Source organism: Perca fluviatilis, chromosome 10 (genome assembly GCF_010015445.1).
Source record: "Perca fluviatilis chromosome 10, GENO_Pfluv_1.0, whole genome shotgun sequence".
Classification (NCBI taxonomy): domain Eukaryota; kingdom Metazoa; phylum Chordata; class Actinopteri; order Perciformes; family Percidae; genus Perca; species Perca fluviatilis.
The window spans coordinates 2,519,009-2,642,421 of record NC_053121.1 but is presented as its reverse complement, the minus strand read 5'-3'; the positions used below and the strand labels follow the sequence as shown (position 1 = coordinate 2,642,421).

The window sequence follows — 123,413 nt, the reverse complement described above, 5'->3', positions numbered from 1 at the left end:
CACACACACACACACACACACACACACATATATATATATATATATATATGCATGAGTGCATGCACATATATGCATGACAGTATTCATATATACTGTATGTGAAAGTGCTTAGTACCTGTAAACAGACCCGTTGCTAGACCTCAGTCTTAAGGGGGGCACATGAAATACATGGAGGGGCACAATTATTATTGGCGTACAGTACGTATATGTATAATAATCATATACTCTTGTTATACTATTCGCACGTAATCATCACGTTAAACATAACCAACAGCAATATGACCAGGTAGCCTATATAGCCTACAACACATTACATAGAAGCAATGTTATGAATATCCATAAAACACGTGACACCAGAAGCATCTCTCAAACATTGCATTTTAAAGCAGTCAATAGAAGAATATGCATTGCTATGCATGTGCCATGAGACACGCACGCACGCACGCACACACACACACACACACACACACACACACACACACACACACACACACACACACACACACACACACACACACACACACACACACACACAGAGACTTCGAACCTACCGGTACTTTGAGTGGAGGCAGCATGTCCTCTCTCCAGTCCCTCCTGTCATTTGAAGCTGCATGCTTATTTAAGCCCATGTCTGTAAATCTTAAACCCCTTAATGAAGAAGGTCGCGTCCGATGATACAGATGTGAATTTCCTGCAGGCATAACAAAATGCAGAGTCCTTTTCCACCGAGTAGCCTAACGCGCCAGTCTCTGTTCAAATACCAGCTACAGCTACGTTTTTCGTAACCAAACATTTTGACTGGATATTTCCTCAACACAACCTGTTTGGGTTTCTCCGTCACACCCCCTGATTCAACAGTTAGTTGTGGCCCAAATGCTGCCCCAGTCGCAGTTGCACTTGACCTGCAGGTCCTGCCTGGCCCAGGGTCGGGCTCCACGGAGCTACTAGCATCAGGCTCAGACTGTCGTCCAGGGACTCCTTCTCCAACGACAACATCAGGAGGCGTCGGTGTCGTATCCAATTTGGCAGAGGAGAATGTTGGTGGGCTTTTCAACCACTTACGGATATCCATGACCGAACTGAAGCGGCGCGTCGTAAAACTCATCCAGCTTTCAAAAATGTGCGGTAACTGTTGAGCACCTAATACCGACGTAGGCTACGTCACGTCGTAGCCTAACTTTCTTTTAGTAAGGCCGTGATAGGCTGTTGCAGTGTAGATTCCCATCAATCAAACAAAAATCACACCATTGTTTATTTATATTTATAATGTTTTAATGATAAAGAATGCAACATTAATGCAACACAAAATTAGCAACTATGATAATATAAAATTAAAGTAATTTTTTTAAGAGATCTGTGCCTCAAGTGGGGGGGCACAAGCATTTTTGGGGGCGGGCCCGGCCCCCTATGGCCCGCCCATAGCGACGGGTATGCCTGTAAATATGTATGTGCTAGTCAGATATTCCATTTTGGCCCCTCCAAACACTTACCAAAACTATTCAGGTGCTTACTGAGATGTTACATTTTTGTAACTTTGCTGAGAGTGGTTTAACTTGTAAGCACTGATCCAACAGGATTTAACAGACCTAAAACCTGGATGACCTACATCATTAAATCACTTATTTCGGGTGGATGTAGGCGTATTCTTCATTCTCTTGGGGAGAATAGTTGGGTCTTTGTAAAATATAGAGTGTGGTCTAGACCTACTCTATCTGTAAAGTGTCCTGAGATAACTTTTGTTATGATTTGATACAAATTGAATTAAATGAAAGAAGGGGCATTCTTCACAATAAGCAATTTTAATTTCTTCTTTTCCCCCCCACCACTTTGATCAGCGTTACAACTTTTGATAAATAAAAAAGTTGAGGGCATTGCTGGTGACGACTTTTGTGTAGCATTGGTGATGACAATGGTATCTGCCTTAAACTGTACTTGTAGCTGTAAATGTCATTTTTATCTCCAATGATGCAGCTTTTAAATTTTCTGTAAAGTTCAGAGTATGCAAAAGTTGCAACAAACTTGTTGTCACACAAACAGATGCTATCTGCTTGCTGAAAGTGTGTGTGTGTGTTGTTCTGCACGTTCACTTTGATATGGTCAAAACAACTCACAACAGTTCATTTGTCAGTCAGTGCGTGTGACTCACTCACTTGCACATGTGCAAACAAAGACACCAAACACACAACACCCCTCCCCTCACACCATCACCTCTGCCATTAAACCAGCGCGCACACACACACACACACACACACACACACACACACACACACACACACACACACACACACACCAAACAAAGGGCCTTTCTGTGGAGTCTGTTTAATGACACCCATCCCCTGCTCTATTTCGGGAGGACGACTATTCCTGGCGCATCATTATTGTCATTAGCACAGTCTCATATTATTCAATCGTTAACAGACATTATCACCATTATACACATGGTTACACACATTAGGTCTCCCAAACTCAATGCTGTGTTGCTCTGCACCCGTTTGTGTGTGTGTGTGTGTGTGTGTGTGTGTGTGTGTGTGTGTGTGTGTGTGTGTGCGTATGTGTGTGTGTGTGTGTGTGTGTGTGTGTGTGTGTGAGTGTGTGTGTTCGCGTGTGTGTGTGTGTGTGTGGAGAGGACGTGCTGTTGCCCTGTAGTCTACGTGGCCTTGGCAGAGCGATCCTTTTGGATAGTTTCGGTAAACCTCTTCCTGACCTGTAAACACTCTTCATCCTCTTTCACAGGAAACAGGCTCACTTTGAACATTACAGTATGTAGTCTGAATTGAGTCTGAATGTGATGAAGATTCTTCTTCTTTTAACTCAATAGGTGTGACACTTAAAGGAGAACTCTGGCCGATTTTTACCTGAATCTTGATCGCTAGATATCTACGAGTACTGTCGATAGGAAAAAAAAACGACCAAAATCGGTGCTAGCAAACTGGAGTTGCTGCAGCTAATGGCCAGAGCTCCCAGGTAGCTAAAATGCCAGTTGTGGGGACATGTTCTAAAGAGTGCCTTTGTGACTCTTAACAGACACAAAATGCATTTAAAATGTCTATGCTTCAAGTAGGCCTTATTAAAGTCTCCTGCGATTATATGAACACCGTTGGGGTGGGCCTGCTGCTGTTCGTTTATGGTGTTCAGCAGGAGAGAGAGCGCCGTGTTTACATTGGCGCCGGGTGGAATATACACAGCCGTGACAATCACTACTGTTAGCTCTCTCTGTAGAAAAAAAGGCTGGCATCTTACAGACATGTACTTGAGGTCAGGGGAACAGTGTTTATCTATGCTCCGCAGGGACAGGACTGAGGACTCCGGTAAGAGCAGAGGAGGGTGGCTCTGTATGTACGTACATGAGAACTGGTGTAATAACAGGACAATTATAGATATAATTTCAATTTATGCTCTTTTGTCAGACAAGACACTGTTTATGTTGACCTCGACCTCTTGAACTTTTGAATTTCTTTAGAGTAAATTAAAAATGAATATCACATTATCACACAGCTGCATTATTACAAGAAATGAAAAGACTTCATGTTTTGTGCATCATTGTATACACATTTTTTATATATATATATATATATATATATATATATATATATATGCATATATATATATATATATATATATATATATATATATGCATATACTTAATTTATTTACAGACTCAAGGTCCAGATAGAAAAGCACACATAACATATTAAAAGAGGGCTACACACAAACACACAAACATACATACATACATACAAATAGCTATGCACAATAATTAAAACAGGTACAGATGCGTGTTCCAGTAATTACATAATTTGAGATCTTGACATTTTTTTAAATATATATCTATGGGTTTGCACAATGCTCAGTCACATTAGCTTTTAATAATTGACCCACTAGCCTACTGGGTGCATATACGGTAACACAATAAGGATTTATTTACAGTAGGGTCAAACTAAATTACACAAATTTGCTGATAAATAAAGAGCCTTGTACGTCAGACGCATCAGGGTAACCTGGTGCCATCTCAAATCACATTAGGCTTTGTTTTTGCTTCGTTTTTAACGCTATCATGTGAAAACCCTGTAACCAATTTACTGTACCTGATTTTCATGTTATCTCTTCATGTAAAGGATTACATGCTCATTCACGTGTTGAAAAAGTTCCCTGAACTCTCAGGAGGCTTAAAAGAAAACCTTTGAAACCCTCTTGAGAACGTCAACTGACATACATGTCAACTGACAACATTGAAAAACAGTATATGAATTCTTATTTATGAATGCATCTGGGCAAAGGATTCTGAAGCCCTTTAAAAGGCATAGCTGGCCTGATGATATGGATTATGGAAGAAAATACAAGAAATCACAGACACACCAAATTGGGGCGTGTCTGCTGACGTAGGCCAATGATTCATGCTACAGTGAATCAGGAACTCAAGGTTTAAACATAACCTTTGACATAAACCAGCTAAGGCTAAGCAGCACAAGCAGTGAAAGTTTCCTACTGACTCTGAAGTGTAAGGAAATGTGTCTGTCCTATACTTTCATACTTACAATTACTAGTTTACACTGACAAGTATGGCTAAATGTATGTACTATGAGTACCCTAGTGCTGCACTCAAAGCCGTCAAAAAGTTGAGTAAAGAAAGCTGGACACTTCTAACTCTCAAAGGTTGCCATCTCGGCTAAGTAGCGGAAGGGGAAGGACCACCAAACTTGTGAAAATAGCAGCCGAGGAAGCAGCAGCAGCTTTTTTCTGCGGTACACACAAGCAAGTAAAAGTAAAAGCATGTTTATTTTTAATAAAATTGAAGTCAATAAACAAGCCGGCAGATATTTTAGATAGGGGGAAATAGGTAATGCTCCGCCAGGTTGCAATCAACCATTAAAAAAAGTAGAAGAAGAAGATGTCAAAGGTTTTTTGATTTAATTTGATTTATTTAATTGTATCAAGAATGCCTTACACATGAAAAAAAAACATAAAATACAATCAAGGATAAAAACACAATAAAGTCCAGGACTTATTTCTATCGTGGAGTCAACACAACATCAGGACAAGACAAGAAATTCACAGAGTGTATAATAATCAATGACATAACATAAAAACACTTCTCTTAAATAAATAAAAAATTAAAATGGTAACTTACCCTTTGATCTATTCCGCAACCCTCTCTAGTAACCAGACCTTGATGCTCTTTTTGAAAGAGTTCAGGCTGGAAATGACTTTAATATAACGATCTAACTTGTTCCACTGAACTGCCCCTATATAGGCAAAGGTTCCTTTCCCTAACACTGCCTTAAATTTATAAGGACACAGGTCAGATATGCTGCCACAAGTATAAATATTGTGTGTGTCCTTTACCTTAGTTACAACACAAACACTTGTGTAATAATGATTCTCATGAATAAATGAATTTATATAGGCAAGCCTATTTAAATATATGTCTTCATTCTGTGAACACTCATAAGGTGTATATACATTGAGAATAATAAGATATTTATTTTTAAACTTCAATTGTACAGCAATGCACCAGTCAACTCCAGTCCTGATGACATTTATCACTGAGTCTAGCTTCTTGTGTCATAGGATAGCCACACCCCCTGATATCCGTCCTCTCACTATACCCATAGTAAGGTCCGCTGTGGATTCCCCAGCTCCGTGGAAACTGTCATTAAAAAAGTTAAATCTTCCTAGATCCTGCTTAGATAAAAAAGTTTCTTGCAGACATACAATGTCGCATTTTTGCAGCAGGTTATCCACAACCATACGTCGAACCCTATCTCCAGCAGTATTGCCAACACGCAGCCCCCGACAGTTATAGGATGCAACATGCATATTTGTTGATTAAGATAGCGGGGCCACAGCTCCAACGGGCCCGTTGCTGTAGAGATGGTCGTGCTGGACCCTTTAAAAGACAATTCCGGTGCAAAACGAACCTTGGGGTTATTAACTGATGTGTACCTACTCTGTCGCTCTCTGGGACATGTTTTCATGCTAATCGAATAAGTTTGGAGCTTTGACGAGGCTACCGCGGACCGCTGGTTAGCTTACAATGCTTATATTTGGGGCATGGGGACACTCAAATTAAAGTATTATTTAATACCACTAAAAAGGCTCGAAATATCACCACACCTTAACATAGCATAATGAGGGTCCCTAAATGTGAACCGAAGCATTGACAACATTGTAAGTGTACAGATAGTTTATTAAAAAGATAGATTATAAAGACAGTCGCGTTCATGTTTACTTGCAGGACTAGTCGAAAAACGAGCGCCCTAAACAGACCCTAAATTCCGAGCATCTACTCAATCTGTATTTTGAACCCAACAAGATAGCCTCTGTTTTACCAAAATATAGGGACAGCATATTGTCAATCAGCCAGTTGTTTACGAAAGCTCAGAGCTCAGGGTACTCTCTAGTGTCGATTGTTGTTTATTAGACATTAAAAGTGCAGAGTCATCAGAGTACAAAAAAAGTTCACATGAACAGGAGTCTGCCATATCATTAATGCATGTTACAAAATAAGGACAGCCCGAGAATGCTTCCTTGTGGAACGCCGCATTCAACTACACTAGGGTCAGACAGCACTCCCCCTAAGACCACCAATTGTTCCCTCCCTGATAGGTAAGACCTAAACCACCTACAGGTGGAGCTGTCTGACCCCAAGGCCTCAAGTTTGTCATGATTCACCGTATCAAATGCTTTTTGAAGATCCAATAACACCATTCCGCAGAGATTTCCATAATATATTTCCCTGCGTATGGTGTCGGATAAATACAATAGGCATGATTCAGAAGAATGTGACTTCCTGAATCCAGATTGGAATTTTAACATGAAGTTGTTTTTATTCATGTATTCATTGAATTGCTCATTGACCAACTTTTAAATTTTTTTTGAGACTGTGCACAAAATAAAAGGTGGCGATCGTGTGTGATTTAAGACAACACTATCATGTCGAAATTCACCAAACGCAAGTAAGTACATAGTGTGCACAGTGTACTACATGGAAGTGTACTAATAGAAGTATCCAAATTGAGACACAGCATACAACTTATGTCTGAAACTAGTAACTTAGTGCAACCCATTACATATGCTTTTGTGATTAATTTGAAGCTACACTGGAGTAGGTAGTAACTGTATTGTAATTGTCTGGAAATGAAAATTGCAGATATGAAGATTGCATGCAAATTTCATGCAAATATTTGCATATGTTAAGTTTGCTTAAAATATAAAAGCAGTTGAAAGTGACAGGACGTTTCTTTTTTTCTGAGTACATATGAAGAGACGCTGGAATCAGGTCAAACACAAAGTTTTATCTATGCAAGTGAGATGCTTTAATGGTAATAAGTGGAAACCACGACAGCAATTCAGACAACACGAAAGCAAATCACACAACACGACACAACAGCAAATCACACAACATGACACAACAGCAAATCACACAACACGACACAACAGCAAATCACACAACATGACACAACAGCAAATCACACAACATGACACAACAGCAAATCACACAACACGACACAACAGCAAATCACACAACATGACACAACAGCAAATCACACAACACGACACAACAGGAAATCATACAACACGACAGCATTGGTGAGACTGAAGGGTGGGTACGTACGTATTGGACACTGATCCTTGTCCTGATTGGTTGTGTGGCACATAGTCTATTTTGGGTATTTTACACTGTTTTTTCTATCTTATGTATTATTTGATTTAGTGTTTTTGCAAAATTATATTTATATTATTCCTTATGTGAGTAATGATATAAAGGCACGAGATCATCCGTTGGAAAAGAGACCAGACAAATCGGAAAACCAGACAGACACGCACACACACACACACACACACACACACGCACGCACGCACACACACCCACGCACACACACATGCACACAACGCACACGCGCACACACACACACACACACACACACACACACACACACACACACACACACACACACACACACACCAGAGAAAAATGTAATCTGTTAGTCATTGAGTTTCACAACTAAAGACTGTACATAACAAAGAAAAGGCAAAAAATAAAAACTAGAATGAAAACAAACATTTTGTAAAGGCATTCTCTCCCCCCACCCAACATTGCAACACGTACACAAAGACGTAGACTCACACATACAGTGTTGCAACCTTGCAGCTGTCTGGGTGTTTTCTCCATGTGTTTGATGTCCCATTGGACCAAAGCCTTGAAGTAAATAATATGTGAACCAGGTTTGTTTTTTTGTGTGATTTTGTGCGTCTGATTCTCAAAGCCAAACACTACTGCTCAAAACATGTAGTTTATACAGGGGCCTCAAACTCACACATATTTGAGCACTGAAATTTAGGAAAAATGTCCTCAGCAAATCAAGATGATCACATTTGGTCTTACTGAGACAACCTTGAACTCATCCACAGTTTGTTCAACAACCATGACGATAGCCCAGCCAAGTACGGCTTCATCAGAAGACTGCACTTGGTACTGTTGTTCCTGTTTGGGCTCAGTTGCTACCATCAAATCAACTCCCCCGACAATGAGGACATCATGCACTGGCAGCTTCCTGCGCTGGCCAGTAAGTGCTCTCTTCACAACAATGGGTCTTCTTCCAAGGATTTGATCTGCTGTGAGGAGGAGTGTAGCATCATTACTTCGAATTAGGGCTGGCCAATATAGCGATATTACATCGACATCAATATATTAGACTAGATATTGTCTTAAATTTTTGATATCGTAATATATGTATGTATATATTATATAGTATATATATATCTCTATATATTTTTTCTTCTTCTTCTTTTTTTCTTGGTTTTAAAGGCTTCATTACAGTTAAGTGATGTAATCTTCTTATTATTTGCCTTTATATGGGATTGTTTTTGTGCCTTTAATTCCAAGCAAAACTTCTCAAGTATCAACCAAAAAACACTAACTCAAGCAAAAAAAGTGTCTTAAACTTAAAACTTGCAAACAAAACATTTGTGTAGTTGTAAACTATTGGTCTTATATTTTTTTGATATAATGTCCTTTTGTTTACAGTTCCCTCTGCTTCTTTCTCAATGATCAGTCTTTTGCTCTCTCCATCACGTTTGCAGTCATGCTCCCAGCTTTGCGTTTGCGCTCCCAGATTCTTTGTTTGCAATTCTGACTCAAAGCTCTCGCGTGGGCGGGTCTTACAGTGGTGCGTCCCCATTGGCTAATGAGTGTTAAGGGAAAGTTTGAGTGACAGCTCAGCCTAAGTGCAGGTAAACTAACGTTATAGACTCACACCAGGTCGTGAAATAGTCATGTTATTTTGATTTATTGATAAGTTTACAGGTCACGATTTTGACGTTTATTTTGTGTACGTGTACAATCACAAATTTTGAACGTGTACAGGTCACGATTTTCAAACCTGCTCTGGGGGACGCAACAACGGGGAAATGAGGCGCCACACGCCGGCCACAACAACAGGACGGACCGCCACATGTGGAACGCGATCCCCGGGAGCATCCCCAGGCGCAGGGGCACACAACAACGGGGAAATGAAACGCCGCAACAATGGGACGGTTGTGGTTAGGAAAAGAAGAATGGGGAAAGGAACTGTCACACATGGGACACGCCGACAACAGCGGGACGGTTATGGTTATAAAGAGAATAATGAGGAAAGGAACTGCAACACGCGGGACACGATCCCCGGTCTCCTGGGTGAAAGTCCTGTGTTGTTTGACCCATCCACCCCCCCCGACCAACCTCCCTACGCAGATTTTTGCCTTATCAATACTACTCGTTACCGTCATCATTCTGTGATCACGAAATATGCTTCCCATTGAAATACGTTGCTTTAAAATACGTAATCACCACACGAAAAAAAACGACATTATCGTGTCCTGTCCCCGACTCAATAGATTCAATAACGTGACCATATCACGAACTGCCATGAGACCGGGCTGTTACGATCATAGACCTGGAAGATACTTACTTACATGTTCCAGGCATTGGTAATTCTATAGAAATAAAATGGATAGAAAGGCCATTTCCTTTCAAATCAACGTAGCAGAATCATTGACATATGTAAAATGGACCAATAGACCCCGTTGCTCTGGACGGAGACCAGTGAAGGCTATTAGAAGCACTTTTCCGGTGATGGCCAGCTTTACTGCGCAGCCTCCAACTGAGAGAGACAACGTAAATGTGACGTGAGCAACGTGTCTGAAAGTGTGAAGTCTTCTGGTAGCTGTGCCAAGAGAAATCTCAATCATTCCCAATCTTACAGAGACGGAGAGCGTAGGTATATGTAAGGAGATAACATAACATAACAGGCTAATTATTGCTAACTAACATGCTAGTTAAAGGGGTGATAGAATGCAAAACTGATTTTACCTTGTCATAGTTGAATAATGACAGTTTAGTGGGTAACTAGGACATACATAGAACCTCTAAATCCCATTGACACCTCTTTTCTCTGCAAATCTCACTATTTGAAACTGCCTCTGAAAACGGGCGAATCTCAATGAGCCCCATAGTTGACATCAACTATTGCGGCTCCTCCTCATTTGGCTCTAGTCTTTCTCTTTGTCACGCCCCAACATTTGCATAGGCTACACAACTGACCTGAGATCAGTTAGTCTTCTGAATCTAGGTCGTGCAGATCTCAGAAACTGTATACATTGTTCATATGCTATCTTACCATTAAATTCACTTCTGAGACTTTTTTATGCAAGAAATCAACTATGTAGAGGTCAAATATGGGCCGTTTTACGAAAATTGATGTCCAATTGCAAATTTTGTCCGACTGTGTGTCGGAGTTCAGAGGCTGGTGCTGCCTGTGTAGCTACCTCGCCGCCTGGCCTGCCTTCCTTCACAGACCCCGGCCTGCTGTGAGGTAGATGGAGCTCAGTCACGGCTGCCAACCCACAGCACTCCATACCCACGCAAAGTCACCGTTTTGGGCTAATGGACTACGAAACGCCGCTGCTCTGACAGAGCTCCAGGGCATCCAACTCCCCTCTTCCTGCTAGCTAAATGCCCGGTGTATGTGAGTGAAAGCGCGGTCAGCGAGCTTGTTACGCCAGCATTCTCTTACCACAGGTTCCAGTTACTCTTTTAATGTGTGTAATTATAATGTGTTGAGTTATTTAAACAAACGATTGGGGAAATAAACGTTGCTTGTCCGTGAGTCTCATTGATAGAGCCTGCAGTTGGATGGAGCTCTATCAATGAGAGCTAGCTAGCCTCCTCTTAGAATTCCTCTGGAATTCACAAAAATTCATCAACTTGAAATCTGACACAGTTGTTAGGTTTATAAGACATTTAGTTAGATGTTGTATACGTGGCGTGACGAAATTCAAACTGTAAATATACTCGAATTAAGGCGAAAAGGAAGCTAACTATCCGTGATTTGTAGCTAGGATTGAAGGGACAGTCACAGCTAACGAAACACCTAGCTAGTCTTCACAAATATTAACTTGAAATCGGACACCGTTGTTAGGTTTATAAGACAGTTAGATGTTGTATAAGTGGCGTGACGAAATTCAAACTGTAAATATACTCGAATTAAGGTGAAAAGGAAGCTAACTATCCGTGGTTTGTAGCTAGGATTGAAGGGACAGTCACAGCTAACGAAACACCTAGTCTTCACAAATATTAATTAACTTGAAATCGGACACCGTTGTTAGGTTTATAAGACATTTAGTTAGATGTTGTATAAGTGGCGTGACGAAATTCAAACTGTAATTATACTCGAATTAAGGCGAAAAGGAAGCTAACTATCTGTGGTTTGTAGCTACACATAGCTAGGATTGAAGGGACAGTCGCAGCTAACGAAACACTTTGTCTTCACAAATATTCATTAACTTGAAATCGGACACAGTTGTTAGTTTTATAAGACCTTTAGTTAGATTTTGTATAAGTGGCGTGACATGTGTGTAACATGTGGTAAGAGATTGCTGGTGTAACAAGCTCGCTGACCGCGCTCTCACTCTCACACAACAGGCCATTTAGCTAGCAGGAAGAGGGGAGTTGAAGGCCCTGGAGCTCTGTCAGGGCAGCTGCTGTGGGCTGCCAGCCGTGACGGAGCTCCAAGTACCTCATAGCAGGCCGGGGTCTGTGAAGGAAGGCAGGCCGGGTGGCGAGGCAGGCCGGGTGGTGAGGCAGCACCGGCGGGCGGCGAGGCAGCACCAGCGGCTGAACTCCGACACACAGTCTTACCAAATTTGCAATTAGCCATCAATTTTCGTAAAACGGCCCATATTCGAGCTTTCTGTAGTTGATTTCTCGCTTAAAAATGTCTCAGAAGTGAATTTAATAACGAAATAGCCCGACAAACAATGTATAACTTTGCAGTGTCTGAAATATGAGGCCTGCTGCCAAGTCTCCCATGTGTTTCTATGTAGTTTGCTCAAACCAATCAGCGCGTAGCTCATTCTGAATATTCATTAGCATACCATATTTGGAAGAAAAGCTCTTGTTCCAAATAGAGCCATATTCACAGGGTAGTTAAGGGCCTAATAAAATAGCATTCGGGCAATTTTCAGCCCAACTAATGTTACATACCCCATTAGGAGACCTTAAGGAACAGTGTAAAATACCCTATATAATCATTCTATCACCCCTTTAACATTAGTAATTAAACCTAAACAGCTAACCTAAGTCGAAACTGCCTGCGAGCTTCTCCTTTACTATACGGTAATTCCTCTACTGCACGACAGTAAGTCACTTGGTTATGACACAATTGTTAGCCTATTTTTACAAAAACGTCTGCTACGGAGCCATAACGTGAGGTACAAGGTAATGGAGCCTTTTATACATTGTCGTGTTTCTTTAGAAATAAACAATGGACAAATAGAGTCTTTAAACGCTTCAGATGTAAAGTTATTCGCAGTCAAGTGACGTAAAAACAAAATGGCAGTCAGCGGAATGCTAACAGGAGGTGATGGCCAGGTAGCAACAAAATGGCGCCATAGATGGCTCGAGTTCTGAAGCGAAGCTTACCCCCTGAATGGTCAGAGCAGCAGCCATTTTTGTGTGTACCATTGCCATGGTAACGTATAAACTTCCGAGGCAGAGAGCCAGCCGGTAAATGAGTCACATTAACTTCATGCTTCATCCACACAAAGCACATTGCTATCGCCACGAGTGACAGCTTTATTCGGCTCGTTTTCTGGGAACGATGTGTCGAGGGGGTAATGTTAGACCGAAGCTAGCAAGCTAACGTTAGCCAACTAACACCGGCTGGCTGGCTTGCTGGTTCCGCTGTGCTTTTATGCTGCATCGGTTACAGAGAATGAGCTGAACAGCGGGTTGGGTCTAACGTTAGCGGTCCGCTGACCCACTGCCGCTGGGTCTAACTTTCCGTCCTCATTCACTGCAACTCCGAGAACGTCTCCCGAACAGCGTCGGGCAGCTTTCCCATATGTGCTCTCCTCCCAGCGAGCTGCAGCACAGTTTACGGCCCCACTGACGCGTATTGTCACTATGACAATTAACAACAATCGCCATTTTGTTGTGCACCAGTCAATTTACCACGGGAAACAGTTCTAAGGCCTTTCTATCCATTTTATATCTATGGGTAATTCCCTTTTCCAGCCCGTAGCCTATGAATAAAAAAAAATGTTTCGGATACGTCCTTACCCCCTGCACTTTTTAAAAATAGGTGGACATGTCACAATACACAACCACTTCAACGCCAGGAAATGCATGTCTGTTGCTATAGAATGGGCTACATAATGAGTCATTATCTACACAGTTGAGTTGAAAAAAAGGTTTGGGGATACAGCTGGACTGTGGAAGGCTTTCAGTGCCTATAAACCCCTGAGTCCTGGCAGAAGGAATATCTCTGAGGTGGAAAACCGCTCATGTTTTGGCTTGATGGAATTGAAAAGATTGATTGCGTGATGAAGTCAAATATGGTGAGTTTGGACTCCATAGAAGCATTGCCATATCAGGCTACTGGAAAATGAAATCAGTCTTGTTAACTCTGCAGAACGTTGAGTCATGGATGAGACACAAACAACTGGACCGTGGTAGCTTATCAACAAGCAGGCTGGCGTTCAGCCGTCACTGATGTCAAAACCGAGTTAAGAGCCTGTGCCAGTCCATCTTCTCAAGACAGTCTAATAATTTCCAGTCGTTTAAAGCATGAGGGCTTACGTGTCGAGACTACGTGCTCCTTTTCTGTCCTCATCCATGGTCCAACAGTGCTATGGACTCAGCTGTCAACCTAATACTGGGAAGCATTGTACCAAGAAGATGATATGATGGGCATGGTGCCCAGTGAAGAGCAGGCTCTCCTTGGAGAATCCTTGGAGAAACAGGTTGGTACATGTGGGATCGGGTACTATGCTCATGGGGAACAAATGCAATTGTTTTGTTTTGAAAAGTGGCACAAGGAAAAATTATTCACTCACACATTTCCTGCGTGCTCCCTATTCCTACAGAATGTATGAGTCATCTTTGATCAAATGGATGCCATACTGCCATACTTGTCTGGTGAAACCACAGAAACATTGTGAGTCTTTTTTTACAGACTCGCTGTGTTGTGTTTAGTTGGTTAGGTTGTTTATATCCTGATTTTGACTGTAGCATACTTGTTAGCTGTTAGTAGCTCTTAATCTTAGACTTTACTGGTGGTGGAATGTCACAAAGTACATTTACTACTTAAGTACAAATCTGAGGGACTTGTACTTCTTTTTCCTGCCACTTTCTACTTCTACTCTACTAAATTTCAGAGAGAAATATTGTACTTTTTACTCCACTACATTAATCTGACAGCTTTAGTTACTAGTTACTTTACACATTAAGATTTTTGCCTATAGGACCTTTAGGCCTACAAGTCCAGCTGAAATGATTAGATGATTAAAAACACTTATTGGTTGACAGAACTGTTTTGATTGTTTCCACTTTCTAAAATGTGAGGATTTTTCTGCATTGAGTACTTTTACTTGTAATACTTTAAGTACATTTTGTAACATTTTCAATGCAGGACTTTAACTTGTAACAGAGTATTTTTACAGTGTGGTATTAGTACATTTATTTAAGTAAAGGATCTGAATACTTCTTCCACCACTGTGCTCTACCGCAGGCAAACTATGCACATTTGGTGTGTAACCAAGCAGATGACATTAGTTAGGCTTGTGTCTTGCAGTATTATTATCTTCCCTTCATCTGCTTTGCAGCTGGGATGGATACTGGCGTCTCACCCACAGCTGTTGCTGTTATAGTGTTGTGGGTGATAGCACAATGATTAGGCTTCCTCCTGATAGTGAGCCCCCCTGTCATCATAGAACAAGAGTTACAATATGTAACAATCATTCTGGGATGGGGTCCATCCCTAAACCCCTACAGAAAATGTCTAAGGGCGCTTTCACACCTGCCTCGTTTAGTTCAGTTGAATCGACCTAGAGTTCGTTCATCCCAGTGCGTTTTCGGCGAGGGCAGGTGAGAACGGCCATTCCGCACTGGGTGCGCACAAAAGCGATCAAAACAAGCGTGGCCGAAACCTGCTTGAAGAGGTGGTCTCAGTACGCTCAATCCAACTCTGGAGCGGTTCGTTTGTGGTGATTACGTGATCCGTACTCGAACCGCACCAATTATACATACTCCTCCAGTCTGAGATAGTGTCTCCTGTAGTCAGGTGTGTTTGGCAATCTGCGATGCAGCAGAGCAGCAAACTGTGGCAACTTGCAGTGTTTCCATCACAGAAATAGACTGCGGTCAAGCTGTGGTCAAACCAGCTGCCGCTAAAATTGGAGACAGACGCCGGCAGAGCAGAGCGAAGTCTCAGTGACCAGAGCAGACGTAGTAACGTCTTGCGCGAAACAATGTCTGATAATTTTAATGAAATGAGCTGATTTGACCATGGAGATGCACGAAATATGCACTAGTCCAGAACATAGAACCTTTTTCCTGTATTTACTTTCTTTCTCCCGCCCCCAGACACATCCGACCAATAACAGGAGTGGACGTTCTTGCGTGATTTGTAATGGCACATTTTGGTACGCTTGGATTTTTCCAGGTGTGAAACCAAACCAAACCAAATCGAGGTCCAATCGCTCCAAGTTTACAAACTCACCAACTGATTCGGACCAAAGCAAACGAACTACAGGTGTGAAAAAGCCCTAAATGGAGAGCTGGATGGACCATTCCATTGCTGGATTTGAAGTTGATCGAAGCTAAAATAAAGCTGAAAATAGGATTAGAGGATGAGTTTAGCAAGAGATCATAAACCTTTCTGAGGAAACACCATTAACTCTCTGATCGTTTCTCCAGTTTTCCTGCCTGCTACTTGAGAACGTAATATTATATTGCATTGCACTTGGCAGTAGGCAAAAAAACAGTGGGGAGTATTGCAGAGGAGACCTTTGCATAGAGCTTAGTGTGTGTGAAAATTGTTTGGTTAGGTACCAACAAAGGACTCTTGGAATTTACCTTTTTGGTGTACACATGGAAGCATTCAATTCTGTGATTGCCGTGGGTTTACTGTTGTGTTTTTTCCCCTCTTTTAAATAAGGAAATACTGTATTTTCAGGATCCAGTGGGTGTAATACTACTTATGTAATACTACTTAAGAATTTCTTAGATTACTCAATCCTGGGGGCTTTTCTTAATGTTATGATCTAAACAATTTGTAATGAATATGTTGCACTTACTCATGAGATGTGTACCAGAAAACTACAATTTAGGGTAAATGAATAATCTTGGTAATTATCCTCCAGTATGGAGCAAAGTGACATCTGGTAGCGATCTGTCTCCTGGTTCATTCTGAAATATAGTAGTTTATGGTTTATATAGGTGTGTGTGTGTGTGTGTGTGTGTGTGTGTGTGTGTGTGTGTGTGTGTGTGTGTGTGTGTGTGTGTGTGTGTGTGTGTGTGTGTGTCTGCTGAGCTGACGTGTAAATTTTGCTGCCTCCATTTTGTTGTTGAAAAGAAGGAGTTACCTCTGGGTTGTTATAAAAGATTGTGCTGAAAGAAAAAAACATTTTGGCATTCCCACTCCCACACCGTGCTCTTTTTGGGTTTTCTTCATTGTGATAGTTATAAAGACTAAGAGCACTGAACCCACTTGAGTCCAACCTTAAAATTCGATTGTAAAGGCTGGGAGGAGCACAGTATGTCAAATACAGTCTCGTCAAATATTCTGAAGGACACAGTTCAGTTATATAGTTCTGGTAAATCCCTCCTTCATCCCTTCCTCGACATATCTAAATATACCACTTCCTTATACAATCTTTTCCTATAGTGTATAGGGCCCCATGGGCTTACATATACTAGGGGGCCTCTTTGTACATGAAGGTAGGAAGAAGTCTGCAATAGGAACAGTGAGAATACCAAGATACTAATCATGGTATACAGTTATCATGCGCACACACACACACACACACACACACACACACACACACACACACACACACACACACACACACACACACACACACACACACACACACACACACACACACACACACACACACACAGGTTTGTGGCACTCTATTTGTGGGGACTTGTCATTGACATAATGCATTCCCTAGCCCCTTACCTTAACCTTAACCATCACAACTAAATGCCTAACCTTAACCCTTACCTCACCATAACCATAACCTAATTCTATCCCTAATCCTAAAACCAAGTCTTAACCCTCAAAAGCCCTTTAAATGTGTGGGGTCCAGCATTTTGGCCCCACAAAGCTGTCGGGACCCCACGAATATAGTTAAACAAGCACACACACACACACACACACACACACACACACACACACACACACACACACACACACACACACACACACACAGTACCCATCAATATTTCTACACTTGTCTGAGGTAATTAAAAAAAATATCCCTTTAGGTTTGATGGATGCTGTGAGGTGTGACCTCACATTGTGTGGAGGTTTTCTTTTTTTGACAGGGTTATTTTGACAAGTCCCCCCCCACTGAGCAGTTCTATGATAACTTATCCTTCCAGCATATGAACACCAAACACATACACACACTTCTTATCCTCCTCTGCATTGTAACAAGTCCCACCCGCCCTGCCCGGTTCTACCCATGGGAACAGGAACAGTGACTCCCGGCTGACATCAACAACTGGGAGACCTGCTGCACACATCCGGTTTATTATTGGCCGAGCGACGTTTGCAAGGAGCACAATGTTAGTTTTTTTTTTCTCCCCTGTTTAGCAACAATATGAAAGTAAAAGACAGTGTCAGAGTCAGGATAGGTGGGTTCTTCCTCTATTCTCCTGTTCAGGAAACTGCTGATGCACAGAGACAGCAGCAGCATTTAGGATCACGTGTTCTGCCATTGCTGGACATTTTCTTTAGCCATATTTTATTAGCGTTCAGTCGTCATATCTCTTTGTATTCTTTCGTTGAATGTCGTCGACAAAGATATCATTGTCTGACCGTTAATTCCTTCATTCTTCAACGCTTACCCTTCTCCATATCGCACAGCCCTACTTCTGATCCCTCTCGACATTGATTTTATACACTTCACAAGAGTTATTCCAGAAAGATGCTATTTCTGTAGCTAAATGAAATCTGTGCTTTCTATACATTTAGGATCACGTGTTCTGCCATTGCTGGACATTTTCTTTAGCCATATTTTATGAGTTTTCAGTCCTAGTGCCTCCTTTATGCTGTGTATTCTTTTCGTTGAATGTTGTCGACACAGAGATATCATTGTTTGACCGGTAATGCCTTCATTCTTCAACGCTTACCCCAAAAGTCAAAGGTCAACGGTTGCTGACAAAGAGGGAGTGACAATCTGAAAAGGCGAGACTAAGACGGACAGAAAGAAGCAGAGACTGACTGAAAACGGATGAGACTCCAAAGTGGAACAGAAAAGCAGACATTGCTTTGTCATCCAGTAGTCCTGTGAGCAGACAGCTAGCTGGCCATGGTGCAGGTGCTGTAAGTCTAACTTTTAGTGTCTGCTGTATTCCCTCGACCCAAGGTTTCACGCTGATCCACAGCTGACAAAACCTCCTCATGTGCTTGCCATATTACTATTTTCCTTTGAGTACAGAAACCAGAAACCCACATCACGCTCTCACTTCCGTCTGTCTTCACTCTGCTGTCTGAGAAAACAGCATGAGGTGGCAGAACAGCATGTTGCGTTTGCCAGTTGGGCCTTTTCTATCCATCTCCTTCTGTCAGCGCCTGCTGTGGGTGTTGAGGGTTTTCATGTGCGCTGGAAAATCTGAAAATTTAAAACATGTTTTTTTTTATTTTTTATAATGAAACCCTGTGAAGGCAGCCAATTTTTTTAATCCCTGAAGTGGAAATGACTTTACCAAATTGCCCTATATATATAGTATCTTGTGTATATAGTATCATTGAGAAGGAAATCTTTCAACCTAGAGATTCAGGAAACGCTGGCAAAACAGCATATATCGGGGCAAGCAGTGTGAGCCTCCTGAAACTTTCCAAACAAACTTACATTTCACATCAAAAGCTTGTCTCCTAGTCTAAATGAAGGGAAACACAGGAAGGACTTGTGGTGGCCCTCTGGTTTGTGTCTCACCCTGCGGCTGCTGCCTGTGCTTTGTGTCTCCTTCAGGTCCTGGTAGGTGGAGATCGTAGTGCAATGGGTGCATCTGGCTGCTCCATCCAGAGAGCATTTAAGATCAGCTGTCTCCATTCCTTCCCTCTCTCACTCCATTGCTGGCTCTTCCTTTGCACCACATGTGGTTGCACTTTATTTTACACCCTGTAAGACTGCATTTTCACACAACCACTCTCAAACACTATGACCTACTGACTGACCATTTCATACATTTAAGTTCATGTATTTTGTTGTAATTTATGTAAAAATAAAAGCCTATAAGAACCAGGTCGTGACTGCAATAACAAACATTAATTATTTATCTTTTCATATATACGTGGCATGACTCCACTTCAACAGAGGTAAACAGTAGAAAAATGGGTGTTTTTACCATATGGAGAGATGACCGTTTGGTCCAGCTAACCTCTGTCTTTTCTTCTTGTTCATTTTTTTGGTATGGTGCTCTTGCTTCCTTTCTGCTTCAGTTCATCAGTTCCTCTTCCATTTGATTTATCTCCAAATCTTCTGTCATTAGCTACACACAAGTCAAAAGTGACAGCTTCCATAGCTAAATCAGGGGGCTACTTTTCAGTGTTTTTGTTTTGGACTTTGAGAGAGAGAAGTGTTTATGTAAAATGCGAGCTCATTTGAAGAGTTTTGGGTGGCTTTCGCTTCTTCCCCCCACAATATGCATTGTTTGCAGAGTCATGTTTTCCAAATGTCTACCACAAAGGTAGAGAGTGCAACATTAGCATGATGACCTATTAAGCTACTTCTGCAATAAGGGGTTACGCCGTACCTAATGTGGCTACATGCATGAACTCTGAAGCTAACGTTACATGGGCTACAGAGGCTAAAAGGACACCACTTTGGCTGGGATTGGCTGATGGTGTTTTCTCCTACAGTACACGTTTCTCATGGCAGTGGAGACTGTTGACAGTTAAGAAAGTTGAAGAAATAAAGACTCAGTATTATTACTGTCTTTCCTTTTACGTAACACACATTTAGCAAAGCCATCTCCACCAAAGTAGCCCAATCATAGTAAAAGTAGTTGTAATGCTCATTTACAGAAAGAAGAAGAAAACACATATTGCCTGCTGTCTTCTGTTTCTTCAGTATATTTGGGAAAACTCCAAACCACGGTTAGAATACAATGTATAATGGAAGTCAAGACAATGTTGCATCAAACGTTATTTACAAATCTGACGCTGAACACTAACGGCTGAACTCCCGTAAATCAAATCTAAATCCGACTTTAGTCAGAGTTGCTGCAATTACGAGAAAAAGGACCCAGGTTGAAAAATACTGGAATTTTCTTTTAAAAAGCTTGTATGTGGGAAACACTTTGTTTTTTAAAACTTTTTTTTAACCTATGCCCCCTCCAGGTCAGAGCAGATGTCTTGCTCAGGGACATTTTCAGCACATGCTTGCAGACAAAGATTGAAATCCTCTGTCCTCCAGTTGAAAGGTCACCCTGCTGCGTGTAAATGTGTGTGTGTGTGTGTGTGTGTGTGGCCACCCCTGAGGAATGTAAAGTATTTTTCTGTTTGTCTGCTGCTGCTGTGTACGCATGCAAATCTCCGCGCCGTTCATGCAACTGAGGGGCTCACCGTCCGTCTCATGTGTTCCATTACTGGCTGGCAGACAGCATAAATGGGGACACAAAGCTGCCAGTTATCTTTCGGTTAGATAAGTATATGTCGTTCATCTGCGTCAAAGACATTTTACAGTGACTGATTCTTTTATACAAACAATTAGGTTAGAGGAAGGAAAGGAAAGGAAAGGAAATGAGGAAAGTAGGAACTTTACATGATTTGCCATTCACTCAAAGGCGGCGCAATAATTCCTGGTTTGACAGCAGGACATCCTATTTGCAACAGATTTTGAACACCGGAGGGTTCAGACTCCGAGCTTGTGAAAAAAGAAACACTGTCTGTCATGAAATCTCTAACCTTGGCTGACAGTACAACATCCCGTCAGAAGTTATGTTCACACTTGTCAACATGGATGCTGTGGTGGGGTTTTGGCTGTGCTTACAAACCCAGCTGGACATCTGCTTTACATTTCTCTTTCCTCGGCTCCACTGACTGGAGGTATCCGAAAACAGCAAGTACCATCATCACAATCATCAGGGAAGAAAGAGGAGGCGTACAATTTGAGTTGGGGCTTCCTTTGCCATATTTCAACACAGGGTTTTTAAATGTATGTAGAAAATGTTTTGCTGTGGTCCTCATAAGCCAAAGAATGTTATTTGTGCGACATTAATTACACCCCTCACTGTCTCTAGTGTAAGGGATAATGTTGTTGAACAAAATGTAAGCATATCATCAGTTCTTGTTCCCTATTCAATACTAACTTCCAACAACAAGTTTCGCAGCAGAACTAACTTCAAAAAGAGAGGAATTTTCTGAAACAACAAGAATAAGAGGTCATCCAACCTTCAGACTCAGTGTCTCCACGTCTTTGACAAATACCGTACTCATCTTCAGCAAATCTAATATTACCTTACTTGGTACGAACCTGCATCTGAACTCTACAAAACCTGGAAACCGAGATGAGTTTATTCTAAATTGAATTTAGGAAAGTAGAATTTAACTGGGAAACAAACCCATCTGGAAATGTCAAAAGTGAGCGCCAGGCCAAATGTCTCATTATGAGTTTCTATAGTACATTTCTGAATACAAGCTCTGTTAAAACGGCTATCACTAATTATACAGAATTACGCAGATATAAGTGCAGCGAAAGTGACTGATTGAGTATGACCACATCCTCTGTTTCAGTGTTGACTGGATAGATACTGGAAGTGGGATGAGAGGTGATGTTGTCATTTAATTAGAGAAATTAACGCTGTATCAATGGCCTGTACTGATAAGAGTTTGGGGGTCAGCGAGGGGCCCATGAGGGACAATGGGGACATCATGATTTGGGCTCTCTTCAGTCAACTCGACTCAGGAGGGGAGGCTTCCTGTACACTTAGTGGGGATAACAAGCGGCCCATTGTGTGTGTGTGAGTGTGTAATTGTGTTGATGGAAGTGGAGGATTGAGGGCAACCCTTATGAGGAGTCTGTGACCAGGTGTCATGTGATGGGTGGAAGCGAACACAATGGCCACTTGAAGAAGAAAGTAAACAACATCAAGCCCTGTTGGTATCTTCTTCAGAAACAGAATCAGAATCAGCTTTAACGGCCAAGTAAGTGTGAACGCATACAGGGGATTTGACTTTGGCTTTGTGTCAAAGTACATACACAGAAATAGACATACGGCTAAAGACAAGGACAACAACGCTGAATGGTAAACATTTGACTACTATGTACATGTATAGGTTTGTATATTTAAAAGGTGTACTGATATTGTTATTGCACAGGTATTGATCCTGACACTATGGACCGGTGTTAAGCGTTCATCATAGTAGAGTGCGGATCAGGCCGCATTTTTCATAAAGTGAAATTTTCATGCCATGGGACCTTTTAGATATTTATGTCCGTGCCGGACCCGAGCCCGACAGAGTTAAAATCTCTTAAATCTTTTGAAGACTCCCCTAACACTAGCCTGTATGTAAAAAAAACAGTGTTGCTATAATGGCTTTTCCCCATTTGCTTGAATCCCTCAACATTAGGTTTAATTAAAGCTTTATGATATTAACACAGAGTGTAGCATACAAACCCAACATTTAAGATGTCACATGCATCATATTACACACATTTCCCTAAATGTCAGCATGACAAATTTGGTATCTGTGGAAACTTTAGGATCTCCTCTAGGATTTGAAATAAAGGTCTGTGAGTTTGAACAATGTGTGTCTGTATTGCATGATTTTTTTCTTACATTGGTGTCACAGAGCTAGGCATCCGATATTCTGAAAATAAACACCCAGCGATCTCTAAAAAACCCCAGATGGTTGTTCAACGACACTTACCGCTATTCTAGGTATTTAAAGGTAGGTATTTGAAGACCTCTAACCATCTGGATGGGGGGAAAAGATGTATGTTGTTGCGCAATAACAACAGAAGTTTTTTTTAATCTGTTTTCCAAGCTTTGATTATATGTAAAAAACAAACAAACAGCAATATCGGTATGTACAACATAAATTGACAATTCTTGCCCAAAAAGAGAGTAGGAAGAAGCGTATCTAGTCCTACCCCTATTCTATATTAATCTCATCACTACTCAATCAATTACATAAACCAATCCTTCGCCCCAGCATCCATTCCCACCACTAACGTAGAGTTTGGCTAGTCTACACTGACGCTGGAGGTTCTGCCGGATGTCCCTCATTTTCGGCCGGATGTGCCTCACCTTCCGCTTTCTTTGTGTTGGCGTTCTAAACTCCGGTCGATTGGAAAAACATCCTCCGAGCTAGAACCGACAATAAAATTATATTCATCTCTTTTCTTGTTAGTAAAATTCTCAACCCAAACTCGACAGCCATTTTAATCACAGAGCTCGCCTCCCTACGTGCACGTGTTCCACCAAAACAAGTTCCTTCCCGAGGCTATTTTGAAGAGGCACCATTGCTCCGTCTGGGGCTTAGCGCCGCCGAAGATGCTTGGGATTGTTTTAAAGAAATGGCAATAAACCAGAGCATGTTTTTCTCCCATCCCAGAATGCTGTGTGGACTAGTCAGACCCTCCTCCGCAGCGCTGTGGAGGAAGGTCTGGCAATGCCAAACTAGAGTTAGGCTAGTTTTTGTATTGACTATCTCACTGACAGAATTGAGTACTTTAACAGAGTCATCATATCTGATGTTCATTGTAAGATAAGTGCAGCAACCGTCACTACAATTGCTTATTCCCCCAATATTGTAAAAATAATATAAAAATAGAAATAACCAGTTTACAATGATTTTGTGATTGTCACTTTAGTACCTATATTGAGCAGCACTGCTGTCCTGTTCAGTTTTTGTCAATTTTAAAGTTTTCCTTCTTTTTTCCCCGACTTTTCTTTCTTTCTTACTTTCTTTTTCTTCTTACTTTACTGTGGAAATACATGAATGATGATTCTGTTTATTATGTCATTTTAGTTCACCGCACTGTCACGTTTTGCCATGATGCTTTCAGGAAAAGGGCTTTAGAAGCCCCACATGTAAAACAAATGGAAAATAGTTTTGTTCCAGACACCATAAATTCTGTCAGCAGTAAACACAAAAGTGACGGACATTTAGTGTTTTAGGGCTCCTATCAAAGTAAAGAAACACTTACCGTAACTGTTAAACAGAAGCATGGCCATAAGGCTTAAAACAAGGCTGTTGTGACATTTTGAAAATGGTTTCTTTGGACAATGCTGAATCAGCAGATAGTTCATTTAAATGGCTTGTTGGCAAGGGTGTAACTTTGGGTTCAAGATAGGAGAGGTTGAGATCTCCAACTATCAAGGGAGGTCCCGGAACATGTCTGCACGTATTGAGAAAAGTGACAAAAACATGAAATAAAATTGTAGCAAAAAACCTCAACGTCAAAAGCCTACAAATGTCAGACAAAGCGTGAAAACCTTGGAAAAAAAGGTGACAAAAATGTTGAAAAAATTGTCCGACAAAAACCTTGAAAAAAGCAACGAATGGATTATAATCTGGGATTGATTTTCCACTATGTGGTGGGAGGTTTCAGAGCCAAAACCTCAGCTTTACTCCCTCAGGAGCCAATATTTGTTTACAGTGGTCTATTAGGTCTGGTTAGACTATGACAGCCTGCTCAGGCACTGTTCATATGTACAACTCCTAACCAATTCATCATGGGACAAAAAGAGCCTTCAAACAGCCCAATCCATTTCACTGCAGGCATTGAAGAATGTGAGTAAGAGACAGAAAACCCGACTGGAGTCTAACTGGGGTATTACCAGAATGACCCAGTTTCATTGCACGTCACTGGACTTGTTAGTGTGTTAGTGAATTCTGTATGACTGCCTTCCCTTGCTTTATTATCTGTGGTCAATGCTTCAGTAAAACTCTAAATCCTCATTGATTAACAAAGGAGTTTTCTGCCTCTGTTGTCAGAGAAAGACTCAAACCGAGAGCCGCAAAGCAATTGTTTCTTCTGACCCTGAACAAAGAGCTTTCTGTACTAAGTTTTTGCCAAACATACATTTGCAGTTTTGGCGTTACACTCCCTACTCCCTACTCTCCTACTGCGGATCTGGTATCTGGAGGGATAAATACCACAGCTGTGGACTCCTTTTTTTGCTAAGATTACTTTGGTTTACATTACGTTGGTGAATACATTCTTTTTTTTCAAGACATCTGCAAGTAAATGACTCTCTTGCTCTTTGATAAGATTCCTGATCGAGTTGTGTTCAAATCCACTAAACTAGATGTAGACTTAGCCAAGTATCAGAGTTGCTGCAGACATGCTATAGACTGGAGTTTACATTTTTAGGCAAATTACCATAAAGTTTATGTTCGCCTTCCTAGAGACGTCTTTCATTGTTCGTTCATTGCATTTAGAGAAGAAAAGCATTTGTAAGTTGGGCCTCTGGCAAAAAGGGTTGAGAAGAGGAGTGACAACTCTGTGGCTGCCGTGAATGAATGAGCATGTATTAAAGTGCTCATATTATGCTCATTTTCAGGTTCATAATTGTATTTAGAGGTTATATCAGAATAGGTTTATGTGGTTTAATTTTCAGAAAACACCATAAATTTGTTGTACTGCACATTGCTGCAGCTCCTCTTTTCACCCTGTGTGTTGAGCTCTCTGTTTTAGCTACAGAGTGAGACATCTCACTTCTGTTCCATCTTTGTTGGGAGTCGCACATGCTCAATAAGTACGGCTAGCTAGTCTGTTCCAGAGTATGAGGGCGTGCCCTGACAGTACCTAGGTAAGGACTACTAGCCAGTCAGAAGCAGAGTATGAGGGCGTGCCATGCTAGCATTATGTGTTACAAAGTGAAGTAAAGGCTGGACTACAATAGAGCTGTTTGGAGCAGTTGGTGAACAGTGTTTTCTGTTGGAGATGGTAAGTCCCTTTGGGGTGGACTTTGGGCTTTTTCACTTTGTAAACCCATAATGTGCACAAAAAGATATATAACACTATAAAGGAAAATAAAGCCAAAAAGCATAATATGAACACTTTAATAGCTTTAATTATATTGTCTGAGAAGAGATTAACATCAGCAGGAGAAGGGATAAAGGATTCAGCAGACTAATAAAGCAAAGAAATTATCTTTTGTGCAGAGAAATATGTGCAATAATATATTTTGAGGATTAATAATGGCATTTTCTTTCTTTCAAAATCGTTCTGCTTTCAGCATAGTTTGGGTAAAATGAATCTCTCATCCCCATGGTTTCTACTCCGAAGGTTATAAAACATCTTTGCAAAATAAAAAAAGGAAGGGCTTTCATTTTGAGTAAAATCGTTTGTTTGATGCTCTATATTTTAAGTTTTTATAAGGTTAAATATAACATTATATCTTTTGACCACCCAGAATGTAATGGTGACGAAGGGGGATTTTACAGGCTAACAGAATCCTTCGGAAAGCCAAAGGAGATGCGATATTATCACTTTGTTTAGTATTTAAGGATAAGAACACATTATTTGGTACTCCATTGCCCGAATGTTCGTGTGGCAATATTAAAAAGTCATATTAGAGTGCTTGCCTTTATAGTATTAACCATATTAAGGATCCAGCACCTAGTCTTTAAAGTTGAGTGTCTTATTTTTTGTTTTTCTTATTTTGACATCTGAAAGGGTTTTGAAAACCAATAATTTCGTAGGGCAGAGCACGACCAAAACATATGGATCAGATCTGCGGGTGAATGCAACGGTCACACCGTGGATCTATTAAGCGTGGGATAATCTTAGCCAGCCTGAATTTAAAACAGCAACATTTTTTAAAACTAATACCAGGGGGCTTTATATGATTTGGAGACGGGGCTTTATGTGATTTGGAGAAGTGATGGGGGATAGGACTTTAAAAGTCAAGCAAACTGAAGGCCCTTTCTCCCTCTGTGTGCGTCACAGTGCGGACCAAAAATACACTAATGGCTGAAAATACTTCCAGTGGATTACACGACTTTTGTGAACACTGTTGCACTGTTCGCAAGCTTCCTGTTCGCGCATCAGACCCAATGCAGAAGGGCGAGCATTTGTCTGTAGGGTACATTTGGCATGAAGTGGGTTGTTTGTATTTGGTGTAAGTGGGCGGAGACTAAGTAATGAACAGATGACTGACATGTGTCCGAGTAATAGCCTGATATAGCATGACTCCGGTGGCTCCTGAGGCTCCACACTGCTCTAAACCTGTCTGTGAACTGTTTGCCTGTCTCAATGTTCTCCAACATGAACGCAAGAAACACCATAACCCATTAGCTTGACCTTTAACCTCGCACTCTGGAAGTAAAAAGAATACAATCTGCATTTGGCCTTTGATGTTGGTTGAGTGGCAATATTAAGTTTATTATGCACACACACACACACACACACACACACACACACACACAGTATGCATGCACTATGTTTGAGCGTCGGTGCGTAGGAATCATATGATGGTGCACGAGGCAGGGTGTTAATTGACTTCCTTGGCCTCTTTACACTCGAGGATACTAAAGGGACCAGAAAAAAAAATCTAATGTCCAGGATTCTGCTTTCTCTGCTGTTGAGCAGACAGTTTGGATTTATACTGTGTCCACATAGCAGCATAGTTTCAGGACTCACTTGGGAGTCTGGCTCGCTGGCTGCTTCCCTCTATCATTCACTGCTAAGATGGGGCCGGCCTGGCTGTGTGGCAAATCAAGTCTGGTTGTGTAAAATATCAGGTTTGTAGTAGAGCTTAACTGCAGGCCAGCCATGAACTGTGACAAGCATGAAGAAATAGATAATTTTCTGCAAGTTTCCTTTTGGGGGGAAATTGTTTCTATTTGCAGGTATGGACCAAAGTATATGAGATCATGATAATAACTGGAGACTTGAATAGTATTCATGTTTAAAGGTGATCTAATCAATATTTTTGTACTAACAATGGATGACTAATGTGAATGGGGTCACTCATAGTGAGGAAACCATCAGAGAATGGTCACCTGCACCTTTCAGCTCTTTGTTTGGCTTTTATGGTCCAGAACATTAATATTTTGGGTTCACTCTCATTAGCGGTGTCTTTAACCGCAGTAGGCAGCTGTTTGTAGCTGGTGAACATTGGGGACATTTCCGTCAGGTGTTGATGGATACCAAACAGATCTGAAAGAAGAATGAATATTGGACTTACATTCATTGAGACTACAAAAAAAAGCTAATGTTGCTCTGTGTCAGCTGGAGGTGTAAAAAGGCAGCCGTTTGCAACACGATCACTGTATCAACTTTGCTTTATAAGATAATATATAATATAGTTGTTTACAGCTTGTTGTGCTGCTTTCAATATAAAAAGTTTTTTAATTCATGCACATTCAAGGAAAAGGTTACCCACTTCATGTATTTCATTAGAGGGGCATCCATTGATTTTACATGTCAAGTCATTAGGAACTTTTTATGGTAAGTGTCTTCCAGTGTATTTGCCATTGGGATTCCTAAGTATAAAGGAAATCCAAATTGCCTAAAAAAAAGACTTTTCTTAAGTTCTTAGTCATCTTTTCAAAACATATAGGATTAGGGCTGCAACTAACAATTATTTTCATTGTGGATTAATCTGTCTTGTTCGGTCTATAAAATGTCAGAAAATGGTAAAAAATGTGGCTCAGTGTTTCCCAAAAGCCCAAGATGACGTCCTCAAATGTCTTGTTTTGTCTACAACTCAAAGATTTTACGTAGACGAGTGAAGAAACTAGAACATATTCACATTTGCAGTAAGAAGCTGGAATCAAAGAATATTTACCTTTCATAAAAAAATAACTCAAACCAATAAACCGATTATCAAAAATAATTGGTGAATAATAAAACCGTTGACAACTATTCAATTCATCTTTGCAGCTTTAAAACAGAGATCTTTAACTCCGAGGGCGGTCCTCAGAGTTACTGCAGGGGGGCAACCAAATAATTGTTTGATAATGTTTTGAAAGATTTATTTACATGTCTAACAAATAATCATAAAAATGAGTCCAGAATATAATTAGGAAAGATAAATTGGCCTATTTGTAATAAAAAAAAAAAAATACAGTCTATAAATAATTTACACAACATTGATGATAGGCTTAGTGGCCTATGGGTAAGGTAACCACTAAGGTAGCCATCCACAGGGACAGTTAAGCTTAAGGATGTATTCACATGTATTCATTTAACCCATTTGACTGTTTTGAGAGCATAGGTCATTCCGGAACTTTCTCCAGCTGGTTTGTTGTTGGGCGGTCTTCTCTTCGTCCCTCCAGGATGATGTTGTTTCCTTTGGTTCTGCCTCCACAAACCTTCCCCAGCTGTTCCTGTGTCATCGGGGTTTCTATTCCCTTGTGGGTTCCAAGGGAAGGCCTGTCTGGTGGTTTATGTATGTATGTTTAACTTTAAAACGTGTAAATACAAAAATGTGTCAACAATTCTTCATTTATCAGGTTAGCATCGTCAGGGACGTGCACAGAAATTTGGAGGGGCTATTTCTCTAATCTGGAAAAAGGCAATGAGTTATTAGCCTACTCCAACTTAAAGAAAATGCCCCTGGTAAAATAGGCCTACTTCACATTAAATGAATAATGTCGGATGGTTGTTTGACATTATCAAATGCTTCTCTCACAGCATGGTCTGCTGGCAGTTTTAATCCAGCTCTGCAAAGTTGCAGATCTTTCAGCTGCTTCTTTGAGCTCCTTCTCTCTCTTCTTCTGTCTTCTTTGTTGTGAAGGCATACTTAAGCACACAAAACTAACATTAGGCTATACTTTTTTTTTTTAAATGGAAACTTTATTACATTAACCAATTGGGACATTCATGTATCATCTGTTAAGAAAATCAAAAAGACGTGTTCGTTTGATTTCTGAGGAGGAAGGAGAGGCCTGGGTCGAATTGAAAGATTAAACAAAAGGTTTAATGAACAACACTATGAAAACGACATGACAAAAACAATCAAACATAAAACATGAAACACTGCCAGCAGTGGACTGAAATGACATGCCTCCTCTTCAGGAATTACATCAATCAGTCATGTGACATGACAAAACAATACACTGTAAACAGCGGACTGCAAACATGCTTCCCCTTTCGGGTCACAGTTCGCAGTCCTGAAATCATCTCTGTTTCCAAATTATATTCCTGTCTCTCAGGTTAAGGACACACCTCTGAATTTTAGGTTTACTCCAAGTCATAAAGGTCGTTTATCATGGTCGTGCCGATTCTATTCAAGTTTACAGAGTTTGCATTTCCTTTGTTCTAATCAAGTCTGGCCCCGCAGGGAGTGGCTCCCCAAAAGTTGTTTAAACGATAAGTCTTCTAGAGCATCTACATTCATGCTAAATAACAGACATGACCTGATGATTCTTTAGAAGCTTGAGAAGGTGTGAGCCAGACAAATGCTAATTAAGTGTGGTGTGATGCAATCGGTATTGTTTCAGTGTTCTTTTCTAGCTACAGTGTTCATTTAACTAAATGTATATTTTTTATCAGACATCACCAATGGTTTAACTTTTTACAACCTAACACATCTCATAACAAAGTAAGGCGACTTTCACTTTCACTAACGTCACATCTGATTGTTGGTTGATTCAAGAGCCCAAACCATCCCGTCCCTGAGCCTCTCTCTTCTCTACAGAACGCACACTCATGTAACGGACGTAACGTAGCTACGTTAGCGTGCTGCTGCAACATAGGCTGTCATTAGCTTTGGTTGATAGCGTAGCATTTTACATTAATATAAGGCAATGCTGCCCGACGTGATGCAAACGTTACTAGCTGAAGCTGCACTTTTTTCAAAGCTCAAGTGGATTTTTTTGGTTACTATTCACAGGGCATTTGTCATAATCTCCATAACTTTAAAAACTCACGTGAAGGCAGAAGGGCCAACCAAGTCATGTGACTGGGGGCAGAGGGCATCGCTGAGGGCAAGATTGAATGATATAGCGAATTTGATTTGATTTAACTGATGGGCATATTATTGTATTAATGCAGCCACAACAGCAAAAAAAGAAGAAAAAAAAATAAAGAAAGAAGCTGTAAAACTGCGATGACAATAAAATGATACAGTATATAGTTTATAAATATCTCTGGTTGTTTTTTCTGTTCCACGACATTTTTTATGTCATGTTTGGGGTGTCGGATGAAGAGAGGGATAATTTTTGTAATTTTAAAATTATTTAATTTATCTTCAGTGTGTATTGGCCAATCAGATTTGTCTTGCGATTCAGCCTACGCATAGCACGCACGCACACTCACAGCCACACGCAACGACGAATGACATTTTCGATGATCTGGATATTCAGGGTCTCGTGGCAGTTTATCAGCCAAATTCCAGAGCGCAAATCTACGTTTGGTGTACCGAAATCATCGTAAGGTGTCTTACATCTCTGCGTCTTTTTCCTGCCGCCGTGCAGGCCCAGATGGTAGCCTATATTTAGCCTAGTGATTTTGATTTATGTATGCCTATTATAAAGAAACAAATAGTCTGTAACTTTTAAGAATTTGTCACATAGCCTACTGTCGGAAAAGAAAGATTTTGCATAGTCTTGTTACTTTGTGGCACTTAGGCCTTTTTTGGGCCGTTATGCGGCTTATGAACACTTAATCTACTTGTGGTTGTTTTAAAATAAACATACATTGTCATCTAGAAAACCGATCCTGGCTCGTCAAGCTCCTTGTTTTAACAGACATGTTAAAACAAGGAGCTGCATGTATTGCTAATAATATATAATTTACATTGGTTGCACTATATAAATAACATTTTAGTTTATATGCACGCATTCACACAGATATTTAGTTAGAAATACTTTTTTCATCGCTGGTTTGTGGAGTTGGCTGTGCGGTAGGCCCTATGTTGGGATAGAGTTTGTACGCACCGTCAGCTCAGCTGTACTTCATGGAGGGGAGGGGCGAGTGAGTTTTTAAAACGAGACAGAGGTAGAGTGGTCTGCAGAATACAGAACCTGTGTAACATAGTATCTTTAGACTCTACGTGGGCCGTGGACCCCCCCACCCCCCCAGCACCCCAGCACCCTAGCACCCCAGCCGAAAATATCTTCCCACGCCTCTGCATCCCTGAGTATTGTATTGTGTAGGCTTTAGGCTGCTCTAAACATTATTCTAGGCCCAGTTTAATATGTAACTACATTTGTATACAATATGTAGTAGGATGTCCCTGCTCCATCTCCCTATTAGCTCCGGGGTCCTTGACCTAAAAACTGTTGATTTACAATCGTGACAGAAAGGCTGAATGCCTACAATAAAAGCAGTTCTCCCGGAGAGCTCCTCCAACTGTTTCTGTACTCATATGGTAAGCATTACACTACAAAGCTGAGTATGCTCCCCCTGAAGTCAAACAAGTTATATTCTTAACCTTTCCCAAAAACTAATCAATGCTCAGGCCAAGTCATTGTAGGACCGCACAGATGAAAGAAATAAAAACGATATTAGTGATTTCCGGCAGTGCAGTGGGGTGCGCTGTTATCCATAACCTCTTTAGAAACAAATGAGTAGGAATTTAGCAGGGACTTTCCTTACTTCTTTGGAATGGCGAGAATCTCCACCGTGAGGTACACAAACACGGCAAGAGTCCCATCTCTAAGATGGCCCTGCTTTGCAGACTGAAACAAACATCTTTTTGTGGAAGTGGAGGAGGCAGCCGATCATGTGCTTGATATTATCTGTTTTGAAATAGTAATACAGTGGCCTTCTATGTTCTAATCAGCAGGGTCAGCCTCAGCAGTCTGCTATCGCAGTGTTGTTTTGTATATCTAATTAACCCCTAAATTTATATCTGAATGTTGTAGCTTTATAGAAGGATGTGCATGCTCTGACCCTTTTTTATATCAATTTTTCTTTTAGCTTGAGTTAAAATGTTTTAAGACTTTTACATTACAAATTAAATTTGTCACAGTGCAACACAACTCCTCTTGTATTGCTTTAGCTCATTGTTTTCTCATCTCAGAGAAAGACAGATCATAAAAAAACAATATAAGAACACGATCAGTCTTGAATGATTTAGAGAAGGGCTACAACAATGTGTGTGCTGGTGCGACACCCAGTGGACAGAGTTGGTAACCCTGATCATGCGGTCAGTGTGAACTTTCCGAGCACAGTGAGGACTACATGTGATCATAATGAACTGAAATGTATCGGATGATTTATTGATGCGTTTATTATACATAACATGAAATACAGTTTGCATACAGTAGGAACACAGCAGCATTTTCAGGTATTTAAAAGAGTAGTTTGACATGTTGCGAAATATGCTTGCTTTCTTTCTTGTTAAGAGGTAGATGATAAGATCCATGACCCTCAATTCTATGAAAATAAGAGCTACAGACAGCTTAGCTTAGCTGATGACTGGAAACAGGGAACAAACCACATATTGTATTACACAAATGATATACAATCTGTTAATTAGAGAGCTTTAGAGGTGTTTATAGGTGGATTTGTTACCTTTGGACACAACCCGGCTAGAACCAGAACAGTCTTTGTGCTAAGCTAATCATCAGCCGGCTGTGGTTTCATATTTAGCGTACAGATATGAGTTGTTGTTCTCGTCTAACTCTCAAAATGTCAAACTATTCCTTTAAAGATATATAAAATATTTTTTTTCAAATTTTTTAAAAAACACTAATATTTTTTTTTTTTTTTTTTTTTTTTTTTTTTATTATAAAAAAAATTTTTAAAAAAAATTTAAAAACAAAAAAATTTATAATTAAAAAAAAAAAACCCCCCCCCCTTGTTTTTTTTTTTTTTCTTTCCCTTTTGTTTTTTCTTCTTCCCCTTTTTCTTTCTTTTTTTTTCCCCACAACAACACACACAACAAAAAAAAATAATTTATTAAAAAATAATAAAAAACTTTTTTTTTTTTTTTTCTTTCATTTTTTTTTTTTTTTTTTTTTTTTTTTTTTTTTCTTTTCCCCCCTACTATTACTTTCCTCTTTTCTTTTTTATTTTTTTTTTTTTTTTTTTTATTTTTTTTTCTTCTTCTTTCTTCTCTCTTTCTCCTCCCTTTTCCTTCTTCTTGCTAAGCCGCATGGTAACGTTATGAGGTTCCAACAACGTTCAACATGCTCATGAATGTATTTTTAATATAATTGTTTTGACCACGGTTAACACACAATTCAATTTGCCATGTAACGTTAGCTATGTAGTCAACTAATCTATGCTAAGTTAGCCAGCTAGCGCTCTCCAAAAGTCAGTGTTTAAATTCATTGTTTCGATTGAGAGACCCCTCACGGTTTAAACGTTTATCATCATGCTTATCATTTTTTACAAAAAGATGCGCAGAAATATTAAACATCTATGGCTCAAAAACCACAAATAGGAATCCAAATTGAGTAAAAGTAATGATAACAAGCATGGTAAATCACAATAACGCATAATAAAAATGGTTATGGCCATTACAACATTAACATTGCCACAAATGTGTTTAAAAAAAAAAAACAGTGATATAAATAAGGAGCTGAAGAATAGTTAAGAAAAGGTCCACAGTAAACAGCAGAGTTTAGACCTTCTTGGGATACAAGACTAAATTAAAGACATATTACAAGTATACAGTATCTACAATACATTCATACACTGATATACTGTGTATTTATATTTGTAATTTGGGAAAACGTTTAGGCAAACATTAGGCTACTGGTTAATGATAATGCAGCAACAACACCACTTAAATATTGAACACTGCATTCTCAGAATAATAAATAGTAAATATCAATTTGAATGGAAAACATCCTCCTAAGACTGGTAACTTAAATGCTTAAATACTCTGTTAATGAGTTAACCCTAATTAGCTTATTGTATTTTTTTTAAGCTTTTCTCTGCCTTTCATAAGCTAAGCTAAGCTCTTTAAACGTATCATAAGCTGCTTGTTTGATGACCCTCCTGTCTGGTGTAAATTAACTGGCCCTCGGCTGGTGGTTTTCCCCAGACTCTGGCACATGGTGCTGCTCTTCAAACAGAGTATTTAAAGTGGCCATATTATGCTAATTTTCAGGTTTATAATTGTAATTTGAGATTGTATCAGAATAGGTTTACATGGTTTAATTAAAAAAAAAACACCATATTTTTGTTGTACTGCCCATTGCTGCAGCTCCTCTTTTCACCCTGTCAGGTCACTGTTTTAGCTACAGAGTGAGACATCTCAACTTCTGTAACATCTTTGTTGGCAGTCGCACATGCCCAGTAGCTAGGTAAGGATCACAATTGCTAGCTAGCTGTTTCTCCAACTTCGGCCTGTACAAGGCAGGATTAGCCGGGAGACTTCTTCTAAACGAGGGCACACGGCTAGTGACGTAGAAAGCCGCGCCGATTTTGAACAGCTCACCCGGAGACTGAAGGCAGGACACATTCATAAACCGTATCTCACTCAAAACAGCATGGATGGCTTTTTTCAAAGTGTGTATGCATGTGGAAGCACCAGAGACACAAAATAACACCCCAAAAAAGTTTTTTTCCTAATATGGGCACTTTAAGCATTTAAGTTACAAGTTTCAGGAGGATGTTTTCCATTGAAATTGATATTTATTATTCTAGAGAATGCATGCTGGAAGTCGGCTTATTATCGGAAGTTTATACGTTACCATGGCAACGGTACACATAAAAATGGCTGCTGCTCTGACCATTCTGCTACGTTGTTTTGAAAGGAAATGGCCTTTCTATCCATTTTATTTCTATGAAATGACCAATGCCTGGAACATGGAAGTAAATATCTTCCAGGTCTATGATAGTAAACATTTCACCCAGCTGGACCAGTTTCAATATTTTTCAGAGCTAAAGTGTGCAAATCGCCACAATATCGACCATTGGTGCTTTAATGAAATATTTACACAATGAGATTTTTGATAAATAATCATCATTACCATGGATGTAATGACTAAGTGGGTAAAGGCAAATAATAATAAGATTACATCACTTAACTGTAATGAAGCCTTTAAAACCAAGAAAAGACAACACTTTAAATCCAAAATTTAAGACAATATCTAGTCTAATATATTGATGTCGATGTGATATCGATATATTGGCCAGCCCTAATTAGAAGTAATGATGCTACACTCCTCAAAGCAGATCACCGTTTGAGGAAATCTTTGGAAGAAGACCCGTTGTTGTGAAGAGAGCCCTTACCGGTCAGCGCAGTTAACCAGCCCTAATTAGCTTATTATATATTTTTTTGCTTTTTTCTTCCTTTCATAAGCTAAGCTAAGCTCTCTAAACGTATCACAAGCTGCTTGTTTGATGGTGTAAATTAACTGGCCCTCGGCTGGTGGTTTTCCCCAGACTCTGGCTCTGTGGCCGACTTCATCTTGGTTATACGGTACATGGCGCTGCTCTTCATTGACTGGCGCATGGAGGACAAGCGACTGCGGAAACCCTCTCCAGAGAAAAAATAAAGCAGTGGATCAAAGCACGAATTGGCAGCAGCCAGGCTCAGCGTCACCACAACGGACTTCTGCATGGCAATCCTCTCAGAGCAGCTGCTGTCAGTCCGGGACAGGAAGTGTAGGTGGACGGTGCGCTGCACGTGGTACGGCATGAAACTGACCAGGAAGGTCAGCAGGACGATCACGATCATTCGGATGGCTCTGGTGCCTGTGCCCCGCTGGCGGCGGGCAGCATTGGTGCGGGACAGCAGGGCCCGGACTATGCCAGCGTAGCAGAGCAGGATGACCAGGAAGGGCAGGGCAAAGCCCACCACCAGAGACAAATAGTTCAGCACGACTAGTTTCTGCACACCGGCACCTTGTGGAGGCTCAAAGCACTTGGTTTTATTTGTGACGGAGTCAAAATGCTGGCCAGACATCAGGAAGGGTGAGGATGAAAGACAGGTAAACACCCAGACACCCACACACACCAGGCGAGCACGGCTTTCTGTGACCAGCCGCAGGTTCTGCACAGGGAAGACAATGGCCAAGAAACGTGTGATGGACATGGCTGCCATGAAGTAAATGCTGCAGTAGAGGTTTACATAGAGGGCGTAGGAGCTGATGCGACACAGGAAATCGCCCTGGTCCCACTGACCCTTTTTCACATAGTAGATAACTCTCAGTGGCAGCGTCATGACACACAGTAGGTCAGACACAGCCAGGTTCAGCATGTAGACATGGAAGGGGGAGCTCTGGCGGTATGTTCTGATCAGCACCACCAGGGCTAAACTGTTCCCAACCAGGCCGAACACAGTGATGAGGGAGTAGGCTGTGGAGTAAACCTGGTTACGGAAGTCATCAATGGAGGAACAGTCAGAGTTGCTGCGTGTCAGATTCATGTACGCCATTTGTGGCCACACCTGCAGCTGCAGAGACAAATAGAAACAACATGGTGATGTGTGCAAACTGAAAAAGAGAGATCACAGAGTGTGATAACTGGGATATGGCAGATTGTTTCAGAGATGGCCGCTATTAACTGCTGCTGTGCAGACTCCGGAGGAAACGCAGAAAGATAGATAAGAATTTTGAAACTTTACCCTGTTATGATGTATACTAATTATTAATAATGTTAAAATGTATGTTATTTAGTGTAATATAAAATAATTAGTTAATATATAATAATGGTTATTGACAATATACATATGATTTCTTATCATTAACAAATACTTAATAAAATATATAAAATGTTATGATGTGTGCAAAAATAAACTTGAAATTGTTCAAATGTGTTACCAGGTTGTTTTGGGGTGAAACAAGGTAAATCCCTTCATGTAAGTCGTGTCTTTTCCTGCTGTAAAGATACTTTTCAGAAATGCTATATATCATATTGTTCATGATGAATTTAGTTGCAACCAACTCTGTGTTGGATGGATTACATTCTGATGAATTCTACTGAAGGACACGGAAGCAGACTGATGCCACATTGTTTGTTTTACTCTCTGTGTATCTGTACATGAGGTGATAAATAATAAAGTAACTTGCATATGTGTAACATTTAGTGGCAACATCAATTGAAAATGCAAATGCAAATTCTAACCTTTTTCTGGCTGCCATTGATAATATAAAATGCAGAATGTTGTGCATGTTACTGTAAACCTGTTTATCTGTGTAGATCTGATGCACAGTTTGCATAGTGAGTAACTTTGAGGATATTATCAAATCAAACATGACTGCTTTCATTGTCACTCTTGTTTATCTTCTGACTGAGAGAAATATTTAAAGCATGCTGTCTCCTGTACAATCTGAAAATGTGCTCAAACACTTGACATGTTACATTACAGAAAACATCTCTGATTTAGCAAAAGTATAACTTTCATAGTTATGAAATGTGGCTCTAACAAAGTGTCCTACCTTAGCGCTGAGTTCCTGGTCTGGTTACAGAGCGGTGCAGCCAGTCTGTTGGTCTTCTCTCCTGGTTGATGTGCACAACAGCAGTGCTGCTTCAGTGTGTGTCTCCTCCGCCTCTCTGCCTCGTCTGCCAGATGTCGTAGCAGCAGTGGGTGGAGGACGCTGCAGCAGGTGGCTGCTTCCTTACAGCCTCAGTTGTTAGAAAGCTTTTCAAGTAGGACTGGCCTGTCTCGTCTTCTGTGCAGCTCAACAGCATCAAGCCCAATGACATAATCGACCATGCAGCCGCGCATTTACAGTAAATGGAAAAAGAACTGAGGGTAAAACAAGAAAAGTGCTTTATTAATCCTACTCCATTGAAACATTTGCTCTAATTCAGCTTTAGTCACATTTTTACTGTTAATTTTGTAGACACCTAGAGGCCTGTTTTTGCCCTGAACATACCTAATCTGTCCTTCTTCCTCACAGAACATAAACTCCTTCTGTTCATTATCTATCATCTCATACTTCTGTGTAATTTGCTTGTGTAAGCTCGTCTGGCCTGTTGTACTGTAACTGTCTGTGTATTCTGAAAGTACTCTTTTGACATGACAAATATTTACTTTATTCATGTTGACTAATGTGTACACTCTGTCACCTGAGGTGTGAGGTGGTAGAGCAAAGAGATATAACGATACATGGGTCAAACAAAACCATCCCTGTTGACTGATAATGGAAGACTTTTGTTTATTCCATAGCATTTCCGTTGTATGTTGCTAATGAGTTTACAGCTGGTAAATGGACTGTGGAAATGGGCACTCATTTTTGCAGTTGAAAGGCCTTGTGTGGTGGAAGGGCAGGGTAATTCATATGTAACTCATTTAGTTGTTAGGCACCAGCAAAGACAAACATTCAGAGCCTCTGAATCGTCGTCTATATCAACACCACTGTCTATACATCATCAGAGAAGTAGTACTCTATTAGCTTGATAGTGCATTGAGTGCACCGCAAAGAATAATGGCAGGGGCAGAAAGCTGTGATAAATGTTTTGACCCTTCTGAGAGATGTTGAAAGTGCATCTGTACTTTCTGAGTCATCCCATTTTAAGTTCTCTGAAGTGGCAAGCTGATGCCCAGAGCCACTATGCTTTCATTTCTCCACCCACATAGTTCATTTTCAGTGTATAACTTAACCCTGATGTGGGACCTAATTGTTTAATGATTGCACAGTGATTCAGGTCTTATTGTTGGCAAGAGTTACGCTCCTCTTTCCCGGCACTTAACCGTACATCAGACATGGCAAGGAAACTGCATTCATTTACGAGTTCATCAGTACTTAAAACAAATCACACAGCAAATTCAAATAAAGATGCACAGATTACAGCTAAGAATACCATCTGTCTGCATCTACAGGTGGTAGACAACAAATGGTGGTTGAGTTTCATGAGCTGGGGGTGCTTGTGGATCATAGTTGTAACAATCTGCAAAATCCAATAATGTGGGTGGGCTGTCAAAATGCTTAATAGACTAATAAATGCATCATCGCGGGCAACATACAGTTTTTATTTGTTAGTGGATTTTCTCTATGTACTCTTGATTGATTGATGCTTTTACAGTAACTGACCACAATGGCTTATTCTGTTTTTGTTAAGTCAACTCTGCATTTTCAGGAAATTTGCTACTGTTTGTAAAGGGGCTCAAGTGTGGTTCTTTTAGTCAAGATGTAGGTTTTTGTGTTTCCATTGTTACACAATTGTAACAAATCAATAATTAGCTTTTGCCGAGCGGCTAAAGCTAATTTCTTTGTTAGTCTGATAGGGGAAGCTATCTAAATCTGGGCCAATTTAAAAACACTAACTGGAAAACTGCCTAATGACATAACAAAACAGCTGGAAATGAATGACAACGGCTGCCTGGTAAAAGGAGCTGTAGAAACAGCAACTCTCCTTAACTCTTACTTTGTGAACTCTGTTAAGGAAATACTAAACTAATTATCCTGCACCTCAAGATTTACCATCTATAGATGTATCTCAATCGGTCTTCTCCCTAAAAGATGTCCCTGAATCTGAAGTAAAAACAACTCTGAACTCTCTTAAAAATTCCAAATCAAAGGATATTTTTGTACTGGATGCCATGCTTTTAAAAAGCCACGCAGATACCTTAATTGAACCAATAACAAAGTTAATAAATGCTTCAATTAGAGAAGGGAAATTTCCAAAAGATTGGAAGTCAGCCATAGCTGTTCCAGTCTATAAAACAGGGGACCCAACTGATGTGAGCAATTACAGGCCTATTAGCATTTTACCAGTTGTCTCAAAAATCGCAGAGAAATGTGTTGTTGAACAAATGACCACCCATCTCAACACTAAGAGGAGGCTAGCTAGCTCTCATTGATAGAGCTAGCTACATCCAGCCGCAGGCTCTATCAATGGGACTCGTGGACGAGCGGCGTTTATTTCCCCAATCGTTTGTTTAAATAACTCAACACGTTATAATTACACACATTAAAAGATTAACTGAAACCTGTGGTAAGAGATTGCTGGCGTAAAAAGCTCGCTGACCGCGCTTTCACTCACATACACCGGGCATTTAGCTAGCAGGAAGAGGGGAGTTGCAGGCCCTGGAGCTCTGTCAGGGCAGGGGCATTTGGTTGTCATTAGCCCAAGAGACGGTGACTTTGCGCGGGTATGGAGTGCAGTGGGCTGCCAGTCGTGACGGAGCTCCAAGTACCTCACAGCAGGCCGGGGTCTGTGAAGGAAGGCAGGCCGGGCGGTGAGGCAGCAACACAGTAATTTAGTAGTTTGCTCAAACCAATCAGCACGTAGCTCATTCGGAATATTAATGAGCATACCATATTTGGAAGAAAAGCTCTTGTTCCAAATAGAGCCATATTCACAGGGTAGTTAAGGGCCTAATAAAATAGCATTCGGGCAATTTTCAGCCCAACCAATGTTACATACCCTATTAGGAGACCTTAAGGAACAGTGTAAAATACCCTATATAATCATTCTATCACCCCTTTAACAAATATGTCATCCTTAGTTGGGAAAATCTAATCAAATAGAATGACTTCTGCCTTATGTTCAAGATCCTGAATGGCAAAGCTCCTCCGCCACTCAATAATTTTATTAGGCAAATAAATTCTAACAATAGAATCACTAGGTCTAGAGAGGGGACTGTGTAACCCCTTACAGGTCCAGCTCCTTTAGTCAATCATGTTTTTCTGTTAGAGCAAACTGTAAGAAACTGCACCACTTACCATAACTTCCCACAAAGTCTCAAGGCCTGGCTCTTGGAGAGTCAGACTTGTGAACATTTTTAATCTCCAGGTACTTTTATATTATTGTTGTTATCACTGCTGACCTGCTGCTAACATGTTTGATGTTTGATATCTTGCCCGGTATCAAATTTAGCCCACCCTGCATTTCTTGGGTATGTATGAAAAAGTTATTTGTATTTTAACTATTTTACCATCTTTTTAACCTGTGCTATATTAACGCCTCCCTCATGAGCCTATTTTATCTTTTTATTACTGCTTGTTACTGCTTTACATGGTTGAACAGTGCAAGAAGATGGCTCTGGTCGGTGTTGCTTGGCTGTGTTTTGATGCTTGCATGGCTTCTTATACTGAATGTGGATACTGTTGATGTGTAACTGTGCTAATGTCTTGCTGTTTCCTGTTGATCTGGTCTAAAATCATCTGGCCAAAGGACTACAGTTGAAAATTAGCCGGCTGGATAACACTGGCACATTTACAGAAATGTTGATTAATGTGTGTTGTCTTTATAAAATAAAGAATAAGAATACGAATTTAGGTGCACCAGTTAGGAAGCACATATGTATAAAACAGAAGCACAGACGCACTTACCTTAAAGCTCCCATATCATGCTCATTTTCAGGTTCATAATTGTATTTTGAGGTTGTACCAGAATAGGTTTACATGGTTTAATTTTCAAAAAACACCATATTTTTGTTGTACTGCACATTGCTGCAGCTCCTCTTTTCACCCTGTGTTCAGGTCTCTGTTTTAGCTACAGAGTGAGACATCGCTCTGTACCATTTTTGTTGGGAGTCGCACATGCGCAGTGGCTAGGTAAGGATCACATCAGCTAGTCAGGTCCAAGACAGGATTAGCCGGGAAACTTCTTCTAAACTTTGCGTGGAATACCGGCAGAACAGGGACATGTAAGTAGTACTTTTGTAGATTAGGGTGAATTTGTGTGTGTTGTAGCAGTGTTTTGCCGTTGAGAACGAGGTAGCATGCTGGCGGTTAGTCACCTTGTTTCGGCCAATGACATTGAAAGCCCTGCAGATTTTGAACAGCTCACCCAGAGACTAAAGGCAGGAATCATTCAGAAACCGTATCTCACTCAAAACAGCATGGATGTTTTTTTTCCCAGAGACACAAAAGAACACCCCAAATCCCATTAAAAGTGCTCTTTTCATAAAATGGGATCTTTAAATGTAGCCAGTATTTTTATTTATTTTTAGAGCAGCTGAAGAATGACGGGAAGGGGGGGAGAGAAAGGGGATGACACACAGCAAAAGGCTGCAAGTTGGATTCAAACCCAGGCCTCTGCCAAGGACTCAGCCTACATGGGGTACATAAATCAGTCAGAATTGGTCAATATGGATGTAAATGCTAGATATACTTGGCCGGCCCTGCACTGCAATGATAAGAGACCTTTAAAATGATGAGAAAATGGGAAATTTAAACAAAAAAGCGACATGTTGCAGTAAGATGTTGGTAATGCTGCTGCAAACCATCTTAACGTGCCCATATTATGAATATATCACTTTTTCTGGGATTTAGTTATTTTGTGTCTCTGGTGCTTCCACATGCATACAAACTTGGAAGAAAACAACATCCATGCTGTTTTGAGTGAGATACGGGTTTCTGAATGTGTCCTGCCTTCAGTCTCCTGGTGAGCTGTTCTGCAGGGCTTTCTACGTCAGTAGCCGAGACGAGGTGGCTAACTGTAGCATGCTAGCGCTAGCATGCTAGCTCGTTCTCAATGGCAAAACACTGCTACAACACACACTAGTTCACCATAATCTACAAAAGAACTACTTCCATGTCCCTGTTCTGCAGGTATTCTACACAAAGTTGGAAGTGCGCCCTTGTTTAGGAGAAGTCTCCGGGCTAATCCTGCCTTGTACTAACTGAAGTTGTAGAAACAAACAGCTAGCTAATGTGATCCTTACCTAGCTACTGAGCATGTGCGACTCCCAACAAAGATGGGATAGAAGTGCGATGCCTCACTCTGTAGCTAAAATAGAGACCTGAACACACAGGGTGAAAAGAGGAGCTGCAGCAATGTGCAGTACAACAAAAATATGGTGTTTTTTGAAAATTAAAAATTAAAAAGCGAAAACGGGCCCCTCGTGGCTCTTGGCGCTGCCGGGGTTACCGGCGGACGCCGCTCCTTGCAACCGTGCATTCGCGCGGCACTCAGACGCCGCAAATCGTCAACAATGAAAAGGGAACTCCCTGCCGAGTTCAACGATAGCTCACACAAGACTCTACGTCATACAGTTCATTAGCTGTGAAAAGGGGCGTGGCAAAAGCGTAGGGGGCGGGTCAAACCATCACCAATGAAGAAGGAAGTCTCTGCTGAGTTCATTGATACCTCACACAAGGGTCTATCTTAAATGGTTCAAATTTTAAGAAAGGGGGCGGGGCTTACGCATAGGGGGCGGGTCAAACCATCACCAATGAAGAAAGAAGTCTATGCTGAGTTCAATGATACCTCACGCAAGGGTATACCTTAAAAAGTTCAAATTTTATGAAAGGGGGCGGGGCTTAAGCATAGGGGGCGGGTCAAACCATGACCAATTAAAAACGAAGTCTCTGCTGAGTTCAATGACACCTCACACAAGACTCTACCTTAAACGGTTCAAATGTTATGACTTACTCAAGCGTGGCCATATTATAGGAGGCGGCTCAGTATAACATGTAGACCACACATTCTAAGTTTCATGTAAATCAGATGATGTTTGTCATATAAGCCGCATTTCCTGTGGCCAGGGGGGGGCGCTATGACCAAAAGTCAATTTTGGCCTGTAGGTGTCCTCAGGCATGGACCCTTGTCCATCGTGAGAAATTTCGGGCAGATACGACAACGTACACTCAAGTTACAACAACTTCTTTGGTCATCGCTAAACACTCAAAATGGCCGCCACACCACGCCCACACGGTCTGACGAAAAGTTTTTCTTTTAATAACTTTTCATCGTTAAGGTGTTGGGATGGTACAGACCAAGTTTGAAGTCCATCGGATGAAATCTGTAGGAGGAGTTCGTTAAAGTATAGAACCTTGACTTTTAGGCCTACTTCCTGTTGCCACTAGGGGGCGCTATGACTTTAAGTAAATATCGGCCTTTAATTGTCCTCAGGGTTGGACTCTTATGAATCCTGAAAAGTTTTGAGGTAATCGGACAACGTACACTCGAGTTACACCCACTTCCTGTTTCGGCGGCGAAACGCACAAAATGGCCTCCCCGCCACGGCCACGCCCTATGACGAAAAGTTTTTCTTTTAACAACTTTTCATCTTTAACATCTTAAGATGGCACAGACCGAGTTTGAAGTTGATCGGATGAAATCTCTAGGAGGAGTTCGTTAAAGTACGACATGTGGAAATGGCCAAAATCGCACTAATTTCGAACTTTGAAATCAAAATGGCAGACTTCCTGTTGGGTTTAGGGTATGGCTCTAATGAAGGTTTTTGTACATCTTGACATGATACATATGTGTACCAAGTTTCGTGAGTCTACGTTAAACGCACTGCAGGGGCTCAATTTTCTTAACTTTCTAGGGGGCGCTAGTGAGTCATTTTTGTGCGCCTATTCCCGAAACCCTTAAAATACGTACATTTTCACCAGACTTGATGCGACCGCCAAATTTGGTGAGTTTTTGAATATGTTAAGCCCCTCAAAAAGGCAATTCATTTGACGGGAAAAGAATAGAAAGAAACAATAAATCCTTCAGTTTCAATAGGGCCTTCACCGCTGTCGGCGCTCGGGCCCTAATTATGAACCTGAAATGAGCATAATATGGGCACTTTAAAGAGGAGGCCACGATAAATAACAAGTGTGTGACTTTGACACCTGACTACGTGGTTTGCATGCTATCTCCTACTGACAGTCAACACTGGTTTCTTTTTCAACACAAACACAGTCTTTCCCTGAACTTAATCATGACCATGATAGTTCCTTAGCCAAGTTGTTTTAGTTGCCTCTTCTTAATTTAAATCTGCATTTTCACTTAATGTAACTTAACCATAGAGTTGGTAGATCAGAAAGCACTCATGTGAGTCGTTTGGGAAGAACTGACAAAATGCTATCATTTAGGCATGAGCAGTTGTTAAATTTCTGTTTACTGGATACAGAGGCCCTGCATATTTGAGCTGGACGCAGCAGCTCCTCTGCTCTCCTTTCATGGAAGTGAGACCAGCTGTTTCCATTGAGCTAACACACATCAGTTATCGCCGTGTGATTAATTTCATCATTTGTATATTCTTTACAATACTGGGAAGTTGTTAAGCTCCCCACCGCTGTTTGCCTGAACTACTTGCAAAGTACAGTTTAGTTTAGTTAATTTATTACAATGTAACAGACAGATTTATAGAGTTAAGGTTAAAAAACAAACCATATTAAAGTCAAAGACTATTAATATCTGGGTGGTCTGCTTACACTGAGATCTATTGTAAGTCAAATGGTCCTTTTGTTGCTCTGACAGAGTTGGTAATACCCTGCAGACTAAGACGTTTATGTATGTCACATTCTCGGAAATGTACTGTTCATCTCAGCAGTTTGGTGGACAGTTTCACAAAGCGGGGCTCATAGACAGGCCATTTACTGCCAGTGGAGGGAAACAACCAACTTCTTAACCTTTGTGGTTTCCTATTTGCTGACATCGTACATGCAGGAGTTGATGTACAGATATTGTTTCACACATCCTGAATGCTTCAGGTGAGCGGAAACAGCAGTAGCTACATCTGACCGTTCAGCATTGCATATATGCAAAGTTAATATTACATATAATAGAATAGCACTCTATTGGTTCATTTTACAAAAACACAATTAAAGCCATTATTCAGTAATGGTGCAGCATCTCTGTACATGGAAAAAAATATAGTATATTTAAATGATCCTTTACAGCTACATGTGGTTTAATATTTCCATTCACCAAAGGAATGGCTTTAGGCCTTGTTAAGATAACATCCCAAACCTATCCAGCGTGGAGGACACAGACATAGCTGAGTGTGTGCAAACACGCACACGCAGATGTATATGTGGTGTGAGAGGAGTTTAGGAGGGAAGGATGGAGTGTGTGTGGGGGGATATTGCTGTTCAGGAGTCTGATGGCCTGTGGATAGAAGCTGTTTGTGAGTCTTGTTGTCTGTGCTTTCACACTCCTGTAGCGCCTTCCTGAGGGCAGGAGTGTGAAGAGACTGTGTTGTGTGTGTGTGTTGTCTTTAATGATGTTGTGGGTCCTCCTGATGACCCTGGTGATGTACATGTCCTCTTGTGATGGGAAGGCTACCCCACAGATGAGTTGTGCCGTTTTTATAACACGTTGGTTGGAGAGCCTTCCTGTCCCGAGCAGTGCTGTCTCCATACCACACTGTGATGGAGCTGGTGATGGCACTCTCCATTGTACATCTGTAGAAGTTGCTGAGGATTTTGGTTGACATTCCAAATTTCAACAGCCTCCTTAGGAAGTACGGTCTCTGCTGGGCTTTCTCAAGGAGCTGGTGGCTGTTGTGAGACCAGGTGAGATCCTCGCTGATGCTTGTTCTGAGGAATTAAAGGTTTTCACTCTCTCTACCTCTGTCTCCCCGATGTATAGTGGTGTGGGCTGCACCTTCCTCCATCTCCTAGGATCAACAGTCATCTCCTTGGTCTTGTCTGCATTTAAGGAGGGATTATTTTCCTGACACCAGGACACCAGTTCAGCCACCTGCCTTCTGTATGCAGTCTGCTCACCACCAGTGATCGGCCCAATGACTGTAGCGTCATCCGCAAACTTGAAAATGCTGGTGTCAGTCTGGGAGGCTACACAGTCATAGGTGAAGATGGTGTACAGCAGCGGACTCAGCAGGGCTTTATGGTTTCAGTTCATTGCAAGATCATTTTAGTGGAAGTTTTCACTGATCATGGTCGGGATGTGAGTCATAAGGCAATCTTTCAATCTTTCAGCGGTTGTATGAAGTAATCTGTGTCCACCATGAGTCCGTGCAGTAGTAATTTGAGGTATCATGGGTGTATTCCACGTAAATAAACGGGCAGATTCACTTATCATGCAGGGAAATGTATCTCATCTGCAGGCCTGGAGTTACATCATTTTAGGGGCAAGGCCACTTGGCCAAATGCCAGGGCACCAAGGCCATCAAATAAAACAATGATTTTAAGTCCACGGAAGTAATGAATTTTAACTTACGGTTAACGTTACATTTGTTAACATTAATCATACAAACATTTGGCTATAAAACTCGTGAGGCACGTACCACTTCTAAGGCGACTGGGTCAGCTAAGTCAACGTTGTAGCGATATACAAGCAATGCCAAATGTAACAGAGTGAAAAATGCATTTTATTAATTCTAATTTCCAATTTATATTTAATTTCATTTTAATCATCATTTAATTATTTGTAGGATATTTGTGAATTTTATCTTATTGAGTTTAATTTATTTATCATATTGCTATTGTTTCCTGCGATGTTGCTGCACTGCACCTCTATTATACCTCCTAAGTTGCCATAGCTTCCGTTTCTTCCTCACAATACCGTCTTGTATTGCTGAGGTAGGTTCAAGGGGGTAAGCGAGCGTCTGGCAAGCGTAGCTCCTATGGCACCATTTTGATGCTAACTGGCACTCACACCCTGTTAGTATTCCATTGACTCCCATTCATTTTGACGTCACTTTGACAGCGAATAACTTTACATCTGGAGCGTTTAAAGACTCTATTTGTCCATTGTTTATTTCTAAAGAAACACGACAATGTATAAAAGGCTCCATTACCTTGTACCTCACGTTATGGCTCCGTAGCAGACGCTTTTATATAAATAGGCTAATGATTGTGTCATAACCAGGCGACTTACTGTCACACAGTAGAGGAATTACCGTATAGTACAGGAGAAGCTCGCAGGCAGTTTCGACTTACATGAGCTGTTTAGGTTTAATTACTGATGTTAACTAGCATTTTAGTTAGCAATAATTAGCCTGTGCCTATGTTATCTCCTTACATATACCTCCGCTCTCCGTCTCTGTAAGATTGGGAATGATTGAGATTTCTCTCGGCACAGCTACCAGAAGACTTCACACTTTCAGACAGGTTGCTCACATCACATCTAGGTCGTCTCTCTCAGGTGGAGGCTGCTCAGTAACGCTCAGCGCTCACCGGAAAAGTGCTTCTAATATCCTTCACTGGTCTCCGTCCAGAGCAACGGGATCTGTTGGTCCATTCTCATATACTGTCCATGGGTAGGTTACTGTTACTGTGTAATGCAAATAACGGAGGCTCTACAGTCCATTTTGAGTGTGTAAATTCTGTTATTTAATGTTTAGGAGCAGAGGTGCAGATAGGAAACAGTAGACCAGAAGCCAGTTAATGTGATATTGTCTTCTGCATGTATGTGTATCGCTTTTGTTAGACGTTATATTCTTTTTGTTACCTGTACAGTCACCCAAACCCACGTACTGTTTAACTTTGCCCACTGAAACTGTTACAAAATATAAAACATTGTTTCTCATGTTTTTCACATATATTGTTATAATTCAAGTAAGGTTTTCCCAGTCTATTCTAATTGCTCCTGTTGGCTAGCAATGTGCACATTAAGAGTTGAATGATATACTATACTGTAATTTTTATGTATGTATGGTAGAAAATTAGATCACTCTTAGACAATACCGTCTTGTATTGCTGAGGAGCAGAGGTGCGGATAGGACAGGATAGACCAGAAGCCAATTAATGTGATATAGTCCTCTGCAGAGCAAATAAATCTTGGAAAACCGTCAGCTGAGGTTGTCTGTCTTCATACCCTGTCCACATCTGTTACACTAACATGTTGAGTTTCTTGTCTTCTCAGAAGTGCAGTCACAGCTTTGCGGCGTTGGTACTTTAGGATCATTTTGAAGTCTACTGGTTGGCCTGTGCTAGATTTGTGTCAAACTATTGATAATAAATAGCTTGGTTTTCCAGCGGTTCATACCAGGCCTGAAATCAAACACTGGTTATCTTTTGCTAAACATAACTAAGTAGTTTTCGCGCCTCAACCTAACCAAACTGCGTTTCACAACGTTAAGGACGTGTTTTAAAAGCTAAAGGGCACCCCTTAGGGCACTACATCATGTTTTATCATACATAGGAGCATTCAAGAGAGTATCTTTGTTTTCCGAACATGGGGGTACCATATTAAGCACCTGAGTCCACCAGTAAGTAATCAGGGCCATAAACAAATACACATACACCTTCATTTTTATACAAAGTTGGGAAATTTGTACATTCTGCAACACCATCTATTTTTCCAGTGAACACATAATATTTATTTCCTTAAAAACCTGTTTGGAAAAACAAGTTAGTACTATATAAACATATATAAGCAGAATATTTAAGAGGGAGGGTTCATTTTAAGTTCATACCAGAGCTCGTACACAAATACTCACATATGTGATACGCTTAATCACACACCTGGCCTGTTAAACACCATCACGTGCGCGTAGTGTGCACCAAACTAAAACTTAAACCACCTGTTCCCAGTCAACCATCAAAGAAGTGCTGCAACTAATGAATTAAGCAATGCCAATCGTAACGCCAGAGTGAGTTGAGTGATTAGTCAGTTTATGGCTGAGTCACATTGTCTAGCAGAGGTAACAAAGGTATCATTCAGTTCACACCTTAGTTGCCGTGGATACGGTGTATTTTACCACGCCTGCCCTAAAACAACATCTGAAATACTCACAACACGTGTGGGTTGTTAACACTTACGCTTTAACAGCAACATAAATCATTCAATACCTGAAGCTGTGGAAACATTTATTACATCACATATGTGTTTATAATGAGGTATGCAGTTTTGGGAATCTATATTGATTTGATATTAGTCAGTATGAAAGTTTCTTCCTTGACTGAATGTATGTGAGAAATCTTGGCAACTTGCTCCCTGGCACCCACTCTCCGCATTTAAAGTGCCCATATTATGAAAAAAATCACTTTTTCTGGTATTTGGGGTGTTCTTTTGTGTCTCTGGTGCTTCCACACACATACAAACTTTGAAAACAATCCATCCATGGTGTTTTGAGTGAGATACGGTTTCTGAATGTGTCCTGCCTTCAGTCTCCTGGTGAGCTGGTCAAAATCGGCTCGGACTGTGACGTCACAGTCCGAAATGAGCTAGCTAACCACAACCGTTAGCTCGTAGCGTTAGCATTAGCATGCTAACGCTAGCATGCTACGTCGTTCTCAATAGCAAAGCACTGCTACAACACACACAAGTTCACCATAATCTCCAAAAGAACTACTTCCATGTGCGCCCTCATTTAGAAGTCTCCCAGCTGATCCTGCCTTGTAACTAACCAAAGTTGGAGAAACAGCCTGTCTTTTACTGTCTCTAGAGTTAGCTAGCTGACATGCTCTACATCTGAGCTACTGAGCATGTGCGAGTGCAATCAAAGATAGTACAGAAGAAGAAGATGAAAAGAGGTCTCACTCTGTAGCTAAAACAGAGACCAGGTGAAAAGAGGATCTGCAGCAGTGAGAGAGAGCTGTGCAGTACAACTAAAACATGGTGTTTTTTGAAAATTAAACCATGTAAACCTATTCTGGTACAACCTTAAAATACAGTTATGAACCTGAAAATGAGCATAATATGGGCGCTTTAAAGCTCCTTTTTTGGCTCTGTGTTGCATGGAAAAATTAGACAGGTTTACACTGATAACAATGATGCACGGAAACCCCTAGGGCACAGATCATCCACCAACATGAGTCAGATGCAGTCTGGCTCTCCTCCAGATGAGACATGATGACATTTGCGGACTGAGCCAGTTGAGTTGAAGCAACCAGCGTTGATAAAGAGAAGAGAGAGACATACACACACACACACACAAACACACACACACACACACACACACACACACTCTCATTCAGCCTCTTTGAGAAGAAGAGGGGCTGGCATGGGGGGAAAGCTTCCAGCCCACATCCAGGTGAAACGGGACAATGGATTTCAATCTCAACTTCCTGTCAGTACACAGGTGAGTCCCTCACAAACAAGATTCAGTTTTAAAGGTAGATACATGTGTTTATTGCATCATCAGTTGAATCCGCATTTGAGGCAATGCATGCTTGAGTTTAAAAGATTCTAATATGTCCAATAGACAGATTACTGTAAGAGTCGCATGTATCAAATTCAATGAAATGTAAATCATGTGAGGTGACATAAAACGCATAAAACTTTTCTGACTGTTTTTAATTGTTGCCATCCATAAACTGATGATAGTGAATGAAGTGTCATAGTGTGTCGCAGGGGCGATTCTAGGACCAGACCTTTAGGCTCATTAGCCCCTAATGACAATGTGACACGGATACAGTGCCTTGCTAACCGCTCTGAGCTAGCTACTGAAGAACGTCTACTAACATTTATTGACACTATCAACACTATGCTGGAACTAAACCTGACACTTTATAAGTCACAGTAATAATGACCAATTTCACACAATGTTCTAACATTCAGCAATTTTAGTTGCTTACGTTTCAATTTCGGTATTAATCTGCGCCATGAAATTACCAACTTCTTCTCTGGGGACTACCAACGTTAAACTTTACAACCGTCTCCTGCTGAGATGATATAAAAAGGGTCTAAAATCGCCCATGGTGTGCTGTATGCTTTTGAGGCCCCTTTAATCCTTTATTTTCAAAGTAATTACATGCCACGCAAATGCTTAAATAAAGCCAGGTGAGGTTCTACCTTAGTCATGTTAAATCATGTCTATGACACGGAAGGATTTATGGATGGCTTGTTTGCTTGCCTGGGCCTCTGCCTACTTACACAACACTGTGGCTTAGTCATAAAAAAGGAGAAAGCTGTGAAGAGAATTATGTGGCGTGTTTGCGCCTTTGAATGGGTGGATCAGAGAGGCATGCTGAATATCTATTTATACTAAATAGATTGTCCAAAAGAAGTAGTGAGCTAACCTCCACGTGTTGAACTCTCTGCAGATCACACCAAAGACAGTCTGGGAGATGCGCTCTTGGTGCTGGCCTGGTTCAGCCACAGAGGGAGTGCTCTCGGCCTCTAGAGGATGGCTGCGTTTCTTCTTACTGCTGAAGCTGGTGACGGTGCTGTTGTTCCCCCACACAGCAGGCCTTCCCCTGCTGGTGGGCTGTGTGTTCAGCTTGCGGGCCCTGTTGCTGCTGCGCTCCCCTCACATCTCCACCAAGCCCTCCACTGTGCTCCTGGGCCGGCTGGCTCTGACAGACAGCCTCGTGCTGCTGCACTGGATGCTTCAGCCGGGAGCGCCACTCGTCTGGTTGATGGAGGAGGCGGGCTGTGAGACTACAACGGGCCTCATGGAGGAGGGGGAATCAGTTTGGTGGAGGGAGGCTGTGAGCATGCTCTGTCTGCAGCTGCTTGATGCTCACCACCTGGCCTCTCTGCTCCTGCTGGGGCTGCTGGGACTGGAGGCAACGTTGGTGTCACGCTGGCCTCAACAGACTCGCAGATTCAGGACTTCTCACTGGGCTCAGCTCAGCTGCAGCCTGGTCTGGACACTTGTGCTGCTTGAACTATTGTACTCGCTCCACTCACAACTTTTGACCAGGCCTCAGAATTATTTCACAACGCTACAAACCTCTCAAAGTTCCCCTCTGGGTCTGGTGCCTCTTCCCTCCCTTCCAGGTTTCTCCTCATGCCTGAGAAGGACATTATGGCTGGTGAATTTATGGCTGCATTATGTTGTCTTTTATAGCAGAAGAAAGAAGAGTAAGAGCTTCTTTCATTAAGAGTTATTGATATTCTATTTTATTTATATAGTAAAACTATTGTAATATTGCAGGAAATATTCTGAGTAAGATGTCTTTATATGGGCCTTAAATTGAGACTAACTGAACAATTTCCCCTTTGGCTACAATTGCATCACAAAAATTGACATGTGTGCACTTTTACTTTTGTGATAAAACCACTAAAATGTTTATGTGTGTAATAGTAGCACAAGTACAGGACACCATAAGCAACTGGTCATACCAGACCAACTGAAGCTGTAGTAGTGTATCGCATAGAGAAAAGGTGCTTTTTGAACTTGACTTTTCATTTGTAAAAAGATGAAGACCATTCCAGGAAAGGCATAGATATTGTGAAATGTGGCTTTAGGCGGGATTTTCAATGAAAAGTTTCCTCTGTTTACATTGAAGAGGCTTGCAATCTCACATTTTAAGAGTGAGAGATTATGATCGGGTTCATATTGTAAACATGCTCTCATCCTGCAGTCTCTCAGCGGTTCGATCTGGCAGACAGACAAGATGTTAAAATGAAATACGGTGCTCTGACCAATGTTTGCAAAATAAAAGAGCACAAGGCAACATATTAAGTAATTTAATGTTGCTCTTCACAGTCTCTAATTTGTGTTTCAAGATGTGTTCTGTTTGCATAATCATGTCCCCCTTGCTGCCCAATAACTCACATATGTCTGTTTACATTATTTGGCACCATATCATTTGCACAGTAAAAAGTAAAAAACACAAACTGGGATGGTTCAGTAGCAAGATTTGTTTTTCTTTCCATAAATGGAAACAGTTGCGTTTATCCACCCAGTTACTTAGCTAGCTACTGATCAGATAATACGCACACAAAAGCAATGTCTGCCTATATGAGTCAAACGATGGTCATGCTGATAAGACAGAAGCCACAAAAACACAGGGCTTAAGACTTGAAGACAGTACCCAGGCACATGGTGGTTGGAGCCCAGATTTCAGCTACTACAATCATCCTTGCATTACACAAATGTGTCTCTGATGATATAAAAGATCAAAGTTGTACATCCTGTGAGTAAACTGTTTTGCATTTATGAGGGAACTTGTGACATAACCACATCACACACCACAGTTACGGCTAAAAGAAACGTCTGCTCTGACACGGAGGAGGAGAACAACTTCTAATACAGAGTTATTGTGGGCAGCTTTACTTTACTTATGTTATTCATAATTTTAGTGTGAGCTGTGTCCAACAGAGGGAAGGACAGAGCAACTGAGTCTGCTTTTGACATATTCAATACAGAGCCCTTAATAAAGTGTAAAAGGCTGGAGAGGATGGAGGGACTCAGCTACTACACCAAGCTAATTAATATTCAATTCAATTCAATTCAATTTTATTTATAGTATCAAATCATAACATAAGTTATCTCGAGACACTTTACAGATAGAGTAGGTCTAGACCACACTCTATAATTTACAAAGCCCCAACAATTCCAACAGTTCCAGTAATTCCCTCAAGAGCAAGCAGTGCGACAGTGGCGAGGAAAAACTCCCTCTTGGGAAGAAACCTCGGACAGACCCAGGCTCTTGGTAGGCGGTGTCTGACGAGCCGGTTGGGGGTGTGATGAACAGTGGCGATAGTAGTCACATTAATAATGGAACAGTGACTGGATGTAGCGGGAAGCTGCAGGGTTCAGCAGGACGCAGCATGACATTGCAGGGCATCGCTGAGTTCACCAGGGAATGCAGCAGGACCACGGCGACAGCTGCAACCAGGGTCTTGGTGCCAACGTTCTCCAAGGAAATACGCTGGGGGAAAAAAAAGCATAAGGACTCCGGGGAGTAAACTCCCCAGAAGCTAGGATTAGTAACAAGCATTTCTGGGACGGGCTGCACACAAATAGTAATAGTAATAGTAACAGTAATAGAAAGGGAGAGGAGAGAGCAGCTCAGTGTGTCAAAGGAAGGAAGTCCCCCGGCAGTCTAGGACTATAACAGCGTAACTATAACAGGTAACTAAGAGAGACAGGTCATAAGGAGAGGTAGCGTTTTCGGGCTTAGAACTCTCCCCCTGCCGGATCTGGCTTGGCTGGCCTGCCTCCCTCTACTTTGTTATGTATTATTAATCTAACAATTATGAAGAGAAGCAGTTGGGCCAGTTAGGTGAACACTGCAACTCCTCACTCCCTAACTATAAGCTTTGTCAAATAGGAGAGTTTTAAGTTCATTCTTGAATGAGGTGACAGTTTCTGCCCCCCGAACCCAGATCGGGAGCTGGTTCCATAGGAGAGGAGCCTGATAACTGAAGGCTCTGGCTCCCATTCTACTTTTAGAGACTCTAGGTACCACCAGTAACTCTGCATTCTGGGAGCGCAGTGCTCTAGTAGGACAATAGGGTATTAGGAGCTCTTCTAGATATGATGGTGCTAGACCATTTAGAGCTTTGTAGGTCAAGAGAAGGACTTTAAACTCAATCCTGGATTCAACAGGAAGCCAATGCAGAGAAGCTAATACAGGAGAAATATGATCTCTTTTCTTAGTTCTTGTGAGAACACGCGCTGCAGCATTCTGGATCAGCTGGAGAGTCTTAAGAGACTTATTTGAGCAACCTGACAGTAGGGAATTACAATAGTCCAGCCTGGAAGTAACAAATGCATGGACTAGTTTTTCAGCGTCGTTTTGAGACAGGATATTCCTAATTTTGGCAATGTTACGAAGATGAAAAAAGGCTGTTCTTGAGGTTTGTTTTAGATTGGCATTAAAGGATATATCCTGATCAAAGATAACTCCTAAATTTCTAACAGTGGTGCTGGAGGCCAGGGCAACACCATCCAGAGTATGGCTTCAGTAATATGGTATGTCCTCTTTCTTTTGACATGCAGTCCTAGCCCCCTCTGTTGGATTTGGTCATGTCAGTATAGTATACAGTGATGAGATGCACTATTTTACCCAAGAAATTGTAGATTTCATACGAGTACTTAGACATACATACATTCATATGAGACTTAGCTACAGTACTTAGCTTATTTATTAACACCAGATATGAGTGAAATTATTAAATATGTTTTGCAGATTGTGTCTAATTATGAGAAATACACCCACATCCATCCCAGTGTCCTTTATCATGATACACATATCTCAGTTTAATATAACATAGTAAATAAAATACCTTAATAGTAGATTTCTTCTTTGTTGATTTCATTGTGGAGACTGAAGTGATGAATATTTTTTCTGGCTATTTTTAGGTCAACAAAATGAACAAATAACTGAAAATGAATACATCATTTAATATCTATAGTAACAGAATGTCTGCTAGTAAAGAATTTCTCCCATCTAGTGGTGAAATTGTATATGACAACCAACTGAATATTATTTCTAGCCCCTCCTCCTATGGTGGCCAAACCCCAAATTAACTCTCTCCATCGTTTACATGCTGTTCTAGCCACTCCAATATTAACTTTGGTCATTTTGCTTTGCCATTTTAATGCTCTTTTTCGCTTCCCTGGCAAGTAGTCTCCCCCTGGCATTCGTCACTGTGCCAATAGGTGTAAGAGGGCGAAATGCAGAGGTATGTCCCTCTTTGGCTAATGTGTTTTAAAGATGGAGGTGCTACATGGCTGCAGTCATTCGAGTGACTCGCCCGTATGTATTCTGAATGTCAGATTCTACGCTCTACGAGAATACTTTGATTAGTTGGAAGTAATTACACATGAACGAGCACATTTGTGAAAGACCAAACAGGGGTTTTTGCTAATGTGGCAGTGCGAGTGGCCTAGGACACTAGAGAAGCTAAAATTTCCGACAACACCACTTGGGATAGGCCCAAGACCTTCAAAAGTACACAGATCCTTTTATCCAAAATTAGGGGTCAGAGACAATATATTTATAAAAATATACACATTTTATTTTGTTATGTTTCAAATGTTATATTAAAATAGCAGGGATCTTTTGTTACAAGAAAGCATACAATGAATACTGGAAAAGTAATAAACAAAATTCAAAAATCAACAAACCAGCATGCATAATTAAAAGAAACAAAATAAACCAAAATCAACACATGGAAAAGAAGGACAAAAACCCACATGCAATATATACACAGTTAATACCAATATTTACAAAGTCAATGTCTGGGTGTTCAAACGCTTCGCCGTATCGATCCAAACCAGCTCTGTGCGCCCAGAACAGTCCCATATATCCAGACAATTTTTATACCAGTATCCAGAACAATCTGTACCAATATCCAGAACAATCAATATCCAGAACAATCTGTATTATCCAGAACAGCAAGAGTGGGAGGAGAAACGTGCTGGCGAGTGTTGGCCCCTTAGATAGCTGTGGCACCCGGCAGCCTCCGCAGCAGCATGGAACAAGGCTGTAGCACCTGGCAGCACACCAGCCCAGACACGTCTCCACACCCAACAGGAGAAGACAGAAAAAGAGCGAGTCTATATAAGACAGGCTTAAATAGAGCCCCCACCTGCTCCCAATCAAAGGGGATGAGCCACAATTTAGGTTTAAGAAGGCTTTAAAAACAGCATTTAGACCCTCATGTTGGACAATTAATTTTAATTATTTATACACTTTATTTTACGGGTTAATCATTTTTGGGAAAGTTGGAAAATGACTCTTTAATCTGACACTACATATAGGGAAAATATAGACAAAGTCCTAAAAAAGTTAGATTATATATTAGAGTCTGCTTTATAGTTTACTAAGCAGAAGGTGATTTCGAGACAAACTGCTTGATTTAAATAAAACTAGAAACAAGAAATATAATTGAACTGCTGTAATAATTAAATAAAGCGAGGAAATACTTGATTTTTGGGGGGATGTTGGGAAGACTTTGACTCAATACCTCTGCTGTCAATAAAGCAGATTAGAATTAAACTCAATTCAATTACACCCCAAGCTTTCTCTTTATTCAATCATCAAATCTAGTTAATCTGTTAGGAAACAGGATGCATTATAGACTGACTGCTGAAATTGATCAAATTTGGTTTTCATTCCTTGTTAACCACAGTCTGTCTTCAGCCCTACATAAAACTTTATATCTGTAAAGACAGCTTTTAACTGAATTTAGCTTCATTAAAAATCAGATCTTTGGCAGGCAAATAAGTTCTAAGTAATGATTAAATTATCAGCACAATTTTGATTTTAAGTTTATAACAGCCATGTAGTAGTTCTTATGGATTCAATGCCTCCCAACTTCCAATGCAAGCAGATGTCAAAAGGACATTTTTCTTCTTTCGAATATTGCCCTTCTGTGTTTTTTTTAAGATGACTATCTTAGTGCACACAAATGTTCAATCAGAGTTAACAAGAAATCAGTAAATTACTAAAAAAACACTTGAAAGACATTCACTTAAACACAGACTGTGGAAAGATTTTAGTCTTAGTATTATTTTAGTATTATTGGATCTCAGTTCTGCATTCAACATGTTTAACAACAACATATTACTGACTGGAAAACTCTGGTACTCTGGCACAGTGCTAAACTGGTACTACTTTGTGTCGATGGGCAATTACACATCTGAGTCTACAAAATTGGCATTGTGGTGTTCCCCAATTCTCCATTCTCAGGCCTTTTCTGTTCAAAATGTAGATGCTTTAACCAGCTCAGATTATAAAAATGAACATAATTATGCAGGAGACACACAGATTTATATATGGCACCAGGTGACTGGTCCCATACAAATACTGAGTAAGTGCATTGAACAAATCAATGATTGGATGCGCCAAAGTTTTCTTCAATAAAAGATAAACTGAACTGAAATAATTATTTTTAGGGCCTAAGAAGAATGATTGAAAGTTAGTGCTCAGCTTCAATTGGTAATGTTAAAGACCACATACCAAGCCAGACATCTTGGTAAAGTCATGGACTCAGACCTAAATTTCAATTTAAAAAAAGCAATTACAAAATCAGCCTACTATCATCTTAAGAAAAACTTGTTCTGTTTTATCTGTATATATTTACTGAAATCCTATTTAAATTGTTCTTTTATATTATATTATATATTATGTAAAGCAATTGTTGTTGAAAGGTGCAATACAAATAAACTGGCCTTGCCAAGAAGACCATGTGTGGAAATGACTCATCAAACCTACAGCTGACTCTTTGCCGTATATATACACTGAGACAAGGTACATCAGCCCATTATATCCCAGTGACAAACAGCGGCTCTGTCTGCACAGGTCGGGGTCAGTCTGGTCAGCCTGTCTGTCTCGTCTCTCAGTCTGGAGAACGAGTGCTCACCCGTGGCTGCTCATGCTGAACCTATCAGCGCTGTGGGGTAAACAACCGCCGCTCGATCTCCGGCTGGAGCTGCCCAGTGTCTGTGGTCTCCCTCCGCAGCAGCATTGATCCGGGCTCCGCTCTGCTGTGGATGAGCTGGTGTCTTATCAGGTCAGAGCTGAAGGCTGGCTCACAGGGGCTAAGGTCAGCTATAGACATAAACACATACACACTTAGGACACCCTAGTGCAGTCATGTTAATATTAGTCCATAAAGGCCATACAGCTCAAGACGCCTGTGTTGTACTGCCTTGCCTTTGTCCGGCTCTGTTGTTAGGGCAGAGGTATGTATGGCACAAAGCGGCTGCCCCTAACCCTTCTGGAGCCAATGAATGAGAGGATGGACAAAGGCAAAGGGAGGAGAGCAAAGGATATACACTCATCATCGCATTAAAGGAGAGCAGGACAGAGGGGTCGAAGAAGAGAGGAGATGGAGGGAGGGAGAGAGAGAGGGTGAAGTGGGGAGTGCAGTAATGGGCTCTTTGTTCTGGTTGGTGTGACTCACAAAGCCTTGGCCGGGGCAGCACAGCTTAGTTACCGTTACCAAACACAGAGAATAAGGAGGGAGGAGTGTGTGTGTGTGTGTGTGTGTGTGTGTGTGTGTGTGTGTGTGTGTGTGTGTGTGTGTGTGTGTGTGTGTGTGTGTGTGTGTGTGTGTGTGTGTGTGTGTGTGTGTGTTTTCTGCAACCCAATCAAACCTTACTTAAACCATTTATTCTGGTTCATCCAATCATGAAATTGCAACACAGCTTTAGCTCCTCTGCCTTTGCTTTTAGATGTGTTTTTCTGCCACAGTTGGCTGCTTTGACTGTCAGTACATCACAGGCAACCGACCATAAGTTGACCCATCACCTTTAATAAGGTGTCCTCCACTGTACAAATGGACATGAGAATGCTTTGTTCCACATAGTATTTTTTAGCCACAATAGTGGAAAAGTGCTGATCAAGACTGAAATATTTGTATAACTATCGAATGAATTACCATTGTTGGAACTTCCCTTAACTTCTCATCTAGCTCCATTATCAAGTCAAAATTCTAGTTTGTCCAATACCAAATACCTGCAAAACTAATGACATTCCCATCAGCCTCAGCTGTACGTTGTGTTTAGTGCCAACTAGTAAATGCTAGGCAATGGCAACATTACCGTTACCGATAGCATTGAAGCCGCCAAGGCTAACAATTTAGCTAGCTAGCGAGTTGGTAACATAATGCAGGAAATGCAAAGGCTTGATGACAGAGGAAAAAGATGAGGCTGTCAGGAATATCAACATTTTCCTTATACATCAAATTACAAAGAAAAACTCTGTAGGACTACAATTACAATATATAAAAAATGTACTTCCACTTCCTCTGCCATTTCCTAAAATGTCAGCAAACTTGTCACAACTAGTTGGAGCTTTCAGAAAATGTTCACTTTCAATGTCATGAATACCACAAGAGAGTGGCGTTCATATGGACTGTTCTCCTGGACATTGGTAAAGGGAAACCCCAGTTGAAGGCAGCAATTGACATGTTAGCTTTGTCACTGTGAGCAAGCTAGCATTCTGATGTTAGCATTTAGCTTAAAGCATCACTGTGTCTAAGTAGGTTATGCCTCAATGAGCCGCTAGCATGGCTGTAGACTCTCAGTCCAGGAATTTGTTATTGGCAGGAGACATCAAAAACTCACAAGAAACGTGTACACATTTTTACAAAAACATCTACTAATACTAAAATTAATAGTTCCATAGAAAATGATGATACTGGGGCCTTTTCATGGGGTACGAAATGAAAATTAAATTTTTATCCTAGGAAATCCTATGACAGTGCAGGGGTCAGTAACCTACTATCAAAAGCCATTTTTGGCCCCAAATGTTTTTAAAGGGGTGATAGAATGCAAAACCGACCCTGTCATAGTTGAATAACGACAGTTCGGTGGGTAAATAGGACATACATAGAAGCTCAAAATCCCATTGACACCCCTTTACTATGAAAATCTCATATTTTGAAACTGCCGCTGAAAACGGGCGAATCCCAACAAAGCTGGAAGTTGACGTCAACCTCCCAAAAACCGGAACCTTTGTCAGCCCATGGGTGTATTAAGAGAACGGTCCACGCTCATTTACATAGGCTACACAACTGACCTGAGATCAGGTAGTTTTCTGAATCTAGCTAGGTCAGCAGAGTCTCTGTTATTCCATTACAAAATTCACTTCTGAAACTTTTTTATGCGAGAAATCAACCATATAAAGCTCAAATATGGGCCGCTTTACGAAAATGGATGGCTATTTGCAAATTTTCTCCGACTGTGTGTCGGAGTTTAGTGCCGGTGTTGGTGCTGCCTGGGTTGCTACATCGCCACCCTGACCGCAGTGTCAGCGAGCTTGTTACGCCCGCAATCTTTTACCGCAGCCCGCAGGTTCCAGTAAATCTTATAATGGGTATGTGTGTTGAGTTATTTAAACAAACAATCGGGGAAATAAACGCCTCTTGTCCGTGAGTCTCATTGATAGAGCCGCGGTGAGCTGGAGTCCATCAATGAGAGCTAGCTAGCCTCCTCCTAACTCTGACATTCACAAAAATACATTCAATTGAAATCCGAAATCGGACAAGTGTTAGCTAAGCTTTGTAAGACCTTGAGGAACCTATAATATTCATGCCATGACGAAATTCAAACTGTAAATATACTTTAGTTATGCGAAAGTGAGCAAGCTGCGATATTTCCCCATTGTTATGAATGGGACATATAGCAAGCAGCTGCTCCACCTACAAAGACGCCTTGCGTTCATAAAAATGCCTTAAAATCAAATCGGACACAACGGTTAGCTTTATAAGACATTGGGGAATGATGTTGTATAAGTGGCGTGACGAAATTCAAACTGTAAATATAATTTAGTTATGGCAAAAGTGTAGCTAGCTAGCTGCGGTATTTCCCCATTGTTATGAATGGGACATATAGCAAGCAGCTGCTTTCCTACAAAGACGCCTCACGTTCATAAAAATGCCTTAAAATCAAATCGGACACAACGGTTAGCTTTATAAGACATTGGGGAATGATGTTATATAAGTGGCATGACAAAATTCAAACTGTAAATATAATTTAGTTATGACGAAAGTGTAGCTAGCTAGCTGCGGTATTTCCCCATTGTAATGAATGGGACATATAGCAAGCAGCTGCTCATCCTACAAAGACTCCTCGCGTCCGTAAAAATGCCTTAAAATCAAATCGGACACAACGGTTAGCTTTATAAGACATTGGGGAATGATGTTATATAAGTGGCGTGACGAAATTCAAACCGTAAATATATTAGTTATGCCGGCAGCTGGCCGCGGAGCCCCGTAGTGCAGTATCCACAAAGGGTGACTTTGCGCTGGGTATGGAGCCCAGCAGGCGTGCCGCTTTCTCGTCAGACTGTGTGGAGCTCCTAAAGTCCGACGTCTTACCAAATTTGCAATTAGCCATCAATTTTTGTAAACGGCCCATTTTTCAGCTTTATATAGTTGATTTCTCGCTTAAAAAGTCTCAGAAGTGAATTTGGTAATGAAACATTGCAGTGTCTGGAATATGAGATTCTGTCGCTTCTCTAATGTATGTGTATTGGGGATTCGCTCAACCAATCAGCGCCTCTCTAATGTCTGCGTATGGCAAAGTCGCTCAACCAATCAGCGCAGCTCATCTAAATATTCATGACCATACCATATTTGGAAGAAAAGCTCTTGTTTACAAATAGGGCCAAAACACAGGGATGCATAAGGGCCAGTAAAATATCAACCAGGCCATTTTCAGCCCAACCAATGTTACATACCCCATTAGGAGACCATAAGGAACAGTGTGAAATACCCTATATAATCATTCTATCACCCCTTTAAATAATCTGTCTGGAGCTGGAAAACATATTTAAAGTCAGCCTTCTAATGAACACAGTCTATTTAAGTCTAAATTAGCCTATAAACATTACTCAAAGATCTAAATGAAAATACATTAGTATGGTCATAGGCGCCGATTTATGTTTTCTTCTGTGGGTGCTCACGGGTGCACGCCCTTTAAATGTTTGCATTTCAGAACCTTAGGAAATGGACAGTGGCCGACACGAACACACAGACTTATTAACTCGATAATAAAGCCGTAAAGTAGGTAGTAAAGTATCTTTCAACTCAGGACAGCGCGTAACTGCGATCAGCTTCGTGGGAAATTAAGAATCAATGCCACCTGTTGTTATCTGCTTCTGACAGGGCACTGGTGGAAGTCTCTGCACTGGTGGTGGATGTCGATGCACTTGCATCATTAGGTTATGCTTTTTTAATAACAAATTTTAGTCTCACTCTGATTACCTAATTCACATGCACGCACTTTATAGTGGGGGTATGGAGGGGTGTCACTAAAGAGGCGTTTTCATCCGAGAGACGCTGTGATTGGTGGATAGGATATGGAGCAGGGGACTGACAGCAACATAACCAATCCAACTATGACAGATGCTCCACTTAGCACCAACTGCAATGTTTAATTTTAAGTGAATGTAGCCTACTGGCAGTCTGGCACACGTGGGTGCTCAGTATTTTCCGTGGGTGCTCCGGAGCTCGAGGAAAATACTGAGTATCTGCGTCTATGAGTATGGTGATGTTTATTGACATTTTTATGGCCCTGTCTTTGCGAAGAGGGGCATATCTTTCATTTTCTGAATATTACCAATTTAGTTTGTTAAAGCTTACAATCAAGCCATTGCCAAATGAGTTGCTACAAAGCTAATTAAGACTATCAGCTCCACACAACTCTCTCTGGATTTCTCAGTATGGCTATGTTCAGAAGATTGTGTCGTCCGGTGACTTTCCCGTGCAGAAACTCGAGTGAAGATAATGACCTCTTCTGAAGAGTCCATCTGACAGTCCATCATATTCTTTTAATCCTCTGTGTCCTCCTTGGCTACTAGCAACTGCACATAAGGCTTGTATCATGTGCACGCACCGACAGTTTTGTTGTCATTACTTAGAACGGCTATGAGACTGCTATTAAGGTTCGGCAAAATTGAAATGGTATGGCTAATGCGCCAGGCTGTAGACGTAGGCTACGTAGGCTATGATGCACATTTTACGTGACTAAAATGTTATGTAGCCTAAATGAAGAATGTAAGAATCACTTTAGGCCTACAAATGAAATTCAGAATGTTAAAAAAACATTCACTTCCATATAACTTTTTGTCAAAGCCACAGCGAGCCACTGGCTTAAGAGCCGCAGTGACCCCGCTCTAGTGGGTCACTGCTGCCAAAATTGTCTTTTCCAAATTAACAGGAAACTCCTTCAAAATATTTGAAAATTATTATAAATAAATATATAAATTATAAATACCATATTTGAGCTGACTAAATCAAGGAAAGGAATCATGTTATGAAACATCATTAAGGAAACATGTTTGTATCACAATGTGTGACTCATACTTCTTTTAACACATGCACTTCAACACCAACAATCCAGAGGTCAAAGACATCTGGTGGTGTGTAATGGCTTGTGTGGGTGTGTGTGCATGTTAAATGTGTGTGTGTGTGTGTGTGTGTGTGCATGTGTGTGCTTGCGTGTGTGTGTGTGTGTTTGTTTCAGGCAGCCTATGCAGTAAGCAGGATGTCCTGTCCTCCCTGCTGCTATTGTGCTGTGGTCAGCCTGCCAGACGCTACCCCCAAAGACCACTTCCCCTCTGTCAAGTGCCTCTGTCTCTCTTGGGCTCACCCACGCACACACACCCCCACACACACAGCTCCATGCCAGCCTGAACACAATGGGAATCGGTCCAACACCGCCCTGTCACCTGGCTAAAAATAACTCCTTTGGTAGCCTCAGACATGAAGATTGTAGTGTAACAATGGTGTGGCAGGACTTTGATCAACCAAAATAGCAGCCGAAATAGCATTGTGCTGTAATTCTGAGGCATCACACAGTTCACAGTGGTTGGTGTGAGACTCAGAAGATGTCACTCCCACTTTGACCTTTAATTATACTGCATTCTCCTTTAATTCACTGCAGTTATACAAAATTATAAATATTTTTAATGTTTATACATACATTATGGTCTAATGCAAGTCACTTCCCATGAAAAGTTCAGTTATTATCTGATGTAAACAAGCACTTAATCTCAGTTTAATCTACTTTAATTTATCAAATGGAGTTTAGGAACCCTCTAGACTAGAAAAAGTACAATATCCTAAAGTAGAAATACCACAATAGTAGGCTATTCTCACTTTTGCATATTTTTAAATAATTTTATATAAACATAATTTTTTATGTTAAAACTGGTGGAGGTGGAACTAGGCTACTTCATACACTGCGTTGTAACATAATCTATAGCAATACATCATATTGTAGTTGTTGATCATTTAAAATCTGAATCTGCAAAGAAACTAGTAACTAAAGCTTTATAAGGTAGTATAATGAAAATACTCAAGTATAGCGCAATACATGAATAAAGTTACTTTCGACCACTGGTCAATGACATTCACATTAATCTACTACAGTGAGGTTAATAAAAAACAGCTATGTATATTAGCCTATATCCGTGGTTCCCAAACCTTTTTTACGTCAAGGACCTCTAAATTGTACCACGGATCCCCCAGGGGCCACTATCTGATAGGATTTGTGCTTATAGATGTTTTATTAACTACAGAAAGTGTATGAAACCTGTGACTAAAATAGTCATACATTCTGTCATTGTGTTACTTTTGGATGGAATAATAGTGAAAATAAATGATTTGTGCTGCGGACCCCCTGGAACCACCTCAAGGACCCCTGGGGTTCCCCAAACCCCACTTTGGTAACCACTGGCCTATATAATAAAAGTGTGATTCTGGGGGCGACCTCTAGCTCACCCAGTCAGAGCGTACGCCCCATGTAGGCTGAGGCCTTTGCAGCGGCCCTTCGCTGCGTGTTATCCCCCATATCTCTCCCACCTTTACTGTCTATCCACTGTCACTCTGAAATAAAGGGGGAAAAGTGTATTTCTGGTTTTAATAAACTTGAGGTCTCGAGTTGATGACACCAGCCTGTGAACCCCCCCCCCGTCCTTCACTCCTTCTTCACACTCCCCTCCTCCCCCTCCCTACCGCCCAGCCGAGGTGCTATTGTCTCGTTTCCTGTGGCCGTGCAAGCAGCTCTCCACGTACACGGCGCATCACGCCTCGCGCACAGCCCCCTCCAGCCGGGTGAGCAGGCGCGGTGGACGGTGATGTGGTCCCATTCCTAGCGGACGGACGGAGCGAGTCGTCGGCATTAATTGAAGAACTCACACCCACAGTGTTTGTTGTCGCTAATTAGCTTCAAAGCACTTCCATGACTTCTCCGTGCTTGTTTGGTACAATTTGAGTCGGGACGGTCGGAAACCACGAGCCAAACAGACCGAGCAGCACCAACACGTTTGGGAGAAGAAGTATGGAGTTTTTCTTCTGACAGCTGCGCCGCTGCACTGCTGCCAGACAGACATCAGTGACCAGAGGTGAGCTGTCACCCTCCATTCAGCTGCCAGTAATTCTAGTCTGCTCTGTCTTCAGACAATAACTCTTTTTGTGTAGAGTTGACAACTTTTTTTTTTTTTTTGTCATTAGCTGAGAAAAAACTTTGAGTAGCTGCTTTGCACATACGAAATTTAATATAACGTTAGCCTACTGGTTTAGCCAGAAAATCCGAGGTGACGAAATGCAGCTAGCTTAGATGTTACGTTACTTTGTAGGACAAGGCTTTGCACTGTTGTGGTGTAAGTACACAAACACCTTTTAATACAGGCTAATGCAACTCACTACACACATTATGTGCACTAAAATGTTTTGTATACAAGGATTGATTATAAGGGATATGGTAGATTTAATATGCATCACAAGGCTTAACTCATGTGTTTTGGGGGAAAAAACAATTTTCGGTTACACTTTACTTGAAGGTATCTACATAAGAGTGACATGACACTGTCCTGAACGTGTCATAGACATAAACAAGTCATAACGTTTATGACATAACGTTTCTTTTAGTAAGTCGTGTCCTTCGGTTTTTGTCATGACAAGTTAGGGTTAGGGTTAGCGTTCATGTGTCATGAGTTATGTCTCATGTGTTTATGACTGTGTCATGTCAATCTTATGTAGATACCGTCAAGTAAAGTGTTACCCAGGTTTCATTAGGCTCATGCAAACTACAACATGACTCTAAATTGCAGCAGTGGTGGAAGAAATTTGACTTTCTTTAAGTGAAAGTTGCAATACCACAATGTAAAAATTAAATAGAAGTCATTCACAATCTTACTTAAGTAAAAGAACATAATATTAGCATCTAAATATACTTAGAGTACTGAAAGTAAAAGTACTCATTATTACAGAATAACATCACTGGATAATGATTAGTGATGCATTATTGTGTAAGCATCACCGATGTTGCAGCTGGTAAAGATGGGCCTAATTTCAGTTATTTTATGTACTGCTGGGTAGCATATTCCATAGTAATTTATTAGTTGATTTATATGTTGCATTCATAATCTGAATCTGCAAAGTAATGTCAAATGAATGAAGGTGAGTTAAAAGTTCAATATTGGCTTCCAAATGGCAGTGGAGTAGTATAGAGTAGCATAAAATGGAATTACTCACACGCACATGTATCTCAAAATTGTACTAAAGTACAGTACTTGAGTAAATGTACTTAGTTACATTCCACCACTGAATTGCAGTTAGCCTCAACACGTAGGTGCTGATTGAATCCCAATCTAGACAGCACCTCATTTTTCTCCACAGTCTCATCAAAAACTATTGGGTTAATGGACCAACAGTTGAACATATAAACGTTATAAAGGAGGGTTTGGAGGACTGCATATTCATCATGATATTGGTGGAGTGTGATGTAACTTGAGACATCATTCTAACAAGACCTTTCTGATTAAAACACATAAACCTAAAAACTAACTTCATTAGATCTACTGGCTGTAAGCATCGAAGATGTTCTCTCAAACACTGCACGCCTGGTTGTCCTCCACCTTCAACTCTCCCTGCCTTCTTCCTCCCACCATGTGAGAGAAAGGAACAGCTGGATCTGAGCTGAGCCTGAACTTGATCTGTTCAGATCAGCGGGTCCCAGAGGCCCGTTTCTGTCACTGCTGTGGCCGACTGCGGGGGGACACCCTTTAACTGTGCAGCTGTCCACGACCTGTACATGAAATCCACACGCACACACAAACACACACACACAGGCGCACACACACAGGTCTGAAATCCCTCCGCAGGACTCCTAGAAATCCACAACATGCTTTAAATGTGTCTCTGCTACAGATCTGAAGTAGAGGTGGTGCTTGTCTCTTACACATAAACATAGCAGCCAAATGTAATGTTCTATAGAGTTGGCTTCCTTCAGAAACAACATCAGCTGAATATGAAGCCGGCACTGTCAGAGGTCCTGGGACTGAGCCACAGTACACAGAACTCTACAGTGTGTGTGTGTGTGTGTGTGTGTGTGTGTGTGTGTGTGTGTGTGTGTGTGTGTGTGTGTGTGTGTGTGTGTGTGTGTGTGTGTGTGTGTGTGTGTGTGTGTGTGTGTGTGTGTGAGGACTGGCACATGTAGTTTGTAAGTGTTTGCCTGCTTGTGTGTATGCACGTGTGGAGACTTGTGAATATGTAAGTGTGTGTTTGGTGCAGATGGGTACAGTGAGGGTATTGTGAAGGCCAGTGGAGGCTTTCTGGGAGTCGTGTGAAAACGCAGTAAAGATGTCACATTGCAGCTGGCACAGGACAGGACTGATGGACTGCTTACACTCACAGAGTTGCCTTTGTGTGTGTGTGTGTTGTGTGTGTGGTGAAAAGACCGATCTTTCCAAAGACACTCAGGATTTGTACACTGGATGCCAGTAGGCCTATAGGCTGACCACCTCACTGTTGCATAACTGTTGCCAGTTTGGTTTGTTAAATCGGATGCTGTAGCCATTTAGATTTGCACTCCCATAAAGTTGGAGGACTTTGGAGAGAGATTTTGAAAGAAAGATAAAGAAGGATTGTCACAATCAACACAGCAGAGGCTGAGAGTTTTGTAGTCCGTAACAGAGTTCAAGCTTCACAAGTGTTGGATTTCCTTGATAGACTTTCATCAGACCGTCTCCCTGCCGGGTGAACGGCCAATCTTTCAAACTCGACATCTTTAGTTTTTAAGACACAATTTGTAGCCCCTTATTCCAAGGCGAGACATAACATTATGAGGGCTATTTTTTTCAGATTTTGGAAACCTCTATCCAGAGCCGCAGAAAACATTATACAACTGTTTTATGTGCTGCACAGTACTTGTCCTGACTAGTGAAGTGAAATAAATGTGGTGGAGTTTCCTTTTTAGATTGAGAGTAGGGCTGGGCGATATGGACAAAATCAAATATCACGATATATTTGACCAAATACCTCGATATCGATCCCGCAACGATATTGTTGTGTTGACTATTGGTGCTTTAACAAAATATTTACACAATGAGATTATAGATAAATAATCATCAGTAATGTGGATATAATGACTAAGTGGGTAAAGGCAAATAATAGAACACTTACAACAGTCTGGTAAGTTCAGAAAATGACATCACTTTACTGTAATGCAGCCTTTAAAACCAGGAAAAGACACTTATGCCATATTATGATATCCAAAATCTAAGACGATATCTAGTCTCGTATTACAATATCGATATAATATCAGTATATTGCCCAGCTCTAATTGAGAGAGACGTGAAGTTACCTCCGCTTTTGTTTTGGCTGAGTCACTTATATGTTCGGCGATTCAGTCCAATACTCCATACCAGTTGTTGGGCACACGTCTTTGTGGTTCAGTTCGCAACATTTATTTGCCAGCAAAAAACTACTAAGAGAGTGTTTGTGAAAATGTACAGTGTTGCAGTTGCACAGTAGGCGCAATGAGATAATGTGTGGCTTCTACACTGAAACAGTGTAGTTTGTAGTGCTGATTAATGCCTCTGTACGTGTAAGGTTTGAACAAAAACACAAATCTGCAATCACTTAGTCGGTGTGATACATATTGTGTCATTTGTTATTATATTGTGTTATTTGTCTTACAAAACAAAACATACAATGTGCAATTTTCTGACATGATCAATAACTCTTTGGTCATCACTTCCGCAATACAAAAAAAGTTGATTGTGGATGTAGAATATCAAGTGTGTTAGTGTGTTAATAGTACACAGCTCACTACAATAGAGATAACTCAAAGTCAACACATTCCCAACAATCTAGTTCCTGTTCCGACACAAATATTTCGCTTTGAGTGAATGACTAGAAAACACATTGTCTTTTACAATGTCAAATCATTTGAATTGTTCATGTTTGACAACAAAACTATTGTATATCATGACAACACTGCTGTGTGATGGTGGGAGCAGCAGAGTTATTTACTTCCTCCAGTTGGAGCTCAGCCTTAGATACTTTCTGAACTTTTGTGGTTGGAAGGGGATTTGACACTGGTCTCTTTTACATCGGCTGAAGGGAAGTATGTCTAACCTCCTAATCTACAGGACACGTTTCTGTCTCTGGCAGCCATTTACCTCTCACAGTCCTGATGACAGCCTGAGTGCCGCATGCCACACTGCCATGTGAACTGAAACCCTGTGGACGGATGAGACTTTATTTATACTGACAGATAAGACAGGAATGGCATAAAGGCATACACATGCTGACTAACATGCAAATAAACTGAATGTTACAGCCATGGCAAAATTGACTATACTATAATACAAGTTAGAAAGTAGATTTTTAAGCATTTAAAATGTTTTTTCCTTCTCTGCAAATGGTTTTAAATGTATACTGCTTTACTTTGCTGTCAGACACATTGATAAATGTTATAAAAAATATGTGACGGTAGTATTATTTGTATGGGGAAAAAATGGAGGTGTTTGCATGTTGGCCAGATGTCTTATCAGAAAAATTCCTATCTATATGCAATCGTTCGCTGTACATTCGAGATTCAGTGTAACGTGGAATAAATGTCTGCCTTCTATATGTTTAAATACACTAAACATACAAATGTGCATGATGTAATGGCTAAAGGCGTACACGTTTTACAATATGCTTCATCTTATGGAGAACTGGAGTTGTTTGCTTCTCGGGCTGTAACTTTTATAGCGAGGAAGTGATCGTGTGCTTTTCCTTCTCTCTCCACAGGATGACTGACCATCCCCGCAGCCGTGCATCCTGACTGTCCCTGCCTCCATTTGTGTGTCTGAACGTCCACGATGACTTGGAGGAGACTTGACGGGTGGATCCCCTGCTGACACCTCTGGTCCTCAGATATCCGCCCCGACTCCCCCCTTTCCTGACGGCTTTGGTGTACCCTGTTTCTGTGGAGCGGCCTCCCTCTTAAAGCTGCCACCATGGCTAGCCTGGTGCTCAACGAGACCGGAATGGAGGACTGCGGCATTGACGACTCCTTCAAGTACAACTTGTACTCGGTGGTTTACAGCGTGGTCTTTGTCTTAGGCCTGACCACCAACTGCGCCGCCCTCTTTGTATTCTGCTTCCGGATGAAGATGCGCAACGAGACCACAATGTTTATGACTAATTTAGCACTATCCGATCTAGTGTTTGTTTTCACGCTGCCGTTCAAGGTCTTCTACAATGTTAACCGCCATTGGCCATTTGGAGATGGACTGTGTAAGGTCTCAGGAACAGCCTTCATCACCAACATCTACGGCAGCATGCTCTTCCTCACCTGCATCAGCGTGGACCGCTTCCTGGCGATAGTCTACCCGTTCCGCTCCCGCTCCATCCGCACGCGCAGGAACGCGGCGCTGGTGTGTGCCGCCGTGTGGCTGACCATCGTAGGAGGAGGGATATCAGTGACCTTCTTCTCCACCATTAACAGCACAAACAGAGCCACCACTTGCTTTGAGGGCTTCTCCAAGAGCACCTGGAGGACCTACCTGTCCAAAATCACCATTTTCATCGAGGTGAGTGAGGAGAGACAGGCTCTGATAGTCACATGGACACACATTAACATAAGGGCTGTGTATCATTCAGAAATATTCAATAGTTCATTTACAAGACTTTTTTCCATACCAACTTTATAAAACAAAAAGAAATTACTCATTACGGAACAAATCTTTTTATTTATTTTTCAGCTCCGACTACGTGAGCCCCGTCTCTGTGTAACGTTAGACAGCCAATCACAGACATTATTAGATCTTGGTAGAAGCATGCTGCATGCTTATTGGCTCACTGACGCTGATGAGATTTACTCCTTTTTTCTGCATTTTTCGATACTTAATACTTTAAAGGCAATTCGGTCGGTGCCTAAAAAGTATTGAATTCGGTGCCCAGCACTAATAAACATAGAAATACTTTTTTTTTATTAAGCCAACCAGAGACATAGCAGTGATGTTCTACTTTTTATTTTTATTTTGTTATGCTTCTTATTGATTTCCAGGTTGTGGGCTTCCTTCTCCCCCTCCTGGCCAACTTGGTATGCTCCTTGCTTGTTCTGCGGACGCTACGGCGTCCGATGACTGTTGGTCATGGCTGCGACAGCAAGAAACGTGTCCTGCGGATGATTTTGGTCCATCTGGGCATCTTCATCATCTGCTTTGTCCCTTACAACTCCATCCTCTTCCTGTACGCCCTGGTGCGGACCCAGGCCCTGGCTAACTGCGCGGTGGAGCGCTTTGCCCGAACTCTTTACCCCATCACTCTGTGCCTGGCCAGCCTCAACTGCTGCCTGGACCCTGTGGTCTACTACTTCACCTCAGAGAGCTTCCAGAAAAGCTTGACCATGGGAGGCAAAGGGTCGGGCTCCCGGCCCGAGAGTATCCCCCGCAGCGACACTGAGACCCAGGACACAGAAAACACTCTCCCCAGAGACACCCACACTCTGGCCAGCAATGGAAAAGAGTCAAAGGTGTCTGAGAGTCAGTTCTGACTCAGCAGGGACAAAAGGCAGAAAAGAAGGACAGTGTGGGTTTGACAGGAGCCCTGAATTTGACAAATAAAGCAATCAGCTGTTTGGTCCTGGAAGTGACAAAACACATAACTCAGCAGATTAGTTAAGTCCTGAGGTAAGTCCTGAGGTATGGCCTGGGCTTTACGGATTAATCCACCGCTGGAGCGCAGAGGAATGTATCTGTGTGTGTTTATTATGAGAGAACACTACAGGGATCAGAGACCCAGCCAAACCAGGACTATTGTCCAGTGACACGCAGAGCCTCTAAAAGAGACTGCAACACATCATCACTCAGGCTTAACACTCACAAACACTCACAAATGCACTGGATTGTGGATAGAATGGAGATTTCCATCCACATTGTTGAAATATGCTGTTTAGTACTTTTGTAACACACTGAGTTTTATTGTTATGAAGTTGAAGCTTTCACAGCACATTATATCATTTTAGACATTAATGTTCTGGGACTCTTTAGTGTGGTGAGACCCATTGTTGTTGTAACACAGCAGCGCGCTGACCCACTGAGTTAGATGTGTCTCATGTTGACGTTTTGAGACCATTAAATGTCTGTTTCAAATTGCATTCGCAACTGAATTTATTACTTCTGTCCCCCACTTCGTGCCTGTTGCTTTGGTCAAACATTCTGAACTAGCCTTTGTCAGCATGACTATAGGTTTGAACTCACAGAGGAGTTTTTTTTACTCCGCCTCTTCATTTCCATCAAGCAGCCAGAGCGATCTTGTTCTGCGAGCAGAATGCAGCTCTGATCCAGTCGAGGACCTTGGCCTCTGTGCTGTGTCACAGGCCAAATGCTTATTATGACTGGAGCAACGGTCCATTGTTTGCTTCTGAATGAGCTCTCTCTCTGTCTTAATCTGGCCTTAGACTGCTTAAAGTCTCTTACACACAGCAATGCACACACACTCCAAAGTACAGTTGAATACTGTTGACTAAAAACCTAAAATCATCGTGTTACACTGCACGTAGAGCAAAACATGTCAGCAGATCCAGGGGTTTGCCTGTATGAATTTGCTGTCCTTTTGGTGGACAGTTTTATCCAAAAGGCATTGGGTACGCCATCAGAACATACATTTCCATCACACAGGATATAACTAACTGACAGTAGGCTAGCTAGGTTGCAGAGCTTTTATTCCATCTTCAACTCTTTATTGAATGAAATCATGTGCAGTCCTAAAAACAAAATGCCAGGGAGTAAACAGCACAGTACAGAGAAAGTGGAAAGATTCTCAGAGAGCTATTGCGACGCTAGCATGTTCCCGGCTTGCTTGTGTGTTGGCCTTTAACAGTGACAGTGTGCAGAGTCACTGTAAGGACCAGCAGCAGGGTCATCTATATGTTTCTGTTTGTACTGTATGTATACAACAGGCTCCTGCTGGAGAGGGGGACATTATACATGACGTTAGTACAAGTTGTTTATCCATTCCTTCACAGAGCCGTGCCGAATTAGAGATCTGTGGCCTTATTTGGGAATGCCATACACCTCTCTACCTGCAGCAGCAGTATGTACACTGTGAATGAGAGAGAGAGATAAAATCTAGTGATGTTGACTGATGTGACCATGCAGCAGCAGAGACAGACAGACAACAGTAAATGGACTCTTCTGGAATTAGGATCAAGGGTAGCAGAGAGGAAGACAAATACACTGGAGTGGAGAGAAATATTGCAGCAGAAGACACTCAACCCATTGAAAGTGTATTTTAATGGAGCAATCTGCCCTTCTTGTAGCAGAAAAAACTGCACACTGTGGCTCAGTATACTGAGCGTATTGGCCTGTCCTGACCTCTAGTGGCCAAAAGTTAAAACAAACATTTTAGTGAAAACACCAGAATAGACTTCACAGGTGGTTAACTATCATGTGTTCATTTGCCTTCAACATGTTTCTTGATCAGAGATGTTCACAAGTCATTTTTTGGAAGTCCAAGTCGAGTCTCAAGTCTTTGAGGGGCAAGTTCAAGTCAAGTCTCAAGTCTTTTGCCACGAGTCCAAGTCAAGTCTCAAGTCTCTGGCCATCTCATCTGTCCCTAACACTGTATTGTTAAATCTTATGAATTCAAAGCATGTCCTGTAGCTACCCTCCATACAGTACAGTATCAAAATCAGTTGTAGGATAACTTTATGGCATCTACTACAATCTGAAGAAATACAAATTAAGAACTCTGTTTCAATTTCATAACTGTATTTTTCAACATTCTGGTATCTGCACCAAATAATACATGTTTGTCTGTGTTACTAACTGGCTGTAAAGCCCAACATCATCATGCATTACATTTTTCAGTGTTGAAAGTTTGAGGGAAACATCTATATTGAAAGTTAATACACCAACCATGGTGCAAACATGAGAGAACTGATACTTTCCATATTGCTATTTAACAACAACCTGGTCTGTCACATCATATGGATAGAACTATAAAGATACAATGTGCCTGTTCCCAGCATTAGCACAACACTTTGCGATGGTTAGCTTGTTACCTGTGACGATATATGCTAAATGTAACGTCTCTTTCACATTGGTGTGTGAGTGACTGACCTATCTGGGTGCGTTTTTAGATGCTTGATGAAGTCCGACGTTGTTGATCCGGCATCATCTATCTTGGTGCCACACCTTGCATGTACATGTTGGCTTACTGACACTGTTTACCAAGTTATTGAAAGCAAAACTAATGGCAAAAGGCACAACTCCGGGAGGACTTGGTGTTGCCATCGTCAATGCATTTTTTGATATGCAAGTGTGCACGAGGCATAGCGCATGCATTACGTTCCACATTACGGCAAAGGGCAGGGGACATGCAGCTCGTCATACGCTTCCTCAGCGAATATGCGCCAATAAAAGAAAATAGAAATACATGAATAAATTTAGATTTAAAAAGCAATAATTGCATGACAACAGGTTGTTGACGAGTCTCGAAGCTCGAGTCCGAGTCCAGTCTGAAGTCAGCTGTTTGCACGACTTAAGTGCGACTCGAGCCTGAGTCTCAGACTCGAGTCCCCATCTCTGTTCTTGATTATCAATTAAGGAAATTAGACTTTATTTGTATAGCACTTTTCATACATATAAAATGTAACACAAAGTGCTCTACAGAATCCACACAAAGAGATAAATGGCATAAAATGTCAAATTTGTTATCAGCCTGTACTGGCTCTAAATGAAACCATGTGTGTTGAGGTGAAACCACACAGAAGCAGCCCCGGAAGTTCCAGGCGCCTGCCACAGTATGGGAACCTGTCAGCAGTCGGTTTCTCTGGGTGTGGCTTCACATGCACAGAGTGATGCGAAACTAAAAGGATAGATAAAACTGCTAACTGTGGCTTTGCATTTCATTGTCATGTAAAAAAAAAAGATGCCACGTATCTGAAACCATAACCGTCTTACGAAAGGACAAATAGCCACTCCTTGCTATCAGTAACCTCAGGAGAGAAGTTTCAGAGGACTAAAGCACATATGAAGAGTCTACACCTCTGCACCCAACTCTACCTTCCAAAAGTAATGCTTTGATAAACAACAGCTTTAAAAAAGGAAGTGTAGTATCTGATAGGGGAAGCGGTTGATTGCATTTTTTTGTTCATCTCCAAACATTGCAGGATGCAAATATAGACATGTAGTAAAGTAACAAAACATTGCCGGCAATTTTTTGTTACTTTACACTGTTTTTTCCTGCCTTGGTTGCACCGGATTGTCGTGGTCTGCAGAAGTGCAGAGAGCTCTCTTTTTTACCAGAGACATGTAGTACTCTGCAATACAGTAAAGTAGCGTAGACACAAACTGCATGCCCTCAGATTCTGCTGTGTCTACTGCATTAGACATTTTCAGAGGTAAGAGAAAACTAACATCTGCCTCCCCACCTCTTTGACTTCTTTTAGATCAATTTATTTACCAGGAAGTGCTGGTATGTTGTGTTGTTAACCACACTCTCACACTCGGCTTGTGCCCAATACTGTATGCGTCTTAAGTTTTGGTAGGGGCTCAGTGACGTCACAGATGGTAGAAAAACACTTGCATGCGTGAGGGCAGAGCTTCCCCTTTCCCTGATCACACAGCTCACACCAGACGCCACCACTCCACACAAACACATCCAAACAGAAACCACATCTTTGTCGGGTTAATGCAGACTCGCTCACATGCACACCCTGACAGGTCTCTGCTGCTTACGTGTGACAGGAAGGTTTGCTGTTGTGCCCGTTTGCTACTGTACTGCTCGAGCAGGAGAGTGTGTCTTGGCGTCAGCCTGCTGTTATCAGACAAGTATGAAGCTGCTGGAACATGTGGTCGCTGGTGGTCACTCCTGGCTCTGAACACTCCCCTCCATCCATCCTGATCATTAAGGGAGACGACAGAGAAGCACAAGGTAATCGCACAGTTTGGGTTGAGGGAAATAATGTGTGAGGCGGTCACGCTGTTGTGCTTTGTCTGAACATTTTGTGGTCAAAGTCACGTTTTGCTGGCTTTGTTATTAAATCCTCTTTCACTTAGCATTCGAAATGTATTACTGTATAATGCATGTCAAAATGTATCATTATGTATGTATTACTAGATTTACTTTACAGGCATTATTCAAGGTAAATTAGGTGTTAAAGGTATTATTGTCAATTGTTTCTGTTAGCTAAATTATATCACTGCAGCACTGTTTGATGATTTTAAAATGTCATCAGGGATTTCACTTTGAGACTGAAACACGAGACAATTTGAGAAACTGTTCACATGAGTTGAAAAAATGGACACTTTCCCCTCGAACCTGCGTACTACTTCCTTAAATTCAAGTCTGCCAACGTGGTTGCTTAACTCTTAACTGTACAGGTGACGCGAGGGAATCCGTTGGCTGATTGTGTCAGACTGATAGCCCGCGGCCAATAGGAGTCCAAGAGTCAAAACTGGTGAAAATTACAGCCAAGCAGATGAAAAAAAAAAATAGCAGTTTCTCTCTTCCCCCTCTGGGCCCGGCAGAGGAAGGGTGTGGTGTCATCTTGATGCAGAAGGAAAGGCGATGTCTCAGTGATAAGCAGAACAAATGCTCCGTCTTGCTTCCACACATTTCCTGCTGCAATGTTTGGCCAGACAGCAACATCTCTGATTTATTACACATTTTATCAGTATTTTTCACAACTCTGTTCAATTTGGCATCCAGCAAATACATTGCACGGACAAAAACAATCATTTGCATACCTTAAGAAAGCCAAGTCATGATTTAACTAGGTGATTCATACAAGAAGGAGGTGAAATCCTTTTGTGGCAGGTCAGCTTAGGGCACTGTTACATTTGTGAACTACAGGAACAACCCTTTGTAAAAATTACAACTAATGGCTTCATTATTATTTGGACAAATCATCAGTCAACAACTTTGGGGTGGCCAGGTTGTGAAAATTTTTGCTGGCTGCTGTTTATCATCCACCAGCATGACTACTAATAGTACAGGCATTGTGCAACATGACCCCACACAAATTGCAACAGAAATTCTTTCAACTGATCTAGTCTCATAAAAGTCTCCTCTATAACATACAAAAAGTCCTAAGAGAGCCAAGTGGTGGAAAGTTTTGAAAAATACTGCAATCGGTGATGCCACAATTTCACATTGCAGCCCATGTTAAGGGGAGATCCTACATGTGAATAGGGGAAATATTTTAAATAACAGATATCACTCCCCAGTTGATTATTTACATTAAGACAATATTTTTTTGTAATACAAGTTTTCTGGACTTTTATGGTTTCATTATACAAATCAGACATCATCTAATTAAATATGTGCTAATTTGTACAAATAAAAGTATTTGGTATTTTTCAACTTGGACCCTATTTTCCAATGAATTGGTGTCTAAATAGTCTATATCCACGACGTTCCACTTCCGGGATTGCTCCGGTGCTGCGGGAAATTCAGCAGGATTTCACTCTTTTCGGTCGGATGTCCGTTTCCTTCTGCTTCCTTTGTGTTGGCGTTCTAACCTCCGGTGGATTTGTGAGGACTATGGTTAACTGCTCCTCAGATCTCTGCAGGGTAAATCCAGACAGCTAGCTAGACTATCTGTCCAATCTGAGTTTTCTGTTGCACGACTAAAACTACTTTTGAACGTACACGTTCCACCAAAACAAGTTCCTTCCTGAGACTATTTTGCAGCGGCACCGTTGCTCCGTCCAGCGCTTAGCACCGCCCAAGACGATTGTGATTGGTTTAAAGAAATGCCAATAAACCAGAGCACGTTTTTCTCCCATCCAGGAATGCTGTGTGGACTTGCCAGACCCTACTCCGCAGTGCTGTGGAGGAAGGTCTGGCAATGCGAGACTAGTGTCTAATGACCAATGTGAATACAAATCTTTGAAATCTTTGAGTGGCAATAGAAAATGCACACTGTCAATGTCCGTCCACTGAAAGTGCTGTTCAGATTATTATTATGTAACATATTATTATATAAGTGTCTGACAACATTATGGAAAGGATCCCTACAGAGATAGACCTTTTTGTTAAAGAGTAAGATCCTTTTTGTTTAACATGAAACAGCCCCAAAATCTCCATCACCAAACCAGACTCCATTTATCATTCACTTAGACACAAAACCATGGGAAAATAAGGGTCCAGGTTGAAAAAAAGTTACTCTTTATATGAATAAATATTATTTTACGAAGCCTAAAATTGGAAAAAGGGTCTGTTTAAGAAACACCTTTATTCATGCACATTAGCACATATGTAATGTTAATGTAAATAATCAATTGGGGAGTGAAATCTGTTATTTAAAATATTTCATCTATTCACCTGTAGGATCTCCCCTTAACATGGGCTGCAATAGAAAATTGTGGCATCACCGATTACAGTATTTTTTAATACTTTCCACCACTTGGATTTCTTAGGACTTTTTACATATTATAGAGGAAACTTTTATGAATAATAAACATTTGTCAGATTTGTGGAAGATGCACCCCTTTTCTCTCACAAAATGCACTTTTAGCTGTTAGCTAGCTCTTTAGCTCATCAGGAGGACCATTCCAATGGACTCTTGCAGCACTTAACTTACCTGGGCTCCATGTGGGCTGAAATACATTTATGAACTACTTATTAATATTTATAACTGATTGTTGGAAACTCTGTTTAATTAAGTAGTGCCGCTTTAATTACGTATGAAATGAATACGGTACATATACTTTTTTTTTTTTTACAGTTAATTGCAAGAGAGCACATTTATGATTGCTTACATTGCATAGTTTCTGCAATCTTACACTATTTCTATCAGTTTTCTATATGACTGCAACTGTATTCATAGCAGTAGACTTGATGGCTTATTAGAAAGTGAAACTCATGATCCCTTTATTAATGGCTTGCTGACATTTGAAACTGCTGAGATGATAGCTTTTTATAAAGACAGGAACCCACAAACATTCTGTCTGCATTTGTAATTGTTAATACGTTGTTAAAAAATGGATTGTGGCCCAGATGCCCTGCAGCCTTTCTCCAGAAAGTAAGATGTCTGAAAGTCCTTTGGAGTCTTCCTGATGAACTAAAGATAAGGATGAAACTGAAAGAAATTGCAAACCGCAGTTGGCAAAACAATCTCAACAGCCAACTGCTGTTTCCAATGTCAACAAATGAACTGTCAAGTTCTATTTTCAGTCCTTATGGATGAAAAGTCTTCAAAAAGTCAGAAAAAAATAAATAACAACAGGACAAACTTTCTCTACTGAGGAGGATCATGGCCCCTGTATTGTAGTGAGATGTTTTTTTCTTCTTCACAATCTGGCAACCCAAATGTTTTCCTTATTCATAACTTATTATAACAGATCCATAAAGCATTAGTAAATTATGGTAAAAAGCAATTAGTTATACCCTATGAAGTCTTTATAAAGGATGTCTTATTAAAAGATGTTAGTGATAATTTGGTATTTTTTAGAAATGATATGTTAGAAAATAATGCTTCTGTGTAGCTCACCTGGTAGAGAGTGCGCCCATATACAGAGGCTGGTCCTTACCGCAGCGGCTGCAAGTTTGGTTCCGACCTGCTGCCCTTTGCTGCATGTCATTCCCCCTCTCTCTCCCCTTTCATGTCTAAGCGGTCCTATCTAATAAAGGCCTAAAATGCCAAAAAGAAATCATCTTTAAAAAAAGAAAGAAAATACTATTTAGAGTATCAATTCCATTAGCTGTCCCCTCTCATTTTTCTCTTGTAGGTGTTCAGTGATTGTGGGTTACAAGATGCAGGATTGATCAGGGGAAAGGGTTGTTGAGTTATGCCATCAGTGTCTGTGTTAGCGAGGAAATGACTGAGAATACATCTGGAGTGTGGGACGGGTCCCAGCCCAACTCCTCCTGTGGACACAACATGACCAGCTGGAATCAGCACATGGACACCATGTACACCTACTTCTACCTGCTGCTCTTCATCCCCGGGCTGCTGCTCAACACCACTGCTCTCTGGGTCCTCTGCAGACACATTAGGTACATGCACACATGCACATACACACATGCACACACACGCACACATGCACACACACGCACACATAGCCTCACACACGTTCTGGACATGGCTAACTCCTCTGCATGTTGCTCCACAGTAAGAAGACCAAGGCGGTGATCTTCATGATAAACCTGGCGCTAGCAGACCTGGCCCACATCCTGTCTCTGCCCCTGAGGATTTATTATTACTTCACACACACCTGGCCCTTTGGACGAGGTGTCTGCCTGTTCTGCTTCTACCTCAAATACCTCAACATGTACGCAGCCATAGTGTTCCTGGTAAGCAGGCAGTAAAGTGGAAATAATCCTGGAACACTGTGAGGATACTAGAACATGACACCTTAGCCATTTCTACTTATTTACAAGGAGTTAAATATCAATGCATAACAGTAGGTCATTCGACTCTGAGCCTCCCTTGTCCTTTTCAAAACAAATGTACTTTGATTTGCTTTAAATCTTGTTTTTCTGACAATTTGTTCTTGTTTCCAGGTGTGTATCAGCATGCAGAGGTGCGTCTTCTTGCTCAAACCGTTCTCCGCCCGCCGCTGGAGGCGGCGCTATGACCTATTGATCAGTGTCGTAGTGTGGGTGGTGGTCGGTCTGGCCTGCTCGCCTTTCATCTTGATGCGGAGCAGCAGCAGCTCCACCAGCACCACCAGCCCCGGCGTCAGCACTCAGACTGTCTACAACATGTCCTATTCTCTGGAAGCCACATCTACCCAGCATCCCTTAGGTTACACCACTTCGCTCTCGTCTCTGAGCCCCAGCAGCTCCGGCCCCAGCTCTTCCAAAGGCACCTGTTTCAAAGACTTGCCCATGCGTCGTCTGTCGCTCTCTGTGGCGGTCACCATGATGGCTTTCGGTGAGCTGTTTGGTTTCTTAATTCCTTTGGCCTGCATCAGTTGCAGCTCCATCCGCACCGCCCGCTCTCTCATCCAGGGACAGACCCGGGATCAGTCAAACGCGGCCGACCTCAACTCGTCAGCACGCAGCCGACTCCAGTCCGTCACCTCCAACAGTCAGACGGATAAATATCACGAAAATCAGACGCAAGCTGAGAAGAGGCGTGCTCTGCGGATGGTGCTGAGCTGCTTTGCCCTCTTCCTGATCTGCTTTGCCCCCTACCACCTCAACTTCCTGCTCTACCTGATGGTGTCGCAGGACATAGTGTCCGACTGCGCAACCAGGCTGGCCGTGCGTCAGTTCCACCCGATGTCTCTGTGTCTGGCGAGCCTGAGCTCATGCCTCAACCCTCTGCTTTATTACTTTCTGACAGCTGAGTTCAGACTGCACCTAACCAGGCGCACCTCCTCCTTCACCGCCTCGCTGCTCTCCTCCCCACCGAGCCAGCGGCCCGCGCCGGGCCGACTGACGAGCATGGAGAGTAGCTGCTCGGGAAGGGACTTCCACTATTCAGAGGCGAAATAGTTTCTTTCCTCAAGGAATGACAGAGCTGAACATGACAGATAAAGTGCATCATGTTGAACTTGTAAACAAGACTGACAACGAGATGATTTCACATGTCCCAGCTGTCTGAGTACAAACTGACCAGAAAGGCTTTGACCTTAAAAATGAACAAGCTGCCAGAGGACATCGCTTCAGAACAAACAAATCTTCAATCGGCAACTGAATGTCTGCGCTTCGAAATGAGTGTGCGCACAATATCTATGTTAATATCAGCACAGTCGCCTCGTGTACATAAGCTACAGCTAGTTGTGCAACAACTTTAAATAAGCTATGTCATTAATGTCAGAAGCTGTATGTAAATGTCCTGTAAATAAAAGCGCTGTCTGCCTCTATCCGGTGCTGTGATGTTTGTGTTGCTCCATAACCAGGTTTCCTCTAAGTGACAGCAAGTGAATACAGGTGCTAGCTCATTTCGGCTATAGGCCTACTTCCTCTCACAATGCAAAGTGGTGAAGACAGTTGGCAGCAGTTGCAGCAACTTTGAAAACCGGTAACTGCCAGGCTCTGATGTCGGCTTTTAAACTGAAAAGTCAGCCCCCCACCCACCCACCTCCTCTTGCATCTGCTAAACCCAAATCTGTGCCAACACTGAGGCTACCCCCGCCCCCAGGCAGATGTCTGCAGCCCACCTTAGGAAGAACCACCAGTTGTCTGATTCACCCACCGAACTGTACCCACTTCTGATCTTTTCCACTTCCATACTCCAGCATTGCAACCAATTTCATCTGCTATTCAGTTACTGAAAATATTGTGTTGAGAAATATGTGAGAGAAAGAGACCAACAGCAGTTTAAAAAAGGCCAAAATAAAAAAAAGAATTCTACTTTTAGTATTGATTCTCAGTCCTGATATATTTGATGAATGATTTCTTCTGCCATTAAAAGCACACACATGGCGAATCAATGACGCTTATGAGGGAAAAAGCAGACATAATAGCAGAAGTTATGGTGTCAAAAATTCTTTGCAAACCACACCCCCACCCTCACAGGAAGCCCTGTGTGTGCTGAAATCCCCAGTACAGCAGAGACACTGAGAGAAAGACAGATATACAGACATAGAGAGAGAACAAGGTGAAAAAATTTAACAGGAAATAACTTTAGATTATAGAAAAAACAGACAGTAGAAACTGGATGGTAGACTGAGAGAAAAGAGTGAGGAAGGGAGAGGGCGGGACAGAGAAGAGAGTAAATAGTGTTATAGGGGGAGAAGGGAGGGGGGGGGGTGGTGGTAGTACGTGTGTTGGCTGATGCTTCACCCTCCTGCTTTTTGATGCGACACAGCCTCTAGCTTGAAGACAGAGGTGAGATATTAACTGTTGATTCCTTTAAAAGAAGTTGTGTCTTTTGTGTGAGAGGCTGTATCAGCTGGATGCCTTCAGCGTGGAGTCATGCCTCATGGGGGATCTCGCATGTTTCTCCAACCTGAGGAATGTCTGTTATGTTGAGGGTGTGAATGTGTGTCTGCAGGCCAGTGTCAGGGTGTTCCTTGTCTCTGTCTGTGGATCTGGGGATGGGGATCATGACATGTTTTGTGTGTTGGAACAGCACATGTGGAGGGAGCTGAGTGCTGGCCCCTAACATTTCGGGGTGCTGACACACGAGGCAAGATGTCGTGTCTGAGCGGAAAAGCTAATAGGCGCCAAAAACCCACAGAGGGATGAATCACAGTGGATTAAATAATGTGTTTCCATTGGCAAGATCTGATAACTACAAGTGCTCAATCCTAAGGTAGGGGTGCAGCTCTTTTTCGAAATACAGACATTTCATATAACTTTAATATCAATAAGACCTATTGACCCAAGTCTTGATAAGATGTTGTGTTGTTACCGGCCATTTCATACTGTCAAGGTTGGCTTTTGATAGGTCATCATTGTGCACATAACACTGCTGCCATAAGCCGCAAGGAGAAAACGAAAGAACAGTAATTGGTCATCACTAAAAAGTCCTTTGAGATCATGTAAGACAGCCTCTGAGAGAAGCATACCGTACGTGCCTCAGTGAGAGCAATGAGAGAAGAATCACACTGAAACAGTCGCACATAGGTCAAAGGTCAGTGAGGCTAAAAGGAAGACTGGGGACTGAGGGTCCACTGGGAGATCTTTCTCAGTGCTGTGAAGTAGGATAAAAGGCAGTCGGAGAGCAGAGGCCAGAGCGCTGTGGATATCTCTATAAAATCCCCTCTTTACTTAGACAACGTCCCTCTGCTCATTAACCTCCCCCTGGGAAGTACTGTTCTTAAAGTGCTCATATTAAGCTCATTTTCAGGTTCATAATTGTATTTAGAGGTTATATCAGAATAGGTTTACATGGTTTAATTTTCAAACAACACCATATTTTTGTTGTACTGCAGCTCCTCTTTTGTGTGTTGAGCTCTCTGTTTTAGCTACAGAGTGAGACATCTCACTTCTGTTCCATCTTTGTTGGGAGTCGCACATGCTCAGTAGCTAGGTAAGGACTACTAGCCAGTCAGAAGCAGAGTATGAGGGCGTGCCCTGACAGTACCTAGGTAAGGACTACTAGCCAGTCAGAAGCAGAGTATGACGGGCAGTCCTGACAGTACCTAGGTAAGGACTACTAGCCAGTCAGAAGCAGAGTATGACGGGCGTGCCCTGACAGTAGCTAGGTAAGGACTACTAGCCAGTCAGAAGCAGAGTATGACGGCGTGCCCTGACAGTACCTAGGTAAGGACTACTAGCCAGTCAGAAGCAGAGTATGACGGCGTGCCCTGACAGTAGCTAGGTAAGGACTACTAGCCAGTCAGAAGCAGAGTATGAGGGCGTGCCATGCTAGCAGCTAGGCGAGCATTATAACGTGTTACAAAGTGACCACGTTTGTCTCTGAAGTAAAGGCTGGACTACAATAGAGCTGTTTGTAGCAGTTGGTGAACAGTGTTTTCTGTTGGAGATGGTTAAGTCCCTTTGGGGGGGACTTTGGGCTTTTCACTTTGTAAACCTATAACGTGCACAAAAAAGATATATAACACAATAAAGGAAAGGGGAAAAGCCAAAAAGCATAATATGAGCACTTTAAGTACAATTATAAGGTAAATGTACTTTACTTGAGTATTCAGGCTGTTCTCATCGACTGTTTGTTGTTATACCTACGATAAGTAATGCACTATTTAATTTGTACATAACCCACATAATCATGAGCCAGGATGTGCCACAAAGTCTGCGTAGGGAGGAGGTTGGGCTGGATGGGTCAAACAAACACAGGTTGTTGTTTTTTTACCCAGGAGACTGGCTGTTCGTGTCCAGTGTGAAAGCAAAAGTCAACTTAATCAAACTTACTTTTGTTACGCAACTTACATTACTTAAAGTGATGGTTCGGAGTAATTTCACCCTAGGGTCCTTTGCACCATGATCTCGAACAAACACCCCCACTTTCACCTGGAAGTCTAACATTGCGTTCAGTTAGCGTGAGTACGCGTTATCAGCTGACATGAGCGTAGAGGCTAATGGATCCGAAGTGTCTCTTAACATTACCCAAATCACTGTCGAAATGATACCAAACGTCTAACAGTAGTACAAATAGGTTATAGCGCATAAAACGATGGATTGTAAAATTTGTAAGTACACCAGAAGTTTATGTAAATAACACTTGCCTGCTGGCTTCTGCTCTCTGCGCGCTGCTGCTGCTGTTACTACCGGGGCGTATAAGAGTGCTTAGGGACATCTACAAATTACAACACCGAAAAGAGATGCAACAAAAATATTTATTAATTTAATGATTAAATAAGGTAATGTCTCCAAACTTACCTCAATTATTACTTGTCTCCTGCTAGTTATACTACAGCACTTACTTTAAAAAATAAGTTAAATTAAAAAATATTTTTGTTGCATCTCTTTTCGGTGTTGTAATTTGTAGACGGCCCTAAGCACTCGTCTTACAGCAGCAACAACAACAGCAGAGAGCAGAAGCCAGCAGGCAAGTGTTATTTACATAACCTTCTGGTGTACTTACAAACTTTACAATCCATCGTTTTATGAGTGCATAACCTATATATACTAGTGTAGACCTTTGGTATCATTTCGGGCATTATTAGTGGGGTAATGTTAAGAGACACTTCAGATCCATTAGCCTCTGCGCTAAGCTATTCAGCGGCTAACGCTACTCTACGCTAACTCTCCCAATGTTAGACCCAGGTGAAAAAAGCTTCTGGGGGGTGTTTGGCTCGAGGTCATGGTGCAAAGGACCCTAGGGTGAAATTACTCCGAACCATCACTTTAACCAACGCCACTTTAGTCAGGAACAATCTCGTCACAGATTTAACCATTTATTGCAAGTTACAGTTATGCTTGTTGCTGATCATAAAGGCCTGGGCCTGGCTATCAATGTTACATGAAGATACAGTAGCACACAAGTCCACATAGACCACCTAGGCCCACTAAGCTACCAAATGTTGAATTAGATTTGTTGACTCACCATTGCGGTTAATTGTTCAGGAGGAACGTGTCTCTGCGCTGTGATTGGTGGATAGGATATGGAGCAGGGGACTGACAGCGACATAACCAATCACAGTATGACAGATGCTCCACTAAGCACCAACTGCAATGTTTAATTTTAAGTGAATGTAGCCTACTGGCAGTCTGGCACACGTGGGTGCTCAGTATTTTCTCAGTATCGGCGCCTACGGCGCTGATGGCTCCGCTCTTAATAATGCTCCCTGGATTAGCCAAGCAGCATGCTAAGCTGAAACAGGGAGTGCAATGCAGATAAAAACCCCAATCAGTATACAACAGTGGGCCCAAAGCAAGACGTTGAAACCGTTGAGTCATGTTAGGACTGTGCTGTACTAGGAAGGGACTGAATTTATGACTTCTGTGTCACAAATTAACTAACACAATGCTTAATGTACATACGTTACGTAAAAAACAAACCAGGATCTTTTCCTGAACCTAACCAGGTAGTTTTGCCTAAGCTGGTTCTGCACTGCAGGGCCTTTCACATGCTGGAAATTTGTAGAATAAATTGTGCATGACTTTTTGCAAGATATCATATGAATTGTTGTAGGAGGATACGTCGGAGTATTCCATTTTATGCTACTTTATACTTCTATTCCACTCCAGAAGTTACTTTTTATGCGACTACATTTACGTTACAGCTACTTATTAGTGACGCATTGTTAAAGATTAAACCAGTGGTTTGGTTTGCCACTTACTGTACTTGGTTTGTGACCTTTTACAAAAAAACTAAGGCTACGTTCAGACTGCAGGCAAAAGTGGCCCAAATCAGATTTAGACCACTTCCATATGTGGTCCTGAATCAGACCCAGGTCTGATTTTTTTCAATGTGGCCGCAGTGTGAACAACCAAGGCGGATTTGATGCGACTTTTACGCGACTTTTACGTCAATCTACATCGCCATTTGTCACAATTATGCTCCGGCGGGAGTCAGCCCTCGACACAGACAGTAACATTAAAAACTGGACTAGGCCTACACAGTGGAGAACAGTGATGGAGCAAGTCAATGGAGGGAGAGGGAGGTGTTCGACCTAATTAGTGTATGCTCATTAATTTTACGGCTGCCATTACACAAAGATTTTGAAATAAAAGCCAAAATGCTGACTTCCTCCATAACCTCCCTAACTTCAGTGCAACAGCGTGCTGCGTGTGATGTCATTGTTATTGTTCTTTTGCGCATGCGGGTCAGTTCGAAACAGTTCACACTGGAATCTGATGTAGTCCATGTTTGAAAAGGTAACGTGAACAGCCAAACAAAAAATCGGATCTGAGCAAAAAATCCGAATTAAGCATTAAGACTTGCAGTGTGAACGCAGCTTAAGTGCTCCTTGTCGTGTCAAAAGTTCATAAAGTTGATATAAATTTATGTTTTTTCCTTCTTTCCTATCTTGTGACCCTTCAGAGGGGCTCGACCCGCAGGTTGGGGTCCACCGGACTCAACTCCCTAACAGTATATAAGGCAGTTTGATCACCAGCTACAATAGTTAAATGCTACTTACATATTAATGCATACAGAACATTACATCACTCTGCAGAACGACTACTTTTACTTTGACATTCTAAGTACATTGTGCTGATAACAGTTCTGTACCTTTACTTCGGAAGATTTTTAATGCAGGACTTTTATTTGTACTTTTACATTGTTGTACTGGTACTTTACTTTGAACGATCTGTGTACTAGGCTTGCGAAGAGGACGGAGCGTGTCTGACAAAGTACGTGATAAATAATATGTGTTATTTGTGTTATTTAGAAAACACATATGTGTAGTTAGTGTTATTTCCCATACACTACTAAAACAGTAACATACTGACTGTTTAGAATATGTCTAAAAATGTTAACTGATGATGTGGATCATCAGTACTACCTATTTATGTCACATTATTCCCTTTCTACTCATCAAACATAATCATGTTCTAAATAGTAGACATGTTAAAGTAACATAAAGTTTAAACATATGATGAAAGAAATCATCAAAACGAAAGTCTCATCTGTAAAAATACTGAAAGACCAGAACAATGAAAATCAAAACAAATTCTCTTTTTCCTTTTCCATACTGAGCTGGGATCAGCTTAGTTCGAGTCAAATCAGATAATAAAAAAGAGACAAAACTATATAAAACAAGGAGGAATCTTCACTGCTCACATTGTGTGTTCATAAACAGTTTGTGTGGGTTGAAGCAAAAAGGAAAACCCATGTCTAACCAGAGTACACTGACTGATGTTACAGCAGTGGGTGGGGGCGACACCTACAAGCTGGAAGCTCAGTTCCAGACATTACTGTGTATTTCCATTTGAAGTTAAAATCATTATGTGAAGTTTATCAGTGCTAAAGGAGTTTTGTTTTTAAAATCCTCTTGACCCTCATATTGTCTTCGGGTCAAATTTGACCAATTTTCAAAAAGTTTCTATATCAGAAGTTTGGGTTTCTTTCAACCAAATTGTCAAAAAAAAAGTGGATGGCTCTTCACAAGTAAAATAAATTATTAGTTCACTAGTTTCATTAAATTTGGGTGTTTTATTTAATTTTATAGCATTTAAAAAAAATGATAAAAGAAAATTGAAAAAAAAGTGATGGAAAATGTCAGGGGAAAAATTACAAAAACGTAAAAAAAAAAAAAAAAGCACAGAAAAAAATCGACAAAAACATTTGAAAAACTGACAAAAACTGTCAGGAAAAAGCTTCCAAAACATCGGGAAAAGTGACAATAACGTTCACAAAAAAGGTTTGACTCAGAAAAACTAAAAGTTACGTGGTCAACACAAGGGTTACATGGCTTTCATTTTGTGCTGTTGGGAATGTCATAAAGCATATATGTAAGTGTCACTTATTTTGAAACTGTGAATTCACCACAAACATTGTTCTTTAGATCTATGTGTGAGAGAGTGAGAGAGTGAGACACACACACACACTTATTATCGGCTGCTCTACAGGTAGAGACGCTAAACAGTGAACACTATGTGGGAGATTGCATCATCAACTTCTGTGTGGGTTTGCATATTTACTGTAAATGCCGCTGCAAAAGCTGCACTCACACACTAACGACCTTTTATGTTATGCACTGTTGAAACAGATGGTATAACAAGCTGAAGCCCTGGTTGACACGTGTGAGTGTGTTTGCATGTGTGTGTGTGTGTGTGTGTGTGTGTGTGTGTGTGTGTGTGTGTGTGGGACTGAATGCGGTACAATGTGATGTGTGTCTGATGGAGAAGGGTTCTTTCAGAAAACGTGATCCAGTAGCTATCTGAATCATGTGCAAAACATGCAAATCACACTGCCATAAATGTCTTTCTCTTCTCCTGTACCAGGACGCCATGTACCTGGGGTTGAACGCGCTCTGAAACATCAACAGTTTATTCGGCTGGACAAACACTTGAACTTTCCTCAAAGAAGCCTGAACTCCTCGCCATAATGGACAGCACGGACGCTCAAACACACCCGTCACCAGACTACGAGCAGCTTTCCTGATTCAAGCTTCCTGTTGGCAGCTTGTCTTGACAGTTAACAGTAAACGGCCACTGGCTTAAGATGAACTTTTCCAACAACAGCTGTACAAGCAGTGAAGATCTCAAGACGTACCAGCACTATGTGTATGCGGTGGTGTACAGTGTGATCCTAGCGCCGGGCCTGCTGGGTAATGTGCTGGCGATCTGGGTGTTCAAGGTTTATGTCAGAGAAACCAAGAAGGCCGTGGTGTTCATGATGAACCTGGCTGTGGCCGACCTGCTGCAGGTAAACTTCCGTGTATTTTGTACGTTAGTTTCTGTTTGTGTCATCTAATCTAATTAGACTAAAATAACTTTTTATCATTGGTATTTGCTTTTCACATAAATTCTCTTTTGTGGGTGATGGTAGGGCTGCTACTAAAGGGCAACTATTATATAGCATTTTCAGGATAATGCTAGTATTTTATGTTTGTACTAGAATATGTTTACATGCTTTAATGTTCAAAAAACACTTTCTTTTCCTCACACTGGCCATGGCTGCTGCACCTGTATTCACCATCTGTATGAGACGCTCTGTAGGAGAGCCTGTCTCTTATAGCCCCCCCTCCCAAAAAAAAAGTCCCAGTCTGCTCTGATTGACCAGACTATTTCCTGGAATCTGAGCTCCACCGCTCGTTATTATGCAACCCAACTTCTAGGCAAGAAGCGTAGGTAGGTAGCGTAACCAGATGTGTTCAGGTCCTATCCCCTGACCAATCGGCTATCCTAACCTTAACCACTCGAGGTCAATGCCTAACCCCAACCAATCGGGCTGCTTGTGTTTACTTGAGTATTTCTAAGTGCCAATGAGCAAAAGTGACAAAACTACATTGTAAGAACACTCTTTTACAAGTAAAAGTCCTGCATTAAAAATTGTACCCAAGTCAAAGTAATAAGGTAAAAGTATGCAGAAAGGCCCATTTCAGAATAAAATATATTACATCACTGGATTATTATCAGTGATGCTTTAATGTGATAATCACTTATATGTTGTAGCTGGTAAAGGTGGGGCTAGTTTTAATTATTTTATATACTGCTGTGTAGCTTAATCTATAATAACACATTTTGTTGTTGATTATATTTATCTTTTTTTAAATCTAAATGGGCAAAGTCAAATAAATGGAGTAAAAAAATACATCTGCCTCTGAGATGTAGAGGAGTAAAAGTATGAAGTTGCAAATACTCAAGTAAAGTACAAGTATCTCCAAATGTATACTTTAGTACAGTACTTGAGTAAATGTACGTAGTTACATTCCATCTCTGCTGCAGGGGTTATTTAACATCTAGTCTGGCATAGCCAGACCTTCCTACACAGCGCTGCGGAGGAGGGTCTGGCTAGTCCACACAGCATTCTGGGATGGGAGTAAAACGTGCTCTGGTTTATTGGCATTTCTTTAAACCAATCACAATCGTCAAGGGCGGTGTTAAGCTCCGCACGGAGCCACGGTCCCTCTGCAAAATAGCCTCAGGAAGGAACTTGTTTTGGTGGAACATGTGTACGTTCAAAAGTAGTTTTAGTCGTGCAACAGAAAACTCAGATTGGACAGATAGTCTAGCTAGCTGTCTGGATTTACCCTGCAGAGATCTGAGGAGCAGTTAACCATAGTCCTCACAAATCCACCGGTGTTAAAATTACAACACAAAGAAAGCCCAAGGTAACGCACATCCGGCCTAAATTAGTTAAATCCGGTGGAATTACCATCTGCAACGTTACAATCCTGGAAGTGGAACGTCGTGAATATATTTAACATCAAACGATGTAAAATAAAGAAAGGCAGCAATTCCTCACTTGTGCAAAGCTGAAATGGGGCTTAAAGGAATACGCGACAGTTTGTTGAAATAGGGTTATTCACCGTCTCCTCTATATTAATATAGGTGGGCAAACGCATTTTTGTCTCAGTGCATGCATTGTCTTAGTCCGGCGCTAAGCCGCTAGCTTAGGTTAGCGTAATGAATGGAATCCTTTGTTGCCGCTGCCCTGTCTGAGATTGGTTGTCCACTAACCCAGAAACAGTGACTTTGCACCGGCCGCAGAGCCCCGCGGGCTGCCGATATCTCTGTGCCCGAGTGTAGCCTACTTCCACCCAATATAGTCCCAAGTCAGTATCTGCCTAGGAAATCATCTAGTCTTAATCTGCATTGCTATTTTTACTTGTTGTGAATACGTAGTCCACAAGAAGTAATTAGGTTTTGTTTTTGTTGTTGTTGGGTCACTTTTACTCACGACATGCTAATGGCAACAAAGGATTCCATTCATTACGCTAAGCTAGCGGCAGTTCCGCCGGACTAAGAAAATGCATGCACAGACAAAAACGTGTTTGCCCACCTATATAAATATAGAGGAGACGGTGAATAACCCTATTACAACAAACGGTGGCGTATTCCTTTAAGCAGTCTAGTTACTCAAATCAAGTGGGCATCTACCCCGTTATTTGTTTGAAGCTCTTCTTCTAGAAACCATCCTGACACTCTCTGCTCTCCTCAGGTGCTCTCTCTGCCTCTGCGGATCTACTATTACCTGAACAACGTCTGGCCCTTCGGTCATGCTCTCTGCATGTTCTGCTTCTACCTGAAGTACGTCAACATGTACGCCTCCATCTACTTCCTGGTGTGTGTCAGCGTGCGTCGCTGTGAGCTCATCATGCGCCCGCTGACGTACAACTCGTCCCGGCGTAAAGGGGACATGCTTGTGTGTGCCCTCGGCTGGCTGTTTGTCTGTCTGTGCTGCCTGCCCTTCCCTCTGCTGAGGAACGACACCTCAGAGGCTAGCAGACCGGCCTCGGTGTGTTTCTCAGAGCTGCCCATGAGGCCTGTCAGTATTCCAGCAGCCTGGGCCCTCCTGATCCTAGCCGAGCTGTTTGGCTTCATCATCCCCCTTATCCTGGTGTTAGCCTGCACCTGTCTGACTGCCGGGAGCCTTCGGGAGCCCACAGCAGGGGCAATTCCTGACCGAGGGGAGAAGCGGAGGGCGTTAAGGATGGTGCTGAGCTGCGCTGTGGTCTTCCTAGTGTGCTTTGCTCCTTACCATGTCACCATGCCCCTGGACTTCCTGGTTAAATCCAAAGCCTTGAGCTGCACCCTCAGTGACCTGATTCTGCGATTTCACCCCGTCACACTGTGCCTGGCCAGCCTGAACTGCAGCCTGGACCCCCTCATGTACTATTTCACCACTGATGAGTTCAGGAGGCGCCTGAGCAAGCCAGAGATACCAGAGAGCATGACTTTCAGCAGGCGCCTGTCCTGTATAACGGGAGGAGAGGACACAGAGAAGGACTAGACTACCCTCGGAACAGTTTGATCTCATCCACTAAACCCTGAAATATAGCATGCACGCCTTAAAACTAGGAGAATATAATTTACATCCTGACTAGTATGTGAAGAAAAAAAAAAAAATTCAAGGTTTCAAAATGTGAATTTGTTTTCTATTTATATTTCAATAAAAGCGGTTTGTTCTTTCTAAATGTGTCTGAGCCTGGAGAAGAGTGAGCTGTTCCTGTTATGAAGGATGAACATGTCATCATCTTTAATAAGAATCAGGAAATACAGAATACAGAAAAATCCCTAAACCAGCTAAACTTTCCCTGTAGATTTATTTTTATGATTCAAGATGTGTTGGTGCTGCTTTAATTGTCATAGCAATTAAAAAATAAAATAAGCAAACAAGTCAAAATATTCAGTAGGTAAAGAAATGCAACTTTATTCAGCAACAAAGTGAATTCATTTCAGTAGCTGCACACAACATTGGCTTTTATCTAATCTTCTAGTAGTGTTAAAAAGCCGAGACAGAAACACATTTTGACACGCACACTTCTGTCTGATTGTCTTTCTGTGCAGGAAATCACTGAAAAATGACTTGAAGTTATTTGGCAAAAGGCCTTTTTTTCCCCCTCATACTTTAAAGCTTTTCCTTTAGGGTTTTTCAAAATAAAGGACAATTGCTTAATGCAGATTCATTGAAGGATTTTTACAAACATATTGTGCCTGTGACAATTTTTAAATATGTCAAGTTCTGCAAAACTCTGAGCCGCCTGGCTGCTTATTACAGCTACCTCAGTAAAGGTAATCTCACATTATGGGACTACAAATTCATAAATAAGAATTTAAAAACTGACAGAAAGAATAGGTTTTCAAATTTGGTGAAATTTCCCTTTAGCTCATCAACCATCCTTCAAGTTTATTGTCACAAATAATATTTCTACACAAACACAAGTCATATAGGGTGTCGGACTGCTCACCTTAATTAATAACATAAAGTCATCACACAGCAGGACGGCAGAGGCCTCTGGGAAATATCTACAACAAGGGGTGACAGAGATCTCTGGCACCATCCATAACAGACACTGACAACCACGTTACATGCGTATTGTAACTGTAACTGTACCATACATTTCCTGGGTGACTTGTGCTATATCACACTATAACATATAGTAGATCTTATCAAGGCTGCTCTATAAACACCGTTAAGAAAGGGAACTGTAGGCGGACACACAAGACAGGTCTGATATGAAGGACTTCTCAGTATCACTAGGATATTCAGTAGAATGACTAACAACTCTCGTTTAGACGTGAGTGGATGTTGTAATACAGTAACAACGATAAGATAATTATAATTCAGCAGGAAGCTACGGCAACAGAACAGAAACCAACAGAACAAATGAAACTTAGTGTATTCTTAGTAAGAAAGCTGATTACTAGTACAAGACTAACTAGCGAATACTTGAGCGAGAGTGCTATGACTTATACATGTTCGGGGGGGGTTAGACTATACAATGCTGTAACTTAAATTCACTTTTCACTGGGGTTAAAGCAGGGGAGGCAAAAACTGGAGTTAAGAGTTTAATATAAAAGTAACTTTCTGCTGAAAGCTGTTCCCTCCTTCGCCTACTCCCTCCTTCTCTACCTCTGCCACTCTGGCTATCCCTATCACTCACTCTCTCTCCCCCCGACATATGGCTCTCACTATCAGTCTCTCTCCCTCTCTCGCTTCCTGACCTATGCACGTGCTTTCCCATCAAGCCTTGCAGATCCTGGTCTCCGTCACAAACTTGTTCTCAAAGTGGCGGACGGTGAAACATTCGTCCGCAGAGCGCTTCTGGATGCCCCCACCTGACAGACACAAAGACAATACAAGCAAACTAGTTAGTCCTGAATATTAAAGTGACTGCATGTTCGATACATTAACTTTTTCCAAGTCCAACTGATGGAAACCCATCCAACATGGTAATACACAGTCGAGTCAAGGGTAAAAGCAGGAGCTGAGCCCAACTCCTTATCCCCACATCACTCACCCTTCACAAAAACACAACGGGATGAAACAATCACTCAAGCAGTTGGCATTTACACTGGCATGTAGCCGATGAGGAACTAATTGGAACACTCCTAATGCAGAAGTTAAATTTTTTATTAGTCGATTTATTTTGTATTTTCAGTGTCGCACAAATGTTTGAAATGTCCACAGTGACTTCCCTGTATCATTACACCACAGGCAATAATAATACAATCGTCGTATAAATTCAAAATCTAAATTAGCTACTTCTGTGGTGTTACATAGAGGAAGCGGTACCTGAACAAATGAAACCAGTTGTTGAAGTCACAATTGTGTTAATGGGTTTTATGTAGACGTGACCTTGCAATGTCTCTTAAATGGGAGTCGATCGTTGACGTGGGAAAATGGTTTCATCCTCATTTCTCACACACACAAAAAAAACATATGCAAGCGTCACTTAATTTGAAACTGTGAATTCACCACAAACCTTGTTCTTTATATCTATGTGCACTGACACACACACACACACACACACACACACACACACACACACACACACACACACACACACACACACACACACACACACACACACACACACACACACACACACACACACACACACACACACACACACACACACACACACACACACACACACACACACACACACACACAACAAACACCACACACACACACAAAATTTTGGTTAGTCGGGTCGGGCTCGGTCACATCAGCGCGATAAGGCATTGAACATTTTAAATTTAAAAAAAGCTTATTATGTAGGTGCGTGCCTGTGTTAACGTGAGCTTGTTGCCCCGCGTGCGCTGATGTCCTCATCTGTTGACATTTACTTCCTACAGTTGCTTAAAGTGATGGTTCGGAGTATTTCACCCTAGGGTCCTTTGCACCATGACCTCGAGCCAAACACCCCCCCCCCCCAGAAGCTTTTTTCACCTGGGTCTAACACTGGGAGAGTTAGCGTAGAGTAGCGTTATCAGCTGAATAGCTTAGCGCAGGGGCTAATGGACCCACGTTTGTATCTCGTAAATGACCCCACTAATAATGCCTGAAATGATACCAAACGTCTACAAGTAGTACAAATAGGTTATGTACTCATAAAACGATGGATTGGAAAGTTTGTAAGTACACCAGATCAGTTTCTGAACACTTGCCTGCTCTCTTCTGCTCTCTGTTGCTGCTGCTGCTACCTGCAGTTAGACGAGTGCTTAGGGCCGTCTACAAATTACTACACCGAAAAGAGATACAACAAAAATATTTATTAATTTAATGATTAAATAAGGTAACATCTCCAAACTTACCTCAATTATTACTTGTCTCCTGCTAATTATACTACAGCACTTACTTAAAAAAAAAAAGTTAAATTAAAAAATATTTTTGTTGCATCTCTTTTCGGTGTTGTAATTTGTAGATGTCCCTAAGCACTCGTCTTACAGCAGCAACAACAACAGCAGAGAGCAGAAGCCAGCAGGCAAGTGTTATTTACATAAACTTCTGGTGTACTTACAAACTTTACAATCCATCGTTTTATGAGTACATAACCTATGTGTACTACTGTAGACGTTTGGTATCATTTCGGGCATTATTAGTGGGGTCATTTACAAGATACAAACGTGGGTCCATTAGCACCTGCGCTAAGCTATTCAGCTGATAACGCTACTCTACGCCAACTCTCCCAATGTTAGACCCAGGTGAAAAAAAGGTTTGGCTCGAGGTCATGGTGCAAAGGACCCTAGGGTGAAATTACTCCGAACCATCACTTTGCTTAATAAAAGCTTTCCACACAAACAACAATATCTTAATGCCTGTTCAGATACGGCGCTATCGGGACGCGGGCTGGGCAGAAAAATACGGACACACACGGACGCACACGGTCACACACACCTGTCAGGCTGGAGCGGCGTTGCATTCTGTAGGTTTCCTTTCCGTCACACAGCCGGCGGATGTAGAAGCCCAGAGGCTTGACGTCATCGATACGCTCCGTCACCACCAGGTCCTCGTGCACCAAGTAGCTGCGGTAAGAGCCGGACTGGGACAAGAATTAGAGATTGTGAACAAAAGGATTTGAAAAGAAAAGCAGCTCAGCGAACGGCAGCCACTAATGTGTCGTCACCTAACGTCTGCATTTTATTCACCACTTCCACATTCCATAATGAAATTCGCTGATTGCACCACGACACAACGTGGTGTACAACATGTCATGGTGGAGAACTCAGTGGGAACTAGGCGCTTCGTACCTACATACGGTCTGACAGCCTGACTCAAACTTGGTCGTGCTGACAATGTTCAACTCGCACTAAAACTCAAAAAAAAAAAAAATGCCCTACAGGAACCTGATCATGTACGTGGAATAATCTCAACCAGCACAACATTTTCAACATCAAAAACACATCTCATTTGGACTGGTAAATGAACAACATCAGTAGTAGTTTTAAGTAAGTACTTCTTTACGTCTTTGATGAAATGGGATCATGCCAGCCACGCTATCATCAACATTTTCATCTAGAGCCATCATAAGGTCATATTGACTTAATAAAATACTTTTACAGTTCATGACTAACAACTTGCAAAACTAATGACATTCCTGCTAACATGCTAAACGTGAGGTGGTGAACACGGTAAACGTTATACCTGCTAAACATCAGCATGTTAGCATTGTCATTGGGAGCATGACAGATTGCGCAGGATTAAAAGCACATACAGTACAATCACTGGAATTATTATAAACCCCTTGGATTTCCCCAGGTAATATTTAGCCCATAATATTAGGGCTTATGCGTGAGCTTGAGTGAAGAGTGCTGTGCCAGTATAGTTTTGTTTTTTTCTCCATCATCCCAGCTAGGTTTTCTTCTACTGGCAGCTGCATGCAGAGATCCGGCAGACACTGGCTGATCCTGACTCACCATCAGCTGGGAGAAGAGGTCGATGAGGTCCTGAGGGGGGAGCACCACAGAGGTGTTCAGAGGAATCACAAAGCAGGTCCTCAGAGTCAGGTCCAGATACGCCGTCAGCTTCTACACACAGAGACAGACACACACACACAGAGCGAGAGCGAAAGCGAGAGCGAGAGACGTCCTTGTTAGTTTTAGTCACATTTAGTTATATTTAGTCATTCACATATCTTTTTTTGTTAGTCAAATTTTAGTTGACTAAAAGTCTCGTCATTTTAGTCTAGTTTTAGTCAAAAGAGAACTCAATATATCGTTTTTTTAGTCAAAACATGTCTTCTTTTTTTTAATAAATTATTTCTGAGATTATTTCTGATAACCATTTCAGTCAAAGTGTTTCACCCATCTCAAATATTTGTTAAATGTCATAATTACCTGACAGAATCCACTTTTTTTTCCATTCAACATTTTTGTTGAATTCTTTTGCCCGCAGTGCTTCCCGTCAGTTATAATGACACATTCTGACTTTTTCTCAATATCATTGTACGTAAACTGCGACCAAATATCAAGCCTCTTCCTTCTACCTAGCATGTCGTCGTCGCTCTGGCAGAAATCTCTGGTGTTCGCTACCGTCTATGGGTGTTGTGTTCTTGCTCCATCTAGTTTTGTGTTGCAGCCACAGTCACTTCGTGCGCAACAGCTACAGGATCTGGCAGCAACAGCCACAGTCTGGCTGCTACAGCCACAGTCTGGCTGCTACAGCCACAGTCTGGCAGCTACAGCCACAGTCTGGCAGCTACAGCCACAGTCTGGCAGCTACAGCCACAGTCTGGCTGCTACAGCCACAGTCTGGCTGCTACAGCCACAGTCTGGCTGCTACAGCCACAGTCTGGCAGCAACAGCCACAGTCTGGCAGCAACAGCCACAGTCTGGCAGCAACAGCCACAGTCTGGCAGCAACAGCCACAGTCTGGCAGCTACATAACAAACTCATTCGGAATATTTTGAAGGCGTAACAGCTGAATATTCTATCTCATACGATTGTAGACAAAAATAAAGAGATTTTATCTTTTATTTTATGCGAAACATTTTAGCCTCGTCTTTTTTCGTCAACAATAATGCATGCTAATTTAGTCTTAGGTCATCATTTTTGGACATTGGTGCAGTCTCGTCATTGTTTCAGTCATGGAAAAAAAGGTTGTTGATGAACATATTTAGTCTTGTCTCGTCTGATGAAATTAACACTAAATAGCGGCCTCCACGATTAGCAAATCACATTCTTTCAAATCTCATTTTGAGAATGATTAATCGCTCAGCCCTAATTCAGTGTGAGTGTTACCTTGTTGAAGTCATGGAGGATGTAGGCAGGGTCCCCGGGTCTGAAGCGGGGAGGTGGGACGCTGATGACGGCCATGCTGTCAGAGATCTCCACCTCCTCCTCCACCCGTGGCAGGTAGTACGGCTGGCTCTCTCCACCAGCTCCGGTCGACACGTCACTGAACTGCATCGCACCGTGATACAGCCTCTGGAGGACACATGCAACAAGCTCAATTAATTTGTGATGAAATACTTTAATTTTCATTTTTTTAAAGCTATAATGCGTAGTTTCTATCACCCCCATGAGGAATTTGTTTTTGTCGGCACGTCCACACGATAGGGCTGGGCGATATGGAGAAAATCAAATATCACAATATTTTTGACCAAATACCTCGATATCGATACCGCAACGATATTGTAGTTTTGACTATTGGCGCTTTCACAAAATATGAGAAAATTAGATTTTTTATAAATAATCATCAGTAATGTGGATATAATGACTAAATGGGTAAAGGCAAATAATAGAACAGTTACAACAGTCTGGTAAGTTCAGAAAATGACATCACTTTACTGTAATGCAGCCTTTAAAACCAGGAAAAGATATTACGATATCCAAAATCTAAGACGATATCTAGTCTCATATCACGATATCAATATAATATTGATATATTGCCCTGCTCTACCACATTATACAAGCCTTTGGTGATTATGCACCAATTAGCTTTATACCAACTAATTTGACAATGGCTTGAATGTAATAGACGTTCATTAATATAAAATAGTTGCGCACTACAGCTTTAATGTTCCCACTTTCTTCACTTAACTTGTATTTCAACCTTGGGGAAAACAACTGAGCAACCAAAACAACCCATGCCACCATAGTACAGCGTTTTGGTTTGGTTTATTTATGGATATAGAAAGACAACAAAGGGGAAATCCAAGGGATAACATGTAAAAGCGAGAAACACTTTTTTCCAACATGGTCCCTGATGTAAGAGAACAGGACATACAACACATGCAAACACATACAGTCCTTCTAAGGTTAAAACAATAAAAAATTAAAAAAAAACTACACACCATGAAAAAACCAAAAAACACCATGAACTACAAAACAATAAATTACCCTGTCCCTAGTCTAGATTTTATTTTCCCCTAATTTTCTATTTTATTCCATAAGTAGGCCCTAACTTTATATCTAAAATCCCTTTTCATTACTGCCATTTTGATATGAAGTGGAAGACCATTCCATAAAACAATTCCTGTATAAAAAAAAGGATTTTCTTGCTTCACTATTCACACATGGCACCTTACATGAACAGACACTGGCCCTAGTCTCATGGGCATGTTGAGTGTGTACCATCAAAATCTGAAATCCCAAATACTTTGGGGCTACACCATTAATAATACTGTACATATGATTGAATTTAAGTTGTTCAACCCTAAGCTTAACAGGCAGGAACTCAACCCTCTTAAACTCATGTCTTCCCACATGATACCTAGAAGGTTTAGACAGTATGAAGCGGATCATATTATTTTGCATAATCTGCATCTTGTTTTTCATTTTCATCATTAGGCCACTGTACCATGCTGAGCATGCATAGTCAAAATTGCATTGAATGAGAGCTGAGACGAGGAGTTTTTTTATTTTGGAGTCAACGGCCTTGTATTACGGTATAAAAATTTCAATTTGCAGGCACTTTTATTCAGTAATTTCTCTACAATGGAATATCCTGACAGTGTTTGGTCCAGTGTAATACCTACATATGTAACCGAATTCATTTTCGTTACATGTGACTTTTAGTGCAGGTGCCTTTGTCGTTGACTCGTGGTGCGGTGGATCTTTGCCTCACGCTATGGATCTACTGTACACACCCAGTGGTTTCTCTGCAGGGTGTGCTCTGCAGACACACTGTGCCAGTCTTCTTACCGCAGGAATCACATACTGCAGCAGTAAAGTTTGCTCATCAGTAGCAACAGTTCAGGGTATCTACATCAAAGAGGCAGGATTTGGTCTGAAAAAAAGCGCTGACAAAGGCTTAAAGTTGCTTTAAATGATTTTTCCGATCACTAGGGGGCAGAAAATACCCTCAATATTCTATTGAATTTTGTAGATATCTGTAGTTTTTATTTGCTTACTGTGTATCCTTTTGCAGGTATGTTATGCATATAGTATTTCATGACAGAAATAAAACTAGCTCTCTATGGTGTTCAAGTCAACCAACCCAATCTACCACTTCTGTTTGTTTTTTAAATATGATTGTGGAATTTTATGTTCCATTTGCTTTGTATGTATATGCTTATGTGAAGCACTTTGATTTTTTTGTATGTCTTTGAGTATGAATCGTGCTCTATAAATAAAGTGCCTTGCCTTATCTGGAGACCAAACCATAATAATGAGCTGAGAGTGAGTAGAAGTGGCATGATGTAACATTGTGAACTGTTGACTGTGTTTATTCTCAGTTCAATCTGTATCGCACTCATGGGACTAATGGGATATGTTGAAGAAAAATATCAAACTTGTGGGGGAAAGGAAACTTGAACAAGATAGAGGATTATTTAATAAACCAGAATACAATCCATTTAGGTAAGAAGAAGGTTAAGTAAATGTAAAATAAAAAGACGAACTTTCAAATGGTACAGGTACAGTATATCCGACAGCGTGGCACTGCAGCGACCCGGACTCATGTGCTGCAGTCTTATGTGGTTTTATTTTTCGTTATGCTATCAGGTAATCTAGGATGTTGGTCAGGGGAGTTGTGCAATAGGTCGCCATTGTCAGGAAGTGTGTATGTGTAATGTCACAATTTGTAAGTGGGATTAATCTTCTAATCAAAGTTGAATATAAAATTTGAACTAAGAAGTGTTTCTGCATTGTATTAATAGTTTAATAAACTATTTTAGGCAATGCTTCATTTGCATAACCCCTGGGGGCACAGAGATAATACAGTATATAGCGAGAGCATCCCTGACAACACAGCAATATTTTAAAAAGGATGGGTCTGCATTTTCTCTGAAGACGGAAGTGAGCGAGAGTCGGCATTCTAGTTTCCCACCAAGGCAAGAGTGCAAGCAGCTTTGATTACTCTTCCCAATAGAGGTCGACCGATTAATCGGCATTTTTTTTACATAATCGGCATCTGCCAATATCAATCCGATTAATAGGCAGGCGCATCTGCGGGCAGCCTGGTGTTGTTGTTGTGCAACACGTGTTCGACGCACGCTGCCCCTAGAGTCAGTTACCAGCAGAGTGAGCAGACCTCATCCAGTGCCTAAGGAAGGAGCTGTTCCTCGGAGAAAACTGTAAGGATTAAATTCTTATAAGTCCTATATATTTAATGAAAAACGTATGACATGTTACTGCCAACTTCGAGAAAAAACATGAACAGGCGACATGACGTTCGGCTACTTTTGATATTGATAGCTGTCATGTCATGCTGTCATATCACAATAATTAAGCTAGAATTTTGCAATCACAGACAGTGGATCTGAGACTTTTATTATTTGTTCTGTTTGTGTGTCTATATTTGAGAGGGTTGTCAACTCAATGCAGAGAAAGAAGTTGTAGTTAAAAGAGACCACCGCACCATAGGCTAGTGAAGGACTGGCTTTGCTTTGCTAGCGTCGTTGCTAGGGTTGGTACAGTGTAGACCCGCTGCTAATATGGCACCTGTGCCTTAACGACCCGTATCTACCGGACCCGAATGGCAACGCGGATTTCTGTACCTCATTTCGCCCACTGATATGCCTGGCGTTGATGTCTGATGCCCAACGAATGTTAGAATAACAGAAACATCGCAGCATGTGACACTAGTTAAAACATTGCCTTCGTCAGCAGCTAACGTTAGCCTACCGTTAGCTAGCTGATGGATTAAACACGATTAAAATGCTGACAGCTAAACGTGTAAAGTGTGATTTATTTCACTGTATAGGATCCAACAGCAGCATGTTAAGCAGTGTGCTGCTGCCGTTGTTTAGCTACTTGTCTGAAGAACAACACAGACGGTGCGTCGCGGTGCATTCAAAGTTGTTGTAAAATACCCTTTTGCCATGGTGGTTGTTTTTGTCGTTCAACAGCAATTTACTAATGAAATACGTTTTTACATTATTATTAAATCATTTAATTTTGACCATATGGCCTAAAGTTGTTTTCCCCCCTTTTGCGATAATTGCGACAATATTTTGTCCATTTGGCTTTGTCAACAAACAAAACAAAAATACATGCTTCAGGACAGTTTTTGGAAAGATGATAGAAACGTTTTTAGCCTTGTATCACTTACAATGCACTGGATTATTAGCTGATTTATAAAATAAATGTTAGATTTTATATCTATACCTATCTATAAAATGACTTGAAGAAGATACTATACAAAAATACTAACTTAACCTTGTATTTTCCCCCTTTTTTAGTCATTAAGTCTGATGGCTGAAAAGAAAACCACCCCCTTATGACAGCGCTTCACCCAGCCAACACCAGGGAAGGCCAAATGCAATATATGCAGCAAGTTGGTAAGCATGGGGTCTGAGAAAGGTAGAAGTATGAAGTATAAAGAAATGCTGCTGGTTGCTACGGTGTGTCAGCACTACTATTGTTAAAATGTTCCAATTTATTTTATTGTTCTCATATGTTTGATAAATGCTGCTAAGTGCACTAAACTTTTTTTCATTGAAAAGTTCATTTGACAAAGTTTATTTTCTTTCTTCTTACCAGTTTTGTTTATTTATAAAATATATTTTTTTACATTATACATGTTTAATGTAAGTATACAAGTGCAGATTGGTGTTCAAATGTTCAATAAATGTTTTTGTTGAGAAAGTTTGTGTATCTTAAGTAGTTATTAGTGTTAAATTTTATCTTTCAAATAGAGGTTAAAAACAAGCAAATATCGGCCAAATATAATTGGCAGCATGTATCGGCCATCGGCCGACCCAGATTTCAAAAGATCGGCACCGGCCTGAGAAAACCCGTATCGGTCGACCTCTACTTCCCAATCTCAAATAACACTCCCCCACAGTACAGTAAGAGATAGTTTCCCTCGTGCTATAAAAAAAAAAAGAAAATTGGGAGGATGACTCGTGAAAGACTTGCTTCCATGCTTTACTCTTCTATCTGAATAGTAATAAAAATTATGATAAAAGGCAGCTTATCAAATACTCTCAATATTTTCAATGGAACTGAATACTTTGAATTGTGCTATGTTTAGATATACCCAGCCAGAAGAAGTGCAGGTAGACTAACTGCTAACATCAGTTTTAAAAGTATTTCTTCACATTGACAGGGCTCTTTTTTTTTTTTTTTAAGATTATGCTTTAGCATTTTGCCTTTAATAGAAAACGACTGACGACTGTACATACAGGCAGGAAACACAGGACGAGGTCCCCAGCTGGAATCAAAACATGACCATTGCAGTGCCTGTATAGGATACATATCCTAACCCAAATTTCCTGACCGACTGCTATTCCATCAATTACATAAAATGGGTACATATGTCCTATGATTGTCCATCTTTGTGTATTCTTCAGATTAAACATTGAGGCATTTTTGCAATGTTAAAATAGCTCATTTAAAACCACGACGCAGCCTGTATAGATGCTCTCTGATCGTTTGTATCTTGGCTACTTGTAACACTACAGTCTATGGATCACATCACATTTCCTGCATCACAAGGAGTGTGGCACAGGTCAGGTAGACTGCAGCGAGTTTTAAACAATTCATAACACACGAAAAAAAACATTGAAAACTCCATTAGCAATGGTAAAACCTTATGTATATTGGTAAATGTAACACTAACAACATCCACAAGCATACATTTTTACCTTTGGGGTGAAATATCGATAGAGACAGGCTCCTCCAACGATGAGCCCGCTGAGGATGAAGGCGATGCCCAGCAGGGTGAGCAGACAGCGACCTGTGGAGCCCTCGCTGCCCGCTGTAGCAGAGGCCAGCTCAGGATCCTGAACACAAAACACACAGACGCAATACTGTCAGAAAATCTGTACGTCATAATATTGCATGCATTTCCTATCAACATTCAACGCATGTACAGCTTCAACTCAGCCATCCCTAATCCCGTTGAATGTCCGGCCTCTGCAGGACAGCTGTGTTGATGTTCAGAAGATGGGCGGTCTCGCGCTCTGCGCTGCATCAGGTGCAATATTGGCTCTCCGTGCATTTTGCGAAAAACACCGCAAACCCATTGATATCAAATTTGGCAAAATGCAAAAGAATACATAACTAACGTTGCTATGTAAAACCATAGACAGTATATAAGAAGTAAAACACACGCAGACGAAGTCCACGGTCACATCTGAATGCTTTCTTGCCAGTGCAGGCCTGCTACCGCAGGCTAAAAACGGACACCGGGCTCAGACGACGCACTACAGCCCGTTAGCTCACCTTCTCAGCGGCTGGCACCTCTTTGCCCAGCGCCTTCTGCGCCAGGGCCGAGTTAAAAGCAATCTTCACCATGCTGGAGTGGAAACGTCAGCTCGGGTTTCTTGTACAAACAGAAGAAGGGGAGAGTGTCGGTGATGGAGTTCAGGCTCGTTGTCAGCAGATCCTCCGCGCAGTGACGCACTTTGCAACCTCGGCTTTATGTAGAGCTTCCGGTGGCTGGAGGGGATTAAGAAGACATCCGAAGCGGAAGCTAGGAAAAACTACTTAAACTTCAAGCTACATAAAATATATAAACAGTTTACGTCTTGGGAGAATTTAGACGACTGTTATTGTTGGTCTGACAGTGACCACTGAAACCATTTATTGCCTCGTTTATTGCCTCCAGTATCCTTCTCTTGAGAGTTCTTCTGTGTAGCTTTGGCGCTATCTAGTGGTCACAACTGGAAATGACCTATATTTTAGTTTTTAGATGCTCCCCATCAGGAAAAATGTGTGTGTGTGGGTGTGTGTGTGTGTGTGGGGGGTCCTCCCCAGGGAAGTTTTGAGCATCAACGACTTTAATTTCCTGTATTCTGATACACTTTTATGCACCAATTTACGGTGGAAATCCCTTTATTTAGCCTATGTGAAGAAGAAAAACACAGATGACAATTCAAAATATATCAAAAATGTAATGGAAAGTAGGCTATGTTGTTGCGTGTCACTGGGCATTTTTAAGTGGGTATATGGAAATCCTGGAGCTTTCTTAGTGGGTATACTGTGTATACCTGCGCAGGGGCGTCGGTTGAGTATCCAGGGCCCTCATGTGAGAAGGGCCCAAAAAGATGCTAGAATGAATAGCTGTGGATGCGGGGAGGGGCCCATAGAAAATGCATTTCTACAGGGCCCAGAATTTTGTGCTACGCCCTTGTACCTGCGTATCACGACTACACCACTGCATTAGAGTGAACCTAATCAAACACAGCTTGAACTATTTACACTTTCAATTAAGCTTCTCTCCTTTTACATGCTATATTCTGTACAGCACATGACACAAAAATGACTAAATTCTGCGCAGACTGCACTGTAATGTAAAGCAAATAATATTTTGAGTGTATAGAGTAGTCCATTCATCTCTGTGAATATTCCACTCTGTAAACTGAGTCTGTAAATAGATCCCCTTCTTCAGGCTGGGTACTACCTGCCAGTGTGTCTGCCCACTAAAAAAAAAAAAAAAACACATCACACACTCTCCCCCCTTTTAACATTACTCTTTTTTCTTCTTTACACACCCCCAACCCTCTGGTCTGTGGTGGTCCTCTGCTTCCTCTGCTTTCACTCTCCTGACTCAGTTAAGGTTGTATGTATGAGTAAATAAACACTTAGCCTAGTGCCGCACCAGCGTTCTAATTCCACGCAACTCCATGGCATCTCTCCAGCCCTCTGCACTGCAACTGTACCATAATGCATCTCCCAGTCTCACAAACACACACATATAAGCACACACACACTCTGCAAGGCTATGATATTTCCTCTGTTAAACAGACAGATTGGACCGGTAATCACCACTGAAAGGTACATAAACAGAGCAGCTGATTTCTGTACCTAACTCCCCCTCCGTGCTGCCCCCCTCCCCACCCCCCCCAAAACTGACTCTCCCTGAAAACCCTAAGTGGTCCTGAAGGCTTGTTTATGGGCTCGTCTTACGCTGTGTTTGATCTGAGAGCTTGCCCACACATGCATGCGTGGAAAACACACTCACACACACGCAGCAAGAGAGAGGGAGAGCCAGCATTAGGAGTAATAGCTGAGATGATAAACAAAAGACTTAGATTTAATCCTGAGGGCTTCTCAGCATCACACACAACAGAGGGGGCAGAAGAGGGAGCCAGGAGGCGACCGCACTCTCGTTCCATAGGGAAACCACGGATGATTGGGGGGAGAATGCGCGGGGGCAGGTGGGGGTGACATGGAGTGATTCTTGGGGAGAGTAAAGTGATGACTGGGAAAACACAGAGAGGGAGTTACAAGGAGAGGCAGAGCAATCTGCAGTGTCTGATGCTTGAGTGAGTTTTCCGAGGATTGATTAACGGCAGATTAAACTCGCCGTCCATCCAGTTTACATCTCAAACTTTCTAACAAGCCTGCTAGGTAGAATTTCTGTGCCTCTCAGACTGAAAAGAGCAAAACATACACAAGTGGACACCCATGTTTTTGTGCACAGGCACACATAGGCAGCGAGCGTCATAATGGTGGATGGCGTGTATGATGGAGTTTGAATGCCAGTGTTTCCCTGTGGTCTGCAGCAAACGTCCAATAAAAGCAATAAAAATACACACACACACACACACACACACACGTAGACAAAAACACACAAACTTCTTGCCTGCAATGTCAGCAAATTGAGAAAGTCTGCAGGGGAATAGCTGGCTTCACAAAGTGTGAGAAAAAGAAGCTCTGATGCATGACATCACCCGCACATAAGCCAACAAATATGAACACACACACCTCATAGATTTGTCATTAATTTCAATACCAGACATGTGAAGCCGCAAGTGACAAATGACTTTGTCCCTTTCACTGCTCCCAAGCCTTACAGTAGCCTACATGCAGTACAGGCACACACACACACACACACACACACACACACAGACACATATATAGACCCAAAACTGCAATGGTAACAGCTGGCCACAGAGTTGCGTTGAACCAAAAAGTTAGACACTGCTCAGTGCTTCATAACGTCACTGACATGTCTTCATGTGGACCCACCATAATCACCATGTGCCTTGAGTGGGAGAACATTTAGTGGTCAGAGAGAGAGAGAGAGAGAGAGAGAGAGAGAGAGAGAGAGAAAGAGAGAGATAGAGAGAGAGAGAGAGAGAGCGCGCAGACAGATATGGAGAAAATGTAAGAGAGAAACAGCAAAGCAGATCTCGTGGGTATAGGCCCTACATGTGGCGGAGAGCAGTGATGCTGCTTCAAAGCCCCTTTCAGATTCCCCCCTAAAAATCAGCGTGCATCACACTCTCATGATCCTTGCCCCGCCACACACACACTTTTGGCAATCACATATGGCTTTGAGACAAGGGTGACAAATGAGTCTTTCCTGTGAGTATCAGCTTCTAAAGCTACCTTGGCTCTCCCATAGCACTGCCTGTCCCCCTGTCTTCATCCTCTCAGCTTGGCTCACCTCTGGGAAATGTAATAATTTCATGCTGAAGGAGCTCTGGTGGGGTAGTTGGGGGGGGGGATTGGGTTGTGCCAGCTATTTGTAAGTTTGTGTGTAAAGCACTAAGTTCTTTGTAACTACTAGGTAGTTCTTAGCTACAGTAGCTAATGTGTGTTGCACCATTAGCTAACTATACTAACTTTAATACTGACATTTGTAGCGCCGTCCAAGAAAAAAGGCAATCAACCAGGCCTATGTAAACAAAAAGTCACTAAAGTATCACAAGCTTTAGTATTCCTTCCAAAAATATGTTTATAGATATATTAAACTTAACAGTCAGTAGAGATGTGTATTCCAGTTCAGAAACACCTGTTTAGCCAACCTATTGTTAGCTGGTGTTAGTAGCAAAAGGTTACTATCAAGGCTTTTTGTAATTTGATGTACAGTAGGCCTATGTTGTGTTATTTTTGTGAAAAGTAATTTAAAATATTTCCAGTTTACATTGTCATTACACTACATTTTATCAAGTGCTGGTTCAGATTCATCACCATTCATATTAGCTTACCTCTTTTACTCCTCCCTCTAAAAGGGTCATATATCCACAAGCTAACGTTAGCTTTGTCAGTAGTTAGCTTGTAAACGGTTACACACGGCTGTTACTGGGTGTAAATAATTAGTAACAAGTAATCTCTACATATCTGTGTAGTGTTTTAATTTAGTGATCCAAAATATCCACGTAAACTTTTATTGCACAACTGGCCTAGAATAAGTTTAAATTTATGATGATCCTGAAAAAGTTACTCTCTTTCACTTCTTCTAACAAACTAATTGTATTTGTTAGTCATTTATTCAGGCTAAAATAGTATATGATGTAACATGGAATATAAGTTTTTATATATATAAAATATTATATTCAAAAGGTATGGCTGTTGAAGTATCAAAGAGGGGGTAAAAGCCCAAAAGAAGAAGAAGGCGATGGAAGAAGGATTTTTGAAGCATTGGTGGGAAGGAGAGGAAAAACGGTATGACTGGAAGAAAGAAAAAAGGTTGGCTCACACATGTAAGTGATGAAAGACAACTCCAGGTAAGCAACTGGCGCGGGTAGAAAGGGAAAAGTGGAAGAATTAAATAGGATGAAAAGGGATGAAAGGGTACAGAGAAGAATGGAGGGTTGGAAACGGACGCATGTCTGTTATGTTCCTGAGGGTTAAACTCTGGGGAAATGACCTCATCATCATGAGACTGCTCCAGAGCGCTATATGTACGCTTCAGTCATGTTGACTTTGCACACACACACACACACACACACACACACACACACACACACACACACACACACACACACACACACACACACACACACACACACACCCTCTTCTGAATCGTGGCCAATAGCATCATAGCCTGGTCGAATCACTTCCAGATTCAATGACGTCACCTCTGTCAGGTTCACAGGAGGAGCAGAAACACACACACACACACACACACACACACACACACACACACACACACACACACACACACACACACACACACACCATCGAGGATGATACACTGATCTGTATTTTTTCTTCAATTATGACACAGAGGTTGTTTCGAGGCTTTTTATTCCAGCTTCTTCATTGAACTCAGAGAGAAACTCTCCTCACATCATACAGTGGGCACTGCAGAGGACTGACAAAGCGAAACTCTTATGGCTGAAAGCCATAATGCTAGAGTCCCACCTGGACTCAAAAAGGCCCATAATAAGGTTTTAGCTTGCAGAGGTTAGGGAAGAGGCCGTTGGTTCATATCCCGGAAAATATGGAAAAACTGACACTCCCGTTTACTTCAGCGGCCGCAGCTGAAGTGCCATTGAGCAATACGCGACTAACAACCGCTCCGAGGGACCAGGAGTAGAAGACTATAGTGACCATTCTGTGGATTACAGTTTTTTCCATCAGCTTACACACATTTTCAAAACTGTGTCTCCTTTTTTCATAGCTCCACACACAATTCCCAAAACTGCACACACAAAATGGAAAATTCCTCACATCTCCTTCAAAATGAAAAACTGCATTCAAAATGCCATGAACACATCTCAAAGTGAAGCATTTGCATGAAATGACAAACAAGTTTTTTCATAATAGTAAATGTTTGGATATACCATGCACACACTGTTGTTCTAAATCGAAAGCTCTTTGGTCTTTCATAGGCTTATATCTACATTTCCAATGTTCTAGAGGGAAAGTAATCTGCTGAGAGGGGTTGAGAAGTACAGTGTAAACAACGATGCAATCTTGAAACAGAAAATATTTATTTGGCATAACATTACTGTTGTAACAGTAGCACAGTGTTGTATACAGTAGCATACAAGAAAATACAAATATATGTAAACCAAAGGTATCATTTATTAGAATAAAGAACACATTTGTGTGTGTGTGTGTGTTTGTAAATGCGCTTTTCTAGTTTTAACGACTAAGCGCTTTTACATTTTACAGGCACCATTCACACACATTCATGCACTGTGGTCGAGGCTGCCATACAAGGTGCACCTGCTCATTAGATAAACATACACACATATTCACACACCGAAATGTGTGTGTGCGTGCGAGCGTGCGTGCGTGTGTGTGTGCGTGCGTGCGTTGCGTGTGTGCATGTGCGTGTGTGTGTGTGTGTGTTCGTATGGGTCGGGGGGATCACCAGTAAGTGTGGCCCTGATCTCATCAGAGATGGCTCTCTTTCCTTCTCTTCTTTGCCCTTGTCGTCCCCATTGTTCCAAACAGGTAATCTGACCTTTGACCTATGTATAGGCCTATACTAAAGCAGTGATTGATTAGTGATCAGTTAAGCAATTAGTGTTTGCACATGTGAGGAGTGGGTGTGTGCCCTGGTTAATAAGTGTAGCATTTTAATTGTTTGTGTTTAAGGGGTGATAGAATGTAAAACTGATTTTCATAGTCATAGTTGAATAACGACAGTTCGGTGGGTAAATAGGACATACATAGAAGCCCTACAATCCCATTGACATCCCTTTACTATGAAAATCTCATATTTTGAAACTGCCGCTGAAAACGGGCGAATCCCAACAAAGCTGGAAGTTGACGTCAACCTCCCAAAAACTGGAACCTTTGTCAGCCCTTGGGTGTATTAAGAGAACGGTCACCCCAACATTTACATAGGCTACACAACTGACCTGAGATCAGGTAGTCTTCTGAATCTAGGTCACGCAGATCTCTGCTATTCCATTACAAAATTCACTTCTGAAACTTTTTAATGCGAGAAATCAACTATGTAAAGCTCAAATATGGGCCGCTTTACGAAAATGGATGGCTAATTGCAAAGTTCAGCGCCGGTGCTGCCTGTGTTGCTGCCTCGCCGCCCGGCCTGCCTGCCTTCCTTCACAGACCCCGGCCTGCTATGAGGTACTTGGGGGTCCGTCACGACTGGCAGCCCACAGCAACACCAAGTGGCGTGACGAAATTCAAACTGTAAATATACTCGAATTACGACCAAAATGAAGCTAACTAGCCGCAATCTGTACACATAGGATTGATGGGACAGTCGCAGCTAACGAAACCCTTACAGTTCACAAATATTCATTAACTTGGCATCGGACACCGTTGTTAGCTTAGCTTTATAAGACCTTTAGGTCTGTTGTATAGCTAAGTGGCATGACATGTGTGTAACATGTGGTAAGAGATTGCTGGTGTAACAAGCTTGCTGACCGCGCTCTCACTCTCACACACGGGCCATTTAGCTAGCAGGAAGAGAGGAGGTGTAGGCCCTGGAGCTCTGTCAGGGCAGTGGTGTTTGGTAGCTAGTCCATTAGCCCAAACGGTGACTTTGCGCGGGTATGAGGTGCTGTGGTCTGCAGCAGCCGTGCCGGAGCTCAATCGAGCTCACAGCAGGTCGGGATCTGTGGAGGAAGGCAGGCCGGGTGGCGAGGCAGCAACACAGGCAGCTGAACTCCGACATACAGTTTTACCAAATTTGCAATTAGCCATCCATTTTCGTAAAACGGCCCATATTTGAGCTTTATATAGTTGATTTCTCGCATAAAAAAGTCTCAGAAGTGAATTTGGCATTGGAATTTGGTAAGGAAACATTAATATGAGATTCTGTCGCGTTTCTAATGTGTGTGTATTGGCGATTCGCTCAACCAAGCAGCGCGCAGCTCATCTAAATATTCATGACCATACCATATTTGGAAGAAAAGCTCTTGTTACAAATAGGGCCAAAACACAGGGATGCATAAGGGCCAATAAAATATCAACCAGGCCATTTTTAGCCCAACTAATGTTACATACCCCATTAGGAGACCATAAGGAACAGTGTGAAATACCCTATATAATCATTCTATCACCCCTTTTAGGGCTGTCAGCATTAACGCGTTATTCCTGACGCGATTAAGGGCCGAGCATAACGCGTACAATTTTTTTAATCGCATGCCGCCATTTATTAATATTTTCACTTCACTCGGCTTCGCGTCGTGCCTAACAGGCTACTATTTTGACCCTTCGCCGCACTTTGCCATACTTCCTCGTAACACATCCTGCTGCTGCAGGAATAGCAAAGCGGATTTCGGTGCCTCATTCCGGTGCCACTGATATGCCTGATCTTCTCTCTGATGCTCTGAAACAGACGCTACAGGCAACAGAAACATCGCTGCATGTGACGCTAGTTAACACTACACTCGACAGCAGGTAACGTAAGCCTACCGCTAGCTAGTAGCTGGATTAAACACAGTTACAATGCTGACAGCTAACGCTAAACGGTGTAAAGTTTGTCTGTATTTCACTGTAGAGGATTCCGACACCGTGATGTAACAATTTACAGCTAACGTTGTCGGCAAAACACAGACGGTGCGTTCAATGAAACTGGTAACCTACAGCCTCGTGGTGCATTCAAAGTTATTGTTAAATGCCCTTTTCCCATCTAGTGGTTGTTTTTGCCGTTCAACAGCTATTTACTAGTGAAGTAAGTTATTGTTATAGTTATTACATTATTATATAATTAATTATTTTTGACCTTTGGCCTTAGCAATAAACAAGCCGTTCTTTAATGTCGCCAACTGTTGTTTAGTACCCTTCTTTTTTTAAACTTTCTTAAAAAGTATCGGTTCAGGCACCGTTAAGGCACCGGTACTGTTTCAAAAGTACCGCTTTAGCACCGGTATCCAAACCAAACAATACCCAACCCTAATATTGACTCTAGATTCAGATGTGTGACTAGATTCACTTTTGTTTACAGTAAATAAATAAATCCAAATCTCAAAATCAAGTTCATAAAGTCACTTTCTTTGCATTCATTTGATTCCCAATCAATATACATGGGTAAGAATTGCTTTCCATTGTTAATATGTACTTAAAAACTGTTCTGAAATGCTAAATGAATTGCCCTTTGGGGACAAATAAAGGTCTTGAACTTGAAAATAATAGAATTTTAATCATGCGATAAAACATGCGATTAATCGCGATTAACTATAGAAATTCAGCGATTAATCGCGATTAAAAAATAATAATCGTTTGACAGCTGTAGTTGTGTTTGGAAAAGGAAAGCAAGTTCACCTTTCTATTAGATTTTTGTGTCTTAGGTAGATAAATGTGTGTAGTGTTTTTTGCATTTGAAAACTGAGTGAAAGGCTGAGAATTAGCTTATGGTTTTGGAGATTTGGTGTGTAGCTTTCAAAAACTGTGTGTGTAAGCAGTTGTAAAAAACTAAATAAAAACTACAGAAGGAAGACAGTAAGTAAATATCTGCCAATAGCAAATCTTCATTCTTCTCACTTCAACTTGATTCTAAATGAAAAAAAAAATTTATTGGCCAAACAACGATTAATTTCGACTACTAGAAACTATTGGTTTTATTCACGGTTGAGGAGAATATACACAGTCCAAAGGTTTTTTTTTCACAAACCAAAATGCCAATGGATTATTCAATCTAAAAAGCCTTATAAAAGATCTTTAACCATAATTGCAGATAATCGGTTATAGATTAGGATGCCTTATTGGAAATGATATGCATATATCTTGCAAAGGCTTTCATTTCTAAAGTGTATAAATATATATATGTATTTGTATTTTTGATCGTTTGATTTTTTTTTTTTTTTTTCTTGCTACTTGATCTCATTTTTAATGTTTATGTATTTTCACATATGGTTCGATAATTTACTTTTTCCATTTTTTTAAAGCATGTTGTAATACTTGGCTTTCATGAATTCTATGTAAATAAACATTACTAGTACTTCAAAGTAAACAAACCTGAGGTGGGTCGAACTAAAAGTTGTGCTACTCTGTGTATGGTCGCTAAAATGAATGTGTGGTCCTTTACAAGGTTGGATGATTTGATATGACCCACGATACCTAAAAGCATCATCATTTATAAGTGTAGTAATGCTGTGTGTGTGCGTGCATGTGTGCGTGCGTGCGTGCATGCATGCTTTTTGGAGGGGGATGGTTGGAGGATATGAGAGTAAGCTGCTAAAATTGATGACATCCCCAACACCACCCCTGCTTCTCACCATGTCAAAGTTCACCATGCTAGAAAGAAGACAAATGTGATGTGATATACGTGTGTGTGTGTGTGTGTGTGTGTGTGTGTGTGTGTGTGTGTGTGTGTGTGTGTGTGTGTGTGTATCTATGTGTGTGTCTGATTGTCTGGAAGGACTTTCCTGCGCTTCAGAAGTCTAAGCCCTGCTCAGGATGTAGTTATGGAGCGCTAATTTGAGAGCTGTCTGATTGCGGGCTTTCTGTGGGCCCCTACAAAACACACACACACACACAGACACACACACACACACACACACTCTTTATCAGTCATTAATCTATCAGGTGTCATTAACAGGGGAGGATGGGCTGATTGGAACCAGAGGGAGACAGAATGATGTCACACAAACACACTTCACTGCCAGAGTGCTCATGTGTCTCCACGTCTACCTTTCATCCTCATCATCACACACACACACACACACACACACACACACACACACACACACACACACACACACACACACACACACACACACACACACACACACACACACACACACACACTTGTACATGTGACTGACATATACACAGATAAAAGTGCAAATGTAGGCCTACAAGGGAAACTCTTATTCATGCTGCTACACTCTTCTCCAACATCTAAGCCACAGCAAATGAGGAATGGCTATTGCCAACACCAGCTTCTATAAAAATGGATCAATGGAGAGCCTGAAGAGAAGGAGCAATGAAAAGCTTGACTACAACAATAATGGGAAAGTTCGGAGTGAAGATCAATGTGTATCTTTAATGAATGAGCCTGTGTTTAGAAAGACAGTGGGATTGTTTCTCCTGCTCCAGTCTGTCACTATCGTAACCCCCCTCTCCCACCACATACATGAATACACTTTTACAAACTGCTAAATACACACACTACAAGGCTATCTTTGGAGGACGAGCTATTGTTTAGCAGTGACAGTAATCCCTTAAAGAGGTACTGTGTTTCCCGGCTGAGAATGGATCTCTTTATTAACACTGACGGAGGCTCATTATCTATAAATACAGGCAGGAGCCACTAATAAATCATTTCTCATGGCCCCGATAGAGCACTAACCACAAGGCATTAAGGCATCGTGAATGCAAACCACAGGTTGGCAGACGAGCTCTGTGTGTGTGTGTGTGTGTGTTGTGTGTGTGTGTGTGTGTTGTGTGTGTGTGTGTGTGTGTGTGTGTGTGTGTGTGTGTGTGTGTGTGTGTGTATGTGTGTGCGTGAGAGTTACACTTTGCTTTGGCAGGCAGGATCATGGGGCTAAAACTAGGCTTTTGATTGAAATAGCATGTTGTCTTTGAGTTCCCATTTCGGCAGCGTTTAAATTATAGTGTCTCTGCAGGTCTGCAGAAAGTCTTTTGGGGTGGGAATAAAGTCAGAAAAGTGAAATTGTTTTTGTATACATATGAGGACAATCTGGATAGGACTATAGAGATGTTGAATGACTCCGATTTTTCTGCTGACGGTTGATTTCGATGCTGCAGTAGCAGGATTCATTAGTTTCTACAGATATCAGTGTCAGAACCATTAACGTGTATGTGGATTTTCATGTCCACAGGTGTTGTGTCACAGTGCATCACTGGTGATGGCTTTCAGAAGAATTGAAAGATGGGTGGGTTTGTGTGTAAAGTCCTTCCTAACTTCTTAGTAAGTTACTTTATAGTTTTCAAACTAGGGATTTAATAAACTGTGTTGCACCATAAAAACATAAGGGGCCCTATTTTAACGATCTGAAACGCAAGTTTGAAACGCAAAACGCAAGTAGCTTTGTGTGCGGATCTCGGGCGCTGTTGCTATTATACCGGCGGGATAAATGACTCTTGCGCCCGACGAAAAACTTAAATGGGTTGGTCTGAAGTAGCTAGGTGTGGTTTGGGCGTAACGTGAAAATAACCAATCAGAGCGTCATCTAACATTCCCTTTAAGAGCAGGCGCGCTTGTTCCGTGGCGGATTGCTATTATGGGCGGATTTGCCTGGCGCACGCCAGCGGGAGCGCTACCGGGATGCGGCAAAGTAATAAATGCCCGTCTTGGCCGGGTGGCGATGTTGCTGCGGCCTCTCGGGCGCATCTCCTCAAGTCTGGAGAGGATTGCGGCAGCCATGCAGTGTGGGCCTCCAAACGCACCACCTGCTCCTGTTGTGCCCCTTCCTCCTCCCCCCACTCCATCTCTGTCCACCCGCTCCATTAGGAGCGCATTGCCACTACCGGACCAGATTCCGCCGGAGTGTCCAATCCCACCGTAGTTCAACATCACGTCTCCTTAAGTCCTCTAATATTTCCTCATTTATGTCATCAACACATCCATGATTCATGGAAATGTTGTGTAAATCACAACAAGCCACAAAGAATGCTGCGACTTTTTGAGGACTGTACTGTAAAATGCCTCCTGATCTATCCAAACACCTGAAGCGCATTTTCAGTAATATTTTTCTTTGTAATTATGTATGGTTTTCAAAAATGGGAACTGCTGTAGATGAGAGAAGTGGATGCGCGTTGTGCACATGCTACATTATGGCCAAGCATGCGCCCCTAAAAATAGCATCTGAATAACGCGCCACTGACTTTAGACTAGTGCCACTGACTTTAGACTAGTGCCACTGACTTTAGACCAGGTTTTTCCTGGTCTGTGGCGGAATTGTTTTCTGAAACTGCAAAATAGCACCAGGGAACGTTTGCGCCTGAACACGCCTCCTCTTTTCGCTGAACCGCCCCCAGGAGCGCAAATACATTCCCTAATTTACCGACGTGTGTCTGTGGAGGGAAAAGCCGCTGTGCGTCGGGTGCAAAATAGGAATGATACATGCGTCGGTGTACAAAGGCAAGTGCGCTGGGTGCAAGATAGGGCCCAAGGAATGTTTTAGCTAGTAAAGACTTGTTATCGATAAATCCGTTGATCTAAGCCCTATCCAAGTTCCAAACATTTTTACGGTTTTAAAATTGGAAATATGTGTTTCAGAGTTAGTAGTGGGCTATTCAAGCAGAATATAAAATATCAGATGGGGCAAATCTAACTGGCATTATTAGCCAAGTCATGTAGCAAAATGTTCAGTTAATGTGTGTTATTTTTGTGAAATGTAAGATAAAGTCTTCCCAGTTTAACATTACTAAAATAATTTCAATCACGTGTCAGGTCATACTGCATGTCGGTTAACAAGTCTTTCTGTATTAGCAAGCTAACATTAGCCTATAGCGTTAGCCCTGTCAGTTAGCCAGCATTACTTCAGTTAGCTACGAAACCTGGCCGTTAGTAGGTAACAACCAATCTCTACATAATAAGTTTGTGGTGCAACCTGTTTTGATTAAATAACGCATACACTTCACTTATTATAACTAGGCTAAATTTGAATTACTGTAACAAAGAGCTGGTGCAACCACCTGAAGTAGGTCGCAGTGTGTTAATTAAGAGACATCTAATGCAAAATCAACAGTTCTCATTCTTGCCAAATAATTTCAAGTGGATACACAGCTTTTTTCCTATAACTCTTTGTCCCATAACTACAGTCTGACCAACTGCTCTTCAGCGTAAACAGAAATGTTTTCATCTTTGTGACTGTTGGCTTAAAAACATGGAATTCTTGCTAGATTAACACTGTTTCCTCTGTTCTTATTTGCTCGGTTCATCCTGTCTTCCCCAGCTAGAGTCTAGCTCGGTCCAGGCCAGACGGGCCAAACTGTGACAGTTTAGCCTTCCTCAGAGGTCACATGTATTCTTACAGCAGCCAGTCCAGCACAGCCTCCTGCTCAAGCCAACCTTGTATAACCAATCATACACCTATCCAAGCTCATTCTGCAGAGATGAGGGAATGAAAGGTCCGATTAGGGCCTGCTGGAAGTATTCAGCGTGCAGCCCCCGCCCCGCCCCGGGCCATCACCCCAGTCGGCGGCCCCTTCTAACCAGCCCCTCTCCCCTCGGCCCTGCGCTGCTCTGAGCTGTGATTGACATGTGAATTACAGTGTGTGGTGATGATAATAAGAGTGCTACCCGGGGCCAGGCCTGCGCCTTCCAGCCAGCAGCCAATCCCAGCTGGCACAGCCTGAAAGACAACCGCTGCCACCATCTGAAGAGGCAAATAAAAATGACAAGCTAACTGTTAAAGAACTGCAGATTTTTCACGTTGTTTTAAAAGCTTTTGTTGCTCTGCCAGTTTTTTTTCCAGCTCTTTCTCTCTTTTCTCCTAAATTTTCTCTCTTCTCTCCCCCCACGACCACATCCAGATATATGAAACCCCTCATTTATCAGGGCAATCTAAAAATAATTCCCCTCCATTGTGGCGAGGCTTTGATAAAAAATATTTGTGTTCAGAATGATTGCGCTCAGTTGGACAGAAACCGATAAAGACGTGTGCGACTGTGGGGTTCCTCAAAACGATGGTTTCCCCCTAATAATTACTACATGCCCTTACCATGCATGTTAACAACACCAACAGAAGCCCTCAACACATTTCAAACTCTCACTTAAGTCAGCTTAAAGTGTGTTTGTGCTTGAGTGCTAGCATTGTTCGCCTTTTTGCTTATTTTATCCAACAGTCCAACATAATGTGCTACACATTATGGTATTAGGAAATTACACTCTAACACCCTGAAGATTAGTTTTCCACCCCTTGACATCTGTCTGGGAAGGGTCCTGCTTGGCAGAGCTGCCCGTCTGGGCCATCGCTCTCAGGAGCTGACAAGACGGGGAGGAGAGAATAGGCGCTGGACTGAGAGCCTCACATGCAGAGTCTGATTCTCATTATCAATTACGGCTGTTTTTGTTTCTTTTTACCGCAGCCATTAACCACACAGTTACTGGCAGTCAGGGAGAGACAGAGAGAGAGGCAGAGAGAGAGAGAGAGAGAGAGAAAAAAAAGGCAATTTTCATCAAAAAGAATTAGCTATCCAAACAAGTGAGATGGATGTGCCATAGAGGCGGCTTCACAGCGGGCCTCGTGAAAGCGCTGCAGACAGATGAAGATCTATATGTGTTTAATAGGAAGAGGGTGAGTAGCAAGGGATAACTAAAGGCTTAGGAAGGGATAGAGAGAAAGAAAGAGGGAGGGGAGCGAAGATAATTCACAACACACTTGTGGTGAGAGGAGGAGGCTGCGTCTTGGCAGAGATGTTACTCTCTTCTCCTGTTTTCCTCCTGCCCTCATCCCTCGTTACCCACCCGGGCCAGGCTGAGGCAGAAGGAGCCAGTAAAGGCTGGATGCCGTGGCACATGAGCCATTAAATCTTCCTACACTGTGGGCAGGGGTGGGGGGCAGTAGTACCAGGCCTCGTGCCCAGGCTCCTCAAACACTGCCAGCCCAGAGACCCAGAGAGCAGAGTGCAGAGGTGCTGCACAAAGGGAAAGGAGAGGTGCCGGGTAGCAACACTAGAAAAACTAACAACATTTTTTACCTCTTTCAGGCCTGACTACGATGGCTGCAATTAATTTAGAAATGACACCCAATATAGGAGAATCTGAGAGTAGCTGAGTATCGATATCTTTAAAGAGATATTTTTCATACAGTCCCAAATCACATTAATCACAGCAGGGCTGCTAGTTTTTTTTAGCAAATGTTAGGGTTAGGGTTAGGGCTAAAAAAGAGTAAATAGTGTATTGGTTGGGTATATTTTTCAGCCTCAGGTTTGTTACTCTCATATCTATGGCAGCAGTAGGTGAATGTGGGATTGCATGAAGATAAACTGCAATGCCCATTAGAGGAACATGTCACTTATTGCATTTTGTGTTGTTCTGATTCACATTTTAATCTTAGATCTTCACATTCTTGTTAATGCACATTAGTCTCTATCATGTTCTTATTTAACTGTCTCATCTGTAACTGCACTAACCTGCATGAAAGCTGCTATACAAGTAGTTTTATTGATTACTTGATAGAGGAGGGTGTGGATGAAGCAGATTTGCAGAAAGCTGTGACAGGCGGCAAGAAATAGGCCTATTTTAAGTGAAACTGATTATATCATAAGAATGCTGCAGCAACCATCCTAAACTCTTGTCTCTCGTCATCAGCAGCCAAATCAAATTTATCTCAGTAATAGCTGATTGGAGGAGAGAATTTGGATGCTTTTCAACAGCAAAT

The 123,413-nt window shown here is 41.6% G+C and overlaps 6 protein-coding genes and 1 long non-coding RNA gene across 9 annotated transcripts; 5 read left to right on the top strand and 2 right to left on the bottom strand.

Moving 5' to 3' along the window:
- Positions 1-35,924: 35,924 nt before the first annotated feature.
- On the bottom strand, positions 35,925-53,043 carry cysltr1 (cysteinyl leukotriene receptor 1). 2 transcript variants are annotated; one of them, XM_039812649.1, is made up of 3 exons: positions 52,968-53,043; positions 38,802-39,112; positions 35,925-37,816 (listed from the first exon to the last, which is right to left on the bottom strand). In XM_039812649.1, the coding sequence occupies exon 3, from the start codon at positions 37,796-37,798 to the stop codon at positions 36,773-36,775; it is 1,026 nt and encodes a 341-aa protein (XP_039668583.1). In that variant the 5' UTR covers positions 37,799-37,816; positions 38,802-39,112; positions 52,968-53,043; the 3' UTR covers positions 35,925-36,772. The 2 variants fall into 2 exon arrangements, with proteins under 2 accessions (XP_039668583.1, XP_039668584.1); XM_039812650.1 differs by having other exon boundaries at positions 35,925-37,810.
- Positions 51,803-54,805, top strand: LOC120566298. The gene is made up of 2 exons (XM_039812651.1): positions 51,803-52,027; positions 52,992-54,805. The coding sequence occupies exons 1-2, from the start codon at positions 51,950-51,952 to the stop codon at positions 53,772-53,774; spliced, it is 861 nt and encodes a 286-aa protein (XP_039668585.1). The 5' UTR covers positions 51,803-51,949; the 3' UTR covers positions 53,775-54,805.
- Positions 54,806-67,132: 12,327 nt separating this feature from the next.
- lpar4 (lysophosphatidic acid receptor 4) lies at positions 67,133-74,518 on the top strand. Its single transcript, XM_039814458.1, has 3 exons — positions 67,133-67,487; positions 72,166-72,950; positions 73,427-74,518. Exons 2-3 carry the CDS (start codon positions 72,375-72,377, stop codon positions 73,913-73,915), a joined length of 1,065 nt encoding a protein of 354 aa, XP_039670392.1. The 5' UTR covers positions 67,133-67,487; positions 72,166-72,374; the 3' UTR covers positions 73,916-74,518.
- A 2,723-nt stretch (positions 74,519-77,241) lies between these two features.
- p2ry10 (P2Y receptor family member 10) lies at positions 77,242-84,185 on the top strand. The gene is made up of 4 exons (XM_039813133.1): positions 77,242-78,300; positions 82,101-82,368; positions 82,485-82,665; positions 82,876-84,185. Exons 2-4 carry the CDS (start codon positions 82,190-82,192, stop codon positions 83,812-83,814), a joined length of 1,299 nt encoding a protein of 432 aa, XP_039669067.1. The 5' UTR covers positions 77,242-78,300; positions 82,101-82,189; the 3' UTR covers positions 83,815-84,185.
- A 646-nt stretch (positions 84,186-84,831) lies between these two features.
- gpr174 (G protein-coupled receptor 174) lies at positions 84,832-95,190 on the top strand. Of its 2 annotated transcripts, XM_039813134.1 has the most exons (4): positions 84,832-85,152; positions 85,397-85,579; positions 91,621-92,044; positions 94,283-95,190. In XM_039813134.1, the coding sequence occupies exons 3-4, from the start codon at positions 91,841-91,843 to the stop codon at positions 95,072-95,074; spliced, it is 996 nt and encodes a 331-aa protein (XP_039669068.1). In that variant the 5' UTR covers positions 84,832-85,152; positions 85,397-85,579; positions 91,621-91,840; the 3' UTR covers positions 95,075-95,190. The 2 variants fall into 2 exon arrangements, with proteins under 2 accessions (XP_039669068.1, XP_039669069.1); XM_039813135.1 differs by lacking the exon at positions 84,832-85,152 and having other exon boundaries at positions 85,189-85,579.
- Positions 95,191-95,469: 279 nt separating this feature from the next.
- On the bottom strand, positions 95,470-108,056 carry LOC120566604 (integral membrane protein 2A-like). The gene is made up of 6 exons (XM_039813136.1): positions 107,683-108,056; positions 107,103-107,240; positions 101,311-101,496; positions 99,988-100,098; positions 98,969-99,113; positions 95,470-96,903 (listed from the first exon to the last, which is right to left on the bottom strand). Exons 1-6 carry the CDS (start codon positions 107,752-107,754, stop codon positions 96,809-96,811), a joined length of 747 nt encoding a protein of 248 aa, XP_039669070.1. The 5' UTR covers positions 107,755-108,056; the 3' UTR covers positions 95,470-96,808.
- LOC120566605 lies at positions 104,501-105,761 on the top strand. Its single transcript, XR_005640434.1, has 2 exons — positions 104,501-104,588; positions 105,696-105,761. It is a non-coding gene; the product is annotated as an uncharacterized LOC120566605 (long non-coding RNA).
- Positions 108,057-123,413: the final 15,357 nt, after the last annotated feature.

Bases quoted from the DNA above. Each gene is read 5' to 3' on its own strand.
- LOC120566604 (XM_039813136.1), bottom strand. From the start codon at position 107,754: ATGGTGAAGATTGCTTTTAACTCGGCCCTGGCGCAGAAGGCGCTGGGC. The intron at 101,497-107,102 runs GTAAAAATGTAT...TGTGTCCTCCAG, and splicing joins ATCGATATTTCACCCCAAAG to AGGCTGTATCACGGTGCGAT. The intron at 99,114-99,987 runs GTGAGTCAGGAT...TTCTTGTCCCAG, and splicing joins ACCTCTTCTCCCAGCTGATG to TCCGGCTCTTACCGCAGCTA.
- lpar4 (XM_039814458.1), top strand. From the start codon at position 72,375: ATGGCTAGCCTGGTGCTCAACGAGACCGGAATGGAGGACTGCGGCATT. The intron at 72,951-73,426 runs GTGAGTGAGGAG...ATTGATTTCCAG, and splicing joins AAATCACCATTTTCATCGAG to GTTGTGGGCTTCCTTCTCCC.
- cysltr1 (XM_039812649.1), bottom strand. From the start codon at position 37,798: ATGGCGTACATGAATCTGACACGCAGCAACTCTGACTGTTCCTCCATT.
- p2ry10 (XM_039813133.1), top strand. From the start codon at position 82,190: ATGACTGAGAATACATCTGGAGTGTGGGACGGGTCCCAGCCCAACTCC. The intron at 82,369-82,484 runs GTACATGCACAC...GTTGCTCCACAG, and splicing joins GTCCTCTGCAGACACATTAG to TAAGAAGACCAAGGCGGTGA. The intron at 82,666-82,875 runs GTAAGCAGGCAG...TCTTGTTTCCAG, and splicing joins ACGCAGCCATAGTGTTCCTG to GTGTGTATCAGCATGCAGAG.
- gpr174 (XM_039813134.1), top strand. From the start codon at position 91,841: ATGAACTTTTCCAACAACAGCTGTACAAGCAGTGAAGATCTCAAGACG. The intron at 92,045-94,282 runs GTAAACTTCCGT...TGCTCTCCTCAG, and splicing joins CTGTGGCCGACCTGCTGCAG to GTGCTCTCTCTGCCTCTGCG.
- LOC120566298 (XM_039812651.1), top strand. From the start codon at position 51,950: ATGGGGGGAAAGCTTCCAGCCCACATCCAGGTGAAACGGGACAATGGA. The intron at 52,028-52,991 runs GTGAGTCCCTCA...AACTCTCTGCAG, and splicing joins AACTTCCTGTCAGTACACAG to ATCACACCAAAGACAGTCTG.